Source organism: Acomys minous, assembly GCF_964271855.1.
Source record: "Acomys minous genome assembly, chromosome: 5".
In the NCBI taxonomy this organism is placed as follows: domain Eukaryota; kingdom Metazoa; phylum Chordata; class Mammalia; order Rodentia; family Muridae; genus Acomys; species Acomys minous.
Genome location: NC_140494.1, coordinates 28,123,193 through 28,267,371, shown reverse-complemented (window position 1 = coordinate 28,267,371; position 144,179 = coordinate 28,123,193). Strand labels below are relative to the sequence as shown.

At 44.7% G+C, this 144,179-nt stretch overlaps 2 protein-coding genes across 4 annotated transcripts; one reads left to right on the top strand and one right to left on the bottom strand.

Annotated features, from left to right (window-relative positions):
- The first annotated feature begins 36,731 nt into the window (after positions 1-36,731).
- On the top strand, positions 36,732-107,934 carry MKX (mohawk homeobox). 3 transcript variants are annotated; one of them, XM_084782020.1, is made up of 7 exons: positions 36,732-36,914; positions 38,778-39,047; positions 40,744-40,903; positions 48,035-48,188; positions 48,589-48,924; positions 105,264-105,297; positions 105,407-107,934. In XM_084782020.1, exons 2-7 carry the CDS (start codon positions 38,860-38,862, stop codon positions 105,591-105,593), a joined length of 1,059 nt encoding a protein of 352 aa, XP_084638146.1. In that variant the 5' UTR covers positions 36,732-36,914; positions 38,778-38,859; the 3' UTR covers positions 105,594-107,934. The 3 variants fall into 3 exon arrangements, with proteins under 3 accessions (XP_084638146.1, XP_084638145.1, XP_084638147.1); XM_084782019.1 differs by lacking the exon at positions 36,732-36,914 and adding an exon at positions 36,963-37,196; XM_084782021.1 differs by lacking the exon at positions 36,732-36,914 and adding an exon at positions 37,229-38,029.
- Positions 66,705-67,173, bottom strand: LOC311597476 (non-histone chromosomal protein HMG-17-like; the record flags this gene model as incomplete). Its single annotated transcript, XM_084781710.1, has 1 exon — positions 66,705-67,173. One exon carries the CDS (start codon positions 67,171-67,173, stop codon positions 66,817-66,819), a length of 357 nt encoding a protein of 118 aa, XP_084637836.1. The 3' UTR covers positions 66,705-66,816.
- Positions 107,935-144,179: the final 36,245 nt, after the last annotated feature.

The following is a 144,179-nucleotide window of genomic DNA, read 5'->3' as shown; positions in this document are numbered from 1 at the left end:
TCATTCTATCCTACCTCTGGCTATAGGGTCTCTTACTAAACCGCAACTGGTGGCTAGGTTACAGGTGAGTTCTGGGGGGTTGGCATATCTCCCATATGCATGCACCCTGCTTCTCAGTTAGTATTAAAATGTGCACAACCACACTTAGCCATTATGTGGGTGCTAGGGACCTGAACTCAGGTCCTCAAGATGGTGCCAGCAGGCACTCTACCTGATGAGCCATCTCTCCAACCCCTCTACCTATATTTCTCATCAACCTCCTAGAGACACACCCAAGGGTGTCCTCTTGGTGGTAGCAGAGAGATAAAGAGCAGGTCACACATAGCTTGCTCCTTTTCAAGACATTGCTTATGACAAGTGCTAGAGGATTCCATTATCCAAGGAGAACCACACAGCTGAGCCCAATGCTAAGGGATTAGCAGTCACCTCCCAGGACATGTAAACAGAAGTGGAACAAATGTCCTGACACCACCACATTATAAAGGGAAGGCTTGCCTCCTACGCGCTACCATCCCTCTTCTACCTAAGAATATGCTGTTAAGTACTAAAGTATATGTTGCTAGATTGCCCAGTGCACAAGGAAACCAAAACACAATGTTTACACGCATGAGGACCTTCAAACCAAGTATTTCTGAGCCAAACATGATAGTGCCTTTAAGATGCTGAGACAGAGCCAGGTACAATGACACCCACCTGTGATCTAGCACTTGGGAAGGCAGAGGCAGGCAGATCTCTGTGAGTTCGAGGCTAGCCCGGCCTACAAAGTGAGACAGTATCATTGGGGATGGGGGAGGGAGGAGTGCGAAACAATAAAATGTACACAAGATAAATTTTGGTGTCATCATGGATTAATGGGTTCCTTGACAGTTGGGACAATAAGAATGCATTTGAGGGGCCATAGAGATGGAACAGTGGGTAGGCACTTATGGTGCAAGAACAGGGACCTGGGGTTGACTCTGCAGAACCCACATAAAAGCCAGATGCAGTAGTGTGAGTGTCTATAATCCCAGCACTCCATGGGGCAAGGAAGGATGGGCACAGGAGATGTCCCAGAAGCTCTTGGCCAACAAAGGCTGACCAGGTGAAGTCAAGATTTAGAAAAATGGTGTGAATAATGCCCAAACTTTGGAATCAACACTGCTCTGACATGTTTGTTTCTACTTCTTGACTAAAATAAAGCCACCAATAAAATGTATACAGATGTTTCTGGGGTTTTTTCTAGCCTGTATTTCTAACATTCTAAAAATAGTAAACTAGTTGTATATTGTACTGATTTGTGTGAGTAAAAGGAAGGGTTCCATCAGAGAGCCTTCACCTGTGCGAGTATGTGGGCTGAGCAAAGCAATTTTATTTTTTGAGCCCTGTCTTGGCGCAGCTATTTCAAGAACCTTAACACTGGCCTCCTCTCTCACTCAGGTAGTTACATGGCCCAGAGCTTAACCTAAGAAAATCATCTCACAACCACAAGAGACGTCTTCTCCAGGAAATGCTTCTCCCAGCATTATTTATTATAGTCCCGGAATGGAAACAAACTCAGTGTCCCAAAATAGAGAAGCATTCTTAAATAAATCATGTTTTGCAACCAGTTAATGTACTGTTCCGCAGCAAGTAAATAAATAATTTGTGATCATGTTTGAAGAATCACTTGAGGACTATCCTGGAAAGGATCAAAGCAAATTTACAAGAGGCTTCCCCTTAAAACTACTGAAACTATTTTAAAAAGTTAAAAACATAAAGGAGAGAACCCCACATGCAGACATAAGGCCAAATGATGACAGTGCATAAAGAATGGCAGGCAGAGCCCAGTAGAAGCCTCCTGGTCCCATCCTTAGGCAACAGGGAGTGGGAGTGGAGGGAGGGAGGGGCAGGGAAGGGAGGAGGGGGGAGAGCAGAGGAGGGGAGGGAGCAGACAGATCCCCAACATGTCCAGTCACCTGCTCAGTGAGAGGTTTGTTGAGGTACAGAGGAAGGATGGGTGAAGAGGGAGACCTGAGAAGGGAGGCCACTGGAAGGGGTTGCCAGCCAGGGGCAGAACTGCCATGGTCCAGACAGGAGAAGATGCAGGGGGAGAGGGTGATAGACAATAATACAGCACATAACCATAGCTCAGCAATAAACAAGTTCTGTTCTGTGCTTACAAAGAGGGAGAAAGGAAGAGAGGATGAGGCTGTTAGTGGGAATGAGAGGGTGAGGTGATGAGACCACGATGAACTGAAGAATCTTCCCGTTCCCATCTGAGACTGCCTGGACCAAAGCCCTCGGGAATTTCACCTCCTACAATTGCTGAGTCATTACAATGTTAGCCACAGTAGCCCAAACTATCATGAGCAACCAGGTGCTCATTAACTTAATGAATAAACGACGTGATGGAATGCCCTGGGAATAGTCACGGGTCTCGTAATCACACTGTGGTCAACAGTGGGCTTTACAGGCAATGATGAGCCTTAAGACTATAATGGTGCTGAAAATTCCTACCATGTAGTCATGTTATAGACATCAAAACAGCACAGCGCTATGTGTGACTGGCACATCTGTGGTGATGTTGGTAGACGTACAGAATTGCCAGATATATGAAAGAACATCAGGTCCAGATACACACTTGGAAAAATATTAAGTAAGGATAAAAAGTGTTCCTAGTCCTGGCTTATACATATTTCACACTATACTATACTGTACTATACTATACTGTACTATTCTACACATACTATACCGCACCACCACTTGTAGCTTTTAATTTTCATAAAACAGAATGCCAGGACAGCACCAGTAACCTCCTGTGTGATTTTTTACTGAGTCAGCTGGTTATTTATTTTAGATTTGTTTATTTTATGTACATGAACATGTTGCCTGAATGTATGCATGAGCACCATGTATGTGTCTGATGCCTGAGGAAGTCTGAAGATGGCATCAGATCCACTGCAGCTCGAATTGTAGACTGTTGTAAGTCACCTCGTGGGTTCTGGGAACTGAACTTGGGTCCTCTGCAAGAGCAACATGGGCTCTTAGCTGCTGATCCACCTCTCCGGCCCTGAAAGTATTATTTTAAAAAGAGGAGGAAAAGGAGCAGGAAGATATGGGCTGGATACATTGCTCTATACCTGTAATCCCAGTACTGGGGGAAAGTGTAGTGGATGTACACATGTTTTTGTTTTGATCCCAAATGTGAGCTGTGAAGCAGACTTGTGAAAGGATAGGTGGTGTTTGTCCATTATAAGAGGGACTGCCTCTTTCAGGGGCATGGTTTTTGACAACGATAAGCATCCTAGTACAGACTCTGTACCAAGAGGTTTGACTTTTTGGTCTTGGCATCATTTCCTGTTGTCTGGCTGTTCATCACTCCACTTCAAGACACTCCTAGAGAGAACTGCTCCAGAGAACGCTTAGAGGTTCCAGCTTCCGGCTGCTGCTCCGGACTCCCCACTACTGCAGTTTCAGTCACCTTTGCTGAATTGCTGGTTTGCTGTTTAACAGGTCTGCTGGGATCCTGCTGACTACACCAGTGAAGTCGCTCCAAGGAACTGAGTCCAAAAAGGTTTACTTCTCCTGTTCCCATTAATCTCTTTTCTCTCCTATCTAAGAAAGGTAGGTTGGAAGGGAGGTATAAGCATTAAAGAACCCCAAATAAAGTAGGTTTGGAAAAAAAAAAACCAAAGCCTACAGAAGAGGAGATAGAATCAGGAGTTCAAGGCTAGCCTTGGCTACATAATAAATTGGATCCCAGCCTGTTTAAACAAAGAAGGAAGGCAAGTGTAGAGTGACTGTGAGCATGGGCTAAAGGCAATCTTTTGTTCGCATCTCGTATTGAAGGAAGGCCATACACTCAAGGACACAACAGAGTGAGGAAGATGGTGAAGCCCAGGTGACACAAATCCCTTCACGGGGCTGTGAGATAAACTGCAGAACCAGGGTGAGAAGTCAGTTACTGAGTCGGACTGTCCTGCACCCACTGGTCACCACCTGGAACCTCAGCCTTCTGAAAGTCAGCCAGGAATACGAACACACAGACCTCGACGCCCTGAGATATCAAGTAAGTGAGATGGGAAACAAGAGGCCAAACAATATCTACATGGAAAAAGGCCCCTTGGTGAAGAAATGGGACACTATCTGTAGAAAACAGCATGCAAAGAAAAAGCTAGAAAGCATTATTTAAAAAAAAAAAACCTAAAACAGAACAAAAACTCACAGCCCAAACATTACAAGGAAATCCTGTGTAAAACAGGTAATCTGAACCAGCCCTAGTGCACACCTGGAGTATTCACCACTGAAAGACTGAGGCAAGAGGCTCCCTGGAGGCCAGGAGTATGGAGCAACACTGGGTAAGGCCTGGTCCCTAAAACAAAACAACAAAACAAAACCACCAGTGAACTAAGGCTATAAGAATGTGAAAAGGATTTTATTCATTTCTGCACCAACCAGGGACAATGCAAGCAGTAAACATCAAAGCCCTACTCTGATCTAGCCAATGGACAGGACATTCTCCATAGTTACATGGAGAGCGGGGACTGACTCTGACATGAACTCTGGTGCCCCATATTTGACCACCTCCCCTTGGTGGGGAGACCTGGTAGCACTCAGAGAAAGGATAAGCAGGCTATCAAGATGAGACTTAATAGGCTGTGACCATATAGTGGGGGAGGAGGTCTCCCTTGGTCATAGACCTAGGGGAAGGGAATAGGGTGAAAGCAGGGGAGTGGGAGGAATGGGAGGATACAAGTGAAGGGATAACAATTGAGATGTAATCTGAATAAATTAATTAAAAAAATAAACTACAGAAAAAGGAATGTGAAAAGGCACAATAGTATCTGAAAGCCAGAGTGCTAGTACAATAGAACTTTTTCTTTTAAGAATGATGCTTTACCTCAAAACTACAATGCTGCTAAAATAGACATCTGGCGCAGTGTTGGTTAGAGAGATGACAGCATAAGATGCACCTACAATGTTCATTGACAGATCTCACAGGAAAACTCTCAACAAACTCTCAAGCCAGATAAAAGTGATTCTTTGAGGTGATGAAGCCACGGATCTGCTTTTCTTTTTTTTACCTTCTTGCATTTTCTACCTTTTAAAAATAATATGTATGTATTACTTGTATGACAGGCATTTTTAGTATAACAGTTTCTAAATGGAACATGCTAGTGCATGTATCAAATTCCATGCAGTCTGTATGTGGCAATGAGGAACTTTCAGTCTTAAGTAAACTGCACGTGGATTTATCCTTCCTCCCAAAAACTCACTGAAATTTCCCATGAAATAAACATTAAAGGGAGAGAGTCTGTTATCACAGTTCTAGAAACTAAGGAAGATGATGAACAGCAAGCTGGGCTGTGTGATACCTAAAAGATGCTAAGTGACTGAGAAGGGACCTGTGCAGATATCCACGCTCCAGACTCTCAGTTTTAGGAGAACTGCCTTCTCATGCAGGACCTCCTGTCTTTAGACCAGCAGGGCTGTGGACCCAACGTGACCCACGCAGTGAGGGTGGGACTACTAACTGCAACTCTGCACAAGTGTGAGGCTAGTATTCCCCAGAAATTCTACTTTTTTTTTTCCCAGCATAAAGCTTGAAAATGGTTCTATAAACAAAACAGAATGGGATCCTTGTGCAACCGTAGACTGAAAATATTCCTAGAAAATAAAGTTGTGGTAAGAATTTCACACACTTAAGAAGGGTATATTTTTAGACTAAAGTATCTTGTAGCCAAAAACGATTGAGCCAATATAGCATAAACAATGCTAGAGATAGCTGATAGCCAGGGCTTGTTTTGCAGAAGACAGAAAAGGCTACCTAAATACTTTCATGCTGCTAACATTGGACAAAGCTGGCAGGGGCATTTAGAATACAATTTTTAAAATAAAGTTCGATATACATAATTAAAAGTAGAAATCAAGCGTATTAGTAATGCAGCATAGAAAAATAGATCTTTCCATAGAAGCCACCCTCTTTTTCTCTCTACTAGAGTCCCACCTAGTTTTGCTCTCCTCTGATGGCAGTTAGAATGCTTTTGAAGTATATGCACAGATTCCTTGGTGTTCCTGTTTGTGAGCCAGCCTTCCATCTCTGTATCAAAATACTTGAGCTAGGGAAGCTCACAAGAGTCAAGTCAAGGCTGGAACACTGACTTAGCAGTTATGAAGAGCACATGCTGCTCTTCCAGAGGACCAGAGTTCAGTTCCCTGCTCACTACAAGCCTGTAAACCAGCTCTAGGGGAGCCAACACTGTTCTGGCCTCTGCAGGCATTCACACAGAGATGTGTACACGTTCATGGAAGTTTAAAAAAATTAACCTTTAAAAGAAATAAGGAAGTAAGTTATTGTGGGCTACAGTTTCAGAACCTCCAATCCATTATTTCCTCAGAACAAGCCAACTCATCATGAAAAGAGTGCACTATGGAACAAACTGTTTCTTTTTTATTTTAATTTTATTAATTTATTCAGGATGCAAAAAATAGCCCACCAGTGAATGTGCATGTGTATAAAGTCTAGGGAACACACATTTCAGGATCTAATTGTGGCCAAAGAGATGTGGATTTTTTTTTAACTGACCTCTGAAATCATTGAACTATTTCAATGGGAAATTTTTCATTGTGCAATAAAATGGTTGTTATAATAACTGGTGAAGAGAAAATTTCCGGATTTTAAAATAAAAAGAGTCAAATTTATCTACCACAATGAAGTACAAAAGCCAAGGGTAAAAAGTCTGACCTACCTAAGGCATAACTATGTCCAAGTGTGCAGTCAATCAATAACTTATATGTTGTCAGATCTGTACCAATTATTATAACTACTTCATATCTAAAGGGAAAGAAAGCAAAAGTCTAATTTAAAAGCTTGTGCTGCTCAAAGGTTATGTGAACCCTTTAACATTTCATTTAGACGATAACACTAAATGTCCCTCTTTAGCAAACAAACGAGTATACCCATTTTTTTATTTCATTTTTCACCCAAACATCTACATCTCAGCAGATCACCATGTTTTGTTGGTTTTGTTTTGTTTTTAAGAAAATGAGCTGGAAAACGTAGACTGGGAATAAGCGGATGAGTGGCCGCCCCCTTTCCAAAACCGTAGTGATGTTTCTTGTTTGCCTCCACCACCCCCACAATGCTAAGAAATGGATTCACGCTCCAAGATAAGGAGCTGGGAGGACACAGAACAGGAGATGAAGGAGAAAAGGCCACACTCATCATCAGGGCAAGAGTAATCCTCCGTGAACAGCAGCAGTGCCCATGTGCAACTGATTTTAAACAAAGACTTGGTAATACTTGCCATGCATGATGGTGCCTTCTTGTAATTCCAGGACTCAAGAGGTGGAGGTGAGAGTATCATGAATTCAAGGCCAAGGGCAGCCTAGACTATATAGCAAAAACTCTGCCTCAAGAAAAATTCTGTACTATTTCTTGATACCAGCTTGATTTATCCCAAATTTTCATTGTCCTCCTATATTCCAGAAAAACACTGTCCTAGTGAAATAGCCGCTGTTTTTGATCAAGAACCATGGACTTGGGCATGTGTTGGGAGATCCTCAAAACCAGGGGGCAACCTCCTAGTATCCAAGACACATCTACATGGGCCTCAGCAGCTCTGGGAGAGACCACAGATATCCAAGGGTTTCCATTCTCTGAGTCCACACTCCCTGAACAAGTATGTCCCAGCATTTGATGTGCCGTGAACGGTGAAGACATTTGCTCAAGTAATGAGCAGAATGGGCAGGAGTGGGGCGGTGGGTACTCTGACTCTGAGACACTTCAGAAGCCAAGTTTCCCAATGCTAGGTTATTTAGGGCTCATCCCCAAGGAGAGGACTTTGCCCCCTTGCCTCCTTTTCTTAATTTTTTCATTTTCTCCTCCTGGTGTGTGTGTGTGTGTGTATGTACGTATAAAAGTTTTTGGAATAGACTCACCTTTTGTAGCCCAGGCTGGCCTTGAACTCACCATTCTTTCAACTCCCAAGTACCAGTACCATCATACCTGACTTTCTTTTCCTCTTCCTTCTCCTTTTCTTCCCTCCTTCCTTTCCTCCTCCCTCCTTCCTAGTCCTTCCATTCCTCCATTTCCCTTCTATTCCCTCCCCTCGCCCCTTCTTTGCATTCTGTGTATGCAGTGTGCTGAATGCATATGTGAATGCATGTGTGTGTGTGTGCGTGCGCACGTGTGTGTGTGTGTGTACACATGCATGTGTGAACATGTACATGTAAAGGTCAGAGATGTAGAACGAGTGTCTTCCACCTTATATAGAGAGAAGGTTACCTCACTTGAACAAAGAACGGGCTGATTTGCCCCAGGACCTCTTCTCTACTTCTGGAGCTCTGGGGCAGAAGAGGGGTGCCCCCCCCCAGCAGCATTTATGTGGGTTCTGGGGATCTGAACTTCAGTTCTCTGCTTATGTGCAAATTGTTGTACCCAACGAGCCACCTCTCCAGCCCCTCTTTATACCTCCCAAGTTTCCCCACATCGTCCGAGGAAGCCAGGATCATGAAACTGCGTTCTCAGTACCATGGCCTCTGAGGACCACTGTTGTGTCCTGACAGGTGGGGAGGATGGCTGGCCCCGGAAGTTGAGATCTGATGATTTAGGATGTGGAAATGCCCTGGCCTGCCTGGACCAAGCACACATCCCATGGATGTTTTGTGAAAACCATTTCAGGGAGTTTCTTCTAGTTTCAAAGTGCCTATTAACAATAAGTCACGTGAGAAAATAATTCTCAGGGGAGTTTTCCCTCCCCTCCTTGACATAACTGGCACTTGAAAACACTCAAATTACTCTCCAATAGAAAAACCTTAAAGATGAGATAGCGTCTTGAACACTGAGACTATGTGTTTTATATGCTGGGGATTTTGTTTCCCACAGTTCCTTCCTCCACAGCCTGGCTCTGCAGGATCTTCCTCAGACACCTCTTTTTTTTTTTTCAGGGCGTGCACTGTGCTGTTGGTGTCAGTCTAGTTGGTGGTCACCTCACCATTGATGGACTTGGTATTTGACCCTTTGCTGGAGAAACAGCCTGACTGGCTCTGACTCTAAGCTTAAGGCTCTCTCCGGCTCATTACCTACACTTGGCAGTTTCTCTCTTCTCTTTCTATTTTCCTTTCCTTCCTTTAATTTTTTCTCTTTCCCTTGATCTCTATGTGCTCTTAGATTGGGTCATAATTCATCATCTAGACAAAAAGGGAACCACTTAAGGCTAACTAAGAGAGGCAGCACAGAAAAGAGCAGGAAATGGTCTGTGGTTTGGAGGTTTGGATGTTCAGTCAAACTCCAGGGCTAAAGATACCACCCACCTCTTCAAATTGCCTCAGTTTCTCATCCAAAGATAGGCCTCTCACATCATCCACAGTGACATGTGACAGAAGACACAGTTGCAACTGTTTGTGAGGCAAGCCCCCTTCTCTGTACAGTAAGAACCCTGGGCGAATCAAGCACCATTGGGAATTCAAAGTCATGTCTTTAAAGTCAGTGCATCGGTGTAGGAGGCTAGAGAGATGGCTCAGGCAGTAAAGTACTTGACACATAAGCACAACAACCCGAATTCTCCTCAGAATCCATGTGGAAAAACAGATGTGGTGGTATGTGCTAGAGAGGCAGAGACAGGAGCATTCCTGGGGCTCCTGAGGAATGACACTGGGAGGTCACCTCTGCCCTCCACATATGCATGATTTGCAAATGCCCCACCCTTCCGACATCAGTGTCTGTTGTAAAAGTATCTGCTGGTGGCTTTGTCTTGCTGAGGTTCTTGTAAGTTCTGTTGGTTTCAGACAACTGTGTTAGTTGTCCCTGAAAAAGCAAAGTGTTTCTTGATTATTTCCTTTTAACGATTATAAAGGAGAAAGAGGCTCATTTATCCACTCCACAGCAGCCAGGCCTCCCAAGCTCTCTACTCCTCACCTATGTTACTTGCATCTCAGCCACTTACAATCCAAACCACGTATCACGTTTTCAGTCCAAGGAATCTCAGCCTGTTCATGTTACAACACCCTAACTCAAAACCTTCTCTTGCGCAATGCCACAGGTTCATCAGATACATTACCCTTTTGTGTCATTGAAAATGACAGTCCTAATGAAGATTTCATTACTACAAAATAAGACTTTTCTCCAGCCCCTGTAACAGTTTACTTTCTCTCATGGGAGCTACTGCCAAACTCCAGGACAGAGGATGTGGTTGCAAACTTCTGATATAGAGAGGAGGCATGAAAAACCAGGGTAACTTATTTTACAGTACATGTGTATGGGATGTGTGTGTGGTGTGTGTATATGTGTGTATGTGTGTGTGTATATGTGTGTGCATGTGGGTGTATGTGTGTGTTTGTGTGTGTGTGTGTGTGTGTGTGTGTGTGTATGTCTGTGGGGATGTGTGTGTGTGTGTGTGTGTGTGTGTGTGTGTGTGTTTGTGTGTGTGTGCATGCACGCCTGAGATCGATGATGGCAATCATTCTTCGTTGATTGCTCTTTCTTTTATTCAATGAGATGGGATCTCTCAGTCAAACCCAGATGATATGGTGAGTCTTGCTAGCCAGCTTTGGGAAAGCCCTATGTCTGGCTACTGAGGCTGGATTTATGTGGGTTCTGAGGGTCTGAACTCTGTTCCTCATGCTTGCAAGATCTTCAGTCACTGGGCCATCTTCCCAGCACAATCAAGGCACATTTATACAAACTATTCTCTGATTTATGCCAAATCAGAGCTCAGAATTTCCTAAAACACTTGCTTCAGAATACAGCTTTACCATCGTCTGGCAGTGACAGTGCCAATCTCTCAGTCGCATTCTGAATGTGAACACCTGAAAGAGCATCATTCATTTCTTTGTCTGTGGGGACTCCTGGCCACTGTCTGGTCTATAAATGTCATTGGCATATTAAATCCACTGTTGTCCTTTTCCAATTAACTCACCTCAGATGATGTGGGCAAAGGCTACTGTGGATGACTGTCCAGTGATAAGTGGTTGGTGATAAAGTGACCCTCCTCATAACGCAAGATCTGCTCACACTAACCATTTTAATGTTGTTTCTGGAGAAACACAAATGTTCTAAGATCTTAGCCACTCGTGGATGTCTGAGACTACAGTGTTGATATTCAAGCTGAGAACACTGATCTGAGGATTATTGGGGCTTTTGATGACATAATCATTTTTAAAGAGTTTAATATAAGACTGGAGCACGTACTCAATACTTTTCTGTTTTCTTCCCTCCCCCTCTTTCTGTATGGAGTAGAGTACTGTGGTCCACTATGAGCATTTGTGTCCACTATGAGCATTTGTGGTTCACTGTAAGAATCTGAGGTTCACTGTGAGCATGCATGAACCACTGTGAACATCTGTGATCCACTGTGAGCATCCATGATCCACTGTGAGTATCTGTGATCCACTGCGAGCATCCATGATCCACTGTGAGCATCCATGACCCACTGTGAGCATCCATGATCCACTGTGAGCAGCTGTGGTCCACTGTGAGCATCCATGACCCACTGTGAGCATCTATGATCCACTGTGAGCATCCATGATCCACTGTGAGCATCCGTGGTCCATTGTCAACACCCATGATCCACTTTGAGCTTCAACTGCTGAAATCCAGTTTTCAAAGTATTTTTAAGCTGAGTGGTTTTCCATCTGTCTTGGGAGTTTTAGCAGCCCACATTATCCTCACCTGAGTTCTTAATGATATATCTGTGACAGAAAGAAGACATTTAATATGTAAGTGTTCATAGCCTCCTGGAATTCACCCCTCCCCCGCCACCTCATGAATTCTTTCTTGGCCAGTCTCATTCCTGGTATTTTTACTACACAAAGTTTGGAGATGGGAGACAGCAGGATCTGAGGGGCATGAACAAAGGGAAGAATTTTACTTTAGAGGTTTGCTCTGAGCTGTCTTCTGTGTAGACTACAGGAAATGAGCAAAGCAGAGATGAAACTAAGAAGATGCTCAATTTTAAACTTACATATTAAGAAGAGATGGAGGTGGGGCAGGAGGAAGAAGATGGAAAAGCCCTGCCGCACTGATTTTGGGAAATCTGAGGTATTTAGAGAGACTTTCTAACAAAGAGTTTGAAAGCATAGAAGAATTGTGATTTTTAAAAGCATTGTTTCATGTTACACAAAGGAACCTCACATTGCCCTTGAGAAATGCGCTTAAGATGCTCATGTGTTTTGTCGGTTACTTTTGGGGAGCAGCTAGATCTTTCTGCACATCAGATAATGGTGAAACTGGTTAATGTGATCTCCTTCGTGTGCATAGTTTCTTTTACTTTTTGGATTGTTGTTCTAGTTTGATGTCTATTGCTGTGATAAAAACATTCTGACCAGAAGCAACTTAATTGCAGAAAGGATTTATCTAAACTCAAATGTTAAACTCTGTTACTGAGAGAAGTCAGGGTAAGGATTCAAGCAGAGACCCTGGAGGGAAGCTGCTTGCTGGCCGTTCACAGGTTATGCTTAGCTAGCTTTTTTTCTATCCTTTCCTTTTCTTTTTGGTTTGGTTTTTGTGACAGGTTCTCTCTACATAGCCCTGTCTGTACGGAAACTCACGATGTAGACCTGGTTGGCCTTGGGCTCACAGAGATCTGTCCCTGCCTCTTCCTCCTGAGTGCTGGGGTTAAAGGTGTGCATCTCCACATCCAGCTCAGCTAGCTTTCCTATACAGCTCAAGGCCATCAGCCTAGGGAATGCTTTCACCCACAGTGGGCTGAGACCTCCTACCTCAGTTAATGGTCCAGAGACTATCTTGAAGACAAACCTACAGACCAATCTGCTTGGGGCAAGTCCTCAATTTAGACTCCCTTCTCAAGTGACTCCAGGCAAAAGGTAACTAGGACAAGTGTCTTCAGCACATTTTGTTTAAGATTTTAAAGTGACCATGTATTTAAGGAACACAAAGTGACTAATGATCAGAGAACTGCTGTTTTTGCTCTGAGTTAGATTTCACGATGTACATGGAACATTTACACAAGGTTATATTATGCACTCATAGCCAGTAGTGTTGATAGTAGCTGAGACTCCTCCCGATTTAACCACGCAACTAGAGACTAGATTTCCCATCTTCCCTTGAAGCTAATTAGTTCACTGAAGTAAATTTGCATTGGTGGAAAGGGGTAGAGGTATTTGTGTAAATTAAGTGTTTAACAGACACTTAAAAGTAAATTTCACAGCCAGGCATGTCGACACTTACCTATATATAACCCCAGCACTCAGGAGGCAGAAGCAGGGGGGGTTATGGGTTCCATGCAAGTTTTAGAAGATTCCAGTCATTTGAATGAGAATATCTTAGAAGCAACCACACCAGAGAAGCCCGGTCACTACACATGCTGTTGCCCACTGGCTGGGTCTGAGTTTGGCCACTCCCACCAACGGCCAAGACAATGAATTTGTAGAGAGAAAAGGTTGGCCAGGTTCACAGTTTCAGAAGTGTCCATGTATGGTTGGGCCTATTGCTTCTGGACCTGTGGTGATGTAACACACCTTGTGGGAATGAACAGAGAAGCAGAACTGCTCATCACTTAGCCAGGAATTAAGAGAGAAAGAAGCAGGCTCAGCCACTCCTGTGGGATATCCCTTGAACAGCCTAATGACTTCCCAATAGTCTCCATCTTTCCCAGTCCTACAGCTTCCTAATGGTGCCAACCTGGAAATAAGGTCTTTACCACACAGGCCTTGGAGGACATAGATGATTCCAATTACAACTGGGTAGTTAACCACTTCCCACCAGCCTATGTGAGGAGAGAGAAAGAAATGCGTCATCAGAAGCTCCAGGGCCATACATCAGTTCCATAGTGTCAGAGACACACCCTGGGACATCAGTTCTATTTACGTGAATCACAGCTCCAGCACTGGCAGCTGTGCTGGCTTCTTGTTCACGGCATACGCTCACCGTGGCTCAGTGCTATGACACTCTGGAATACCAGGAAGGGGATGAGGTTGTTGGAATAGTTCTGTGCTGCAACACGCTCGGGAAGTTGTCTGTGGAAAGCGTAAGTCGACTGACTAAGACCGCCTCCCTCAAACCAAAGCCTGAATGATTTTGGGCAGCTTTTCGTGCCCTGTAATAAATTCCTGTAGATGAAACCACTGCAGTAGACTCTTCAAAGCCCTGACTGTTCTACAACACAGACATGGCTCGATGGCAACTCTTCATCAAATAAAGAAGAGACTCATGTGTGGGAATATGATGCAAACACCCCCTTTCTTGCCATTTTTGGGAAAGCTGCTGGATTTTATAAATCAATTGTGCTTCGATAGAGAGAAGCGAGGAGAGAAACAGCTCAAGGATTGCGGAGAGGGCCAAGTGGATCCCCACCCCTTCTTTTGAATGGAGAGCATCAGCAAATATTTTCTATAATGGGACAGCCTGAAAATATGCTAGGCTTTAAGAGCCTCGTGCTCTCTTTTGCTGAAACTCAGCTCTGTGATTTTAGTGGGAGGCAATATGAGCCATAGATATCCAAATGGATGGGTGTGGCTGTGTCCTGGGAAAATTTCACTTACAAAAATAGGTAAATAAGTGGTAGGTAAATTAAGCCTGTAGATCATAACCAGCTTAGTCTTCTATAGTAACAGCATCCTGCATTCTCAGCCTGTCAGAACCACCTGGAACAAACACTGTATTCCCAAGCCTGCCATCCATCCAGGTGTAGTCTTGTGACTAAAGTTCCCCTCTGAGATGAAAGCCTAGACGAACTAGCCTGCTCCCAGCAGGGCCACTGAAGGTCTGGAGGGATAAGGGTACCCTGCATCCTTTTCCTCCTCCATTTCTGCTGGGTAGGATGCTGACATCCTGGCTGAAAGTCTAGTTAAAATTTTATTTTCTTATTTCCATTTTCATGTGTAAGTGTGTATGTCGCCATGCGTGGACACACATGTGAGTGCACACACATGTGTAAGCCTGAGGCTGATGGCAGGAATCATCCTGAATCACTTGACCCCTTGTTCAGTGAGTCAGGGGCTCTCAATCAAACCCAGAATCACTCTTCCCCCCTTGTTTTTTTTATTTTTTTATTTTATTAATTTATTCTTGTTACATCTCAATGGTTATCCCATCCCTTGTATCCTCCCATTCTTCCCTCCCTCCCATTTTCCCCTTATTCCCCTCCCCTATGACTGTTCCTGAGGGGGATTACCTCCCCCTGTATATGCTCATAGGGTATCAAGTCTCTTTTCGGTAACCTGCTGTCCTTCCTCTGAGTGCCACCAGATCTCCTGGAGGGGGAGATCTGGTGGCACTCTTCCCCCCTTGTTAAGTGAGTCAGGGGCTCTCAATCAAACCCAGAATCACTCTTCCCTCCTTGTTCAATGAGGCAGGAGCTCTCAATCAAACCCAGAGCTTGCCAAATACAGCTAGTTTCCCAGGTGAGCCTGCTCTCGGTAACCTCCCACCCTAGCCTTCTGAGGCTGGAATTAGAGACTGGTGTCCACACTTGGAGTTATGGGCATGCCACACAAGTGTGAAGACCTGAACTCCAATCCCTGGGACCCAGGCAAATCAGACTATGATAACATATGCCTACAGTTGCTATAGCATTCCTACTACACCATAGGAGATGAAGACAGGTGAATCCGTAGAAGCTCAAAAGCCAGCTAGCCTGGCACACACAACAACAAAACAAGAACCCTGGCTCAAACAAGATGGAAGGTGAGGACTGACACCCACCACTGTCCTTTAGCCTCCACACACATGACATGACACATACGTGTCCATACTCACACACACACACACACACACACCTGTTATCTTCATAACATGAAATAGAGAAAAGCAATCCCATTAAATGGAACTAACAGAAGTCTAAATCTAATTATATAGTTTAGATGAAAACCTCACGATTGAAGCTCTCAGTAACGGTTCAGTCAACTGAGAGTCTATGTAGCCTTCATATGCAGAGCCTCATCCCAAACACTGAGCTGTAGAAATAATTTTCTTAGTTGGCTCTCCAAGTATTTCTCTGTGGCTTTTCTCTCCCCTACCCACAGCTAACTCCACCTTGAAGAGAGACTCTCACAGGATGGGACACTGTTTGGTTTTTCCATGTTAAGAGGCCTTGGCTGACCTAGGCTACAGCTGAGTCCCTACAGCTTTGCTATTCACAGAACGGTCCCTGACCCATCCTAAGAAGGTGCGAGGGCCACAGACTCGCTGTGAACCACATGAATAATGCAATGTGAGCATTCTGGGCTTCAGTTCCACCACAGAGACACGAAGAAGCGCCATCCCTTAACTGCTAACTCTCTCAATCTGGAAAATACAGAGTGCCTTAATAAAATTCTTATGTATTTCTAAACTAGTAACCAAAACCCAACCTGGAGGAAGACGAAAATGAAAGATGTCTCAGACTACGACCTTTTTCTTTTACGGGCCCAAAGCACCTGGGATTCGGCTCATCTCTGGGTCTGAGAATGAAGAATGAGACCGGAGCAATAAATCCTAGTGACAAAACTTCACACCTGCAGAACCGCTCAGGGGTCCCAGAGTCTGTTAAAGTCTGATAAATAAAACTAATAGTTTTACTCTTTGAAGCATCAATTTTATTGAATGTCTGCAACAAGAAGTTAGCATTTAATATTTTCACTCTATATTTGTCAGTTTCACGAGTGCTATAATTTAAAGACTATGAGCACTTATATTACAAAGGATAAATTGTTTTCTTTCACCCTCAAGTCTTACCTTGCAATCCTACTGGGTTAGTACAATGAAATCCATGCTGCAGAGAATTGGAGGTGAGCCGCAGTGTCACTGAAACGTGAAAATACAAACTCTAAAAAAAACGTGAAGGATTCCAGCCTTAGACTAGTAAAAGGTAGTACCAAACAAAACAAAACAAAACAAAACAAAACAATCAAACCAAAATCAAAACACACACACACACACACACACATACACACACACCCCAACAGCAACAACAACAACAACAACAAACTCTGGTCTCTGTCAAAGACTTAACCTTGTCACAAGATCCAGCAGCAATCCAGGAAAAAAAGAGTTCCCTTCTACTCCTGAGCATTTGGCGTAAACATGAAATGAATGAAACGGCTCCTTCTTCAAAGGTATTGAAAACAAGGGGCAGAACTTGATTGTGGTCTTGACTAGGTGTGAAAAGATAGCTCTTGTAGCATCTTGAGGTCCATTTCTACCTACAGTTCAATGACTCACCTCTGAATAAATAGTGCTGGCTACAAATAAAATGTAGTAAGGGGCAACCCTATCCCATTGTTCCTTGCTATGATCTAGGTTTTAACTGTCCCCTAAAGACTCGTGTTTGAAAGGAGGCAGCATGATGCTATTGGGTGATGGAGCTAGTGATGGATTTGCAGATCGTTGGGGTGTGGCCATGGACCCCTGAAGCTCTTTCCTTCTCTCTTTGCTTTTCTCTCTCTCCCTTCTCTCCCCCTAGCCATGCAGCAGCGAACACTTTGCTGCACCATGCTGTCTGCCATTCCCAACAACAACCAATTCCACCATAGGCTGAAAAGCAATGCATCCACCCGATCATGAAATAGAGTCTCGCCAGACGTGGTGGCGCACGCCTTTAATCCCAGCACTCGGGAGGCAGAGGCAGATGGATTGCTATGAGTTCGAGGCCAGCCTGGTCTACAAAGTGAGTCTAGGACAGCCAAGGCTACCCAGAGAAACCATGTCTCAAGAAAAAGAAAAGAAAAGAAAAGAAAAGAAATAGAGTCTCTAAAACCAGGAGCCCAAACACACGCTTTCTTTTTCTAAGTTGGTTATCATGTGTATTTATTGGAGTGATAAAATGCTAAGTAACACATTCTGTATCCCACCCATTTTTCTCAACTTTGGTTGGAATATTAAGAAATACTGGCAAGTATGTTTCCTCTTTGGAAGAAAAAACAGGTGGTGAGATTCCTGGGACCTTAATGACTACAGTTAGGAGAATTTTACTGCATCTCCACTGCCTTCTTACATGCATGCAATATTCTTAGATACTTCTTTAGTTTCATGTGGAGTGTCTAAACCAAAGGCTTACTTAAATGTCTAAGCCAAGTGGGAGAGGACTAACCATGCATGTCTGATCTGGCATTTGAAGGCAGCCAGCCAGCCCATCTCATGCCTATAGGACTTAGCATGAGACTTTCAAGGCTAACTTCAACAGTTCAGCATTACACACAGTGCCTGCGTGTGTACCTCACGAATGTGTGTCTATGTGTATGGGGGAAACGAGTGCTCAGACATGCACTGGCATGACCTCCTTCAGATTTTGTCTCATAGATGAGACAAATGACCATTCGCATATTAAGGGTTTTTTCCAGTCTGTAGCCCATAGAATGCACTGTGCAAGGGAGTCTGTAATAAACCACCAAAACCAAAAGTATTAAACACAGAAAACCCCCAAAGACATCAAAATATCTGCATTGTTAAGCGAAAAAGGGAAAATCCTCAGATACAAATGCCCTGATGAGTGAGGTAACCCAGACCCAGAAAGACACTCATGGTATATGCTCACTTATAAGTGGATATTAACCATAAAGTACAGGATAATCAAGAAACCAAGGAGGGCCCAAGGGAGGATGTTTGAATCTCACTCAGAAGGGAGCATAAAACAGATATCTGAAGTAGATGGAAGGAGGCAACTGGGTGGGAGAGAGGGTAGGGAGGGTAACAGGGATGGGGCTCAGATGTCGGGAGAGTGGCTGGGGAAGCAGTGGGGTCATCTCTGGGACTTGGGAGGCTCTGGGAAGTCTATGGGGGTGACCCTAGCTGAGACTCCTAGCAGCAGGGGTTAAGGAGACTTAAGTTGCCATCTCCTGTAGCCAGATGAGACTTCTAGTGGAGGGAGGGGGACACCGACAAACCCATAAAACCTTCCACGCAAAATGCGTCTTGCCTACAAGAAGTGTAGTGATAAAGATGGAGCAGAAGCTGGGGGAATAGCCAACCAATGCCTGACCCATGGGAGAGAGCCAGTCTCTAGCACTATTGATGATGCTCTGCTATCGTTGCAGACAGGAGCCTAGCATAGCTGTCTTCTGAGAGGCTTCATCCAGCAGCTGATGGAAACAGATGCAGAGACCCACAGCCAAACAATGGGCTGAGCTTGGGGAGTTTTGTGGAAGAGTGGGAGAAAGGATAGAGGGATCCAGAGGGGTCAAGGACACCACAAGAAGACCTACAGAGGAGACTACCTGAGCCCATTGGGGTTCACAGAGGCTGAACCACCAACCAAAGAGCATGCATAGGCTAGACCTAGACTCACTACACATATGCAGTAGACGAGCAGCTTGGTCATCATGTGAGTCCCCTAACAATGTGACTAGGGGCTGTCTCTGACTCTGTTGCCTGCCTCTGGTTTCCTTTCCCCTAGCTGGACTGCCTTGTCAAGCCTCAGTGGGAGAGGATCCGCTTGGCCCTGCTGCAACTTCTGGTGCTAGGGTGGGTTGGTACCTCTTGGGGGCCTCCCCGTCTCTAAAAAGGAGAGGGGTACATGAGGGTGGAACTGAGAGAAGAGGAGAGAGGGGAGCTGGGATCAGGCTGTAAAGTGACTAAATAAAGAAAAAAAAGGAAACATTCCTACTCATATATGTCATCATTTAATTAAGTAAACATATTGGGAAATTTTTAATTATTTATGTTGTCTTCCTAGCAAGACTACATTTCAGTGTAACCAAAAAAAAAAAAAAATCCTTATTTGATAAAAGAAAACTTTATTTTACAGAATAATGCCACCTATAAAAAGAGACATTGGGGATCTCTAATGAAATCATCAATCTGAATAAAGGTTATCAATTAGTTTTACAGGATTACCAACCTGTTTTAAAAGCACAAATACAAGAGTTGTGGAGAATGAAGCATTGCCAAACCACCAAAGTCATCCCAGAGATCTCTCTAGTCATAGGCAGGGCACACATGAGCTGTGGAAAGTGCAGACGCTTTGCACCCTGTCAATTCGGTCCCACTTATGGGAACCATCAACTATTAGGTGTCCCACTGTGAGAGACAATGAGCTGGAAACCATCTCCTGTGATGTGTCCTGCTAAAATGCTTAATGTGAATTGAGCAAACCTTTAGGTCTAAGTTGTAGTATGTAAAAATTAGAGGGGAAGTGAAAAAGTCAAATGGAAGTAACAGAACGCACTAAAAAAAAAAATTAAGAAGGTGAATTATTCCAGTGGGTCATTGGTCTGGTCAGTGCAGTAACTCTGTGTGTGATGGGAAAACCTTCTGGCTAATGCTATCTTCCAAATGGGGAATAGTCACATTCCGGTGTGACCCTGACTCTGACTTGGAGAAGCTGGCTGTAAAGGGTGCTTGGGGAACAACTGAAGGTTTTTGAACATGGATGGACAAGAAAGATAAAGTTTTTCAAAACTTGACTGGCTCCAGGATTGGTGGCATCCACCCGAAATCCCAGCACATGGTAGGCTGAGGCAAAGGATTAGGAGTTTCAGAGCATCCTTAGCTACATGGTGAGTTCAAGGCCAGGCCCCAGATCTCTCCCAAGAAAAGCTTCATTTACGAAAGTGAAGGCCATTAATATAGAAAAATATTGACAAAATCTGTTTTTATTTAAATTGCCTGAATGGATAATCAGAATCATATTAACAGATGGTCCCTGGGTGGTGGGAATAGGGTTTTATCTTTTTTTTTTTTTTTTTTTTTTTTTTTTTTTTTTTGCTTCTCTGGTTTTCATTTTTCTCACTGAACACATATGGTTTTGTTGGACTAAAAATACGCAGAGGTGGGAGCTCACTGATGTTAGTTTTAGACCATTCAGCACCTGTAGCTGGTTACTGCTGTCATTTTTTTTTTTAAAGACCTTAGATTATTTTTTTAAAATCCAGGTGCGGCTGCTCTCACCTATAATCCCAGGACTGAGAAGAAAGAAGGCATGCAACTCTAGCCCCAGCTTGGTCTACCTAGTGTCAAGTCCTGTAGGGCTACACAAGAAAATAAACAACAGAGATGAGCACACTGCCTGGAACGGAGTCTCTCTGGACTCAGCCGAGGTCCTCCAGAGGACACAAATTCCTCTAGGTTACAGTCAAAGAAAATGTCCTAATTGTTAATGTTACATCTTATATGTTCATAAAACGCATTACAAATCTTCAAGTGTGCAATATTAAAAAAAATAGAATTTAAATGCTAGGGGATGTCCCTCGAGAAGTGCACGATCAGCGTGCTACCAAGTCCGCTGGTGCTTCTGCTGCTCCAACCTCTGGCCTATTCTGGAGGCAAGAGCAAGGAGGGGTGCAGCAGGAGCAACAACAGCAGCAGCAGGAGGAGCAGCAGGAGCAGCAGAGCAGCAGCAGCAGCAGCAGCAACAACAACAACAACAGCAGCAGGAGGAGGAGCAGCAGGAGCAGCAGCAGCAGCAGCAGCAGCAGCAGCAGAGAGGTTTGTTTCCAGGCAGATCAGTCTTCAGCAGCCAGGCCCTGGAGCACCTCCAACGTGGCAGTGGGGAGCTCCAGGCTGGGCACAATCAGCACGGCCAGAACCAGGGCCAGGCTAGAACTTAACCTCCTTGTGCCCACCACGAAAGCCATCATGTTCAAACATCCCAGCTTCTGTACTTAGTTGCTGTGTGACCCAGAGCACAGGTTCTTAAGTGTGAAGTCTAAGATCAGGTTGCTTCAGACATCCTTGTGAGTTTTAAATGAAGTAATATACAGGGAAGCCCTGGGACAGTGCCTGGCACCGCAAAGCTCCATGGATATCAGCTCTCTGTGCAGGATTTGCCCTCCCACATGTGAGGACTCCATCACACGCTCACTTCCAACTGGCAGGTCACCTATCCACTCCCTCACCCTTCCCAGGAAGGAGCCCGTGCTTGGCATCAGATGGCTTCATTCTTACTTATTTATTTTTAAATTTATTTGCTCATCACTCATTGAGGCAGGGTCTCACTGGGTAGCCCCGGCTGACTCTGAACTTTCAATCCTCCTGTCTCAGACTCCTGAGTTCTGAGATGGCAGACGCATGCTGCTACTACCCCTGGCTCTGACTGCATCGTTGTTATATAATAAAAACCAAAGGCGCATGCTTAAGATACAGAGCTTCTGTTACACAGCCTGGTCCACGGCTGGGCAACCTTACAATGTTCACGAATGCTTTTGTCTTCCAAATTTCAGCTTAACCCCACAGCAGCACCTGCATCCGCTTAAGACTTGACTGTGAACAGAAATCTTAGAGATATTTTAAAACAAGACAAAGAACACAGAAAACACTCCTCATCCGCCCCCTTCAGGTCAAGGTGACATTTAACAACAATGAAGATGATAGCCGCTTCCAGCTACTGATGACCCAAAATTGTACCCACCACATTCGCTATCAGCTAAAACTCTTTTAACACTTAAAAAAGTTGAGAATACAATTTTTGATCCACTTTACACTCTACCAAAGTGTTTCAGTGAAATACTGGTCTTTTTTTTTTTTTAAATAAAAATAAGAACATGGTTGTTCATTAGTTTTTAAAGAATTCATTGCTATTAAGGGAGATTTAAAAGTGTCATTTCAGCAAAACCTTTTGCATAATTCGTTTCTGGGGCTAAAAGCTGTAGGTATAGTCAGAAACCCATTTCCTATGTCAACCTATCTTGCCCTGAAACCATTCTTAGTGATGACAACAATGAAGTTAAAAATGCTGATTAGTAATAGAAAAATACTAAAGTATAAGACTCATTGGCAAAAAATACATTCAGAATTCATAATCAAATTCAAAATACACTAATGTCATACTTAAAATCATAGTGATTTCTTAGGAATTATAGAGTAGAAAAATATAAATTTTGACATCAGAATGGTGGGAGAATTGAAGAATAGAATATTGGTGCGTGTGTGTGTGTGTGTGTGTGTGTGTGCATGTGTGTGTGCATGTGGATATGTGTGTGTGTGTGTATATGTGTGTGTATGTGTGTGCACACTTCTGGGCTCACTGGAATTTATAAAGTGGGCAGAGTTCAATCTTTGATATCTTTCTTAGTAACTCACCACCTTATTTTTTGAGACAGGTTCTCTCACTGAACTTGAAGCTCGCCACTTGAGCAAGACTAGCTGGCCAGAAAATCTCCCCCATCCCCTCACCTCAAGTGCTGGCTGCAGTGACACACACGTGTTCTGGAGGCCTGAGCACAGGTTGTCATGTCTGTGCAGCAAGCGCTTTGCTGCAGGGCCATGTCCCTAGTCCAGCTGAGTGTTTTTATGTGATGTAACTTGTTATACGCTCGCTGGCCTGTTGTAATTGTTATTGGATATTTTATGTAGGCTTTGTGGAAACCACAAAACAAAAGCCTGTTGGAGACTGACTAGAGACGTTGGCACTGAAAACAAGCCTTTATAATCTTAACGTGCATGCTAATATGTCAATCACTATTATACCCTGATTTGGAAAAAGAACATGAAGCAATTCAGAGTACCTTGCTTTCATGAAAATAATTGAGCTGGTAATCTTTAACAGTTCTTATTATTCAATAACAATATTTTTGTGGGAGAAAAATATTTTTATATTAATAGATACATAAGTTTTCAAGTCTATAGATAAAATACTATTTAGTCTATCTTTGGTTTGACTCTGTCCTTTCTTTCTTTTGGTACTGGAGCTTGAACCGGCAGCTTTGCATAGAGTTGACAAGCATCTTACCATCGGGCTAGGCCTGCTTTCTAGCTTTAATTTTTGAAAGGTTTTCTTTTCATCTGCTTTAACGTTTACATGCCATAGCAGTAAAATGTTTATACCTACATGCAAACTTATTATAAGTTGGAGCAATATCAGCAGTAACTGATAAAAGTTCAATCAAAGGGGCTGGTGGGTACTGTGCTCGAGTGATTTTTCTCAGCGCGGGGCTACCAGCGTCTGGTAGCACTGTGCACCCTGCAGCCCAGAAAAGCTGAGCTTGGACATGCCACACTGAGACCTGGAAACTGTCCTTCCAATGACCACTCCTTCCAGTGGTTCATGGTCTCCCTGTGGAAAAGCAACAGATGGCAGGCACTAAGGGCAGCTGTGAAATATATCTAGGTCCGTGCAGCTGCCTCCTGCAAAACCCACCTTGTTCAAGCACACATGCCTGGTTGTCAGTGAAGACGTTTCTCAAAGAATTATTCTGTAATCATCCCATACCCTTTAAAAATACAGATTGTCCCAGAAGGATTTTACTGTATTTCTGGGGCTACAGTATGTATTAACAGCTCTGGGCCCATTAGGGTCTATTCACTAATAGAAAGTCTTCAGTAAGTTCAATTTCAATCTAATTATTAAAGAGGCAAATTTAATTAGGATTGCACATGCTAAGATCCATGCAGAGATCAGAGGATGGCTGCTAGGGGTTATTTCACTTTTCCTCCATGCAGATCGAGGGGATTGAAGTCAGCTCACTAGACTTGGTGACAGGCCCCTTTACCTGATGAACAATCTCAACAGCCTTAGATTTTTAAAAATATGTAAATAAACACTATAACTATCAAATGTTTTATGGGCATAGCCCTGTAATAACCAAACAAACAAACAAACAACCTATTAGAAACACAGAAGAAGCAACAGTTTTAAAAACAAATCTTTGCCTTTAATCTCAGCTCTTGGGAATCAGAGGAAGGTGGATCGCTGTGAGTTCGAAGCCAGCTTGGTCTACAAAGCGAGTTCAGGACAGCTAAGGCTACACAAAGAAGCCCTGTCTCAAAAACCAAACCAAACAAAACAAAAAATTCTTCCTACACAGCCTGAAACTTCCTCTGAAGAGTCTAACACACACACACACACACACACACACACACACACACACACTGCAGAATACATAAGTGTCTGTGCTGTTTGGGACTTACTGCACCAAAGGCTACAGTGTAGCTCTCTCTCCCCAACTCCCCTTGCCCCCCCTCCCCCCCTCTCTGTATGTGTGTGTGTGTTTGTGTGTGTGTGTGTGTGTGTGTGTGTGTGTGTGTGTGTGTGTGTGTGTGTGTTGTCCATGTGGGCCATGGTTTGTACTAGACGGTCAGGCAACCTCAGGTCTTTGCTTTGTACCTCATTTGAGACAGTCTCTTTGTAACTTCCCTGCACTCCAACTGGCTGGCCCACAAACTTCCTGGAACTTCCCTGTCTCTGCTGCCTGTCTCACCATAGGAATGCTGGGATTACTGATGTGCACTACTGAGCCTAGCCTGACATGGACTCTAGAACCTGAAACTTGGGACTTCACCCTCCCATGGGCTTTACTCATGGAGTCACTTCCCCGTCCCTCCCACAGTGCCCCATCATCTGTCCTTGTTACCTAAAGCCATTGAGTCTTCAAGGAAATGCTCTGTACGTACATCTTGTGCCTTCCACCCTCAAGCTTAAAGGTTGTCACACTCTAGCAGTGAAAAGATTTGGGCTGCACTACCCAGAGCACCAGAAGGGAGCATGCTTTCTGACAACAGAGAAAAGCAACTCAGTCTGTGTATAAACCCCTCTGCGCAGAAAGTATGAACCCAGCACAGCCTTGCTGCCCACCCACCTGGGAAGGGCCGGCACTCTGATATCATCTTCCCATTTTTCTTTTTCTTTCTTTTTTTCCCTCCTGCTTTTCTAATGTATGCCTCTGGAGAGATATAGCCAGTCTTTGTAAGAGTTGCACCTGGCAAAAAAGAAAAGAAAAGAAAACAAACAAACAAACAAACAGGTAATACTGAAGCCAGAGGCTGGGGTGTAGCTTAGTCAGCAGAGACCCTTTTTTAAAAACATTTTATATTATTAATTTATTCAGATTACATCTCAATTGTTAACCCCTTACTTGTATCTTCCCATTCCTCCCTCCCTCCCTCCCTCTTTCACCTTATTCCCCTCCCCTAGGTCTGTGACAGAAGGGGACCCCCTCCCCCACCATATGGTCACAGCCTATCAAGTCTCATCTTGGTAGCCTGCCTATTTATTCTTTCTCTGAGTGCCACCAGGCCTCCCCACCATGTGGAGGTGGTCAAATATGGGGCACAAGAGTTCATATCAGAAGGCCGGGCGGTGGTGGCGCACGCCTTTAATCCCAGCACTCGGGAGGCAGAGGCAGGCGGATCACTGTGAGTTCGAGGCCAGCCTGGTCTACAAAGTGAGTCCAGGACAGCCAAGGCTACACAGAGAGACCCTGTCTTGAAAAAAAAAAAAAGAAAGAAAGAAAAAAAAAAAAAAGAAAGAAAAAGAGTTCATATCAGAGTCAGTCCCCGCTCTCCACACAACTGTGGAGAATGCCCTGTCCTTTGGCTAGACCTGAGTAGGGGTTCAATGTTTACTGCATGTATTGTCTTTGGTTGGTACAGTAGTTTGAGCAGGACACCCTGTGTCCAGATCTGCCCATCATGATGTTCTTCTTGTAGGTTTCTAGGACCCTCTGAATCCTTCTATTTCCCCATTCTCCCATACGTCTCTCACCTAGAGTCCAAATAGGAGATCCTCACATCTATCCCAATCTCCTGGTAAATGGAGACTTTCATGGGACATCCCTTTTGGGCTAGTGCCCAATTATAAGTGAGTATATCATGTGAGTCTAGGTTAACTCCCTCAGTATGATCATTTCTAGTTCTATCCATTTGCCTGCAAATTTTAGGATTTCCTTGTATTTAATAGCTGAGTAGTATTCCATAGTGTAAATGTACCACAGTTTCTTTATCCATTCTTTGACTGAGGAGCATTTCCTAAATGTCAGCAGAGATCTTACCTTGCAGGCCCAAAGCCATGGGACTGCTTCCCAGCACTGCATAAGCCAAGAAGATCACACTGGTAATTTCAGTATAGAAGGCAGAGACAGAAGGAGCAGCAGCAGCAACAGGCCTATAGAGGCCAGATTGGGATACACAAGATCCTGTCCCCCAGAACACTGTGTGACGTAAAACATCATCACAAAAAAGGCAATGCATATGCAAATCTAGGGAAGGCATTCCTGAGTCTAATACCAGTGCTATGCAATAAGGCCAACTGTTCTTAAAGTGAAAATATTTTAAAGTTAAATTTAAAAATTAAAGAAATATTCAGCATTACTTACATTATATGTTCATCATAATTTTCCTTTTCTCTTCTAATTTTTGTGTGCCACTTCACAAATAGTACATATAAGGATAATTCTATTTTTAAATTCTTCATGTTTATTTTATTGTATGTCCCTTGATGAAAATTGTTTTCAGAGGTTGGCCATTTTCAGTATATTTACACTTGTTTCTAGCCCTTTAAGACAAAAATCATCAAGGAATGTTGGTTCTGATAACACAGATATTTTTTGTTGAACTAAAGATAAAATATATTTTATGATGTAATACATTATGACATATTAGTTATGTTTTTCAATTTATTTCTCATCTAAGGATTGTAAGCCTAGTCACAAGCTACCCAGAGAGCTGCAATAATAAATTTGTTTGTGTCTGATATTTTCCCAACAAAAATCTCAATTTCATATAGATTTTTTCCACATCAAAATGTTTTATTTGTTAAGAAACGTTCTTTTTAGTAGTATATTAGTTTGATTCATAACTTGCAAATATTCAGGCATAGGGTGGGTGGGCATTCTATTGTTTTCTTCCCTTGGGCTCCACAAATGTTAGCTACAGGCCTGAGAAGTCTATAATAAGTGAAAACAAGACAAAACAAACAAAAACAGACAAAACAATCTGAGAAGAACTTCACAGTTGACAGAACTGTTGTCAGTCTGAGGTCCCGCATCAACACAAGGCTACGTGCAATCGGGCTGCGTCTGCTCTTACAAGAAAACATCACGGCAGGACTGCGGGGCCATTCCAAGGCATGCTGTCTTTCATTTGCCACGGGAAGGATGTTCTCCACAGTGCAGGAACCTTGGGCTGTTCAGCTATTGGTCTGGAGAGTGAGCTCATTATTAATGGGAAGTGTGGCTCTTACTACCACAACGTTGGATTTGCACAGAGCTGTCCCGCTCCAGGTGACGATGAGAGTCTTTCTTGCCCCTCACCTAAGCAAGATGTCACCTGCAGAATGACAAGTGAACTGTGTGAGTGACTTTCCTGCTGCCCATTTAGCTGCACCTACAGCCGTGCGGCCTACAGCTTTTCCTGCTACCCTGTGTTTTATTGAACGTGTGATGCAGTGAGGGACTAGACACACAGCCTCTGGAACTGCCTGAGTCCACATCGCAGCTATACGTACCCCCAGTGTGGGCAATCCCAGACCCAGATGTGCTCTTCTACCACGCAGGGATGGCTGTGAGAATTGTATGAGTAGGTACTATAGAAGTGTGTGAGCATAAACTGCCCTATATGTAAACTTGTGAGTTTCAAAGATGCCCTTTATTGTGTTCCTTCTTATGGGAGTCTGGAAGCATGGTATCAGTACAAATGCCTCTGCGAGTTCAAGAAGAAATGGAGACATTTGGCTACTGGAAGATTCTGCTCATCTTAGACTTGAGGCCATTTCAACTGCCCCTTAATTAGAGCAACACCTTTTCTCCCATGCAGAGCTCCCTTGTGCCTATGACATCACAGCACACTTAAAAATCACCAATGAGCAGGGTGGGGGTGGCACAGGCCTTTAGTCCCAGCACTTAGAGAGGCAGAGACAGGTAGATCTCTGTGAGTTCAAGGCCACAGCCTGGTCTACAAAATGAGTCCAGGACAGCCAAGGGCTACATGGAGAAATCCTGTCTTGAAAAACCAAAAACCAAAAACCAAAACAAACAACCTCCCCCCAAAACAAAAAACAACCCCCCAAAAAATCAAAACAAAAAAGCCAAAACAAAACAAATCACCAATGAAGATAAAAATCAAATGAAGGCTGTTGACTTTGGGTCACACTGTGACTTTACATGCTACTCAGTATTTGCCCCTTCCTGCTTTGCAGGATTATGACCCAAACGCTTGGGAAATGGCCAGTCTCCCCACACTAGGGACAAATGGAGACTTCTCTCTATAAGCAGTTATTTCACCACCATAAAAACAAGTTTATGCAAACAATGCCTCTCTCTCCAGTCTTGCTATTCCTTCTGTTCACAGGTACAAGAGGTTTGTCCTGGCAAGGGGGAGGGGAAGAAAGAGGGAGAGGGAGAAGAGAGGGGGAGAGGGGGAGGGGTGCCAGGGTTTGGTGTTGAGCAGGGAAGGAGAAAGAAAACTCAGCATCTAAGTCCAATGCATTTGTTACCATACTTTTTTTTTTTAATTCTTTCAACGGAAGCCCTAAAAATCTCTCTTGAAACCCAGAGGGTTTGAGCATAAAACTTGAAAAAGCCTGATGTAAGAGGTGAAAATACTGTTTTTCAATCAGGCTCAAATTTCTGAAATAATGTTCTCTTTTTGCATGTTTTCGGGAAGGATGTTGGTAATATGGTTACAAAATCTTTAGCAGACACATAAAATGGTCGTTCTACCGTCTTTGAGCTCCCTCATGCCTCTGCACAGATGATTTATAGATTGAGCGAATTTTGGCAATCTTTATATCAGATACCCTAAAACTTTTTAGATGAGGTTTGTTTTCCTGTACTTTCTTAATGGGGTTGTAAGGCCAGGACCATGTCTTTCAAATCAAATTTGATGTCCTTTTGGCACAGAGGTTTTCATGCAGGTGCCCCATAAATAGTTATGATTATTTTTTAAAAAGAAAAATATAGTTTTAACATTTGTGGGTGCTCTTCTGTAATGGGATCGAGTGAGATGACCAGCCAGAAAATAGTAATTCCTAAAGGTTTGCCACCGTCATCCACTTAGAAGATGCAGCACTTAAATCTAGATCTACACTTGGAAATGTATTGAAACTAGAGTGAGAAGGAGGAGGGATATGAAGGAAGGAAAGAGGGAAGGAGAAAAGGAAGGAAGGACAAAAAGGAAGTGGGGAAAGAGGTTTTTTTTTTTTTAAAGTCTGGAGTTTAAAAAACATAAGCTAAAACACTAGAAATAACTGGGCTGATTCTCTAAAACACAGCAGGTCCCCTGGTGTGTGTGTGTGTGTTGTGGCAGTTTCCACAGTCTATTTTTCAGCTTCCCTGGTTGTAGCAGCTTTTGTTATTAAAAAAAAACACATTTCTTAAGTCCACCTTGGGCCACTGAGATCATCTTGGTACAAGTCTGCTATTTAGTGCACTGACAATATTGTAAACACAAGGAAGCCTCCAATATGGGGACTAAAATAAGACATTTATTTGTCTCTCTTAGTAACTCAAAAGTGAGAGCCAGAGAATTCTGCACGCCTCCCAGAAAATTTCAGTCCGACCAACAAGAGCTAGAGAGATGGTGGACCCATCAGTTAAGAGCACTTGCTGTTCTTGCAGAAGACACGGGCTTGATTACCAGCACACACATGGCAGCTCAGGACCACCTCTAACTCCAGTTCCAGGGCATCCCGTGCACATTGACTCAGCTGAGACTGATGGTCACCGATGGTCTCATTCAGATACTTACACATAGATTCCGGGTGCAATTATAAAATGAAATCAGGGAGTACAGATTGGGGGGTGGTAATATGAAAATTTGGCACATATTGATTTATACACACAGGAATTAAAAATTTAGAATCTTGTGATCTTCAGTTCATTTGGTTCCATGCAGAGTCCTACTAGGCGATGGTCAAGCTTTTGCTATATTCATTACACCATTTTTCTTTTTCTTTCTTTCTTTCTTTCTTTCTTTCTTTCTTTCTTTCTTTTCTTTCGTTCTTCCTTCCTACTTTCCTTTGTTCCCACTTTCCTTCTCTCCTACCTTCTTTCCTTAGCTCCGTACCTACCTCTTTCCCTCTCTTCCTTCTCTTCCTTCCTTCCTTCCTTCCTTCCTTCCTTCCTTCCTTCCTTCCTTCCTTTCTCCCAAGATGGGGTTTGACAACAATGCCCAGGTCTCCAACTCCTAGCATCAGGTAATCCTCAGTTTCCATGCCAGTGAGAACTATAAGCATGACTGCTTTTGATATAAAGGAAAACTATTTCTCAAGCTGGAATGGTGTACTCAAAATAATTTTATTGTTGGAGTGTTTCCAGGTCGCCGAAGAACACCAATATGGCTATTTTTCATGTGTGTAATACAGCAGGCATCTGAACTGTAGTTCCTAGGTACTTATGCATCAAGAGGCAGAGATTTCTTCCGTCCTCTTTCAGCCACTATGAAATAGAACAAGATACCTAACTTGGGTCTCAGTTTATTGATTGTTCATTATTTGTGTATGTATACAAGTATATGTATATATATATATATATATATATACACACACACATAAATATATGTATACATATATGTGTGCATACATATATATGTAAGTATTTCTTAATTGTAGTGACAAAATTCTTGCATTTTTAAAGGGACAGGGTAAATTTGACTCAAATAATTATTATCAAAGATGGTTATTTGCCAGGCATTGTGGTACATGGCTATAATCAGCCCTCAGAAGGATGCAACAGGAGGGTCCTGAGTTTGAGGCCAACCTGGTTTATATAGTGAGACTCTGCCTTTAAAAAACTTAGCTGTGTGGTGGTGGCACATCATGCCTTTAATGACAGTATTTAAGAGGCAGAGGCAGGTAGATCTCTGTGAGTTTGAAGCCAGTCTGATCTACAGAGCGAGTCCAGGGTAGCCAAGACCATAGAGAGAAACCCCGTCTCAAAAAAAAACAAAGACAAAAACAAAAAACAAAAAACAAAAACAAAAAACAAGAAAAATAAAAATAAAGGTTATTGGGTCTGAAGAGATGGCTCAGCAGCTCACTTGTTGCTTTTGCAGAGAACCCAGAGTCAATTCCCAGCACCTGATGGTGGTTGACAACCATCTGTGAACTTCAGTCAAAGAGAATCTGATTCCCTCTTCTGACCTCCTCACAAGCCAGGCACATACTCGGTACAAAGACATACATGGAGGCAAATCACTCATACATATGAAATAATAAAATAAATCTAAAATGATAATAATAAAGTCATCTACATTAGCTGCTTTGTGTGGGGGAAAAGTTAGTATCTAAGGAAAGTAAGCAAGGAGAAGGCATCAGTATACTCAATACTGATACAAACAGCCCCATCTTACCCCATATAGCTCACAGGAACCACACTTCTTGTAGGAAAAAGCTGAGTGTGGATGCCCCTGCCTCCCAGGAACAGGCTACTGGGACTATTTTCCTGCTTCTGGGCTGATAAAAGATAAGCCCAACCATCTGCCAGGAAGCACATCAAAGCTGTGCCCTGATGTTACAGATTTAGAGCACAAGATGGCTCTGAAGAACTGCAGATTAAACGTGTTAGAGCATCCTGGTCATCCTGCAGCATCTCCCAGTCTTCTTAAGGGATGCCAGAAACAGAAAAGTTAGTTCAAGTTAGTGAGGACAGTCCCTATTAAATCAACCCCACGGGCTAATCAGCTACTCATTGGAAAACTTTTAACTATCAATGTATGTTTCTATCTCACAAGACAATTAAATTTCAGAAGAACTGAAGAGCCAGGTGTAAACAATGTTTAACAGTATTGAAAGGAAGGGTGCGGGGGCTGTAGAGCTGGTTCAGTGGTTCATACTGCGGAGGACCCAAGTTCATGTTCATACTGCGGAGGACCCAAGTTCATTTACATACAGCACCTATGTTGAGTGGCTCATGACCGCCTGAAATCCACCTGAACCAACTGGACTCCATTGGTTCCTTCACGCACCTGGTAAGCATTCACTTAGACACACACACACACACACACACACACACACACACACACACACACACACGTGCGCATGCGTGTGCAGCAAATGAAATACGTCTTTTTTTTTTTTTAAAGAGAAACAAAGCAAGAAAAAGTTCTTCAGTACGAGACAAGAGACAAAACAAGTATCACACAAAGGAAAACTGACATATATGGGTCCTGTTTAAACCTTCCAGAGTACAGAGACAAGGGTTAAGGTGGGACATAGACCCGGCAGGATGTTTATCTATGTAAGGTGGCCCATGCATGCATACACACAAGCTTTCTACATCAGTAAGCCATTTAAAAGCATAAGCAAAGGCAATTTGATTTTTAAAAGTCAAAGAGCTTATCCAGCCAGAGCGCTGCATGTCTGTGATTTTAGCACTAAGGAGGCCGAGGAAGGAGGAGTTTCATGAGCCCAGGCCACAATAAATAAATAAATAAATAAATAAATAAATAAATAAATATGTTTCTATTACCAATGATAACAAATTAATAAAGTAAAGAAAATTTTCTCAAACAATGAGACACTTTTTATTATCTGTCCAGGAAGATTACGAATACTCAACTACAAATCCTGCATAGCATGTGAGGAAAGAGGACCATAAGTATGTATATCACTGGGGTGTGGTGAGCCGGAATGTGAAAGAGGCTTACAATAAAAGAAAATTTGGGAATGCTGATCCGTTTATAAGAAAATACACCCTTCATTTAATCTAGTAATTCAACTGCATGCATCTATTTCTAGAAAATGCATAAGCATAAAGAAGAATTACATACAAGAATGTGTAGTAATTTTATGATAATAAAAACCAGAGTAGAAATCCTCACGAGAATAGATTGTGGAATATTACGCAACTGTTTAAAAGAAGTTACAACTACATATAATAATAGGAAAGTTCTGTATGACATCACTTAGTGAACAGGCAAGTGTTTTAGTTTAATAAGAAACTATTTTAACATTGGTGTGAGAGCACATGTTTTGTGTACAATGTGGTCTAATTTATCTACAAACTGAAGGAAAACTGCAATGTTTTTCTAATCATGCATGTGAAGGCACTGAGAGAGGTCAAAGGGAACGTATGCATAGGGCGGTACCCACTTTTTTTTTTTTTTTTTTTTTTTTTTGGTTTTTCGAGACAGGGTCTCTCTGTGTTAGCCTTGGCTATCCTGGACTCGCTTTGTAGACCAGTCTGGCCTTGAACTCACAGTGATCCACCTGCCTCTGCCTCCCTCCCGAGTGCTGGGATTAAAGGCGTGCGCCACCACATTTTGATGGTTCCTTAGCAGAATACAGTTGGCCAAGGTGAACTTGGCCTGTCTGCTGTTCTTTCATAAAGAGCTAACTTATGGGAAAGGCTCCCTTCTTCCAGAAGTTGGGCTTTTTTTCAATTAATATAAACACATATATGGAAACAAGGCTAGTGAGACACCTTCTAGGGTTGGCTCACATTTCCACCTTTCACAACAGACTTCTGGGCTCCATGGCAACTGGCTAAAAGTGAGCCTGGTCATTGTCCTTTCGAATGCCATCTCAAAACATTTAAGCAGATATGGCGTCTTTTATAGCATTTGCTCATTCTCCGCCCATAAGTATTAACTGGGGAAGTGAGTGTGAAAACACTTTTCATCCTCCCAAGCTTTGTGACCAATAATAACTCTGAAATGTCAAGGTACCTTGGTAAAAATAGCAAAACATCAAAAGAACCCTCCACCACATACTACAAGGGGAAAATACCATATAACTATAGCCCAAATTAAGTAAATAGATCAAAGATTTTGCCAAATGTCCTAAACATCTCCCTAGTTTTAGAAATGGCAATGCTATTTTCACATTTTTTTAAAAAAAATGGCATAAAAATAGTATAAAGCAAGTTTGTTTTTTTTTTTAAACTTATTATTTTTCTCATATATTTTAGTAGATTTGGACAAGACCAACATCAAAAAAGCCAGAATTAAATTTAGGGCTTGGGTTTTCTGCAATCTGAGCAGAGAGTTCACTTTTGTCTCTCCTCCAGCAAAGGGCACGTCCACAAGCTCCTCATGTGCTCACTCTCCCAAGTCCTGCCCTAAAACGTTAAGTTTTACATCTGAGGATGACGAAACAGAGCTTTATAGATGGAGAGGGAAACAATTCAAGAGTCTAAGTAAAAACCAATTTAGGAAAAGGTGAGATTTAATATGACGATAAAGGTGTCTGAGCTGTTAGGAAAAAAGATACTTTCTTTTTACACAGGCTTCAACCTGGAACATTCTCTGCGAACTGCTCTGAAGGCACTTTCATTTTTAACACGGGCCCTCTTACTGTACTTCCATTGAAAAACAGACCTGAACCGTTAAGCCTCAGTCCAAAGGAGATGTAATATATTAATCTTCATTCACCTCACGTGAGACTAAGGTGTGTGTGGCAAATAAAACGGTCTTACATTTTTATTGTATATATTTTACGCGGGGGGGGGGAGGAGGCGTGTGTGTGTGTGTGTGTGTGTGTGTGTGTGTGTGTGTGTGAAACTAACATACCAATGTGTCTTGAAGTCCCTTGGATTCTTTGTAAATGCATGTAAATACAGTGAAATGCTAAAGACCACAAAATTCCTTTGTTCTGTACTACAACTGCATCACTGTAGCACACAGCTCCGTCAATCAGTAGAAAATTATGAAATTATAATCACATTTGCTGTTGCTGCTTTGTCCCAGGAAAGGGCAGCTGAACAGAACACAGGTCAGAAGGGAAGGTTGCTTCCCAGTGCCTACCTAAGCATCTTCACACAGAGACCACCACCACGGAAGAGATTGGTGGACTTTTTCTTCCTATGGAGTGTCATCTGTGCCTGCCTCTGTTGTGAAACTTGTCCGCCGAATCGGTGCTTGAAACGGTTAGATGGTTAGATTTGTGCCTGAGGTTTAAACCGCTGCGGTGACATCTGTGAACCATAGCCTGTCCAGAACTTACTGCACAAGCGCAGCGCAAAAGAGCGACGCAGCGCGACCCAGGGAGCATCATATAGCAGAAACCCGGGAACAGCAGAAAATGCGATGCGCATCTGCCTAGCGCGCAAAAATGAAAAAAAAAAAACAAAAACCACTCTCCTTTCTGATTTAGATTGTGCCTTGCTGGGTTTCTTGCCACTAATTGGAAAGATAACAACATTGAAGAATCGAGGGTGCGATTAGTCCTGGAAACATCAGCTTTATTATATATTTTTAGCCACTTCTAGACCACATAGAAGGCACATTTTTTTTTAGGTGGGGCTCTACATCAACCCTGAGAGGCCATCGTTACGGAGAAAGGTCCAAATGATGCTAATTCTGTTAGTATTATAATTTTTGTTTTAAAATCTGCTTTAGCTCCTAAAAGACATAGATGGCACCAAGAGTAGCTGGAGCCCAGACACCCAGGCAGGCGGCCTGGTGCTCCACTTCGGGGACCCTCTAAGCTGCCACAAACACAAACTCTTGTCCCATACAGCTGCTCAGACTTGGGTGGATTACAATTGACCGCTTAGAGAGTATGTAGCCTTTCTTCTTCTCCACAGCCTTCAGATTCCGACCCTGAGGTGCATGCAGATCCAGCCTCCGCGCGCTCGGTCTCCTGCACATCTGTCCGTAGCAGCGCTGGAGTCTGAGCTCGCCTCGCCCCACCGCTGCTTTCCCCGCATCCCTACCTCTGCAATGCTTGTCCCTGGAAGCGCACGCTTGCCTGGCATTCGCCTCCACAGCCTGGACTTCGAGGGCCAGCCCAGCTACTCCAAAGGGGCCTCCCCGGTGAGAGAATCTCTAATCTCCCGCTAATCAGGAGGGAAACACCCGGCGCGTCTCCAGAACCTTCTCGCGCGGGGCCACGCTTGGTGACATTTCCGGCACCGGCAGCAGCTAAGACACAGGATTTGCACCGCAACCTCTAGACTGGTGAGCCGAGCCACAGACTCCCGGCGGCTTCTTAGATTACTCCCCTGAGAACGAAGAAAAGAGCTGGCTTTGCTAGGCGCTGCTTGGAGTGAGCGGCTAGGAGCGGCGCCCCGCTGGGAGGATGCTAGCGCCCCCGGCTCCTGGCGCGGCGGGCGGCCGCTTCTCCGCGAGGGGTTAACTGCAGCTCCCGCTGCCCGGCAGGCGCGATAGCTTCCTCTACCGCAACCCGGGAACATGGATACCGCGCCCGCGGGATGTTCGCGGGCTGGGCCAGGCAGTCGGGAAACATGAGAAGGCCTCGGTATTCCGGTTCCCGGGCCGCGCGCGCCCGTCTGGGTAAATAAAGCCGAGACGACGGCGGTGGTGGCGGTGAGCGCGTCGGAGCCTGCGCCGAGAACATGCGGCGGGGATGGGAATGTGCCTAGTCCCGAGGCGGGACAGCCGGCTCTGGCTGCGGGCTCCTCGGCTACAGGTATGGCCCGGAGTCCCCCTTCTCCATCCGAGCGCAGAAGCCCAAGCTCGCCGCGGCAGAGGCGCCGCTGCTTCCCAGCTCTATGCACGCCGCGGGTCTGTCCTCCCCTCCCCCATCTCCGTCTGAGGTCTTGTGGCGGACGCGCCCGGTGTCGGTCAGCGCAGGAGGGAGGGCCGGGAAGCAGCTGGCAGCCCACCTGGCGGCCTTTGCTTTGCTTTCTAATTATCCGCGGGACAGTTCCGCTGGGGTCGCGCCCCCCAGCACTGCTAGGAGCGAATCTGGGTAAGTGCAGAGCTTAAGGGCTGAGGCGGGGTGTTGGGGGAATCTCTCAAGGGAGCCCAGGAAGAATTAGGGCCCACTGGACTCAACTGCCACACGTCTCACGCCCGTTGCAATGGTTCGGGACTCTGGGACGTGTGCCAACCGCCAGCCACCGTGCCTGCAGTCGCAGACCTGGACCGTGGCGGTGTTTGCAGTCTGTGGGAAATGTCCTAGGTGGCAAACCTCACCATGGCTTTGCTTGGGAAAGCGCGCTGTATGTCTAGGACTGGACTGGGTAGAAAAAGGTGGAGTGGCATGGGGGAAGGACGCTTGCACCCGCGAAGAGGCGTGGACGCCAATCATTGAGATAGGGGCGCCAGGCTCACTAACTTGCTTTGACACTTACCCCTGAGGCTGGGTGTGCACCCCAGGCCTGCCCGTACCTGTCTGCACAAGATTCAGCCCTAGGACACAACGCAGTGGCCACCAGAGACTTGACTTTTCATACAAATACTGACGGTGGCCGTCGCTTAGTTGCTGTGACTTGTCCTAAATGTCGCGTGTGGCAACCGCTGCGGTGGCTAGAGGGCGGGGCGGGGGCGTTGGCGAGTGTAGGCGCTGCGCATTCTAGAAGCAGAGTGTGCTGAGAGGGGAGTGCTGGCGGCGCCTTGTGAGCAGCTCTGAGTAGACCGAGCTATCAGGAGTTGCAAGGGAGGGAGGGAGCGAGATCTGGCCGGTGGGCACGGTCCAGATCCCGCAGCAGTATTGCGGCTGTTCTGCGGCACGGATGCCTTGCTCTGGATACCTGCACCTGGCGGGCTGAGCGCCTACCCCCAAGCATTCCAATACCAGAGGTGAGCCCAGGGGTGTCCCGGAGCCCCGCGGCCACAGTCTGAAAGATGTACGGGTCACTTCCAGCGAGGAGGTTTCAGGAGTCTGAAACCGGCTCGAATTCCTGAGGACTGAAATCCCCAAGGACCCAGATTCCTGGCACCTTCGCTATGAGTTCCCCAGGAAGATTGGGGAATTTGCGACACATTTGTCTTGAGGCCACTTAATTTTCAGGTTTGGGGCTCTGCTCCTAGCTCCCCCTTCCCTTGTCCCATCTGGAGGCTTTAATTGATAGACGCAGGGGTTTCCGCCATATGGTCCAGGATCTAGAAAACATGAAAATCCTGACACCACAGGGACGCATTGACGCGCCCTTGTGGATTCAATTATTCATGTCACTTCCAAACTCTCCCGATACTCCTAGAAGCTTTATTCTGTGTGGTGCTTAACGAAGAACACACCCCTTACTTGTTTATTCTGCTTCGCTGTCCTGATTATGTCTCTGATAGTGACCGGAAAGTTCATTTGGAAATTGCTTCACCTCAGTAGGTAAATTATTTCTGTTTGAAGTTCCTAGAGGAGGGGGAAGAGCAGGGGTCTGCCACAGGAGTGCTGTGTAAGTGTGTAGGTAGCCAGGTGCGGAAGAAGGGCGTTCCTTAGTCTACTAGCATCTATACCGCCCCGCCTTTCAGCACAGCAGGCTCAGCAGCCACATCAAGTTTAGGACTCCTGGGCACAGTCGGAATAACGTGATGCTTCTCGATCTTCTAGAATCCGAGCCCTGCTGCGGAGCTCCTGGCGACCAGGCTCCCAGGCGCTGCGGCGAGGCCGCGCGTCCCTGCCAACCCTCACCATGAACACCATCGTCTTCAACAAGCTAGGGGGAGCCGTGCTTTTTGAGGACCGAGGCACCCCTGAGCGGGAACGTGGCAGCCGGCCATATGGTGGCGTCCTGGACAATCCACACACACGCCCGGAGGTGGGCATTCCAGACGGCCCGCCCCTCAAGGACAACCTCAGCCTGAGACACCGGAGGACCGGGTATGGTCACGCCTCGGGGGTCCGACCGGACCGGCAAATCCAGAGGGGCAGGGGCGGCGAGCTGCGGGTGGGTGACGCTTACACCAAGATCTGAGAGTCAGGAGTCCGCAGATCTACGCCTCTTGAACTAGCACGCCCGGTTCTTAAGGATTTACCTTCTCAAAACTGAAGGGATTAATTCCTTAGAACAGTTCAAAAGAGACTTGATGAAAACTGAGTTGGCGCCCAGTCCTCCCTTACCTAGAGGTCCCTGGTACACGGGGACCCGGAGTAATTTCTTGCTTCCTCTGCACATCGCGGGAGCAGATTGAGCTCTGTGCGCTATGACACGGGGTTGAGTCAAACAGACGATTCTGAAGCGTGGCCTCGGGGCTTTCTCTTTTGTCACCAGAGGATCTTACTTTGGCCTTGGGGTTCCCCTGGCTTGGGACTAGGTGTTGGTTAGGTCGGCTCCTGCAGGGCGTCTCAGACGCACACAGCTCGGCGAGGCCCGCGGCGAACCCGGAGAAGGAGGCTGCGGACTTGCTAGCTTTCGGTTCCTGTGGGTAAGCGGGCTGTCGGGGCCTGGAAGCTCCAGGGTGAGCCCTCTGCTCCACTTTTGGGGCGTACAGGGCAGTGCGTCTGGCCGGGTCCTCGCGGCTCCTTAGAGCGGTTGGCTCACTGCTGAATCACAGCACCAGCTGCTTGTTTTGCGGCACTACTGCTTAGTAAAAGAGATTAGGCTTCCTCGAGCTGTTACAAGCAGTCAGTGCTGGTGGAATTGCATTTCAAAGAGTTAGAAGAAACTGACGCTCTGGAGGCTGGAGCGCAGGCGCACGAGCAGGGACTGAGGTTAGGAGCGCTCACGGCTGTGCGGCGACACCTCCCGGAGCCTCCCGGGAGCGCAGCACCCCACGCCGGCTCTAGTACCAGCTCCTCCTAGAAGTCAGCTTTCCTGGGGTCTTTTACAAACCTTTAGCTGCTGGAACGACGTTTTACACTTTTCACTCTTCCTATAGAGGGAATGGCCCTAGAGTGCTTTGTAGGGTTTGCTTTTCCCAGCTTCTCGAGTTTTCAGAGCATTAAACGAAATAAGCGAGCGTTCAGAGATCTTAGGCAGCCATCATCCTTTGCTTTGTTTCCGCCATTCCGTGTGTGTTCTCTGACCACTGGTGACTCACACCCCCAGGACCTATAAGCCAGAGAACTTGGAGACCTGGCCCTCTTCGGAGGCCAGGCCCAGTCAGTGGCCTGGGGGAGAGGTCGAAGAAAGTGTCAGTTAGCTTTGGGCCCAGATCTGCAGTCTAGCTAACAGTTTTCCAACCAAGTGGCGGTCGTCCCTACTCTGCCAACCCTGACTTGCTGGGATCAAGACCGCTCCCCGCTTTCAAAATAAATGTAAGACCTTGCACTGCACGTGATCCTATCGTCAGCAGGCTATTCAGAAAGACGCATTGGAGCCTGTGCTCACACTGAGAAGTGTGGGGTTTCCTTTTCTTGCTTTGCCCCGACTTTGGGGGCTCTTAGAATTAGAGGTGCTTAAGCACAGACGCCCTGCATTGCTGGGCACGCGGGGTCGGGTGGGGTGGGGGGCGGTGCTCTGCAGTTAAGCCTAGGCTGGATGCTGACATGATGGAAATGCGATCTATCATGGAGGACCTTCAGGCCGCCCGAAAAGATATTGCTAACACGCCTGTCTCCTCTCGCCATGTCCCAGGGCCCGGCAGAATGGAGGGAAGGTGAGGCACAAGCGACAGGCCCTACAAGACATGGCGCGGCCCCTTAAGCAGTGGCTTTACAAGCACCGTGACAACCCGTACCCCACGAAGACCGAGAAGATACTCTTGGCCCTAGGCTCACAGATGACGCTGGTGCAGGTAATCCAGACCCCTCAAACCTGGGTCTCTGAGGAGCAGAAACCCAGTGTTTCCCCCGTTGTGCTTCCCCCTAGGAAGGTAGGCAGTGCCGCCTTCAGAGGGGTCCAGATTCTCTGTCTTCTGTTGCCCAGGGGCATGAGGGCTAGACAAGGGTGCCAGGTCGTACCATGCAAAAGAGATTTTACCCCTATCAATCACCTCCGTGCAAATGACTGGGTTCAAAAGGAGTTCCGGTGATGCACTGTTATGGGTGGAAGAATGCCCCATCACAGCTGCCCTGTGATATGAAGATGGGTAGGAATCTGGATTCAGGAGCCACCCACCGTGCCTTTCAGTCTTAAGTGCCTACCAGTTACCAGGAAGTCTACTTAGAGCACAGATTGTTGCACGTTCTCTGCTCAGAGTTCCTGATTACGGAGTTCTGGGGCAGGGCCACACAGTGCCTTTCTAGCAAATCCCCGGGTGAAGCTGAAGATGCTGGTCCAGCTATGAGAACCCGGGTGTCTGCAGGTGCATATTGGACCCCAAGTTAAAACTCACGTACAAACTAAGTAAAAACTAACCATTAGTCATAGGCCATAAAACAGGAAAGGCAGGAAGAGGCGTTTAAATGCTGCCTCATCCTGGCACAGCTGGAAGCCACAGCATTATCACTACTACTTTCCTCTAGGCTACAGGGAGAGGATTCCAGATTGTGAGTCGCTGGTTCACGTTGTCAGTTGTGGAGAAACCATGTCAGCGGGCTTCTTTTCTAGTGAACAAAGCACTGCTTTATATTTAACTAGCTTTTTCTGGGCTCAATCAGTATTTGGTATTCCCCCAAACGCACACCACAGAGCACTTACTAGCGGTGTTTTACCAAGGTGAGTGGAAGGTACAGGACAGAGGAATCCGGGATAAACAAATCCAGATTAAATGCTTTTCCATCACAAGGCACTTTTCATTAGTAAACATAACGGCTCAAACTTTTGTGTAAAACAGCAGAGTGAGAAAGAGGAGGCCCCAAGGAGAGCTGGAAACGTCTCCATATGTTACAGTAGCATAAGCTGGAAAGTCTCGTCAAATATATGACAAGCAGACACCGCAAGATAGGAGATAAAACTGCGCGGGTGAAAATAAAGTATCTTTCCAGAGTATTTACAGTTTGACTTAAGAATTACTGGAAAGTCTGACAAGGCATTTGCGTTGGCTTGTAGCAGTTCCCCACAAAATTCTAACATGTATTTTTCTGCTTATTTTCAGAATAAAGTTTTAGAGAAAAACATCTGCTTTCCTTCCTATTAGCAGGAAATTGTAATAACGGTGATTTGCCACAGTACTGGAGGCAAAAAGCTAAGCCTGTAGTCCTGGCTTGAGGTCTGTTTCACACAAAACTGTGAACCTTGAAAAAAAAAACCAGTTTCTGAATAAGTTATTATAATCAGAAAAACTTGACTTATGAAAATAAATGCATATACTCCAATGTCAGTGTAAACAGGCCTGTTGCTTACTCTGGACATTTGCCTGAATATTAGCAGTGATCTCAGCAGTAGGACGCTCCATTGTGTGGCCATCATCCTGTTTGGCTGCCGCTCCTATAGAGCACTTCTATCACACGTGCTTTTGTTAAAGGTTGTAGTTATCAGAGAAGTTTAAATGATTATATTTTAATTGTTATCTTGGATGATCTGCAATATAAAGTGATATTTTTAAATTTAGTTATGTAGCAATTTACTACTTGTTATGATAGTTTCAACACAAAACTGCTTTCACACTTCTGCTAATGCTATTACATTTTTTCACTGATGTGATATTTCCATTTAAATTATTTTTTTATTTAAGTAATTTATTCAGATTACATCTTTTTTTTTTCTTCCCAAGACAGGGTTTCTCTGTGTAGCTTTGGCTGTCCTGGGCTCACTTTGTAGACCAGGCTGGCCTTGAACTCACAGTGATCTGCCTGCCTCTGCCTCCCAAGTACTGGGATTAAAGGCCTGCGCCACCACACCCGGCTACATCTTATTTGATATCCCCTCACTTGTATCTTCCCATTCCTCTCATTTAAATTATTTTTGTTCTTTTATATCACTCAGAGAATAAAAATATGTAATTCTTAAATGGAGCAAAGATTGTTTTCAAAAATAAGTGATAAATATATGGGAATGATTTTTAAAATTCTTGTCAGTGAAATAAATTTCTTAAATTTTAAAGTGATAAGTGGAAAACATGAATGCATAAAATATGACCCAGGGGCCTTATTTATAACCTAGCTTAGGTTCAGTTGTTTTCAACTATGTAAAGAATATATGTCATATGCATATGTATACCCACACATCCACCTATCTGTTTTTATATATAGGAATTTATATAAGTCAAACATAAATTAGACAGCCAAAGCATATTCCAGCTTTTTGGGAACTGCATAAATTATGCAAATACTTTACACTTCTGGAGGAACAGCATAGAGCTGTGATCTGAGTCAAGTTTTTGGTCCTTGCAAGTTAGCCGGTGTCCTGAGTCAGTCCCTCCCTGTGAGTCACTTTCTCCTGTGGAGTCAGCCTTCTGGAGAAGAGCGGTCCGGTCTTACTCACAGGGGCCACACAGTATGGCTCGTTCCATGCAGCACACTGTCACTGTGTGCTTGTTGGTGGAATGCCTTCCTTCTGAGAAATGGCACTAGAGTCACATAGAGCTTTCCAGAATGTCTCTGACAAGTGTAGGAAGTCTTGAGCTCTGGTTTTAGTTTTGGGACATCATGGTGGATCTCGGCGAGCTAATGAGCTGCCTCCCGTAGGGTGATGGACAAGCACAGCAGGACTCACTGTTATCACATGTCCACAAATACACCACACACACATAGCCCTGCAGGCACATATGGAAAGCAGATCTCACTTCTGCCGAGTTCTGGGTGCCTGCTGACTGCAAGGCCTCCCCTTGCTTCTGTCTTGTGCTTTATGGCAACAGGCTATCGCCATAACTATTTTATCCCTCCACAAAATATCATAAGTTTGGGCACTTATTCCATGTTTAATATTTTCCTCTTGAGTACGTGTCAAACTTTTCCTACATAGTAATTTTACTTTCCTTTGCTCTTCTTAAACTGCTGAGGAAAGGTGTGAAACTGGGTTAGCAATCTCCCATGAAGCTAGAAGTGAAAGGATGGAAATATGTTTTAGTACTTTTTCTGCTACCCAGAATCCCAGAGGACTCTGGCTAATACCTACAGTTTTTCCACCACCGAGAAAATGAAACAGAAATAAATGAACTGATCATGCGACTCTTATTTATTGTTATCCAATCACCTTAACAAATTGGTCCTAATTTGCTATAACTGTGCTTAATTCCTGTTTGCACTTGGCATCATCGTTATCAGAATAGGCACTTTGATCATTTTAAAGAGAGCAGTTCTGTGTGGCATGCTTTGATGGCAACGAAACAGAGCCCTTTGCTGGACTTGGTCCCTGTCACTGACACTGCTCAAATAGTCTAAAAATGTGTAATGTGCTGTTCAGATAGGAGTAGTTTGTGTTGCTGTGGAGCATCAACAAGTAGCATGGGCTGAGATGGCTGCGTTATTGTGAAATGTGTAGCGTCCAAGTCACTGGGTGTTTGGGCTTCTCCTGTTACTGTAATTTTACATTCCTCTGATGTGCTCGAGTGTGTTTGGTAAAATCACAGTATTACGAAATTTCTGCTGCCAGTATTAGCATAGCTGTTTTTGCTGGAAGTTGAGTATTTATTCTTGTTACATATCAATGAAATCTTATATGAGGCCTTATACATCAGTCCAAGTGTTATCGGTACAGAAAGAAGATGCCCAGCATTTATTTAGGTTAACAGCGCAGAGTAAGCTTGCTAATTTGATGGCTTTAAAACTGGACAGACCCTGATTCGTCCCTCTGGGTTCACAGGCAGTTTCTCTGTCCTTTGATTAAGGTGGTGTAAAAAAGTTTTCTCTCCCAGCTTCTAGACACCCTGCTCTCTAAGCTGTCGGTATATAGGACAGAGTTTTAAAGGCTCTTTTGGCATTAAAATGCTGTTCCAGGGGGCTGGAGAGATGGCTCAATGGTTAAGAGCACTGACTTCTCTTCCAGAGGACCCGGGTTCGATTCCCAGCACCTACATGGCAGCTTACAATTGTCTGTAACTCCAAGATCTGACACCCTCACATAGACATACATGCAGGCAAAACACCAATGCATATAACATAAAAATAAATAAATAAAAGTTTTAAAAGAAAATGGTGTTGTAGGACCTCCATTTAGTAAGATACATGCATGACAACATGAAGGAATCCAAAGTAGGTGTAAAATGCAGAAAATGTAAGTATATATTTTTATTGTCGGTGACACAAGAAATTTCTATTAAATCAATGAGGAAAATTGCAGAACATGCAAATTCACCAACCATTGGTACCTCTGCTGTTCATGGGAGCCAGTATCAAACGCCTCAGCCTGCACCTGGCTATTCAGTTGCACTGTACGTTTCTGTTGACAAAATATGGGCAGCATATGTATGCCAGCAGGCTGGGTGTCAGTCAAATTTATAAAAACCAGTTTAGGAGAAGCCTGTGTTAGCTAACACAGACCTTTCTGGAAAAATCCCCTTATGTCATTATAATCAATTGAGAATTATGAGTATGTAGCACATTAGAAAGTAGATGATTCCTAATTGTGAAAAGCCAATTAATTCCGTATGGCATTTAAGTGTTTTCCATTTTATGCATTATAATTACAGTGTACTAATGTTTGTTTTTTAACTAGAATGCCATTCCACTCTTATTGGGTCTTACCCTGTATAGTAGGCAAGTAAGTGACATCGGTTAAGAAGTAATCCAGTCTTAATTAAATGTTGTTTAGTAAAGAAATTAACACAAAAAATTTGTGATCTAGAGATAGGAGAAGATGCAGGCAGCATCCTCTTTGTGAGAGGTGAAGATGGGCCTAGTCACATGCAACTCTGATTTTGAAGGCGCATTGGTGAGTGTAGGAAGCAGGCTGGACAGGCAGCTGCAAAGAGACTGAGAGATGTACAGACAGTGAAAGTTGTTTCACAGCACTCGCTTTTTAGGTTTGATGAAAATGTTAGGAAACATCCAATCCATTTCATAGTGAAGGAATTGTGTTGTCTTATGTTGTGGTGTGTCTTGTGTGTTTTGTTTTCATGCTAAGGATCAAACCCAGAGCTTTGCATGTGCCAGGGAAGTTGCTCTGCCACTGTGTTACATCCCAGCTTCTAGATGAAGCACAGGAAGTTCAGAAAAAGGTGGATGGACTAACTAGTTTACCCAGCATGGCCTGTTTTTTTTTTTTGAAAATTCAGGACAGGAAACCAGGTCACTTTTCAATATTCTACAGTGATAGGAGAACAGGGCCTTAATGACAAATTGAAGAAACAAATTAAGTCAAAATAATGCATCGTGTTTGCATTTGATAATAGTTGTTAAGACCCACATAGGAGAACAGAATGGAAACTCAGCAAGTTTGGAAGAATGTTTTAAATTAGTAGTCATGAGGATTGCATGGGAATTTGGTCAGTGAGTGAAAGAGCCAGAGAGGGGAGGGAAAGCTGGCGAAGAAGAGATGGATGTTTCTTGCTTCCACCGTGACTGGCTTTCCTGGGCCTCAGATTATCACTGTCATCGTAGGGGCTCAGGTGAGTGTGTGATGTCTGTACATTCGTGTGTACGTGTGGGTGTGCTGACGTGGCCGTGCCAAGGCCTGCACTTCACAGCACAGCTGGGATGCAATAGCCACTTGGTATGTATTCGTTGCGTGAATACTCCTGGAAGTCGCCTGTGTGTGGAGCTTGGAAAGCCTGAATATTTGAAAACTCACTGAATCACATACTTCAGCTTGACTGGAATAGAAGCTGATGAAGACTCTTGTTTCTGCAGTGGTGTGGTGCACAATGTGAAAGGACGGCCATCTTGTTTGAGGTGGAAGGGGCAATTTGAGGGTGTCAGTGTTGAATTTATGTGACTGAAATGATACATGCTAGACGTGGAAGGAAGAAAATGTAATTTGCTTTTTTAAAGCAGAAATCACAATCGTTTCATATAAGAATTAGGAATTGAGCAATTGCCAGAAATACTTATTTTTTATTTATGGCAGTTATAGTGTAGTATAAATACCCTAAGTGTATGCACAGTATGATTAAGAAAGAAAAAAGTCTTCCCGTGAAAACATTGTCACACAAACTATTGTAGTAATAGGAGTTTGCGTTCTGGAACAAACTCATACAAAAAATTATATTTGTATAGTTTATATTTTTAAAAGCAAATATTTCCCTTTGAGGTTTTTTAAAAACACTATGTGCTGTTGATATCCTGATGTTTTATGAGAAAGTACATTTTATCCTCTAGGAACTCCACGGCTTCTTGAAAGGAAAACAAAAGTAATTTTTCTTTGCTTTCAAATATCATTTCTTTGTCTTCACTGAAGTGCATAAGAAACAATGGGCTTTCAGTTTCAAACAGGGTGTCCTCCTGCCTCCTCCCTACCTTACCACTCTGATTCTTTGGTCATTTTTTTTTTTTGCTAGTTCCTCTTTTAAGAGTCTGATCTTCTTAATTGGCTTGGCCTACCACCGTCTTCATCGTACTTACTCAAACTTAGCCTTCGCCTCCCTCTGAGCCTGTGACTCTGAGGTCTGACGCTCCCTCCCTTCAGTCTCCTGTTTGCACTTTGTTTTCCTGTTGCTCATCTGTGGGCTTCTCTAGTCCCTTAACTGAGATGGTACACACACACACACACACACACACACACACACACACACACACACACGACACAGTAGCACATCCTCAGAAGGCAAAATTTCAAGGCAACACAAGCTGGTTGACTCAATACCCTCATTCGTTTTTCCACTCACTGTGTTTGTGGAGTCTTGTGTAACACCCCCCTCTCTCTCCCTCCTTGCCCCCTTTTCCCCTCCCACGCCCTTGCCCCCTTCTCTCTTTTGAGATGGTGCCTCCCACTTATTCCCCTGTCTGACTCCAAAACCTGGTCCAGTGATTCTCCTGCCAAAGCCTCCCAAGTAGCTAAAAACCCCAGGTTTATACCGGCAACCCTGGCCTTGGATCCCGTAAGAGAATAATTGCACAGTCGCCACGTTTTGATGCTTTGTTAATTGAAACACTAATGCTGTTTTTAGGTGTCAAACTGGTTCGCTAATGCTAGACGTCGGCTGAAGAACACTGTTCGGCAGCCAGATTTAAGTTGGGCATTAAGAATAAAGTTATACAACAAATACGTGCAGGGCAACGCAGAGCGGCTCAGCGTGAGCAGCGACGACTCCTGCTCTGAAGGTTTGTTCCGTTTCTGTTTTCCTGTCTTTGCTTTGCCATTGTAATAAACTCACCCTAGATGCTGTCTTAATGACCCCACAAATATGGCAGTGCCACAGACTGTTTTCAATTGCATGAGGTAACTTCATCTTTACAGTTTTATAAAGCAACAGGAATTATAGCCATTTCCTCTGTTTATAGATTTGTCATGTGTGGGAAAGCATTTTCATTAAAACTAAATACCCTAGGGGACAATTACACAAGTTCCTGCTTCTTTTTACCTAAAAATTAATCATATATATATATATATGATCATATGGCTCGTGTTCTTCCGTTGTGCATATTTTTAATGGCCAAGTGTGACAGCTGAGCCGCTGGGGAAGTCTGTGCAAATACTAGTTGGTGATATTTTTTCCCTTAGATGGAGAAAATCCCCCAAGAAATCACATGAGCGAAGCCGGCTATAGCACCCCTGCCCACCACACTGTGATTAAAGGCGAGAGCTCAGTGATAAAAGCTGGAGTGAGACCAGAGTCAAGGGCAGCCGAGGACTATGTGTCACCTCCCAAGTATAAGAGCAGCTTGTTGAACCGTTACCTTAACGACTCTTTGAGGCACGTCATGGCCACGAGCACTGCCATGATGGGAAAAACAAGGCAAAGGAACCATTCCGGATCTTTTAGCTCCAACGAATTTGAAGAAGAGCTCGTGTCTCCGTCATCATCAGAAACGGAAGGCAACTTTGTTTATCGCACAGGTAAGCAAGCCCGTGCTTTGTTGCACTTGTGTAGGACAGATATAAACCTGCGCCCGAGGGGTTTATTGTAACAGATAGAAGAAAGCCATAAGATGCATGGACTGCCTCAATTCTGATGTTAAATTTTTTTATTTGTTTTGTGTTGGCAATGCAATACAGAGAGATGTGGTAGTCGATGGTGGTCTCAGAGAGCCCGTGATATTTTTTCTTTAATAATAAGCATAAGTGTCTTCATCCTTACTGATAACTTTAATCATGATGGTATGATAACAGTATTTATTTTTTTCCACTGTGCATGTTGTGTGTGCAGCTGTGCACGGGCCTAGGTGTGCCAGCAGCTTTCTTCTGTCATGCTCCTACTTTGTTCCCTTGAGACTTGGTGTCTCCTTGAACCTAGATCTAGACTTGTAACCAGCAAGTCCCAGAAATCTTCCTGTCTCTGACACAGCAGCACTGGGGTTACAGGCACATGCTTGGCTCTTTCTGTGTAGGTGCTGGGGATCTGAGCTCAGGTCTCCACGCTTGTGCAGCACGTCTGCTTGTACTCTGCCTGATGATAGCAATATTTGAGGATATATATATATATATGGTCCCTTGATGAGTAACCCCTATGGTGGAGGAATGTGCTGGGTGGTGGCCAGCCATGCAAATGTTTCAAGTTCCATCTTTTCTTTTACATACTTTGATTGCTAGAAGCGATAGGAAAATGAGTACCCAAATTAGCATAAGTGCCAGGATTTTTCAGAAAGGAAAAACACAAGGCTGGATCCAGTTGCTTTGGAAAGTTTACTTTCATTCCTGGAAAGAACAAGTAGGGCTGATAAAAAAGCTTTGAAAATTTTTATGTTCATTCCAGAAAAAGTGAGCTGATCACTACCTGCCCAGAGCATCAGATGGAGTGGCAGGGTGGTGAAGTGTTGGAACAGGGTTCCTTTGGAAGAAGGGATAGGGAAGGTCTACATCTGAAATATCTGCAGCCTGGCTCCTGAGAGTGCCAGTGAATGAGCTTTAATGTTAGACCTGGAAACAAGAAAGCACCCAGCTAGCCAGTTATCCCAGATGAGAAAAACAATCACAAACACACAGAGGTTAGTCACTGGCTGAACAGCACAGCTGAGCCTGCACAAGAGGTTCCAGGAACAGCGCCTCTGCCAGCTCTATAATTACATCTGCTACCACCAATCACTGCCCGGAGCTGTCCTACCTCCACCAATCACTGCCCGGAGCTGTCCTACCTCCACCAATCACTGCCTGGAGCTGTCCTACCTCCACCAATCATTTTCTATAGTTATACTACTACCATTGACAACAATAGTATTTTCCCACTTTCCCATGTTGAGTACCATGTGACCAGCTTCATGGCAGGTATGTTATCTATGTCATATTTTTAGAGAACAGTGAGGTAGAAAATTTTCCTGTCCCTGGAGACCTTTCCAGTAGGATTTAGTTCAAAGCTCTTTTTCATTATAAAACTCATTTTTCAAGATGTATCATATGACAGGGGGCAAAAATCAGAAAGGCCGCAAGATTAAACTTGTGGCTGAAGTTTAATGGCCTGAGCAGCCTCCGTGGAGGACCAGCAAGCATGTGATGGCAGAAAGGCAGATGCCTAGAGGTGCCACTGCCCCATCAGTCCGTGGCAAGGATGTGGCTTGGGTACGGCGGGGCTCTTCTTGTTTAACTTTTACTGAGTAGTTACCCGATGCTGCCAGTCACTGTCCGAGTAGTGACAACACACTTGGCCCTGCTGTGGGGATGGCGCCTCCACACAACCTAATGCTGTGTGGAGCCAGCATGGCAGCAGTAGAGCTTAGGAAAGGGAGCCACAGAACGCCGGGCCCAGCCGCGTGACTGGTTAGCCCGACACCTCCTCAGGGGTCCACGGGTGTGAACACCGTCATGACCCCCGACGTGGCAGGACATCCTTTAGACGAGGCCAACCTTGTTCAGTTTGCATCTCTAGTTTCCCACATAAAGTAATTCCAAGCACACCAAAAATATCCTCAGAAGGAGGGCCTGGGTCTAGGAAGAGGTTAAAACAAAAAGCCACTTGGCCCAAAAAACGAAAATGAAGACACTGTTATTAATATCCGATCGCTATGATCTGAGCAAAACCTGGAGTTAATTCAGAGTTTTAGGAATATTTTCAGAGAAAGGAAAGTAAACCAAGGCGTTCAAATACAAGTATCTAAAATATGAACAAAAGTAAAAAGGGGATAAAATGACAGTTGGAAAATAAATTAACCGAAAGTCTGAAGGCAATGGTAAATAAACAAAATATGGTCAGAAATTAAAACTGGAGATGAGTAAAGAGGTTTAGAAACAAATACACGGGAGCAGGAGACATGGCTCAGTGGTTTAGAACACTGGCTGTTCATCCAGAGGGCCCGGGTTCATTTCCCAGCACCCACATGGGGGCTTACAACTGTCTGTAACTCCAGTTCCATGGGCTCTGACACCCTCACACAGACGTGCTGTATCACAAGACACGCACATAAAATAGAAATACATTTTAAAAAATTTAAAAAGAAACAACTGCATTATTAAGCAGAAAATGTGTTTTTGATCATGAAGGGACTGGGGAGATAGATGGCTCTGTGGCTAGAGCATCTGTCACACAAGCAGCAAGCAGGAGGACCAGAGTTCAGATCCCAGCCCCATATGACAGGCAGACAGGGGATGTCCAGAGGAAGCCATCTAGTGAGGCCAGCTCTTTTAAAGGCTCTGGTTTCAACTGAGAGGCTCTTCCACAATGGATAAGGGTGCAAGTGATTGAGAGGCACTCCATATTTCAACCTTGGGCTAATACATGCACACACATGCAGTGCACACACAGGACAACATGCAAACACACACACACACACACACACACACACACGTACCCATCATGCACTATGATGGACAATTGTCTGACAGCATACCATCTGGAACCATGTATGCCCGATACATTTATATAAACCTTAACAATGAATGGTAAATGCATGAGTAAGACACTTTTATAAATGGCCAGTAACTCAGGAAAAATTCAAGTTTTTGATAAATCTAGTGTTCCCAAATTGTGAATTGATGGAACCATTAGGGTTTTTTGTTTGTTTGCTTTGGTTTTGGTTTTTTCAAGCTTTAAGTAAATAAATTCTCTGTTTTACACATCTTCTGGAACATTTAAAATTATAGGAAGTGTCTCAGTTTTTAAAATGTAAATGTAAAAAAATAAATAAATAAAAATGTAAATGTAATACTAATCCCAGCCCAGATTAACGTAATATAAAAGTCCTTTTATGGTACAGAGCACTGAGCCTGTTGAGAAATTTTTACAGTTCAAACTGCAGAAACATGGAATACAGCTATGACAATACAAATAAATCACACACAGGTACAGCAAAGGTTTCTTGGAAGAAAAGTGCAATTAATGAGGTGAGATAGGTAGAAAGTGTTATTTAGGAAAAAAAATGTTTCTTGTAAATGTGTGTATGTTACCCAGTAAAAACAAGGACATATGCCCCTTGTGTTTAGTCTTTTGAAAATGTATGCTCTTTTCAAAGGTGACAAAACACACAATCAGAAGGGACACTGTGCTTGCAGTCAGGGCTGCTTGTTTTTCCTAAACCATTCCAAAAGCACTTGGTCCATACAGCGTCATGTCCATCTTCTGAGCTTCCTGTACAAATAAAGCCCATTCTTCATTGTTCAGCAGTGAGAAGGCAGCCTAGACACGTCAACTTTTTCATGCACGTGTGTAAACTTAGAACAGCCTGATTTTCCCCCTTAATGTTCAAGCTTGGAGAATTAAGAACAAGAGAGACCAAGGGCCTGAAAGTGCTGTGCAAAGTTTCAGGCCAAACAATAAATGGCTGCCTTAAAGGGGACTGAACGAATGATTATAGCCTTGTCACAGCCAGGTTACAGTGTGGAAACTGAGGTACAGGGGATGCTGAATGCTTTCTGAGTAACTGCTGTGGCTTTCCTTGGCATCCAAGTGTAGTCCAGAGTCTTTCCTTTCCATCTGGTTATGTCTCTCTCCTTATCAGAGCAGAAATGTTCGATGTCTGCTGTTTGCTAACATGCCTACCTCACCGGCTGCAGTGCAGAGACTTTAGCTGCACTTTAAAAGAACACTCCAAGGGTGATTTGTTCATTTATTTAGGCTAAGCAATTATATATCCCTGCTTTTTTTTTTCCTGCTATTTAAGAATGCACTTCATTAAGAATATGAAATTGGGAATCAAAGTAAAATTTGGTGTGTGGAAGGATCATAGGGCACTGAATTTTATTTCACCAATTCCTTTTTTCTTTTAAGATAAAATCTCTCTGCGTAGACCAGAGTGGCCTTCTTAGAACTCAGAGATCTGCCTGCCTCTGCCTTCTAGTGTGCTGCCACCACACTTGGCTTATTAAATTCTTATTAAATCTTAACTCATCAGAATCTGTGGGTTATGAAGTAAAACCCATCAATAATACGTGGACATTTTGTTAATTTTTTTGTAAACATTGTTTCTCTGTGTTTTGCCTCTTTGGACACTATGTCAAGGCCATTATAGGTCCTCAGGAAATATCCACCAAAACATTTCAAATACAACAGATCAGAATTCCCAGTGTTCTAAGTAGAGTTAAGTGATACTGAAGGCAAGCAGTCCCTCAGTGTGCCCATGGGAAGAAGTCCTGTGAATTTAAACAGCACTTTGTTTTCATCATGTTATGATAATGAATAGGAATTTTTCAGATATTTGCTGCAGTGAATTTCCATTACAAACTGACACCCAAGCTTCTGGTACTGAGGCAGGTCTGAGGCAACACGATAAAAGTCTGTAGTCATCATTTGTCCCTCTGTCTTCCTCATATTCTCTACAAGACTAACTATTTCACCTTATAAAACATGTCCCCCTTAGGGCCTTGCCTAGACGGTTTAAGTTTGGCTCCTGACTCAAAACCAACCCTATTACATTGTCTTCCCTGTGGAAAGAGGGAAAGGAGATTCTAAAAAGTATGGTAATTACAGGGCGTCAGGAAAGTCTGCGGATAAAACTTAAGGACTTGTGCTTTCCACCTATGGGGGTGGTGGGAATGGTGTGTTGGGTGGGAATGTGTGGGGGCGCCTGTGTGCATGCATCTGTGTGTGTGTGTGTGTGTGTGCGTGTGTGTGCGTGTGCGTGTGCGTGTGTGTGTGTGTGTGTGTGTGTGTGTGTGTGTGTCTGTCTGTCTGCCTGCCTGCCTGTGTTCCTGGCTCACAAGTGAACCTCTTCAAAGGTGACTGGGACATTCAGACATGTCTCTGAGCCCCACTGTCAGTATATAATTTATCAGTGTGACCTGCTCCCAAGAGGCTGAGCGATGTAACCTCGTCTTGCTAAGCTGACTTAATTAGACACATCTAGCCTAGACAAACCGTCCAGGCCACTAAGACCGTGATGCATGATGTGAATTAGTCATGTTTAGCTCTTCCTGTGCTTGAGTGAGGTGAATGTCCCCAAATGAAGGGAGACTTCCATGGAGAACGGGGGGGTAGGGAGGGGGGAAGGGAGCCATGTTCTTGATGCATGGGACACTTTGAGATGCAGGAACTATTTGGCTTGCCTGCCATGGGTGAAGCCGATGAGAAAGCACTGGGGTTGTGGGGGATACAGGCCAGCTGCCACTTATGAACGTTTTCTTCGTAGCTGAAGGTGACCCTCGGAGGGATAAGATGTCCTCTTCTCTCTCGTTTCCTGCACACCCCACCCGTGAACGTTAGAATGTAAGCTGGTGGCTGTAGTAAAGTCCAGGTGTTCTAGTCAGCCCAGCCAGCGGCAGGTCAGCCTGGATGTCACCTCACTCCTGGCTTCCTACACTCTGGATCCAATAACTGATGAGTCTGTCCACCCTGCCTGAAGCCCTTGTGCCCCGACAGACACTCACACTTCAGGGCCAGGAACCCGTGTGTCGGCACAACCCACTTCTCAATGAAACTTGTGTAAGTGAACCAGATGAGAGGTTTTAGAAGACACTTAACAGACACTTTCCAGTGGTGAAAATCAATCTAACAGGTCTACGTCAGTAACTTTGATTTGTACTGGAGCATGTGGCTATCAAGGAGTGATACGCTTTGGGGAGGACAGTGTGTGTGGCTCTGTGTGCACATGGGGGGGCGGGCATTCTCTTTGGATCGTGTAGACTTTGAATCGTGCAGCTTTCTTTCTTTGTTCCATTTTGTGTATGTATGTATTGTGTAATCTGCCTGATTCTTAATGAAAGTGTTGAACTATGCTGTTTCGGATCATTCAGAACAATGCTTTCCTGACAAGGCAACAACAGTTGATGGATTACAGCAGAAAGCAATAAGAGCATCTATTCCAGCCAGCCAGTGACATTTACAGGAGATTTGGCAGTTTACCCAGTTGTTTTTGTCTGTGCCTTACCTGTCAAACACCATCTGGGAAGGAGGTAGTCCACATGAGTAAAATTCCAAGATAGCAGACATTTAAGTATACATGGGAAAATACAGAATTATCTGCTCCTCGGATGCCATATTAAACATGCTTTCAGGATGTGTCTTAAGGACCCTTGTTTTCTCTTCTTATGCTTCCTGCCTCCTCAGAGAGCTTTGTTAAGTTGTTATTTCCTAGGGCTGAGATCAAACTCCAGGCCTTAGGCAACAAGACAATTGGTCAACCACTGAGCCATACTCCCATCCCTCCAGACCTTTTAAAAAGTCATTCCAACTTTTGTAGTCAGAACCCACAGAATTCACCACAACCTTAAATGGACCCTAACTTCTTTGAGTAAAGAACACTGACACCTTGATAGATTTTGAAAAGGGGGACTTTCCTAGTAACTTATTTCAAAACAATAATATTTCAAATGAGAGTTATAGAAAATTTCACCACCACTGGCTAAGATCTGTAGGATCTTAGTAAACATTCAGCAATGACTTACTCAGGGCTTATGTGGGACGAAGCAAATTGATGTTTGACTTTACATCAGCTTTATAGATCTACTTGAAAGATATAAATGGACTTACACAAAGTGCCCCATGTACTGTGAAGAACTGAAAGAAGCACAGGCAGAAGAGAGACAGGGGCAGACAGACAGACAGACAGACACACACACACACACACACACACACACACACACACACACACAGAAAGACAGACAGACAGACAGACACACGCACACACACACACATACACGTGCACACACACAGAGACAGAGAGAGAGAGAGAGACAGACAGACAGACAGACAGACAGACAGACAGACAGATACACACACATACACACTCACACCAGAGGGAGAGAGTGACAAAGAGAGAGGCACAGAGTGACAGAGAGACAGACATGGAGAGTGACACAGAGACAGATAGGCAGACACATATATACATAGAGACAGAGGGAGAGACTGACAAAGACACACACACACACACACACAGGGGGGTAGGGCAGAGACAGACACACACACACTCCCTGAGACTGTCAGCCTTAGTAGCAGCATAGCTTGCAGATGAACTCAGAGAGGCATCTTAGCTTGAAGAATGTGCACAGTTATTTTTTTTTAGAGCTGTGTTTGATCCAAATATATTTACATTGTAATACTTAAGACAGGTAACAGTATTAATTTCACACTTGTCTGAATGTAAAGAAAATGTTATGGGTTTTTTCAAAACTATTTCTGTGTGTCTGTCTGTGTGTGTGTGTGTGTGTGTGTGTGTGTGTGTGTGTGAGAGAGAGAGAGAGAGAGAGAGAGAGAGAGAGAGAGAGAGAGAGAGAGAGAGAGAGAATGAGAAAATATGGCCATGGTAGAAAGTATGCATGGCAACCAGAGAGCAGTTTTGTGAATTTGAGTCTCCTACCTTTATGTGGGCTCTAGAGATTGAACTGGCGTTTCCAAGGGTGAGGAACAAGCACTTTTACCAGCCGAGCCATCTTGACACCAACAAAGTGTGTTTTGTTTTCATTAATGTATTTAATCACTTCACAGCCTGATCGCAGGCCCCTCTCTCCTCTCTTCTCCTTCCACTCTCACACCCCCTCATCCCCTAATCTCCTCCCCATCTCAGAGAAGGAGAGCCCCCCAATGGGTACCAACCTACCCTGGCACCTCAAGTCTAAGTAAGACTAAGCGTGTCCTTTCCCACTGAGGCCAGACAAGACCTCCTAGCTAGGGTAAAGGAATCCAAAGGCAAGCAACACGGTCAGAGACGCCCCCCTGCTTCAATAGTTAGGGGCCCACATGATGACCAAACTGCATATCTGTTACATATGTAACATATGTGTAGGGGGTCTAGGTCCAGCCCATGTATGTTCTTTGGTTGGTGGTTCAGGCTCTGTGAGCCCCCATGGATCCAAGTTAGTTGCCTCTGTAGGTCTTCTTGTGGAATCCTTGATCCCTTGGGGCTCCCAGTGTGTTTGGAAGTGCAGGCACATTGTTTCACTACTTTGCATGCATTACAAGTTCTTTGGGTCCCTGAATGGGTGCTGTATTGACTGAGTTTTTATAGGCTCCCTATCACTTCAGATAGTAATATATTAGCTACGTAAACATTTCTTGAGTGAATGAGTTAGTGTTTTTGTTTGTTTTGTTTTGTTGTTGTTGTTGTTGTTTTTTAATTTCTGAGACAAGGTTTCTCTGTGTGGCCTTGATTATCCTGGACTCGCTTTATAGACCAGGCTGGCCTCAAACTCATAGTGATCCACCTGCCTCTGACTCCCAAGTGCTGGGATTAAAGGTGTGTGCCGCCACGCCTGATGAGTTGGTGTTTTATTGACTTAGTGTGTCTGTTCTTTTAACATATTAACAGACATTTAAGTGCGCATAAGTATATGTTGGTCTATGTTTATCATGAAGACAAGAGGGGAAAAAGGACTCTAAATAAGTTTCAGCTAATAAAACCCCAGATTTTAAAAGAAAGAAATATAAATTTTTGGAACCACGGAAAGTTTAGATAAAACCAAGCTCAAAAGAGACTGTAAAATGAAAGTAATTGGATTTTAAGTAAAAGAGAAACTAACATGAAATTCATAGGTAATAGGTGGGAAAGCTTAGTTAGCTTGAAAAACATCCACAGTGAAGGAAACATCTAGCAGGTATGTTTATCCTCACTGGGTATAAAGTCTTGGCAGTGAGCCTTCAGAAACAAAGTGAGACTTAGACCCGGTCATTAAAACTCTTCTGTCACTTTCAAGGTGACAAGAATTCAGAACGAACTTCTGCCTTTTTAAGAACGACTGGCGCTGAGGATGTACCTTAGAATGCTCGCCTCCCATGTGTGCTGAAGACTCGGGGTGTGCCCACTCCTCACCCCAACTGACTCTAGTTACATCTCAGAACAGGAGGAAGTTTATGCAGAAACCTAACATCTCTCCCCTCTTCTACGTGTAAGAATGAAGAAGCCATACGTTTTACGTACTTTCCTACTAAGCACGGGTTTATGAGCTTTGACCGGCAGGGCCTTCTCTGTGGGTTTGTCCTGATTCTTCTGCGCATCTCATTTCTGATGCTCAAACTCACCTCGGCAGCCAGCCTCCTCCAGAGCAGTTCCTTGGATGTGCTCATCCACGTCCACGTCACTACGCTTAAGACTGTGTCAGTGTTTCCGTTAAAAGACTTTTCATTCCCTGGGGTTTCTAAATAAGTCATTAAATTTCAAGCCAAATTCAAACTCCCGTGTAAAAGAGTCTTTTTGTCCTTCCTGTATGCGGAAGGACTATAAGCCAATAACCCCCACTAACTCTAAGTTTAGTTAGGAGCTTACACTTTCTGCATACCAGTGTGACTAAGTCAGCAGCGTTGACACCACTCTAGCCCGAGGCTAAATAAGATGTTCTGTTTAATGAACATGAGCCCCCTGTCTGTCCATCTCTTTGTCTGTCTGTCTCTCTCTCCCACTTCCTCCCTCCTGCCAATTCTTCCTCCTTCTGTTTCCTCCCTCCTCCCTGATTGGTCACAGTTAATTCCCACACCTCTTCTTCCGTACTTTCTTTCTAAAATTCAACAGATATTTTTCTGTCTGAAGATGGCTTTGGTGTTACAGAAATTTTACTCTGGGTAAATATGTGCTTTCTGCCAGCCCTGACTACTTTGGTCCTTTGAAGTTCAAAGGTTCTTGTTTCATATGATTTCTTAGATTATTGATAACTGCGAGTCCCCAGGAAGTAGAGGCAGCTTAGTAAGCCCGTTTACCCTAAGCAGGTCCCCCCACCCCCTTCGGAACCTTTTTCTTCTTGTTTCGGGTTGATGGAGGATGGCGTGTTGAAAGAGCAGTTGTGTACTGAACCTGTCCTCCTCCAGGACTGCTTTGTCATCGTTCCTCTCAGAGTGCAGCACTTAAAGGGGCAGGTGGCCGTGGACGTTCCTGAAGGATCCTCCAGTGCCATCTCTTACCTCATGATGAGGAAATGGCCTTGGGGCGGGGGGCGGGGGGGGGGGGTGCGGCCTGAGATCACTACTGGAGCAACTCAGTGCTAATGGCATCCCAGTTTGCTGAGTCTAAGATGTGGCTTAGTCTCCTGGTCCTGTAGGATGGAGGAGTTCATGGCACCTGAGCTTCTGAAAAGAACTTCCTTATGGGCACTTCCCCAGGTCAGACTGGGAGCACCCCCTTGGTCAGATGGGGAGCACTTTCTCAGGTCTGTAGGGAGCACTCCACTAGGTCAAACTTTAAGCTCAGATTGAGAGTACTTCCTAGAGTCAGGTGGGGACTACACCCTCAGGACTTCCTAGGGTCAGGGTCTAAGGGAACTAGATGAACTTTAGACTTCACTGGCTCAGGACACTGGGCAGCATCTTATCCACTGGCCTGTAGACTTGTAGCCTTGGTGTCCTTCATTGTCTTCTGGAATTGCTGGATCGTAGATAGGGTTAAAAACTGCCTCATTTGGAGCATTTTCTTTTCTTTTCTTTCTTTTTTTGTTTGTTTGTTTGTTTGTTTGTCTTTCTTTTTTGGTTTTTTGAGACAGAGTTTCTCTGTTGTAGTCTTGACTGTCCTAGAATCACTTTATAGAACAGGCTGGCCTCGAACTCACAGCAATCCGCCTGCCTCTGCCTCCCAAGTGCTGGGATTAAAGGCGTGCGCCACTCCCACCCGACCTGGAGCATTTTCAAAACAGTGATAAAAATAAACATCTCTGGTATAAAGTGTGTGTGTGTGTGTGTGTGTGTGTGTGTGTGTGTGTGTGTGTGCGCGCGCACTTGTAGATATGTGCTTCATAAAACAAGTTTTGCCTTTGAGTAGTTTTCATTCAAATAAGGCAGTGGGTTGTTTGTTTATTTGTTTTAACAGTAGCAAGGCAAAGAGGAGTACATTCAGAAGGTAAAAACTCAAATGAAAACACAAAGACCTCAAATGAAAATGGAACCTTTTAAAACACTGGAAAGTGGTGGGAAACAGCCATCCACACAGTGAGCGTGCTTCCAAGGGACACACTGCTCTTATGTTTCCACATAGCTGCCTGTGTGCTAAGAACGCATTGTCCCTTTAGCCGAGCCAGGCTCAGGCGACGGTGGACAAGGCTCAGTATGCAGGGCCGTTTGGAGTAGGAATGCCCTGTTCTGCCAGAACTGTCATTATGACCCTGAAATGCGCCCTTTTGCAAAGGGCCAGAATTCAGAGGCTGCCCTTCCAGTTTCCACACTGATTTAGACAGCAGATGCATTAAATGGCAACGTGGTATTTAGAATCATTTGTCATATGGCTTCAAAGGGAAAAAAAAAAAGGATAGCTGGCCACAACAAGAATTCCTTAAGTGTTACTAGACCCTACATTTCTAAATGTAAAATCTCAGGCCAGAAGTTGTCAGGTGCCAAGGGCCTTTGCTGTGATGTCTCAGCCTAGGGAGAAGCTGACGGCTGTGCTGTTGTGCTGTTGCATGTCTACAAGGCCTTCCTGCCTTGCAGCTGAAGCCAAGCCTGAGGCTATTATTGTTTCCCATGCTCACTTACTGTTCTGGTTCCTTCTACGGGGCTTTTGTTTGCTTCTCATCCAGCCATTACTCTCCTATGAGCTGCAGATGTGTCTAGCTGGATTGAGGGTCCTGCCACAGCTGCGTCAGGAGTGCAGCTGCTCTTGTTTCATTCCGTGGTGTCCCCTGGCTTCCTTCGTTTTAGACCTATTAAGAAATACGGCCCCAGTTCAGACTTTTTTTTTCTCCCACATCTCACAGGGACCACAGTTTCTCTAACCTGTGTCCTTTCTCTTGTGGATTTTTCTTAATGTATTCTTTCCCCCACCTTAAACTCTGCTTGGAAAATATAAACGTAAATCATCTGGAATAGTAATAGTCAGCTATGTTAAAAGATATTTCAGAACTATTTCAATGTAGTTGAAGCTTTAAGACTTTATTTATAGGTACAATAACTTCTCTCTCTCTCTCTCTCTCTCTCTCTCTCTCTCTGTGTGTGTGTGTGTGTGTGTGTGTGTGTTCAATTTCCTGATGTCATGACATCTTACCAACTTTGATGCACCATTCCTACCCACAGAGTAAAAACAGTAACTCACAGAGGGTAAGGCGCTTCAGGAGCCAGGGGAGCAGGCTTGTCCAACACCCAGCCTGCACTCACTTACCCCTCACTTCTATTAAAATGACAGTACACAAGGCCCAAAGAGGGGCTCCAGTGAGATGTTCCAAATTGAATCATTATTTTTTATCATAGTTGAACACCGGTAGCCTCTGCAGAGGTTGAAAAACAACCTTACTGGCTCGAGATTTTCTCTCCAGCCAAAGCCTCCTTACCTGATAGGAACAAATGGCCCGACTGTGAGTCACAGACTGGAACAGCGAAAGCGGTGTCTTAGGTTGAGGGAGTCCAGCTGAGCCAGAATTGCTAGCAGTGGGTTTGTGTTCTAAGGTAAGTCCCTTTAATAAGCCAGGCCTCCAGTTCCTGTGAACTGATGGGGCACAATGGCAGAGTCTATAAGTGACACACCCTAAGTCTGTGTGAAAGGCATAGAGAGAGGGAAACACGCAGCTCACAGAAAGGCACAGGTGGATGCCTACCATGTTACCCAGGATAAACACAAGTGGGCCTCTGAGCAGCAGGCTAGGAGCACGTCTGAGGAGCAATAGGTTGCGTGGCAGCAGTAAGCCTTCTCCACTATAGGAGAAAGCAAGGCCCCAAGGTTGGCTTAGGGGGCTCAGAGGCTCAGCTGCCCCTGCCAGGATAGGATTTGTGTGGTGTGTCATTTTAGAAAGAGGTAGCCCACCTTTATAGACATCTGCTTCCGTCTTCTCTCATATTTTAAATATTTAAATTGTATGGCACAGCTTACACTCTAGCCTTAGAATGTATTTTTGTAATTTATATGAGGCAGTGATCAGACTTCTGTGTTTACTCGCTTATTTATTTTCTGTTTATTTTTTAGAAAGGGTCTTAAGGAATCCCAAACTCTCTCTATAACCAAGGATAACCTTGAACTCCTCCTGATTCTCCTGCCTTTCGCTCCCAAGTGCTGGGATTTAATTTGTATGTTTCTTCCCCAGTGGACAGCCAGTTGTTCCAACACCATTGACTGAATGTAACAGAGCTCCTAGCTGACTGGAAATGTTACTTTTATTATATACTATCTTCATTAGGATGCCTATTTTTAGATGATACTGTATGGGATCAAACTTAATATACTCAGTGTTTAGCAGCAGACCGCTCTCTCCCAACTCTGGTTTTTATAGACCATTTTGACATTTAGCAGCATAGTCCATTTTTATTTTTTCTTGACATACTCTTATCTGGCTTCTTAAAAGCTCAATTTCCAGCTAACTTTTGAGTATATTTGACAAGTTTTATTAAAAATATTCTTCTTAGGTGCTAGATAGATGGCTCAGAGGTTAAGAACACTGGCTACTCTTCCAAAGGTCCTGAGTTCAACCACATGGTGGCTCACAGCCATTTATAATGAGATCTGGTGCCTTTTTTTTTTTTCTGCATACAGGCATACATGCAGGCAAAACAGTGTACACAAAATAAATCTTTTTAAAAAGAGCTTTTAAAAGATATTCTTGTTAGAAATTAATTTGGTATCACTTTGAATATTAGTCTCACTATTAGCAGTATTAGTTTGAGGAATATATTTTACCTTAATATATTAATTCTTCACACTAAGGAATGTTTATTCTGGTCAATTTTTATGACATTCAGTAAGTTTTTACACTTCATATATAATGTGCATAGTTCTCATGAAGTTAATTACTAGATGTTTGATGTGTGTTCTTAATTGTTTCAGTATATGTAATTTCTTATTAACACTGATCTATAAAACAGCTATTGTACTTTGTACATTTTGGTCATGTCCATGTGGCTTTTCAAAGGACACAGCATCATGTTCAGATTGCATTTTGTGTTAATCTGCTCCTTCCCTCGAGCTCTTGTAACTGTGTCTTTTTGGTGAGTGTACAAAACACCATTGACAGCCAACGTTAAGTGTAATTTTTCTTATATTTTACTGTTAAGTATATGCTTGCAGAAAGCTTTGGTGATCAGAAACCAAGAATAAGAAAACTATAAAGTAAAGGAACTCTTCAGCCATTCCTAGAATAGTTAACAAGGAAGCCCACAGCCCAGCAAACAGAGCGGTGCATGCTGCATGCACAAAATGCTGCAAACACAGTGGTGCATGCTGCATGCACAGAATGCTGCAAACACAGTGATGCGTGCTGTACACACAAAATGCTACAAACACAGTGATGTGTGCTGCACACATAAAATGCTGCAAACACAGTGGTGCATGCTGCATGCACAGAATGCTGCAAACACAGTGATGCATGGTGCATACACAAAATGCTGCCTCTGCAGTTCTTAAGACTGTTCTCGAGTTCTTTCAATTTATTTGTGCTGTTATTTTAAAAGTAAATTTCCTACATGTAAGTGTCCTTGAATTCTTGGGGAAATTTTCTGTTTTATCATAGTATATCATTCTTTCAACATATTTCTGAATCCACTTTACTTTCTATTAGTAAATATTCCACTTGGTACTCTTGCATCAAGAGTCCCGAGTGAGATTTGCCTGTAATTTTAGTCATCCTGATGCTCTTACACGGCTTCAGTCAAAGGGGTATGATCATCTTTTGGAAATGACTAGAAACTATTTTACCTTTTTTATTACCCTGGAAACTTTATTTTTAAAATATTTTTAAAGATTTATTTATTTTTATGTATACAATGTTCTGCCTGCATTTACACCTGCACACCAGAAGAGGGCATCAGATCTCATTATATATGGTTGTGAGCCGCCATGTGGTTGCTGGGAATTGAACTCAGGACCTCTGGAAGAGCACAGTGCTCTTAACCTCTGAGCCATCACTCCAGCCCCTATTCTGGAAACTTTTAAATGATATATTAGCCCTTCTTCATGTCAGGAAAGTTTGAAAGAATTTACCTATGAGATGACACTGGCCTGTGATCCACTGAGATGACCTTGGCCTTGGGTCATTGAGAAGAACTTGGCTAGGAGTCATTGCTTCTCTGCTTTTCCTCACTGTTCATCTCTCTCCTGTGTGTCATGAACAGTTTCATAATTTTATCTTTCCCAGTTTGGCCTTTAATCCCATCTCCATTCATTAACCAGCTTTATTATACTGACATTGGTCCAAGAATGTCATCCTTTTCTCTTCTGTTACAGTGTGAACTTTTAAATGTCCCTTAAACTAATGTGTTAAGAGGTAGGGCTACCAGTGTAGGAGAAATAGCAGAAATAGCGGACCTTTAGTAGATGATGCACAGGGAAAGAAAGTTGAGCTGCTGGGGGCTTCTCTTGGAGCCAGAATTGGGACTCTGAGCCTTCCCCCTCTCTTTCTCATTCCGAAGCTGTCAGAGGTGAACAGATCTGTTCCTCAATGTTCCCCCCACCCCCCCCCCCGCAGCGATGGTCTCCCCCCTCCACAGGCTGCAAAGTAAGAGTGTCAACCAAGGACAACGAAAACTGTCAGCCAGACAAACCTTCCTGCCTGGGAACTTGGTTTTGCTTCCTGCATTTTTATCATAATGATAGGCACGACCGCATATTATCTCTCAATTTTCATAGCAGTTGTGACCTGTGGAGAGATCGGAAGTTACTTGAAAGTATGTTCAATGCCCCCTTCCTTTTCTCTCTAGCGATTGGACCCAGGGAGCATGCAGGCTGAGCACATGCTCTACCCCAACACTCCACGTGCAGCTCTTGATAGCTTTAAAGCCAGGGTGAAGAGTCCTTCTTACCCTGTTCCACACGTTTACTGATTTGTTTGAAGAGTATTTAGAATATTAGTATCCAGATGACCCATTAAGCGCTCATTGAGCCAAGAAGGCAGAAAAGGAGTCCTCTGGTGAAAGAGCCCTGTAACTGGAACCCTCTTGGTGTCACTTGTGTCCCCTCGCTTCTGTGTGTGCGTTTATGACCTGCAGTATACTTTGCATTCTATGGGGCGAGGCAACTTAGAGCCTGCCCGTCACTTCAAATTGTGTTCCTGCCTAGGTTTCTATGCCAGCGAGATGCTGCATGTCTTTCCTCTTTCGTGAACTTCCCAGCTTCTCTGATTTGACAATGACTGTTTTGGTTGTTTTCAAGCACTGCTATGTATATATTTGATTTTAAATTTGCATCCTATAATTTTAATGTCATTTTGAAGGACAAATGAATCAAACACTCAGTGCACTAACTTAAAGGAGAATTCTATAATACAGATTTAGTATATGCCTTTATCATAAAAAAAAATACTTCTTTGTTTCAGATAGCTTTAAAGGGAGACATCAGACACATTAAAAATTGTGCATACATATGCAACAGCAAGACATAATACATTTGGGGTAATTGTCTGAAGTATCACCGAATTACTAATGGGACAGTAAGATGGCTCAGCTGTTGAAGGCTTTTGCCAGGCAAGCCTATCCTCATGGGTAGATAGATCCTTAGAGCCAATGGAAAGGCAGTGGCTGTGGTGGCTCAGACCTGTAATGCTGGCACATTTGGAGAATCACCTGGAGGCTTTAGGGAATCTAGCCTGGAAAATGCAGCACAGCCAACAGGAGAGACCGTGCCACAGTGGGGTTGAAAGACAGAAATGAATCTCTTAGGTTTCTTTGAGCTCCACATGCATATCATGGCATGCGTGTGTTGTGTCATACACGTGCATAATAATATTTTTTCTAACTATTGTTTTTCATAAACAATCATGGTATTTCAGGCAGGACGTGGGGCAGACAATCACTAACAGTGTACAAGAACTTCCATCCTTCCTTCTTGTATAGACTCCCACAATCAGAAAGCCACTGTAAGACCCAATGAAATCTCCATTCAAAGCTTTGAAAAGGGGAAAGTGGTTTAGCGTGAGGGTTGACTTTTCACTTTAAGGATGATGTTTAACAACTTTTCACAACCAACCCTGACTTTCAGGAAATGAAGTGGAAATGGCAGAATTATCAATCTGAAGGTCCACAATCTTTTATTAACTAACTCACTGCTTTTCTGAGGACACTTAGTACCGTCACTGCGAAGTCCAGATTGCCCAATAGACTGGAAAAACACTTTTGGGTGTCAGGTTCTAACAGGCCTCTGGTTTTAAGGGAGTTAAGTTGATGTTGATGGTACGGGGGGGGCAGGGGGGAGGATAAAAAAATCAATTTAGAGTTTTCCCACACCACAAGGTGTTTTGTGTCATGGTGGCCACATATGTCCACACCAAGACATCTCTCCAGGAGCCAACAGGAGTCTTTCAAAATTATCAGGGAAAGAGTTGTCCATCATCAGTCCAGCTTGGGAGACATTTTTTTAGTGACACACGTTCCTTCCCCTATAAACAATCAGGTGTCCTGTGTGCTAACATCACGAAGCCTACTAGCAATGCTAAAAAATAATTTAAAATGGGTTTCTTCCTCTCCCTTAAAAAAAAAAAGTAAAACAAAATTCTGCCTTTATAAAACTTGACCAGAAGTACACAGTTATCAAAAATGCACACATGTCACTTGGCATCTCCAGCCAAGTGCCTGGCTTTCTGTGCCTGGTCTGTTTTGTCATTTCCATCTTCTGCAGGGTTATTGGCATCCTTACCGGCATCAGCTTTCCCCTTCTGTCCCTTGGGCACCCCCTCTCCCTTCTTAGACTTGGGCTCTGACTCTAGAGGAGCAGGTTTGGCAGACCACCTTGCAGATCTTCTCTGTGGCTCAGCCTTCGCCTTGGCTTTATCTCCTTTAGCATCCCCTTCGGCCTTTCTTTTGGGCGTGGCGGCAGTGGGGGCATCTGCACTGAGCTCGGGGGATGCAGCGGCACGCAGGTTTGGTCCATCTAGCTGCTTCTTCACACTGCCCCAATAATACATTTTTTTTTTAATTAAAAAATTGTGGGAGAGATGGCTTTACTGTTTACAGTGCTTGGTGACCTTCCAGTAGATCCGAGTTCCACTCTCGGCGTCTGTGTTCTGCTCACAACTACAGGCAACTCCAGCTTCAGGGAATACAACACCGTTTCTCAGTCTCTGGAAGCCATATATATGTGGCACACACACGCACACTCACACACACGCACACACACACACACACACACACACACTTACACACACAGAGAGAGACAGAGAGACAGAGACAGAGGGAGACAGAGAGACAGAACCATTTTTAATTCTTTTTTTTAGCATTGTTGATAGGTGTCATCTGCATAAACATGGCTTACTCTAATAGCAAAGACACCCTAAGTTACCTTGCTTCTAGAAAAACTTTAAGTAGAATTGAATGAAATAAACATGCCTATAGTTATAAGAGTCCTCCTTAGAAGTACACCCCTTAAAATGCTCCTGAGCTTGATGGACTGTTTGTTCTTTCATTAAGCATGTAGTGGAACATGCTAGAAACCCACTTTTCTTTTTGTCTCTCCATGGAAACTTTAGGTTCTTTGAGGGGAATTTCTAAGGGAAACCAGGAACTATGAATTCCACTGCCTTTTGCCAACCTTTCCTTCAAGCACAGTGATCAGTAAATGGAGCATCAAATATCATATGCTTCAAATGGTTTTTACCCCTTTGTTCTTGAGTCACTTTTATGACTTTAGCTAGTGCTATAAGTGTAGTTGAGGAAAATCACACAGAGAAGGCAGTGGGAGAGAAAGGACCATCATGTCTGAAGAGCAGTATATCAATTAAAAGACATACTAGATTTGGTATGTGTGCTTGACTTTTTTAAAAATATTTTTTATTAATTTATTCATATTACATCTCAATTGTTAGCCCATCCTTTGTATCCTCCCATTCCTCCCTCCCTCCCATTTTCCCCTTCCCCTATGACTGTGACTGAGAGGGATCTCTTCCCCCTGTATATGCTCATAGGGTATCAAGTCTCTTCTTGGTAGCCTGCTATCCTTCCTCTGAGTGTCACCAGGCCTCCCCATCAAGGGGACATGGGGCACCAGAGTTCGTGTGAAAGTCAGACCCCACTCTCCACTCTGCTCAAACAAACTATGGCACCAGCCAAGGACAATACATGCAGTAAACTTCAAACCCCTACCCAGATCTACCCAATGGACAGCACATTCTCCAAAGCTTGACTTGTTTTTAAAATGTTAAAAATATATTTTCACAGAGCACTCCTGCTTAGCGTCCCCCTCCCCCGATGATTGGTTTGACGCTGACTGGTCCAAGAAGTATTTCACAATAAACTTTTCTCTCTAGGCAGTGATAAGCTGGCCTTGGGCTATTTTTCTGTGTTTTTTCCCGTCCTTCAGGAATAAGCCTGATTCTCTTTCGTTGTCAAGACACACACAGCAGCCTCAACAGTGCTGTTTTAAACAGGCCACTGTCCCCAGGTTTCTCCAAGGCTGACCCTTTCTTTTGCTGTGCCTTTCACTTGCAGTGAATTACTTCATGTTTTAGTGGCATGTTGTTTTGGTTCATCCTTGGGAACTCTGAATCCTTCCACTACGAGCTGCTGTCACCATTGGAAAGGAAACATGGCAAAGTATCAGCCGATCTGAGCCAGGGAGTGCAGTGCACTCATAGGAATATGGGGATCCCAAGTAGTCTTTTCTGTATTTCTTATTCTTTTCCATCAACTGACGAATAATAATTCCATGTGCTTATGAAGTACAATGTGACGTTTGATACAGGTATACACATGGAACACTCAAATCATGCTAACATATGCACCATCTCAAATGTGGTCAGACCAGTTAAAATCTTCTCAATCCTTCTGATATACACAGCACATTTGTTATTCAGCATGCTTGATTCCCAGTCTTGGAATGGCTGCATCTCATGGTGATTCTAATTGGACTGGCTCTGGGAAATCATGATGTTTCCTCTGATGGCTGTAGTAATCTACATTTCTATCAACAATGCACAGAGGGACACATTCCTCCACAGTGCCTCTAATGCTTGTATGACATGAAGAGATTTCTTGTGGCTTTAATTTGCTTTATCTTATGCTTAAGAGACGTTGAACCTTTCTCAATATATCTTTTGCCGTTTGTAACTCTTCTTTTGAGAAACCTCCATGCAAGTCTTTTATTTTAATGTGTCATGGGGTCGTTTTCTCGCTGCTGAGCAGTTGATGTTTTTCTATGCTTTGGCGATCAGACTCTTCTCTGAGAGGTGATTTGCATTTTTCTCCCTATTCGTGACCTGCCTTTTCCCTCTGTTGTACTCTCTGCTCTATGAAATGTTTTGGCTTGCTACCAATCCCACACATTTAGCTTGCCCTTCATGGCCTCTGCCCTGAGGTCACATCCAAGAACCCTTGCCTCAATGTGCCGTGGAGCCTTCCTCCAATTCTTTCTCCTAGCGGCTTTATAGTTTCCAGTCTTCAGTCCTAAAGGGTTTTCTTTCCCAGTGATCCCACACATCCTTTGTTGGAGATGCTGCTTGGCAGTGGTACGCCCCAACACTTATCCTAAAAGAATAGAAAAGAGACTCCTAGACCAAGAATAGCAAGGCAAATGGCAGAGGTTGGCTTCAGAACACCACACACATGTTGCCATGAAGAAATAGGTTGCATGCATCAGCGGAGGAATGGGGCAGCAGAGGACATGAGGCATTGTGTGTTGCCTCATTAACGAGGTGGGGTTTGTGAGCCTGGTTACAAATACAAGAACAGCTCTGTGCCCATGTCTTAGTTGTCTACTTTCACATAGTAAGCCATCAGAAATGTTATAACTCAACAGCATTGTATGATGTCAGAGCTCTGTAGGTCAAACACCTAGGGCAGAATTGTTGGAGTCTCCACGCCGGGTCTCACAGTCTAACATCTGGATGTCAGTCATTTGGCTCCTGCTAGTAGCACAAGAAAGACCCCACTTGCAGATTTACTTAAGCCATTGGCAGAACTTATTTCTTTGTGGCTATAGGATTGAGGTTAACATTTCCTAGCCTATATGACTGTAGAGAGTTCTCTTGCCTCTTCTCTGGTTTCTTCCTTTTGTCAAACAACATCATCACATGGACTCCCTCCAAGCACGAATTTCTCCAACCCCACTTCCCCTTTAGCCAGCAAACCTTTGCATTTAAGAGTTGACACCACCTGTATGGTCAAGAACAATCTCCCCATTTTGGGGTCAACTAGTTGGCAACCATAATCAAATCTATAAAGTCCATTCCCCAATTAATATAACATAGTCACTGGCATCAGGAGCAGAAGTTCTATAAGGCAGTATTTGCCTTCCCTAAGGTAGCCCACATAATAAGAGGATCCTGGAAATTTTTTCTCATCCCTCCCCCAGTGTACAGATGATAAATGTAGTATTATTAGCAACTAAAACTTAAACGGGGTCAAGTTTCAAGGACGGACAGGTAGTATTTTCAACTAACCCTGCAGTGAAGCTCTTCAGCCTATGAACAGCATATCTCAACTTGAGTGCGTTGTAAGCTTCCACTCTAAGATTTGGGGCTTTTCTTAAAGCTGCATAGTCAACTGTCTTCTATTTGGACTGTCACCGTGTCAATAGTAACGCCTGCTAACACTTAAAATCCTGGGTTTAAAGTGTGACAGAAATATAACACTGAGCGAGTGAACTGTGACTGCTGTAGTTTAAAAGCCACAGCAGTGTTGTCTCCGTCTTTGCTCTGTGCTCTGTACGTACTCCTTCAATAGCAATGAAGATGGTAACTTTAAGAGAAGGATTACATTTTGTAAAAATTCTAATTCTGTCTCCCTGGTGGGACTTGATAGAATTCCTTTGAAAGGACTTCCACTCTTAATCTATAATTAAAGCCAACATTTTCTTTTAATTTTAAAAGCTTGTCCTTGAACTAAAATAACATGAAACATGGCTCCAAGCAGCTGTAGATACATTTGGCTAAGCCCACAGGGAAGGCAGGAAGATTTCTCAGTGCCAGACAGACTACACAGTATAACCGCAGCGGAATCCGAAGTGAGTGAGCTTCTGGATGCTGTAGGACCAGTGGGCTGGATGAGGGTTTTCGGAGTGGTCCCTGCTTATGCGCAGTACCCACGGGTGACTTAGTCCCTGCATGAGATCAAATGGCACGCCCTTGGCCACGTGGGGAGACCTTACCCTCCTTTGTCCCTTACCCTCTCCTGCAGAGATGATGTGCTCACTCCAGAGCAGGAAGCCATGTGGCGAAAGCTACCAGACAGAAGTTGTAGAGCAAGGCCAGAACCCACTGAAACTCCAAGGCTTGGTTGTGTGATAAAAATACCATTTCAAGTGAAGGTGATTGTTTACCATGGCAGGAAAAGGGGTTCCAGTCCATGACTGAACTGAAGAAATATTTTTACTAAGTTCGTTTTTGTACTTACTATACTGGTGTTTGATTAGCAGATCTCATGCCAGGTTAGGTCTAATAATATCTTATATTGTGTTGCACTGTGTCCCGCAGAGCGCATGAACATCTGTTATTCTGTTTGATCCTCATTATGACTCTATGAGGTAAAAGCACGGATAATTACTCCCACGCTCTACAGGGTGGGAGGGAGTGACCTGCTGCAGCTACTTAGGCAGAGCCAGAAAGAGAACTGAACTCTATCAGTGCCTGATTCCGGCTCTTTCCATCCAATTTTATGGTGTTTTCCATCCTGGTTAAATGGACTAAAAAATTAATAATAACTTGCAGCAAACCCTTGAAAATAGTGACTGGGAGTTTATCTGAAGCTATTCTTTTCTTTCTTCCTTCCTTTCCTTCTTTTTTTTTTTTTTTTTTTTTTTGTTTTGTTTTGTTTTGTTTTGTTAATGGTCTGCTTTAGAAGTTGTGTAAGGGACTGGAAAGACGGCTCAGCAGTTAAGAGCACTGGCTTCTCTTCCAGAGGACCCCAGTTCAATTCCCAGTACCCACATGACACCTCACAACTATTCTGTAACACCAGTTCCAGGGGATAGGACACCCTCAAATAGACATGCAGACAGAACATCAATGCACATAAGATAAACTTAAATGATAAAAGTTGTATAAGAGGCCCCAGAAAAATGCACAGCCATCTCCTGCCTGCTATGGCTTATGTGGTGTCTTGGGCATGTCCTTCGATGGTGCGTCAGTGCTGTGGAGGCTCAGAGCTGTTGTCGTCACAGCCTATGGCACCTGTACCTCTGAAAGCACGTTCTCCTCATGGGCTCTGGCTAGTCTATACATGTGCTCCTGTTCTGTAACATGTTGCTGCGGATGCAAAGTGAGCCTCTTCCTCCAAGTGCTGGGAGACCCTACTTCCCAAGGCACGTCCACAATAAAGTGGGCTGGACAGGAAATAGGGAGAACAGGGGTGAAGGCCTTCCATCATATCACTTCTTGACTCCCTCTTGCTACACTCCACCATCTCCCTGGTGCTTGGGATGCAGCAGTCTCCCAGAGCCTACACACACATGTGCTCTGTCAGTGAGCTGCATGCCATCCTTGCCCTTGCCCGAAGCCTTTTAGACTTCACACAGGGGCCGCCTGCCTTATCTTGCCATGCCCACACAGGCTCAGAGCATCTCACTAGGTCTACTCTTCCCTCTTTTCTTCCTTTTTTTTTTTTTTTTTACCCTGTTGCCCACACCAAGGGTGTGGTGTAGTCAGGATAGCTGGTCCACATTTGTGGATCTATCTGTTACCCTCAACTGCCTAATGAAGAGAAAAAGGTAGTATAGAAGCTCCCAGTAAAAAATAAAATAAAATAAGTCAGTCCAGGCAGAAAGTTGATTTATCCTTATCCTTCCACCTGGTTCTTATCCTTTATTTAAAAAAATGAAATATGCACTATAAAGAAAAGTGAAACTGTGTTACAGGAATAGAAAATGGTATAAAGTGGCTTTATTTTTTTTGTGGATATTTATTTTTTAAGTTAAATATAATATTTTAATTCTTTGAGATTTGTGTTTGCTTTTCTAGACATGGTTTCTCTGGGTAGCTTTGGCTGTCCTGGACTCACTTTATAGACCAGGCTGGCCTCGAACTCACAGGCACCCACCTATTTCTGCCTCCTTGAGTGCTGGGATTACAGGTGTGCACCACCACGCCTGGCTACTTTGAGAATTTTATACACTCATACAATGTACTTCATCACATTTACCCCAATTCTTCCCTCTAATTTCTCCTAGGTTCACTCCCCACCTCTCCTTTCCTATTCATGTCTCCTGTGTTTTTTAAATAGCCCACTGAGTACAGTTTGTGCTGCCCATGTACCCATGAGCATGGGGCCATCCACCGGATCATGGGGGACCTACCAGGGACCACACCCCTAAAGAAAACTGACTCTCCTTCCCCTTGTATCGATCACTGCCAATAGTGAGGACCAGTTCATGAGCCCTTCCCGTCTCCGCGCTGGACTGTTGACTGGCTTGATCTTGTGCACTTTTGTAAAGACGACATCCAGAAGACAGGATTTCACTATAATCTGTCCTGTCCATAGCACAAAGAAACTTCTCTGGGGTCCTGTGAGCTCCCCACCCATGGCCTCTTGGCCATATTTATAGCTCTAGCACGTCCTCCTGCAGAGTGGGCCTTCAATCCATACAGAAGATAGTTGGCTACTGTCTTAGTTAGGGTTTCATTGCTGTGAAGAGACACCACGACGGTGGCAGCTCTTATAAGAGAAAGATTAATTGGGGCTGGCTTACAGTTTCAGAGGTTTGGTCCATTATCATCATGGTGAGAAGCATGGTGTCGTGCAGGCAGACATGGTGCTGGGAAAGGAGCTGAGGGTTCTACATCTGGATCTGCAGGCAGCAGGGAGCGACTGTGTACAACACTGGGCATAGCTGAAGCATAGGAGAACCTCAAAGCCCACCTCCACAGTGACACACTTCCTACTACAACAAAGCCACACCTACTACAACAAGGCCACACCTCCTAATAGTGCCATTGCCTGTAAGCCAAGCATTCAAACACATGAGTCTATGGGGGCTGTTTCTATTCAAACCACCACAGTTACCTCCATAATATATGTGCCACAATTGCACACACAGGCATATCTTGTCGTTATTATAGCTCACAAGGCTCACAGCTGAGTAGCACCAGGTACTGGGGAAGGTAGCCAGCAGGGAAAAGCTTTCTGGTAAGTAACAAGTAGATTTCTCTTTGTCCTGTGGCTAATGTATATGGTCTGGTAATCAAATTCTGGTGGGCAACTAGGAGCAATGGCACTGGCCTATATTCTTTGAGGGCGGAGTCTTGGACGTTCTTGACCAACAAGGGCAGGTACCACTGAACTTTTTGTTTGGCAACTTACACCTTCTGAGAGGAACCCCTGTGTAGGGTAACTCCAATTAAGATTCTTTCTGTGAAAACACACACACACACACACACACACACACACACACACACACACATACACGAAGCTTATAAAATAGGATGTTTCTGTTGGTTCCCTGCAAGCTCTACTGCTGACAGTGAAACAATTTAATCCATAGAGAGGCAAGAATGAAAACTTGGTTCAGCTCAACTTTGTTAGCTGGGCTGGATCAAACTTCTGGAGTCTGACACCAGGCAGCTTATTTTAAACATATTTAAATACCATATAATCTTGTGAAAAAGTATCCTGGTAACAATTATCCCAGTCCCATGTGCACGATAAAACTTAAAATGTGACTATATTGAAACTCTTTTGTAAAGTACATGTGACCTCTACCATGAAGATGTGTTCTACAACTTGAGGGCCTAGGGTCTGGTGTGGTCTCTGACAGAGACAGTGTAGCTGCCAGCAGCTTGTAAGACACATGTGACATCCCCCACCCCCCATAAGCATGGATTCTATTGAGTGAGAAACAAAGCTAAGCATCAAAGTCTAGTGAGGTAGAATCTAGGGTAAAAATTCTGGGGAATCTAGGTAAGGCCTGGTTCTACAAGGAGCAAAGGTAACCATGGGGTTAACATCCCTCCCAGCTTTCTGGGTGGAAAGCAGGTGTTCATTTCCTCCACTGAGGAGACAACTCTGTGAGATTAACATTCCAGGTCTCTCCTGTGCTTATCTGTGAGCACTCCGCCTTTCCCAGGTTGTTTTATAAGCGCTGGGCGTGCTCCCATCCCTCTCCTCACGTGACCACCTCTCCCCATTAGTCTGCTTTCCCCTTTCCTGTCCTCTGTGGTGGATATTGATTTTAATTACATCTGGTGTAGGTGTGCAATGGGGCTCTCAGTCACCTTCCTTTCTTTGGCGATGAGCGTCTGTCCTGGGTGGCACCACTGTCTGTCTCTCCAGGGCAATCTAGCAGATACGCCTTTATTTGTAGCAGATGCGGCCTTACAGAAAGATCGCTATCATCCTATTTGAAGAGCATACTTGACTAGCAGCCATCACATTTCTGAAGGAAGCATTTAGGGCACGGAGGTGACTGACAAATGTCACTGATCCAAATGCATCTTAAGACACTGGGAGACTTGTATAATCTTGTATTTCCACCTCTGCCTTCCTAACCACTACTAATAAGGGGTACCAAAGTAAGTTGTGGGGACTTTGTTCTGCAGTTACAACACACTGCAATAGCATGGTTCACAACGATCCAGTTAGAACTTACGAAGGATTAGAAGGATGTGAAATAGCGATGGAAAGGAAACAAATCCTAATTATCCGGATTGATCAGAACATGCTACATGCATGTGTTGATATATAAATATATACCACCATTACTTACATGCTATGTTACTTATTTTTCTTGACATTGACGAAATATCTGACAGATGTAGTTTAAGATGGGAAGGATTAATTTGGGCTCGTGCTTTCAGGGTATTTCAGCGCAATGGGCAGAATGGCTGTGGGGCAGTGGTTTGTTCACATGAAGCAAACAAGAAACAGAGGTTATCTAGAACCAATGATGGGTATGACATTTCAAGGCCCAACCCTAGTGATCTATCTCTGCTGGCTAGGTACCGTCTCCTAAAGCCTCTATAGCCTTCAAAATAGTGCTGCAAGCTGAGGGCCAGGTCATAGCTGAACATTCCAGATTCAATTTGTAAGTCTTGCTAATCCAAAACTTAAAAAAAAAGTCAAGGTCAGTAGCAGGGAAGGAAGGAAGGAAGGAAGGAAAGAAGGAAGGAAGGAAAGAAGGAAAGAGGGAAGAAAGGAAGGAGGCAGGGAAGGAGGGAGGAAGAAAGCACAGGTGTAAAGAATTAGGGATAGACAGCAAACATCACACAATTGCCGGTTCGGGCATGGAGAAGATAGAAGTCATTGAGCTGGAGTTTGGGTCCTGGCCCCACTGGCCCTGCTTTGCAGAGTGCTCTAGTGCTCTTGAGGCTTTAGTCTGTGCACTGGATGTGCCATTGGATGCTAAATCACCACAGTGATTTGCAACACACTTTGTCTGCTCTGTTGAGCTTATTAAGACCAGATTCATCTCTCCTCTTTCTTCTTAGGAAAACTCAGCCACGGTCAAGGGTACTTGACTGTCTCTTTAGACCACTTGAATACTACTGAGTATTTGCAGCTGGGTAATTTAGGGAAATTATGCATCATTTTCTTTGCTGGAAAGTATGGGATGTCTTCATAGTGGATTATGGGTCAACTAAATCTGCCTTGATATAGGCTTTAGAAGAGTTGGCCCAGTGTGGTGGTGGGAGACTGAGGCAGGGGGTCTAAGAGTTCAAGACCAGCCTAGGCTATGTCATCAGACCCCCCTCTGAAAAAAAAAAACTAACAGAAAAGTTGGAAGATCTGATTTGAGCTAGATTGAATGAGCCGGAACAAAACACAAGAGAGAAATGCAATTGCCTGGTACTTGTAACTCATGATGGTAGCTCAGAAATAGAAAGACGGAAGAAGCATAATGGAAAAAAAAATTCAGAGGTGGGAGAAGTTAGAGCTACGAGTGGTGTAGAGAAAAATACATTTGAAGAGTTGTCTTGACTAAAGGAATAGGCTGTGGAGGAAAGAGAGAAATAAGCTAAGAACAGGAGACTTAGGAGTTGGTCCTACATGCTCAGAAGGATTGGAGTGTTTAATTACAAGGAGGTGCCCACTGCGAAATGGGATTGAACGATCTCTTGAAGGCACGGCAGATGCCATGCTGACACTTTGGGGCAAGTTCTTCAGCAGGATTCTCTACTGTACCAAAATACAGGGTCGTACTGTCATAAATACAGTGTTTTACTTTAACGCTATTCTTAAGTTTTTGAGGATTGGGAACTTGTTCATAAGCGTTATCCAGTCTTCTCCCAGAGTCTGTGAACACTGCATAAAGGGGGAAATCATGTTGAGGTGCTTGACTCGGAAGCAGTCTGCCCTGCTCATCTCAAACAGAAGCTAAAGGCGCGCTGACAAGCGAGGTAGTCCAGTCACTGTGAATCTGGAATAAGAAATTCTTTCAAGAGCAAGATGACAAAATGCAAAATTAAGGGCTGGCAAAATGGCGCAGCTCGTAAAGGCACTAGCCACCAAATTTGGCGACCTGAGTCCAGTCCCTACACTGGCACAGTAAAAGCAGAGAACTGTTGTATGTTAGCTCTTCTTTGTGTCATTACAAGATTAAAAGGTTTCAGTCTACTGGACACGGGACTTATTGTGGCAAAAACAGTACACACAGCACACACAGTACACATGCAAAGTGTGAGGTACATAGAGGGTGAGCCCTCTGCCCCCAGGAGCGTGTGTGTGTGTGTGTGTGTGTGTGTGTGTGTGTGTGTGTGTGTGTGTCTGTGTGTGTGTGTGTCTGTGTGTGTGTGTGTCTGTGTGTGTGTGTGTCTGTGTGTGTGTGTGTGTGTAGTAGTAGTAGTAGTAGCAGCAGCAGCAGCAGCAGTAGCAGCAGCAACAGCAGCAGTGGCTCCATTTTTTCTTCTTGACCTGGACTTAACAGAACGCATGCTAACGTTTGGATTGTGTTAAATGACAGCAGAGGCCTGACTGTGGGGCTGGGGGTTAGGGGGTTGGGGAGTTGGGGGGCTGTCCTTTGAAATAAACACTGAGAAGAAAACCTGCCAAGCCCACAGCACAGCATGGATGGGGGTGGGGTGGGGGAGGGGTTGCCAAGGCCACAGCATAGCTTGGATTGGGGGAAGGGGCGGATTTAGCCAAGCTGACAGCACAGCATGGGTCAGAGGCATGGTAGAGAGTTAGCCCAGAAGCCTGCTGTTGAGGAAAGGCCTAGCAAGAGAGGGCTTCTCTTCTTGCTCTTAGCATTTCCCGTCAGGAGGAAGCATTCAGCAGTCTTAAGGTCAGTCTGATTCGGCCCAGAACCTCACTCCCCAACCATCTAAGTCCTGTTGTCGTCCTCTGACCTCCAAACTCTCACCTCGGCACAAGCTGTCCTCTTCCACAAAATGAAAAGTTGAAAGTGTAATTGTAAAAGCCTTTTTAAGAGTGGGAGGCTAAGTACGTGCCATAAGAGGAAGCCGGTCCTTGGTTCTTCCATTGCAGGGTGAGCCCAGGACTGTCTGATCTTATGGAAGTGATGTGTGCAAGAAACGACAGGCCTTTTTGTACTCTACTTTGTAAGGAAACCCTTGTGTCTAGAGTAGTCAGGTCCACAGAAACAGCGGCAACGTGCGGCAGGGCCTGAGGACAGGGAGCTGTGGGGAGTTCTGGCTTCATGGGTGTGAGCATTTGAGAAACTGAAAAGCTCCTGAGATGGGTGATGGAGGTGGTTAGGCCATGCCAGTGTGCGCAAGTTACTGGTTTGAACTCTCAAAAATGGCTGAGGTGATAAATGTTGTGTTCAGTATGTTTTGCCATGGAAGGGGCTAGGGAACTTTCGTCAAAATGCTTTCTGAGCAGTATGGTCAAGAGCCAGGGTTAGGCTTCTGATTCAGACTTATTGTTCATACTCAGTAGGTTAAAAAAGTAAATGTTGATCACTGTGTGATTGTGTCTCAGTATCAAGAATAAAATGATTACTGTCTCCGGCGTATGTAGCACCAGTACTTGGGGTATTTCTGCATCGTGTAAAATGGCAGTCTTGACACTTCAATGACTGTCCACTCCCACTAAGGTTATTGCCTTCAGTTTAGAAGAACCAGGCTCCAGTTTTCCATGATCACTAACTGCAAAAAATTAGCAAGCTCATCTAAACCCCTCCCAGGTATCGTGAGGGTCAAACAGGGTTCCAACCTTGCCAGCACAGGGCTCTGCTGTGCTGTGTGTCACATCCTTCCTCCTCACCCTACGGAGACGTCCCTGTCTGGAGCTATAAAAGCTGGATTCTCTTTTGTGGCTCTGAGCCTTTCTGTAATTCCACTCACCACACTGTTTCTACGTATACTCAGTTTGGAAGGAAAAAAGGTTTTTGAACGATGCGTGAATTCCTTTGCTGACATTTAACCAAGATATATTCCAAACCTGAAGCTTTTTGTGAGGCTTAAAAAATGTTGGTCACCTTCTTGTAAAAAAAAAATGAAATAAAAATGTTTATATATCACAGCCTCTCCTTGGTGAGTAAGTACTGTGGGTTTTGTGCTGTTTCAATTCTGGGAAAAATGAAACCAGAAAATAGTAGATTTTTCAAATTATTGTTGGGAAGCATTCTTTTTCTTTTCTTGTTTTGTTATTGTTTTATGATCTCTGCTCCAGCATTGCTTAATACTATGAAAGGCATTGACCTCCGGTTGCACGCAGCATTTCAACAGACTAATTCTGGTTAGTGATTCATGGCTTTTTCTTCTGAATTAATAGTTTTAGAGAATGAATTGCAGTCTATTTCCTGTCTGAGACACAATGCTGACTCATGACAATCCCAATGAATGGAAAATAATTTGCATACACAGGACTTTTGTGTTTCCTTCTGTGAGTGAACGCCCATATCAAGTTTCTATCTGAAGTTTTATGGCCGCTCCAGTTTGACAACTTACTTTCACTTTATATGCAACCTGCCTGCTAGAGGGCTCTTCACTTTTAAAAGTGAACCGTTTTACATATCAGTTGCCTCTTTAGCCACCCCTGGTGAGGTGAATGACTTCACTAGTCTCCAGGGCCCCACCCCAGCTCCCTTCACTCTCTTGAGACAACTCCCCTGAGGAGCTCTAAAACTGAGTTTTTCCAGAGAAGCAGTCCTGGCCCTCCTGGCTGGCCTGCCATTGGCTTCTCCATGCCTGGGCTTGGAGAGAAGAGTCTACATGCCCTCACTTTTTTTCTAAATCTGGTTCTATGGCTATAATTTGAATGTGAGGAATCTTCTAGATCTGAAAAGACTGTGGATCAGTTTTACATTAAAATCAAACAAGGCCTCGCTGTGCTCTCTTACAGAGACGGGCATGAAGGCGATGCCTTCCACACATGTTGCAGATTTGTTTGCTGACATTAAAGGGAAAACACATCCCTTTTCTACATAGGCATGTATGATCTTTTATAGCCTTATAGATTTACATATGCAATCTTTTATGTTGCCATCATCTTACAAAAACCTATGTATTTATAAGAATTTGTCTATTGTGGCCCTCCAGGCAAAAGCATGGGGAAGCGGATGTGGGAGTGCACTGTGAGAGCCCTTTGAAAAGCCTCCGTGGTTGAGAAGCAACAGCAATCCCTCATTAGCTTAATTTACAGAGTGCTGGGCTAAGCCAATTTTGCAAGTTGGGGCAAAAGTCAAAGCCATCAAAACGAATCATCAGAATGAATGAGCCCTGAACTCAGGGCTTCACTGATGTTGCCTGCCTTACCAGAGGGCTGTCATGACTGAACTCAGGGCTTCACTGATGTTGCCTGCCTTACCAGAGGGCTGTAATGACTGAGCTCAGGGCTTCACTGATGTTGCCTGCCTTACCAGAGGGCTGTAATGACTGTGACTCTGTCCTGCAGAAAGGGCTTTGTTAACTCAGTGGTATAGCAAGTGTCTGTCAGGCAAGAGTGCAATTTCAGGCGGTGAGGAGCTCTTTATAATACCATAGTTAAAATAAGCAATTGAAGAAATCATGGTCTGTGTCCAGCTTATGACTTCTCTTATCTGTTAATTTTCAGACACCCCCTGTTCACTGAGCTACTCAGCAGATCTCAACTTGTGGGTAATCACCTCTTTGGGGTATCTAGTGACCCTCTTCAGAGGGGTCACCTAAGACCATTGGAAAACATAGATACTGACATCACAACTCATAACAGTAGCAAAATTACAGTTATGAAAGACAAACAAAAATATTATTATGGCTGGGCATCACCACAACATGAAGGGTCGCAGCATTAGGAAGGCTGAGAACTGCTGTCCTAGCTGTTAGTAGCCAGCGGTGCAACAAGTCTGCTGATTGACAGGTTTGTTGACTGACCTCTGGGGAATAGAGGTGCTTCCGCCCTCGCTGCCACCTCTGTTTGAAGAGGAAGACTTGTATGTACATCTTTTGGTGTGTAAATCTGACAACAGGCAACGTCAATATGATAGGCCGGGGCGGGGGTGGGGGTGGGGAATGTCATCTGATTAGGAACAGAGCATATGCAAAGGAAATGGTTTATGTTACTGTAAAAGCAAAAAAAAAAAAAACTGCCTTTAGTGTCAGATACAGCGGTAAGACCTGGGGCGTTTGCCTCCTGCCCCTAGTGTAAACATGATTCCAAGACGATGCTGGAAGTCATTTACCCAATTCTTATTTCATATGCATGCTCTGTTCTGGGGCTTGGTGCAGAACTTGATGGAAAGTTATTTTCTTTAAGTGACAGCTTGTTTACAGAAATTCCTTGAAATCTGGATGGTTATTGAAAGGCCTGGAATAAATGTTGCCTGCAGCTGCCTGTAGCGGGGCGCCACCACACCTTCCAGAGTGGCCCCATGCCTTGCCAGGAAATCATCTAACACCCATAAAGGTCATGGAGACGGCTCCCTTTGTAACGTGAAGTATTGTTTCTATTGCAAAAAAAAAAAACAAAAACAAAAAACAAAAACAAAAAAACATACTGGGAATCATTTTTGGTGTTTTTAGGTTGAGCGTACATAGTAAATTATTCCAAAATTATGGAGGCCAAATGCCATTCCCTCCAGAAGTTTGTGTAATATCTATTTATCTGAGGGCAGATGACTGCTCTGGATAACCAGAGGCAGACTTTGTCAAGTTAACTTTGAGTAAACACAGCTGAACATAAGCAGTTGGACTACAAGGGACTCTTGAGCTTTGCCAATAGCATATGACCTTGGAGAATGCTGATTTAAAAATATAAAAAACACTACAATCTGCTTTCAATAGAAAAAAGAATTCTTTTTGCTTCAAATTAACAAGTGATGATTAGAAGCTTGTTATGTCCTAATTTTTCGATGCAAGACAAAAGACCATGGGTGCACATACCCAGCCGACCTCCCGGGAAAGCTGTCTCCAGTCCGGGAGCAGAAAATAGCCCAGATAGCTAGGCAGAGGCAAGCTAAGTAGAATTTGTCTGAGAAGAAAAGGGGGGCACTATTTTCACTTGTTTCCTTTAAGTCTTTGTACCATTCAACAGATTAAAATGTGGCTCCTATGAGCACTCGCAAATGAGACTTAGTGGTTCACCCATCAGTGTGTGTGTGTGTGTGTGTGTGTGTGTGTGTGTGTGTGTGTGTGTGTGTGTGCGTGTGCGCGCGCGCCCATACATATGTCATAGTGTGTTTGTTGAAGTCAGAGGGCAACTTTTGGGAGTTGGTTTTCTCCACCAACCAGGTAGGTTCTGGGAATGGACCCCAGATCGTCAGGCTTGACTGAAAGCGCCCTTATAGGGAACGCTGTCTTCCAAGTTTATTCTTTAAGAAGTACTGAAGTACCTGGCCTCGGTGGCAAAGAAACCTCTAATTTCCAGCAAAAAATCCCATCACCCCTTTATACTTACCATGGGCCCCTTTTGTTCTTTCTCTTTAAAACAATAATGCATGTCTCTTTACAATCACGGAAGGTCATCACCTTTTCACCTAGAATAACATCCAGTATTTAAAAAAATGTTAAGAGTGCTTTGTGGTGGAAGTAAAGTTCCTTTAAAATATTTCATGCTAAAGGTGGGACGCTGACTGAGACCTTAGGTAAAAGGTGAGTTAGCTGGGAGTTGTCTAGAAGCTTCTGGCCTGGCTGTCGGCCAGATGGCCTGCTCTGCCTTTTCCTCACTTAGGGAAATGGTTTCTTTTCCTTGTATGTGCTGAGTGTGTTTTTTCCTCCTGAGAATAAATGCAGTATGTATGAAGGGCATGTGACTAGTACAGTTCCTAAAATAAGTCATCTTTCAAGATGCTGGCATTTTATACTTAAAAATTATGTTCAGCAGTATCAGATGAGCCTATGGAAAAATGCTCAGCTCTTTGTGCTAGTGCATTAGTTTACAGTTACACCCTCTATTATTTCCTTATTCGCTATTCCATTGCACCCACCTTTTCTCAAAGGCGTGGCTAACCCAGCATCTCAGTTTGGCTTCGCATCATCTAATGGTCTAGAACTCTAATGCTCTGCCTGCATCTGCACTTGAAGATCAGGGTGCGTCATACTCTGGATGCACAGGAATCAAAGCCTATGCCCTTTGCCTGCTGTGTGGGAAGCTGAGCCTTCTTCCTTCCTCTCTTCTGTAACCCAGAGAAGGCCATTACCAATAATGCGTTCTCCCAAGGCAGGGTCTTGAGCAATGATTCAGATGTTTGCCTTCTATTCCCAGTTCCCTAGTGTCTTTCCACCCTGCTTTCCACCTGCACTGCTATTTCCAGGGGCGACCCCCCCCCCTTTCTCCCATAGGTCCCTTTGGGGATCCTTCCTGACTCCTCAGTCTTACACCACAGCAAGAAGAATCTTCCAGATATCCAGATCTGATGCCATGTAAATACCCATGCATGTTCCTGGTACTTTTCAAAAGAAAATCCATGTGCCTCATGTTACACACAAAGCCATAGCCTTTAGCTTTTGTTAATTCCTCTTTGATTCCTTCCCAGCTGTGTCTGCCCATCAGAAATCCAGAGAGATAACCAAAGGGGTCAGGACATTGCACCTTCACCAAGGCCTTCTCTTCCTATGGAATGTTCTCTGTCACCTTATTCACCTTAGTGGCTCCCCTCTTCTAGACCTCAGCGAGTGCTTTCACACCTTTACTACTGTGTCTTGGCCCTGGGATAATGACATCACTGGCTGAGTATGTGGCATAAGGGGGGGGGGAGACAGCTTGCTGGTCCAGGTTCTATGGGGGGGGGGTGTTCGTCCCTCCTCTACAAGAGCATCATCCTCTCATGACCCCCATTGCTCCACCCTACCGCACCTTTCACAGCACTACCAAAAGTTTCTGTCATTCATTTGGTCAGCAGCCCTGGCATGAGTCCTTCTGGAGTTTCTAGGGTCTGTCACAGGGGCTGGTATACAGCCAGCATCCAGTAAGTGCTTGTTGGGTGAACCAAGGAAATTGTGGGTGAACAAAAAGAAGACACCATGAAGGATATTCTACTGCACCTGAAAGAAGAGTTGGTGTCCAGCCCCATTGTTTCCAGACATCTGGGCCTTGGACCCGACAGAGAGCTTTTCTGAGTTTTATTTCTCATAATAGGAAGTGGGGATTTTTTTTCCCCTCCAGTTGTAGGAAGTGAGCCTAGGGCCTTGCTCATGGCCAGGCAAGCACTCTGACATTGTGAACCCCTTACCCCAGGAATGTGTTAAACCATGTCAGTGTGCACAAAACAGATTAAATAAATCATATGGTTATGAATGCACTGATTCATAAATGTTATTGTCACCATGAATCATGTTGACAATGTTCTGGCCCCTAGTTATCCCAAAAGAGAGGAGGAAAAGACAAAATTCTATACACAAAGTTTAGGGCTTTTTTTTCAGACACTGGGCAAAAGATAATTTGTTTTTCACTCAGGCAAATTCAGAGTCATTGAAATATAAGGTTATATATTTTCTACCAAAGCACCAAAGCATCCAAAGATGGAAAAAGCCTCAAGCAAAGTCAAACATCTTACCTATTAGACAAGGCAAGGAAAAAAAAACAAAAACAAAAAACTGTGGCCTGTCATTTTATAAGGTACTAGGAGCGCTCGATAATCCACACCTTCCTGCTCTAGCCAAATGATCCCGAGAGCCTCTTAGCATGAGCCCGTGATGCAGCTAGTGATGTTTAGCTCTGCATGTTTCTGTAGGGATTTTGTACCTTGTGAGAGGCAGATACGGTACTGAGTCAGATCCTCATAGGAAATCCTAGAGAACCAGCTTTTTTAAAGTGCAAGCTCTCAAATGACATACACTCTCTCTTAAGGAAGGTCTTTATATTTAAGCTTACTGCAAGCAAGTCCGAGTAAAACATGGATGGGGCATGGCTCAGTAGTGGAGCTCACCAGCACGCAAGAGTCCCTTAGCTCAACCTCCAGCTATTTTGTTTTGTTTTGTTTTTTTAAGTACAACCTTCTAACATAGTGATTGCATTATGCCTGTGCAGGCTGTAGGTGCAAAGGCTGCTACAGGCCTGAAACCAGATAGCGAACAGCAGGTTGGCAGCTGCCATAAGCCTGCTGTTTACTTTAACATCACCCGTTCTCACTGGGAGTCTCACCCAGACTCCTTCCTAATGCGCTGCATATTGTGGCTGGCCACCAACTGAAGTGACCTTCTCCAGGCTCTTGCAAAACCGAAGCTCCCATAATTATGCATCGTGCCCTTTTGAGAATTTTCCACCCTGGAGCTGCCTAGACATAACATGGCTTAGACAATTCAAATACAAGCTCTGAAGAACTGTTGTGTTTCTTATTATCTGTTCCGTTTCAAGATAAGTCTTCAATGGTCATCAGCCTTTGCTACAAAAACTAGCAAAGGCAACTGTGGAATTGCCTTTTATCGTTCCTGGGTTACTGGGTGGCTTACAGAGCTTTTCTTTGATTTTTCATAAACATCCTATCTGTTTGCTATTCTTACACCCTTTGTGCATATTTAAAAACTGAGACCGGACTGACCAAGCCACCTAATGCAAATTGCCAGGAAATAAACTGTGCAGCTCTCTGTCCTCTCTGTCTGCCTTCTCGGTGTACCTCACCATTACAGGGGTTAAGTACCATGAATGCACCACCCTAAGAGTTGCAGTTACTATCAGTAAATAGGTTTGTTCCACTGAGAAAAGCTAGGTAGATAGAGCCTTGGGTCCCACTAGGAAGTGGCCTTAGAAGCCTTAGTCTTTATTCTCTTTCTCTGTAAAGATGAAATGAGCAGAGTTTCCCTTTGGGCATTTCTTCAATTCCTCCTAACCTCTAGCTCCCAGTTCTTAAGTGAGGCAGTCTCATCTTCTCCGTTCAGAATGTGTTCTGAGACCCTCAGTAGCTGAAAGCATGGAATAGATAGATAGATAGATAGATAGATAGATAGATAGACAGACAGACAGATAGACAGTTAGATGTAGCAAGGATAAGGCTTAATTTGTAATGGCACAGTAAGAGATTAACAGGATAACTGATAATAAAATGACTAATTATAACAATATGGTGATAAAGTATTATGTCACCTTTAAAAAATACTTAGTCTTTAAACTTTTGTTTGTGCCCATGTGTGTGACTGTGGCATATTTGTGTATGGTGTGTGTGTAAGTATATATTCAGGTATGTGTGCCCATGTATGTGACTGGCATATTTGTGTGTGGTGTATGTGTAAGTATGTTTTCAGGTGTGTGTGCCTGTGCAGAGGCAGGAAGCGGGCATCACATGTCCAACTTTAACCTGATTTCCTTGAGACAGGCTATCTCACTGAACTTGGAGCCCGGATGGCAGCCAACAAGCCTCAGGGAGCCTCTGTTCTCTGACCTCTGCGGTGCTGGGGTGGCAGGTGTGAGGCTGTCTCCAGCTTCCGTTTACACAAACCCTGAGGTCTGAACTCATGTCCTCATGCTCACACAGCAGGCGCTCTTCTCGGTGAGCCATCTCCATCTCCCACTCCCACTTTTTCCCTGGGGAAGCCCACTCGGCAGCTTCTCTATGTGGCATATTCGAAGCCTCGGCGTCAGTGCTTTTGCACTTACATTATGACGTCAGATAAAGGTTCCTGGAGCACAGTGTTATGCACTGAGCGAAGTGACACCATTGCATGTCCTCTACCTCGGCAAGTAGAAACTGTTCTTATACCCTGGCAATGGAGCTGTGCCGCCTCAGGGGGAAATAGAGTGAGGCCACATCACCCTGTTCAGAGCATTAGATACTTTGACCTACAAGTGTTCCTTTCTGGAGTCTGTAACTAGAGTGAGGTTGGCAAGCAAACCTATGACTGTGAAGCCACGGATAACAGGAGACCACTGACAACTGTCACTCACTGATGGATGCTTTCAACACTTGCCCCACCCCCCCACCCCCATGAACTTCTGTTAACCCTTATTTTCCCCTTTTATGTTGCATGCATCTTCCCAATCAATTTGCCTCAAAAGCTGTGTCTTCTAAGATGGCTTTTGGAAGCCTCTGAAAACGCTCTGTACGTCAGCTGAATACTGTGTCTAGTTATCCAGGGCTTGGGAAAGATGAGCGGTGCCCCGGAACGCCTCTCTCTCCTACTCCTGTTCTTGTCTTAAGCTGGCACTGAGTAGCTGAGCTAAAGTGGTGCCCTGGGGCTAGAACAATGGCTCACGTCTGTGGGTTTTTTTTTTTAATGTCTTGTGTGGGACTCCCACTGTGGGTGGCCCGGGAAGGAGCCTCTCTCTTGTGTCTGGTAGATGCCTTTGGCTCCATGAACTCTGCTTAGTCCATGTGCAAGCACTTTGCAGCACAGTGGCAAACACCCACTGGATGGCAACTAGGGATGCCTCTAACTGGACAGGCATCTAAACTAGCAGAGACCATCACGAGCAGTGATGCTGGTGGGTGTTTCTAGGTTCAGGGAGCCTCAAAGCTCTTGGCTTCCTTGGAGAAGCTATTCAGCCCTTGGATCCTGGCTTACCTGTACAGACCAGCTTTCCTTCCGTCCTCTGACTGGTGGAAACATGACTGATACAACCATATTCGACTTGGAAGGGGGCATACTCCTGCAAAGGCTTTGGAATCTTACAAAGAATGTATGAGTTTCCTGGCTGTTACTGCATACAAACACAGGGAAATTTGTTTGTACCTCTATGGCAAAAGCATGTGGTCTGTTTACTCCTGTGTGTGAGAGCCAGGCTCATTTGTTTAGTGGTTGACTGCTATTGGCTTCACATTGCGCGTTCACTAGCTCTGGGTGTTTTAGCAGGTTGCAGGGGTTTGAGATCATGAAACTGGATTTTCAAACCACTATTGAGTTTATCTAGAGTATATTGCATCACCCTTTGTCCTGAAAATATAATCTCTCTCTCTCTCTCTCTCTCTCTCTCTCTCTCTCTCTCTCTCTCTCTCTCTCTCTCTGTGTGTGTGTGTGTGTGTGTGTGTGTGTGTGTCTCTGTCTCTCTCTCTTTCTGTCTCTCTCTCTCTCTCTCTCTTTCTCTCCCCCCCGTTTCTCTCTGTCTCTACCTCTCTCCATCAATTCTAATTTATTCTGCTGATATACTCTTGGCTGTGTGCTATCCTCTGGAGCATATCCAGCCTACCCAGAAGATTGATACACACCCTTAAAGAAAATTGACTCAGGCTGGAGAGATGGCTCAGCGTTTAAGAGCACTGGCTTCTCTCCTAAAGGTCGTGAGTTCAATTCCCAGCAACCACATGGTGGCTCCCAACCATCTATAATGAGATCTGGTGCCCTCTTCTGGCCTGCAGGCACACATGTGGGTGGAATTCTGTAAGAATAATAAATAAATAATCTTTTAAAAAGGAAAAGAAAATTGACTCTCCCAGGAACTATCAATCTAGGGGTAGGACTCCATGCCCACCTCCGCTCTCCATGTTGGGATTTTTCCTGGCTTGAACTCACATGGGTCATGTGCCTGCTGTCACAGCTATGTGGCTCCTTTTTTTTTTTTAATGTCTTATGTCTTATACCACCACAGAAGTATCCTCGTGGATTAGATTCTTGGAGTTACTATACAGAGCTGTTTTAGTCAGGGTTCTCTACGGTAACAGAGCTTATGGAATAAGGATTTGCTTATATGGAAAAGGGAATTTATTAGAATGACTTGCAGGTTGTGGTGCAGATAATCCAATAATGGCCATGTATGGATGGGAGGTTCAAGGCTCCAGTAGTTGCTCAGTCCAGAAGGCTGGCTGTCTCAGCCAGTCTTCAGTATATTTGAGAATCCCTTAGAAGTAGGCTCTAATGCCAGTGAAGGAGTAGACTTGCTCTCAAGGCAAGAGCAAGCAGGCGAAGGGAAAGCCTCCTTCTTCCATGTCTGCATCTAGGCTGTCAGCAAACGGTGTGGTCCAGCTCAGAAGTGGACCTTCTCACTTCAATCAAGCAGAAATTCTTAGCAATTGTGTCCTTCCATTTTGGGGTGTTTTTTTTTATTTAATTCCAGATGTAGTCAAGTTGACAACCAAGAATAGCCATCACTTGTGTCTGATTTCTGGGAGACCATTGAAGAGATGGTCTGAGCGTAGGATGCCTGCACTTCCTCTGGTGGAGGAGTGAACCAACCTCCAAGAGTCACTCTCAGAGTTCAACCTCTGTTCTGGGACCTTTAACCTAGGGGCTTTGATAAGTTCATTTTCAACAATTTGGTCACAGATGGCAGTATATTTTTTAAAACATTTATTTATTTTTGTTTTATGTGCATTGGTATTTTTGTCTGCATGTGTGTCTGTGTGAGAGTATCAGCTTTTGGAGTTATATGGACAGTTGGTAGCTGCTATGTGGGTGCTGAGATTTGAACCTAGGTCCTTTGGAGTCAGTGCTCTTAACCACTAACAGCTCCCAGTGTTTTTTTGTTTTTGTTTTTGTTTTTGTTTTCGTTTTTTTGAGTTCCTTCAGCTGGAATGTTCAGAACCCAGGCATGGGCCTTTAGTGAGTCTTGCTGTGCCATCCATGGCAGAACCCAAGAGGGCAAGAGAACATGACAGTGCAGAATAAATAAAGGGAGGAACACATCATTCCTGCAGAACCCCACACCAGCAACGGCTACCCACTGACAACAGAGCCCTTGTGACATAGTCACGTCTTAAAGTCGCCTCCTCCTAGCAGTGCTACCTCAGCAGTTGAGCTTCCACAGTGGAAGCCTGAGGCATCACGCATAAACCATTGCACTGCTCAGCCCTTTGGGTCAGATGATAATCACTGGCTCATATTCAAAACAGAGCAGGAGCCTGTGGGAACCACTCAGTCCACCTTCACAGCCAAGAAGTCTAGTGTCTCGGTCCCTCTGCTCCACGCTCGGCTTTAGGTTTGACAGCTGCTAAGCTGATTTGAGGGGGCTGCGTGAACTTCTCCCTGGGCAAGTAGTGGACAAAGGTCTGCTTGTCCCAGGGTGTCCACGAATCCAGGGAACAGTTCCACCCAAGCCCAGCTCGGTGGACCAGTGGGCTTATTGGGATCACAAGAGCAAGTGTTAGGGGTGACTTAGAAGAGCTGGGTGGCCCCCCCAAAGCAACAGCATCACCAAAATGTCTCACCCTAGCATGGATGATGTCCTTCCCATGGTTGCATAGAATTCTACCTCTTTCCTTTAACGGCTACCCTCTATATTTCTGCCGCCTCAAGACCATGGGATCATACCCAGCTGGGGTGGGAGCACATATAACTAACTGGAAGGGAGCTATAGGGAAGGATGGCTTGATTCGCCAGTGAGGGTCAGCAGTTCAGATGTTGAAAGTCAGTAGACACAGCTGCTCTGTTTACCGTGTAAAGCCCGACATGTTTGGAGGACAGTGTTCTATCACACAGGGCAGTCCCACCTTCATTATCTCTCCCTCTTCGGAGACCAGATAGTCCTGGCTACCTCTCAGGGATGCCACACGAATGACATGGTTAAAAGTAACCCTGTTTGGGCATGGAGAGATGGCTCAGTGGGTAAGAGTGCTTGCTGCACGGACGTGAAGCCTAAGTTTGAATCTCCAGTACTCCCGTTAAAAAGCCAGATGTAGAGAGTATGCCTGTGGTGGCCACTTGCCCAGCTCTAGCGCTTCAGAAAGAGACTGTCTCAAGAGAAGAAAGCATAGAGCACTAGAACAGGACAGCTGATGTCCTCTAACCTACACACACACACACACACACACACACACACACACACGTGGGCACGCGTACCCATGTGTGGCATAGCACATACAACACCCAGGCAAATAAAAAAAAAACACAAACACAAAATATAAAAAGTAGTAAAAAAAAATAGCCCTGTTTGCAGAGCCATCTCTTTGTGTCAGTAGAGAAAGAAGCAGTGCTTTAGTCTTTGGAGAAAGGACCCAGTGAAATATTCAACCGAGGGCAGCAGCAGTAGTTTACTATGGTTTACAGACGCTGAGTGTCCTCCGTAGAAGGAACTCCTGTGTTAGACTGAGTGGTTTGTTCTTGAAGAACTCATGTGGACCCCTGTCTGTTAACCCAGTTTTCCCACAGGAAAGAGAAAATAATAAAATAGGAGACCTATAAAAATAAAAATCCCCAGGTCCACTACAGTGTACAGCTGGGCCACTGTGTTTTATTCCAGAACACAAGCGCGGCCTTTGTAACAGTCTATTCCCGTGACTACACCAATTAAGAGGCCTGTTGATTCTGTCCTCTGTTGTCTAATGATAGCCGGGACCCCTTGATTCTAAGGTTTGCATCACTAATAACTTACTGCACAAGATGTCATGGCATAGAAAATTATAATAGTAGACCAAAAGGTATACAAAGGAAGCAGATCGCTTGCCTCCAAAAGAGTGTTTTCCCTGGTTCCATTCTGCCCATATCTAGGCAAAGGCAAATGGAAAGAGGCGTATTTTTCCTCCACTGAATGTACAGTCTTTCTTACAGAACTGCTGTAATCACAACTCACACTAAAGCAAAATCAAGAAACACGGTGCCCTGAGCTCAGACTTACACTGCTGGTTGATCGTTGTCAGAATCCTGGGAACCCAGTAATAATTTTTAAAATAGCAAAGAAATGTTGCCTTGTGTTGCCACACTTGACTGAAGGCCCAGAAATTCCTGTGTGATTTGACTGAGAACAGCATGCTTCAGATCCTTGCAGTGGCTTCCTTCTAGGCCATCCTCTGCCTCTGTGTCAGATCCCCTGAGGGGTTTCTTCCTGTCAGAACCATCGGTCCCAGAGACAGGACCCCAGGATCTGCTCTTTGGAGACACCCCTACCCCACCCTTACCCCTGCCACTGGAGTTTTTTTTTTCTCTTCTTTACTAAATTCCAAGGAAATGGACTAGAGTCCTAAAGATTGCCAGAAAAGACCTCCACAGATGTGGGGCAGCGCTGTGCCTCACAAAGGTAGCTACAGTGCAGCTGATAACAGCAGTAGTCATAACACCGTAGCCATAACCCCACACCCGGTCTGCTTGGACACTCTGCTTTTGGCACCTTGTGTGTCTTCCAGGTGATCTTAAAAGAATGAGGTGTTTTTTAAAAAAGAATGAGATATTACTATCATTCCATTCTACAGGTGAGAAATGCAGGCACCATGCGAGAATGACCCGCCTAATGTCACCTGCGTAGTGAGTCTGATGACTACTTTCCTGTGGTCTCAGTTGAAATGTTGTGCCTTATACAAATTATTGCAAAGACTATGCTTTGTTACCTATAAAATGCTTTTGCTGGGCCAGCAAGATGGAGCAGTGACTCAAGGTGTTTGCCTCCAAGCCTGAAGAACTGAGTTCAGTCTGCAGGATACCCATGGTGGAAGGCAGTAATTGTGTGTTACAAGTAGCCCTCTGACCTCCACATCTGTGCATGCAAATGCAAACACACACACACACACACACACACACACACCTACAAAAAAAATGTAGTAACATTTTTAAAAGTGTTCTTGCCTCTTCAAGGCCAGATTGTTAGGTTAAAGCACCTGACTCTGTATGCCCCTGGGATTCAGTAGATGTTATTTTTATTTCAAGTTCACTTTGATCAATTCATAACAAAAATTGCACAGACTTATAGGATACTTTGTGATAACTGTACTTTTAGACTGCAGTCAGTGTGTATTTCAGTTAAATCCTATTTTTGTTTTTTAACTGGCACACAAAAAAAACCATAGCAATTGCATCTTTTTAGGGAGTACCATGCAGTGGTTGTGTTATTTAGTACATTAGCAGGAACAGTCAAGATATTCCTGCAGTATCTGCCACCAGCCACTAGGTGCAGCTACCTTTAGCCAGAACCCGTTCCCAGAGCAAGACACCTGCCATAAGAGCACATCTAACTCACACGGAGATGGCTCATCGCTCCTTTGCCGGGGCTTTTGTTTCCACATGGTTCAGGATGTACATCCTTGGGCAAAATTTTAGAATGGATTTCTCTGGCAAGACAGGCTCAAGATAGGAAGGATTTTTTTTCAGTGTTCTTTTGGTCAAAATGGGTCAGAGACGCCACTTCAGTAGAGGCTGTCTGACCTCTAGCCACAGCTATACCACACAAGGACCAGGCAGTGACCTCACCTTTAGGTGTGGCTTCTTCTCCTGTCCATCCTTCCGTGTTATCAGAACAGTTTTGAAGAGGGCAACTCCATAAGGGTAAAGGTTGGGAGACAGCCCCAGGGGTCAGTGCTCACCTTCCATTCTGTTGGAGACAAGCCTTCTCTGCGGTTTGCTTCTCTGTGTAACAGGCTAACTGGCACTCAAGCTCCTGGGAATTCTCCTGTTTCGGTGCCTCCCACCTAACGGCAGATGTGTGCTGCTGGGCCCATCCTTTCATTGAGAATTCTCACTCGGATCTCCATGCTTGTATGGCAAGTGATTTTATCTTTGAGCCAGCCCTCCATTTCTCATTTCAAGTATACTTTCACTTCCTGGTCAGCCTTTACATGTGTTTCAGAATTAAAAGCTTTCTATTTTTAATTTCACTTTCTTTAATACCAAACCCTAAAGGGCTGAAGTGCAGGAACACAGAGCATAGGCTTAAATTCATTTTTTAAGATTCAAGCTGATCAAGAATGGTGAGGTGCATTTGGAATGTAGAAAGGTTAGTGATAGAGTCCATCTTGGGTTTAAAATGTGTTTTTTTTCCCCTTTTGTAATAAATATAACAGCTGAACTATAAATATAGAGCAACTGTCATTTGCTATTTTTCTGAAAGAGCCAAGATGGTTGTGAACGTCGTCTTTTTATTGTGTCATTTCTGGTGTTAATGCAGTCAGACAGATTTAACCCCAAGATCCTTCAGGATGAAGTATCGTTTCTGGAGACGGTGATGTGAGGAATTTGAACGCCCTGGCAACAATGTGAGCCAACTCAGAGATACACTGCAGTTCATATATCAGAGGGGAAAAAAAATACTTTTTGCTGGGTTTTTCAGAGATACTGAAGAGCTTCAAAATGCACGGAGGAAGCCAGACGTTCCAGCCCATTTCCAGATTGTTACAAGTGAATATTTTTTTCCATTTAAAAGGCTTTTATTTTGTTAAAGGAAGCCATATTAGAAGTTTGTACCCTAATGCCATTCAGCTGTGTATTTGTTAAACAATATTACCCTTCTAGAACTGCAGTGGGCAGCTCTAAGCCTGCTCTTGCGCGGAGCAGCGCCCGTGCTGTGGAAGAGCACAGAGGAATGAAGACCAGCATTAATATGAGGGAGCAGCACTAAGAGTGTGCCAGTTTCAGAGCCAGTTGCCCAATTTTTATGCAGAGTGGGTGCTTTTACTGACAACCAGTGCTCCTGTAACATGCAGGCACACAGAAGCGATTCATAGGGAGCTAGGAAGTCGTTTTCTGAGTCTTGGCTGGAGACCTAGCTTTTATGCATGAAGCAGTTTGGGTAGCATCTCCAATATTCCCTTTGAGAAAATGAAGTAACAAAACCCATCAGACACTCGAGGTCAGCAGCTCTTTAATGTGGCTCCAGCGCTCTTTGTCCTGGCGTGCTATGCTGTTCTGGCACGAAAGAGCAACAGCAACGCCATCTTTGTCTTTGAAGATGATAGATTCCACACACTTGGTTCATTAATCTAAGTTGATGGGCTTTGCCTGGAGTTAAATATTCTGTCCTTACACAGCAGTTTTTGTATTAATCTCTAAACAGTACTGATTTTCTCAGTGACTGCATTCAACCCTACTTTTTTGATATAAAAGAATAAAGTGAGATAGGAAATTGGCATTTTTTTTCACAATGGCCCTCAGAGTACTCTGTGCGGGTATGTGTGTGTGTGTGTGTGTGTGTGTGTGTGTGTGTGTGTGTCTTCAAATTCTCTTCTGGTGTTTTACAAAATATTATCATGTGGTTTTTATGACCATCCCATGTATCTGCGATCCATTTTCTAAACGAGAAAGTAGAGACGCGGGAAGTCACACAGCTGGTGATCTCTCAGACACCAAGGAGAAAGCAGGGTTCCAGCTGTACTGTCAGGCCCTGCCCAGTGTCTCTGTGACCTCCTCTAGGCCACCTTTATAGCTGATAGAAGAAGCCAAGAACAGCGAGTATTCACCATCTCAGACCTTCTGCCCGGTCGCCCACCAGCTCCTCTCTCCCACAGACTGCACTCTAATCTTCAAAGCAAAGCTTCAGACTGGAAGCTCTCAGCTTAGCAAGGGTGGAGCAACCTTGGGAAAAGAGACCATGCAGGGTAACTTCACATCAAGAACACTCAAAACGGCCAGTGCAGAAAAGACTGAGAGTGAACCGAGCCTTCATCATTGGGTGATACTCTGTTTATTGTAAGGAGTTACTGTGAAATCACACATCCCATTTTCTGCACTTTTAATCCACCATTCCAGAAAGGTCGGCGCAGGATGGCTGAGCATCCCAGAAGAACAGACACCAGGAATGAGCGTGGCAAGAGTAGTTGTACATTAATTCCACCAACACAGAAGCATGGGGGAGGAAACCAAGATCTACTGGCAAAACCCTATGTGCTCTGCCCAATGGTGAAAACCCATTAAGGCTAGCATTCCCCAGGGAGTAAAGGGCAAAGCAGCACAGCTACAGGGAGACTGACACTGTGTGTTGCTGTTAGTGGCAATACTACGGACGCACGCTGGGAGCTTTGAACCGTCAGTGCTCCCTGTCCAGATAAAGAGCTCATCGCCATTGGTCCCACGTAGAGGGGCGTGGCCTTCTAATTTTTAATATTCTGACGTGACCCAAAGGATGATGCATTGACAGAAAGGCAGCTGAGGTGGGGACCCTACGGATCCAGCACATCTGGGCATGATTAGCCTTGCTGAAGCCAGCCCACATGAGAGGTAGCAGGAAGGAAAAGAATGTTGGGCCAGATGTGGAAGCCGTGCTAAGGGAAACACTGGCTCAATTCTTGGAAAGATCTTTCCTCAGACTCTTAAATGATTTTGGAAGCCACCTAATAGTGGCCCTGAGATGAATAATTTAGCTAGAATATTGCTTGGGGGGGGTGGGGGGGATGGAGAGGGAGAAGTAGATCCATCCATAAAGATGAGCTTGGTTTCATTTTCTAGTTCTCACTAAGTAGAAGGTTTCCAGTGGGCCCCACCCCACTGCTGGCTCACAGAAGCCAGACACCTCATGACTTTCCAGAAGCAACAGACTTAGTGACCCAGCATCACTCCCTTTCTTGTCAAGTCAAGTTTTAGGGGATAGCTCACTTTGGGGGTGGCAGGGGGGTGGGGCTGTTGGAAGCAGTTCAGTCCCCTAGGGATGAATGTTGCACTGGTAGGTGTTTTTATTCTTTCTCTTTCCTTTTGGTCAGAAATCATTTTTAAATGATTTAATCTGACTCTACAAAAACCCTAACTGTCCCTAAGAGAGGATAACCACAAACAATTTCTTCTAAACGTGGTGGGACAGTGGCTCTCCTGCAGTGATTTAGCAGTAGCTCCCACTGGGCTAGAAGACAGTGATCACAAGGCTAGCATCGCTCTTAAAACATTGCTCTAATTAAAGCCTGGAGAAGCTGTGGGGGCCTTTCACAGTTCCTTTTCTGAGACTTGGACAGATGCCCTGATCAGAGATTAACCCACAGGGAGAGGAAGAAAAACTTGGTTGTTGTTCTTGTGTTCCTGGTCTACAGTTCTAGAAAAAAGGAGTTGAATAGTGGTGTGTGTGTGTGTGTGTGTGTGTGTGTTTGTGTGTCTGTATGTGTGATTCTGTGTGTATATGTATCCATGTGTGTCTGTGTGTGTCTATGTGTGACTCTTGCATGTATCTGTGAGTCTGTTTGTGTGTGTCTATGTATATGTGAGTCTCTCTCTCTCTCTCTCTCTCTCTCTCTCTCTCTGTGTGTGTGTGTGTGAGTGTGTGTGTGTGTGTATGTGTGTGTGTGTGTGTGTGTGTGTGTTTGATGCACATGGATTTTTCTGGTGCTGCAGACAGAAGCCAGGGCCTCATGCACGGAGGTGAATTAATGTTTAGTGCATGTCGGCTCTACGGCCTTTCTGGATGGCACTGTCTTAGGTACCCCAGAGTCCCTGCAGGCGGTTTTATCCAAAGAGACCTTGGCATAATGGAGGCTGCAACCGTGACCATCAGTGCTGGCTGACTCAGAGATGAGTCTCACAGTCCCCACTTTCTGTGTCCCTTGCAATTCCTAGGACCTTCTGAGCTGCAGTGTCATCGTGTACAAAGGTGTTGGTGCCCTGTCTCACAGAGTTATTGTTACCAGACAAGCAGATAATGTTTGGAGAATTCCTGGAATAATGGCTCGTGTAAGCAGAGGCAGCCAATAAACACCAGCTGATGTTCTAGGCAATTCTCTACCATCCAGGCTCTTTTTCTTCACATTCACATTTAAATTGAATGGAGATGACTTCTGAACTTTCTCAAGCTGCTTCTGTTTCTCCCGTGCTTTGCATCCAGGAAATTCTAACAGTAAACTATTCCTTAGCATAATAGAGGATATGACAAAAATGGGAACTTGGTAAGGAACAGGGCTCCAAGACATGCACTGATGAGGCCGGAGGGTGGCTCAGTGGGTAAGAGCCCTGGTTGGTCTTCAAGAGGATCTAGGTTTGATTCCCAGCATCCACATGGTGGCTCACAACTGCCCCATAGCTCCAGTACCAGAGGATTTGAGACCTTCTACTGACCTGTACCAACACACACATGATGCACGGGCATACATGCAAGAAAAACACAGATACACGCAAAACAAAATATCCTGCTTAAAACAGATAAGTATGACTTGCTTAGAAGACCATCTATCCTGTCCCTCATTTGCTTTCTGTTGTTGTAACAAACATCACTACAGAAAGCAATCTGAGGAGGAAAAGGATTATTTCACCTTGCGGGTTATATAGTCCATCGCCAAGGGAAGACAAAGTAGGAACTCACGGCAGGAACGTGGCGGCAGGAACAGAAGCAGAGACTCGTTCCCACCTTTGCTGGCCATGGCTTGCTCAGCTGGCTTCCTCATACACCCAGGACACCTCACTAAGGATGGCACTACTCGCAGTGCGCTGGGCACTCCCACAGCAATCATTAACCAAGAAAGTGCCCCTTGGGCATACATCTTACCAGGCATCTCGATGCAGGCAGTTCCTCAGCTGAGCTCCCCTCTTCTCAGAGGATTCTAGTCAAGTCACCAAAACTAACCAGTGCACAGATGTCACTACCGGGACTAAGTATTCTGTCTCGTTCTATTTCACACTCCACCCCACCCCCACCCCTGGGTTTTCCACAGTGAACCCTCATCACTTTTTTTTTCTTTTATATGTGAATACTAAAATTTGTTTTTGTCTGCAATGAATGGAAGAAAAGCGCCACCTGACTCAATCTGTCTGCAGTAAGAGTAAAAGCAAACACATTAGTGTGAAATTAGTCCATACTGAATGACTTTCTCTAGCAACAACTCCGATCAAAACCTCATCATCAGAAGACTTAATCTGGAAAGTCTCTGGCTACAAGAGGGAAAAGTCACAATTTGAGCTGCACTTCGCGTGTGCTTTCTGTCCTAGTGCTCTCACACATTAACTGTAGAGTCTTATGATCCAGAACCTTCCTTTAGGCTCAATAAATACTATCAGAGGTTTCCCCCCCTACTACATTACTTTCTTATTGGGGAAAATAAGAAAAGCTATTTATTTTTCTAAATTATACTTATTTATTTCTGTGTACGTCGGGTGGAGGCAGGGAGCATGAGTGCCCCGATGCAAGTGTGGAGCTCAGAGGCTAACTCACAAGAGTCTGTTCTCTTCCACCCTACAAGCTCTGGTTGCTAACTCAGGTTGTCAGGCTTTGCGGTAAGCACTGAACCACCTGAGCCATGTTGCTGGCCCAAAAGCTTTTCTATAAAAGGAGAATAAAGTGACAGCACCACGGAGGCCGCATGCCCGCGCGCTTGTGTGTGTGTGTGTGTGTGTGTGTGTGTGTGTGTGTATAAGTGTGTATGTATGTGTGTGTGTGTAAATGTGTGTATGTGTTTCTGTGCAGAAGTGTGTTTGTGTGTGAGTGTGTGTGCATAAGTGTATGTATGAGTGTCTGTGTGTGTCAGGGGTGGGGGAGGGGATGGCCCATCCAGGCATCCTGATGTGGAAAGATAGCCATTCTGAGCATCAAAGTGGGATGAGACACATGGGTGGTGGCTGCTTTCTATAAGGTCCTACTGCCTTGGAGCAGTCAGTAGTTCAAGCCTTTGTGGATGCCTTCTGTCCGCCATGCTTGCTGGGGCTTGTTCTTTTCATCAGTCGTCCCACTTCTTTGAAATGGTCTAGTGTCCCACATATCTAGGATGTACATACTAAGCCTTGGCTGTACTCAGCTGCTCTCACCAGCCATAGCTGCCAAACTGACCTCCAGTGTGGAAGCCTAGTATTCAGACATGGGGGTGTGTGGCTGGCTTTGGGTAGTTGGCATACCCTCCAACGTTTTCATTTCCCTGCAAGGTGTGACAGGTGAGGTGGATACTGTCTTCCACTGTCTTAGGATATGAGCTGCGGCCGCCTCTCTCCACTCACCTAGTCCTGTGGCCTATTTTGCTTTTCTTTGGCAGAGCAATTTCAGTGTTTCTCCCACCATCTCCTCCCCATATTCCCCAGTGTTTCCGGTCTTTATCCTTTTCATTTTAATTTAAGGAAGTGTCAGTTATGTGATTTTCACATTACTTACTTTGAAAAACAGTCACGCGTTTTGTCTTCCTTAGTTTTATTTACATTGTAGTGGCACCGGGACTCCTTCGTGAAACACTTAACAAAACATTGCCAATTTTAGCATTTATTTATTCAGTTTGAGAACTATATCACAGAGCGGGAAGATTTGGCCGTACTTTGGTCACTCTGTAGGCCTACAGATGTTATTTTAAAAATCTGACTCGAAATCAGTGCGCTTCTAAATGGCATTTGTGCAAGTTGAATGGCTACTGAGCCCCACGCTGGCTGACACGACCTGAGTTGCTGTGCAGCGGAGCTTTTCACATGGTTGTTTCTGTGTGTAACTTTCTAAGGAAACACACATCCGAACTGAGGATAGCACTACTTCAAGTTTCAACATGCTTTGAGTTTTACAGCACCCAAGATTTTCCTAACTGCCCGCCGCTTTCTTCTTTCTTTTTCTTTTTTGGTTTTAAAACACACTCTTTTGGCTGGTTCAGTAAGCAGTTCCTGCCAGCCAGTTGCTTTTATGGTAATTGACAGCATAGCTGATTTTTGGAACATTAGAATCTGAAAGGGCTTTTTAGCCCAGACTTTGGGAGGCTGAGCCAAGCTACTTTGCAGAGTGAGATACCGCTGAGCAAATGTCCGCGGTCAGACCCTGGTCTGTGCGTGCTCCTGTTCTCAGCCAAGCAGCCTTCAGCACGCCTGTAGCATGGGCCTCTGCTTTCTTCTGACTTTCAGCAGTATTTATTCTGTGTCTTTCCTTATGTCTGGAGTCCCTGGTAGTCCTACCAGAAAGGAGGCCGTGACCCAGCTGTCATGGGTGGGCAGAAGTAACCCCAGCATCGTGACCACCAGTGATGGAAACAGCATACCGACAGTCCCTAAATGCTGACTGGACTGCAAAGACAACTGCTTCCACCAGAAAAGAGGAAGCAAGTGTTTGCTTTGAAGGGGAAAAAAGCAGTGTGTGTGTGGGGGGGGGGTAGGGGGGGTAATCATAGCATTTAGTAGCACCAGTCAGTGTGACCTGCTCAGGGGATGTTGGTCTCTGAAGTAGCTGGGACTTCTCCCCAGATTCCATCTCAGCACAGTGAACAGAAATCCAAAAACTAGCAGATCTTCAGCGTTCTTGCTTTCCAGAGAATGCACAAATATTTCTGAGAAGAAGGAGGTTGTTGTGGACTTCCTTTTGTGGTTTATTTGGGAACTAGATTCACTACCCCTCGGGGTGGGTCTAAATTGCATATCCTAGCCACACAAACGCGTGCCCTTTAACCCCAGGCTATGTTTTAAACTCAAACCAGGAGCATGCAGAAAAGCTTGCAGGTGAGGACAGTTAGCTTTTGCAAGCGGTCTGAGTCAAATCCTCTAGAGTGAACCTTGGGGCAGATTTAGCCTTGATAGAAATGCAAGCTGCTTCCAGTGGTTACAGCTTATGCGGCTCTGGCTCTGTCCTCAGAACCCATCCTTCCTCCCAACACCAAATGTACCCACATGCGTTAAAATAAGGTGTAAATGTTCAGCCTTGAGGCTCCTATGTAGGACGTTGTCGTATGGTTTGTAAAAGTAGGGGTTAGTGAGATGGCTCTTTGGGTAAAAGTGCTGTTCTTGCAAGTTCAAAGACCCAAGTTCAAATCCTCTAGACTCATATAAAAGCCAGGCACACAGTGAGAGCGTCTGTAATACTAGTGCCTCCACAGGGAGGGAAGGAGCAGAGGCAGAGAGAGAGAGAGAGAGAGAGAGAGAGAGAGAGAGAGAGAGAGACAGACAGACAGACAGACAGACAGACAGACAGACACAACAAAGAGAGAGAGACAAAGAGACAGAGAGACAGAGACAGACAAACACACACACACACACACACACACACACAGAGAGAGAGAGAGAGAGAGAGAGAGAGAGAGAGAGAGAATTTGTGAAACTAAGTAAAATGCCCAAACACAGATTTGAGTGGGTTGGCTTTGTTTTTTGTTTGTTTGTTTGTTTTTCACATCAGACATGTTTTCTAAGCACCAAAGCATAAAGCACGTTCATTTCTAAGTAAGCAGAGTTTCCTAATTTCACAGCCTGTTGCGGGAATCTCCTTTCTCAGTGGCTTGACTTTAGAGAGCCAGCTATGGTAGGTGCCAGCAACATGTGGCTACTCTGTGGCTTCAAAACATAAGGCACCCTCCTCATCTCGGGGAACCTGCCTCCCTCTCCATACAGGAGACATCACTTGAGGATCCCGTACCACATTACATGTCTGAGAGCTACAAGCTTCCTGCTTGTCATCAGTCACCACCCTCAGCTGACCTGTCAGGCAGGAAACCACCTTCTGGTCCCTTCATCAGTCGTTGGGAACTGGTTCATCTATGAACAGGGGTCTCAGAACAGTCTTTTCTAAATCCAGTTTTCTTATTTCTCTAATGTTTGTGCTTCATGGAACTTATTCTGCTTTTGACAAACCTTTCCATTGATTGAACATACCCTAACCTTTGGTCTAGAGCAAATACCAAAATATTAATATTCTCTCTCTCTCTCTCTCTCTCTCTCTCTCTCTCTCTCTCTCTCTCTCTCTCTCTCTCTCTTTCTGTCTCTCTCTCTCTTCTCCCCTACCCCCACTTTCTGTAAAATGCCCGGTGTTGCCAACTTACCCTCTGGAAAAGGCCTTGACTTCTCTGTTCTGGTAGCATCTTGCACCTGTCACTACTGAGCGAACACAGATAACGGGAGCCTCTTCAACACCAAAGAGGCATGCAACCCTGTACAAAGTCACTAAAGCTAAATAAATTAGAATGGGGACTCAGTAGCATAAGGCACATGTCACCTTGCTGACAAATTCTTAGATTCTGATACCTGAGTGATGGAAGGAAAGAACAAATTCTTGTCCTCTGACCTCTATCCTCTGACTTCTATACGTATGTTGTGGCTTGCACATATATCTCCATTAATAATTAAATGTGATATTTAAAAACTCTTTAAAGCAGCACTGAAGATACTTCACTCATAGCAAATTGTCTATAAATCAGGCTTCCTGGAGTTCTGTGGGCTAAAAATTATTGCTGTTTTTACTCCATGTGCATGAGTGACTTCCAACCCCAAATTATCCAGCACAGCAGGGTGGGGCTCTGACTGTGCAGGCCAAGCCAGCAGGGTCAGAGGATTGCAGGCTGATGGCACTGTAGGCCCAAGTATTCCTCCAGAACCTATTAAATGCTACCTGAATGTTTGGGGAAAGGAAACTGAGGGTTAGCCAAGATGCAGGCCACCTCATGTGTTCTTCACAGGCACCTTGAAGTGCCTTCACTAAGTACTTTTATTTTGATTTCTTGCTTTTTTTTTTTTTCTTTCAAGTTTCCTGGCTTCTCAGATTTTAAGTAGCTCCCAACAAGCTATTTCTGTCTAGAGAGCTTCACTGTTAGCAGGCTTCTGGAGTCTCTGTCTGTACAGAGGACATTGAATTTAGCTACTTTTTATAGGACACAGTTATTTTCTTGTGGCTGTCTTCTTCACCATGGGAACTGTTGTACATTTGTACATTGTAACCCTGGGCTCTGACTCTGAGCATTAAAATGTACTGCCTGGTAAACCTTGAGCATGACAGAGAAAAAGCAAAAAGCCTAGAGAAATAGTGAATAAGAAGAAAAGGCAAAGGGAAGGAGTGAGGCCAAGAAAGGACGGTTTTGCAAAGGTCATAGGAAGAGGAGGCCTTTGGATACATTGTGTCCGTTCTCTGCTTCCTTTCTGTCCTTCCAGGCTTCTGTAAGTAGATGCTCACTATCGTGTACTCTTGCTGTAGGTGGTGGTGGTAATAATGGTGGTGATGGTAGTAGTTGTGGTGGTGATGGTGGTGGTAAAGGTGGTGATGATGGTGGTGGTGGAGACGGTGGTGGTGGTGATGAAGGTGGTGGTGGCCAAGGCTCGTCTACTACCTAGATTCAGAGTCTGCTGAGCTTATGAAGAGACTCTGCTTGACTCCTGACCTGCACATTTTTATCCTGTTAAGAATCAACTTTTTTTTGTGTTGCACAGGCAATGTTTCTTTAGACAAAGGACTTAAAACCCAGAACCCATTTCAAGTCTTTCATTATGTTTTCATGGTCTTGGAAGAGGTTGGTGATCTGAAGGGAAGGGAGCAAATGTGCCCCGCTGGTGAGGGTGCTCAGGCATAAGCCAGCCTCCTCCCGCCGTTGTCATGACAGCAGGGCCAGGAGTAGTTCTTTTGGACACTAAAGATTGATTTTTTTCCTGATGTGCCAGGAGCTCCTGTTATTGTCAGCATCAGATCTGTTACTTGTGTGCCAACTATCCAGGCTTGTCAGTCTCACCCCTCAGGCTTGAGTTGCAGAAATTGCAGAATATTATGGTTTGGCGGGGAGGGGCTCAGCAGCTTCCTAGGAAAGTCCTCATCTGGAGTTGAAGGAAACAAACTACTGTGGGGCATGGTGATGTGCTGATAGTTGCTAGCAGGTGAGAAATGAGCAAGAGTCCTGATGGCCAGGACCATCTCTACACCTCCCTGTGCATTCCTTCCCTGCAAAGGACTTTCTCGACTTTCTACACCAATTAATATTTTTCATCTCAATAACTGCTGGGACCTCCATAAAAAAGTTAATTTTCAGCCATCTTCCCAGATAAAATTGTATTCTTGCAACTTCTAAGATGAAACAGGACTAGAGGGATGGCTCGATGTTCAAGAGCAGTTTCTGCTCTTCCAGAGGGCCTGCATTCCCTTAGCAGCACCCACGCTGGTGCCTCACAGCTGCCTGTAACTCCACCTAAAGAAGATCTGAGGCCCTCTTCTGGCCTCCGCGGGTAACTGCACACATATGTCATATACACACACACACAGACACACACACACACACACACACACACACACACACACACACACACAAAGAGAGAGATAGAGACAGAAAGAGAGAGACAGAGAGAAAGAGAGAAATACAATAAGTCTTTTGGGGAAGGGTTGAGACAAGGTTTCTCTGTGTAGCCTTAGCTGTCCTGGACTCACTTTGTAGACCAGGCTGGCCTCAAATTCACAGTAATCCACCTGCCTCTGCCTCCCGAGTGCTGGGATTAAAGGTGTGCGCCACCACGCCTGGCCCAATACAATAAGTCTTAAAGAAAAAAGTCCAAGAGACAAGTGACGGAATTTGTGCTTCTCTTTGCAGACACTCCGGACATTGGATCTAGTAAAGGTGACAGGTGAGCATTAACGAATTTCATCTGCCATTGGTGCTTTGCTGTGACACTGTCTCCTGTGCACACTACGGTAGATTTGATCCTCTCTCTCTTCTTTTTTGCACACATGCAGTGCAGCTAACAGACGGGGGCCGAGCAAGGATGACACATATTGGAAGGAGATCAATGCAGCCATGGCCTTAACAAACCTCGCCCAGGGAAAAGAGGAAGTGCAGGGGACGACCAGCTGCATCATCCAGAAATCTTCCCACATAGCAGAAGTAAAGACAGTCAAGCTGCCCCTGGCACAGCGCTTCTAGACTGCGGCTGGGGGCGCTGAGCATGCCAGTGATTTTATTTTTTAACCTAAATCCTCACCCTAAGAGCCAAAACAGGGGGTGAAGAGGACTCCCTTATAAACCTCCTGAGTTCAGCTATCCTAAATATACCAGTTGCTTCTATTAAAAAAAAAAAGACATATAAATTATAAAAAATCATTTTAATCAAAAATATTAACTTATTTTATGTTACTGAAACTATGCATAAAGCACCTGCATTACCATTACAGTAAGTGCCTTGCTTCCCCCAGATAAGCTCCAACGTGGGCACAGTGGAGAGCTGAGCCTCAAACAGTCGACGCCAACACTTGCTAGACCGCACCATTCCAAACTGGCCCAGGACCGAAGCCAGAGTCACTAAAAGCCCTTGAAATAAATCCAGTCATTCACACGTTAAAACTTGGAAATCTGTCCGGCCAGATGAAGTGATCTTTTCTTTGTTCTTGTTCGGTTTTTGTTTTGTTTTGTTTCTTCATGCCTCCAGGACTGGACACTGTTCTTTGTGCTTCCCAGGGTGATGGTGAGAATTTTTTGTGTGGGTTTTGGTTTGCGTGTCTGATACGCCAGCATATCCAGAATGAAAGGTTCAGCCTGCCCACATGATGCTAAGAAGAGACACTTTCAAACTAGTTGGAGATTGCAGTGAGCACATTGTAATCAGAAATTGTTTTCCCTAGTGCTGTTGGAAAGCATCCCAATGCCTTTATAGCTAACTGGGATTTTTCTTATTCTGAGGTTTTACTGAAGTTTTGAAAAGAGCCATATTATATAAATCACTGAATTTTTTTTCCTGTGTAAAACTAAACCTATAGTTTAGTTTTAAAACATAATCTTGTTTGCATTAGAGTTCAGTGTTCCTTTGTGGTGGAAGCTGGCTTTCATATGGAGTGACTAAAATCTTTTTATTTGGTTCATTTCAAATGACAATTCTGATGGACAATTTGTATTGCAATGAGAACAAGACAATGAAGGGAAAATATCTGTATATGGATGTACATATACCTGCAGAAATCTGATTTTTAACATTTTAAACCTATGAGAAACAAAACAAAAACAGTCTCCGACTTTGTCCAGTAGGACATTCAGTAAAAATGAAGTGAAATCTCGTGTTGAAAGAATACTTTGTTTCTAAATGACACTCCCACAGAGCGAAGCAATCACTACTGAGGAAGAAGAGCCTTTTCCATCTGACAGTAACTCCCTCCCCAGCTTGGAGGGAGGGAAACCTAAAGAAAAAACGGAGATGCCGAATAGAACAGCGCAAATGTTCAACAGCAAAGGAAAAAGACTGGGCTATTTTAGGGGATGTTTTTCTGGGTATGTAATCTATTTTTTTTTTTTAGACTGGAAAGCATTTTTGCAAGTGTGAATGACATCCGGCAGCACGGCGCAGGCTGACATTTTTCTTCTTTATTTTACAAAATGCTTTTAAAAGCCAAAGGCCACTCTGGTTCCTGAGCGGACATGACTGTCCTGATGGCCATCGGAGGACATTTTTTTCATGTATGATAGCATTGGGGTGGGGGGCGGGGTTGGGGGTTATCTAGTGTAATGAAGATAATTTGATATGAAAATATTTTGTATGTATATTTTTACTTTGTTTTCTTAAGTGCATTTTGCAGTTACAGTAGCCCGAGGTAAGGTGTCTACGTGATGACTGTATGAGTGGGTGAAGTATTAGGTTCCTCTGTTGCATCTTTTGAGATTCAAAACGCAAAGTGAGAGTCACTACAAAATAACCCTGCACGGATGTGCGCATGACAGTGAAAAACAAGGACAAATACTTCACCCTTTTTCATACTATGATAAGTTATTCTGATATTAAATATTTTAATAAAAATGTTCTTGTTTTAACATGTTGCAATTAGATAAATGAATGATGGTTGTATTTTATTTGAAATTATCATGGGTTTTTTTTCCATCTCTTGGGGGAAAATATCAACTAATTTGTTCTGTATTATGAACACAAGCCAATGACAGGACAGTATCCACATAATTTCTTTAAAGTACCAAAGCTTGGAGTCCAGCCTGTACACGCATCAAAAATATATAATTAGCATATCCTGGGGAACTTCTCCAATTACACTTGCTTTAATTTATTATTTTTTTTCATTGCTGTTGTTTTAATTGTCTGGAAATTAGAGCGCCCTCATTCCTTAAAAGCACTTTGAACAATGCCGAGCCAGCAGCCGAGAGGCTGCTGTAATTTATATTGAAAAGAAGGAGACTCACTCTTCTTTTTTATTTTACAATTGTATTTTAATAAAATTAATGACTGTCAGGAGTTCTTGACAGATTTAAAATAAAAGTTCATTTCTAGCCATTAGTGATCATGTGGGTTCTGTTTGCCTTTGAAAGCTAGCCATGGGAGGGAGCAGCAGCAGACAGGAGCAGCCTCGCATGTGGGTCATGGAGCAGGATTGCTATAGTTGGATCAAGTTTGAATTCTGTCACTTTAGGCCACCAACCCACCTGTTAAGGCCCAGAGACAGAAGCACAACACACACTGTTCAAATACTGGCTTGTACTAAATTTTTTTTCCATAGTTAATACAATAAGGCTTTTTTTCCCCCATAGTTGTTCATCCATGGATTTTAATTGCCTTAAAAAGAAACTTTTTATCAGCATACAAAATAATGGGTTTTGCCTGGTGGGGTGGTGCATGCTTTTAATCCCAGCACTTGGGAGGCAGAGGCAAGTGGATCTCTGTGAGTTGGAGGCCAGCCTGGTCTCCAAAGTGAGTCCAGGGCAGACAAAGGTACGCAGAGAAACCCTGTCTCAAAAAACCACCACCATCAACAACAACACCAGTAATAATAATGGGGTTTGTCATGACATTTCATACTTACATATTTTTAGTCTTTGTTCATACAGCACCCCACCCATTACTGCTATGTCCTGTACAGGAGAGAACCTTGGCTTGGAAGCAGGTAGCTCTGTGTTGCAGTACTTGCTCTGCCCACACAACTGCATGATCCAAACTCAGTTTTCAGGGTTTTTATACGCAAAGCATGAGGAAGGAGCCAGACCTTGTAGACTCTATGAGGGATTGAAATAATGGATGATACATAAAACGCAGCGGCCAACAAGATGGCTCAGTGGAAAAAGGCCATCTATTGCTGAGCCTGACAGACAGACTTGCTCTCCAGAACCCGCATGGTAGAAGGATAGAATCAGCTCCTATAAGTTGTCCCCTGATCCCCACACTCATGGAGTAAAATCAATTAAGTGTGGGAAAAAAATGTTAAATGCCTACTACAGCGGCTGATAAACAGATGCTCAATAAACAGAAAACGTTATCCGTCCACGTGATGTGTGCGCAGAACACGGAAGTGTAGATGGAGTAGGAGACGCAAATACCTTGACAGAAATCTTGAAGCATGGAAAAAGTTCTGACTTGAGAGACTGCAGTGGGGGAAGTTAGTGCCAGAGGGAGAGCTTCGAGTGTGATCCATCCACTACCAGCACTTTGAACCTCCGCACCACAGTGTTAAGTAGGTCAAAGTGGGGGACCGCGAACACGGCAGCCACAGACGCAGTGTGCTTAGTAGTGCCCTTCGTTCAGTCGGCAAGGACTACTTGTCCTTCACACAGCTCCTGATGACTGAACTGTTGCCTGTGCTCCCTGCGTGCTCTAAATTTAGAGAAGTGTTTAGCACACAAGTGCCACGGACCACAGTCCTCTCTTAAACTCATCCAAGTCAATGGTGTAGCAAGCAGAGACTAATAAACAGAAAGCAAGAATGAGCCAAGCAGACACCCACGGGGGGTGAGGGAGGTTACCTGTGCCCTGGAAGACATCAAGGGAGCAGGATGGGGTACAAGAACCATCACCCGCCCAAGTCCAGCCTGGAGCTTCATCAGTGAAATCAGGTCTCTGCTCTTCACCACCACGGCAGGTGAGATGCTTTGCACGCCGCACCGCACCCAAGGATTTGTAGTGATTACAAGTGTGTGCCGCAGGACTCCATTGGCAGAACAGCCATCCTTTCTGGCAACACAGGTTGTGGTTGCCATGGAGCGTACACCGCCCCTTGTTTTGTGTGACACACGTTACGGTACCATTTAGGTCCTCCTGAGTACAAAGTGCTTCTTAGCTCAGGAATTCTTTGTGACAGGACCAGAATATGCTTGTTAGTCCCTGGGGATCCTAGCATGGAGACCTGTATTGGTTTGGGAAACACACACACACACACACACACACACACACACACACACACACACCTGCAAAATTCTGTATTTTCTAAGGTGAAAAGATTGCCAGGATTTGGGGTGAGTCGGAGGTACAGTGTGTTCTCATAGAAATCTGTAGGGATCCATCTGGTATAAAGCAGTCAGTTTCTGAAAAATTTGCCTGTAATACATCTAATATGGTTATTCATTTTTGGATTTAATTTTAATTGATATACAATAGTTACACAGATTATTGGCAGTGTGTGATATCTGCATCTATATATCAGTGTGTTGTGGAATAATAAAGTCAGGGCAATTAGCATATCCCTCTAAAGATTTGTTTCTTTGTGGTAAACATTCCGAGTCCTCTCATATGGATATTTTAAAGTATTTAAGTTTACGACAAGTACATTATTACCAACTAATGGTGGCTCTAGGACCCGTTCTTGTCTATTGTATCTTTGAACCATACCTCTACTCTCTCTGTCCCTCCACATCCCCAATGCTACAATAATAATTGTAAAACAAACATGGGGACACATATGTCTTCAACACACCAATTTCATTCCATTCGGACGTATATCCAGGGGTGACGTTTACATCACATTAGATAGCTATTCTGAAGTACATGGTATTTAATCTATTTTGTTTCAGGGGATGCCATACTGATTTTTCATAACTGTCCTAATTTACCTCCTGGAGTATGGATGGGTTCCCTTTCTGTCACATGCTTGCCAGCATTAGCTACCTTATGGTTTCTACAAAAGCAGTCTCTTCTGGACTGAGGTGATGTTTCCTGTGGTATCCCCTAGTAAGTAATGTTATCAAATGCATTCCTTTCCTGGAGAAAATATGAACACTACTCCCCCCTCCTAATGCCCTAACAACAAACCAAAGCACCGTTCTACCACCATTCACCCCGGGATCCAATGGCTTTAGCAGGCTCACTTTATAGAGCACGGGTACTCACTGGAGCACAAGTGACCTCAAAGCGGTGGCACTTGACCCTGCATGGATGATGGCTTCCCCATACCACACAGGAGGCCCCCTTCTCTCAGTCTTCCAGGTCCACATACTCTAGCATCTCAAAATGTCGGGGGGGAAGGGCCAGCTACTCATGTGAGTGTCCAGTGTGCAGTGACCACCCCCAACTCAGTCCCCTCCTTCTAGAAATGAGTGTCAGCAGCTTGTGGCCTCCTTTATCGAGTGAAGTCCTGTACCCCGTATATCCTGGTCAGGTGTAGTTTTATACATCGCCGAGTCTGTGGATCATCTCTCACTCCTGTTGATGCGGTTGCTATAGCGATGGCTTTTCAGCTTGATGTAACTTAGCTGTACTATTGCTTTTACAGAGTGATCTGAGGGAGTTGTGTCTGAACATCACCTCCACCGAGACCAGTAATATAAGCTGTTCCTTCTGCTAGTTCCCTGGGTTGAGGTCTTATACTCAATTTGTAAAACTTTATTTTTATATATTTTACTTATATATTTATACATTTTATTCTATATTTTATTTATATATTTTTAAATTTTTATATATGGTCAGAGATTCAATGATTGGTTTGTTGGCTTTGAATAAAAGTTTAAACTTTCGCGCTTTACAAGACTGCAGGTACCTACAGTCTTTATATCAGTTGTAGAGAAATTTATAAAGTTTCGAAGCTAGGAGATAGAATGTCCCACATCCCGCTGTCAGGGATCTTAGTCCCGCGTCTCAAGATGGCCTCGACCAGCAGGTGCTTTCCAGTGTTCCCGAAGCTTCATGAACGCAGACCTGTTTGCCTAAGGCTTCGTAGTGTGGACACTGCTTCACGCCGTTTTCCCACGTCCGGTCCATGTTTATCTTTCCATCAGTGTGTCTAGATCTCATTTTTAATATAAGAGGGTAAGATTTTTATTTTGGGGTTCTATTCTAATCTGTTTACCAGATGTCCATTGGTGGGCTTTGGGGTCATCGATACTTCGTTTTATTCAACACTGAGATTAGGAGCTTGCCCCTAGGAGATAAATGAAAATTCTATTGTCTCCCTCCAGAAAAAAAAAAAGTCAGGAAAGCTGGATGCCTTTGAGACATCTTGTTTACCTAACACCGGCTGCAGGGACGGCCTTGTGCTACTACGCCTCCGAGCACTTACAAGCCTCCAGAGTGGACTCTCAGACACTGAATTAACGGGCGAAAGGACAGGGGCTTCTGAGTTTCTTGAGAAGTTGCGACAAATTCTCATTTTAAAATTCTACCGATTTATATTTCCAACCATTACGTGCTCCTGGCTTTCCTCGGTCCAGCTAGAACACTGAACTCGATAAACCTTCCCAGATCTGACGCTGTGCGGCCTCGTTGTGTCTCTGTACTTTCGAAGATGGGTGGCCCTAGGCCTGTTGGCGTTTTTTCTCTGTGAACCGTTTGTTCATAGTTTTTCTTCTTTTGCACTGAGCTCCTCCTCTGGTAACTTCCGTGCAGCTGATTCTCATACCAGCACAAGCAGAACCACTTGCTATTTTCTCCTTTCAGGCCTGTTTCACTACCAGGCCACGGTCGGAGAAAAGTCTACGGCCCCATTTCTCTGTTGGTTTTATGCTATATGAAGCTAACGTCCCCTGATAGGCTGTGACTCCAGTCCCTGTCCGTGTAAGGAAGGGGCTACCTGTTGAATATTCAGGACTCTTGTTTCCCTTTTAGAATGATACTTAATCCGTCCTTGGTTTAGGATCACATTCAGCTGCCCAGCTTATGCCTCCCAGAACCACTTGCTAAGGAGCGTCAACGCCCACAGAGGCCTCTCCTCCCCGCGTTTACCTTCAGTCTAGGAAACGACCCACACACTTGCCTGCAGGCTAATCTGGTGGAAGCTCTTTCTCAGTTAGGGTCCCAGCCCCATCTATGACACAAGGCTCAGGAAAATTATGCTTTTCTTATTTTTCTGTATCATCCCCTCACTTCATGTTTAATAGTTCCCTCTCATTCTTAGATTTTTTAAAAAATTTTTTAAAAATGCTATCTCATTTTTTAAATAGATCCAAACATTTGAAGTACAGATTTCCATTGTGTACAAACACACACACACACACACACACACACACACACACACACGTGTGTGTATATGATGTAATTATGTATTTATGTATACATATATATACACACACATATATAATATATATTATATATTTAACTATATACATAAAAGTATGTTTTCTAAATATAATTTTCATCTTGGAGGCTTATTGCTGAATAAGCACACACTTTCTAACACTCTTCCTGGACTTTTTTTTTTTTTTTTTGTATCTTTGGTTGATTTGTACGACTCGTTAATGATCTGTCTAGCTTTAAACTCATGTAGCCTGGCAGTATCGTGGTCCTCAATAATGGCTTCCTCCTTCACGGAGCTCAGGCTTGACTTCTAGAGAGCCAGAATACCCTTGGTCAATAAAAATGGAGCAGCTGTGGAGAACTGATAACCTCCACGCCATGTTCACCTTCTCACAGACAGTTAAGCTTAAATGTGCACTATAAACGTCTTCAGCCAACCAGCCCAACCGTTAATCAGTAAAGCCTTAACGACCTCTGCCTGTTGGATATCCTAACTCCCCGAAGGACTGTCAATTTAACCGTAACTACCTAACAACCGCCAAGCCAGACTTTACGAGTCACTGTTGAGAGTTCAGCTATTTAAGTCTGATTTTTTAAAATTATTGGCATTTCATGGCATGTGCTTGATCACTAGTGCTGTAAATAACCAAGAATCAGGGGGAAAAATTACTATGTCATTTTTCTTCATGTGGTTAGATTACTGCCTGTTCATTCTTCTCAGTCTGCCCAAGCTAAACAGGTCAAACAAGGTCAGCTCTTGATAGGGTGCAGGACTCTAAGCAAAGAAGGCCGGACAGCAGGAAGCCAGGGCAGGTCATTGGATTGCTGGGCTGGTGTCCAGTACCCCAAGAGCCTCCAGAAGGCCACGACTCTAGCCGGATCACATAGGCGACCCCCTGTTCTGGTTTGTGGGGTTTTTATAGGTCCTTTTCCCTTCCAGCATTCCCAAAGGAAGGAGGGCGTCTCAGCTTGACAAGTACTTATCAGTAAAGATATATAAAGGAGTCTAGTGTCCTATGGCAAATGGCTGCAGAACAGGTGCCAAGGGTGCAGAGGTTCCAACTTTCTTTGAATCTCCTTTGTTGATCTCTTCGCTGAGGGGAGTGTCCCCCATTTGGATTTCAGCTGAGGGTCCAGGCCAGTGCTAATGGGCCATTGCTAGGGGAGCGAAGCAATAGTGAGGCAGGGCAAGGCCCTTTGATCTGGCTTCCTTATCTCAGGAGGGCAGGAAAGAATGTGGCCACATGACTCCACCTGGGCTAGGGGAACTTTCTTACAGCTGTGCTTAAGTTTCTCTGCTGCTGTGTCTTATGACTTGTCACTATGATCCTGAGATACGGAGTTTAATTCTTCGGCTTCACAGGATCTCCGGGAGCTGGAGTTACAGACAGTTATGAGCTATTCAAATGGGTGTGGTGAAGAAAGGTAGCTGGCCGCACTCGGGAGGCAGAGGTGAATCACCGTGAGTTCGAGGCCAGCCTGGTCTACAAAGTGAGTCCAGGACAGCCAAGGCTATACAGAGGTCTCGAAACCCCCCCCCAAAAAAACAAAACAAACAAAGAAACAAACAAAAAACAAAGGTAGCTGAATGTGAAGCACTGCAAACACTCCTAAGTACAAAAGCATCTCCAGCCTCTCCCAGCCTCATTCTTGCTGTCCCATGTTAGAATTTTGGTTTGGTTTTTGTTGTTGTTTGTTTGTTTGTTTGTTTGTTTGTTTTTGTAGGCCTACCTAATACTCAACATTGCTTTGTTGTCCCAGCAACTTAATCTTCCTACTTTAAGTACCTCTCGGGGGTGGGGGTGGGGAATTCAGTCTACGTGATGAGATAGACAAAGCCATGGACTGTCGAGGCTTTCTCCAAGACCCTGGGCTCAGGTAGGTACAGATCTCCTGACAGGGTGAGCTGCAGGAGGTCTCCGCTGTTCCCAGGTGGCGGTTGGAATGACGCATTGATTCCCTGTGTAGAGACTGTCCTTGTGTTATTCCACTGCTGATGTCTGCAGCTGCAGAGAGCCGGGTACAGACTGCTGAGGACCTGGGTATTGTTAACCTGTCTCAGTGTTTTGTAAACATCGTTCTCCATCATTTCCCGGTTGGTTGAATAAGAAGTTAAGTGGCCTAAAGCAAAGGCAGGAGAGGGAGGCAGAGCTTCCAGCAGAGACAGGGTCTCTGGGAAAGAAAGAGGAGCAAAAAGATTTGCCTTGAGACATGGAGGAAGTAGGATGCATGAAACTGAAGAGAGAGCTGAAGAACCACGTGACAGAACAGACATTAAACATAGGTTACAAGAGCTGGTTGGGAACAGTAAGCTAAGGCCTAAAGCTACCATAAATAAATAAAAGTCTCATGTCATTATTCAGAGCTGTGGCAGACATAGGAAATCCAAACAGTTTCACATAGTGACGTAAACATGAGTGTGCCAAATGCAGCTACCCCCTTCTGAGACTTATCAAGACTCTCCGGCTGATGGCTGCAGTACACAGTCTTTCTAGCAGACCACAACCCTCTGCCCCACCCACCCTCATGGACCAGGAGCGCAGTCAGCTTCCTGACTGACCTTGGCCTTGAAGAGCCATAGCTAAGGCCCCACATCTGCTTGGGAAGAAGGCCAGAACACTGGAATTGGCGTACCAAGTCACCAGCTGGTGACCCTAGACCTCCACCCTAGCACCAAACCATTAAAGTAAGATAGAGAAAGTTTGCTTTTGTCCCATTGCCACAGGTGAAGACAAGAATTGGATGCTGTGAGTGAGGGGCTGGGTCGGAACTGCTTGGAAGACAGTAGGACTGGGGCAGTCCAGTTTTCTCCAAATCTTTTTTTTTTTTTCTCCTAAAACACTGTAGATGCAGAGGCATGATGGCTGAAGAGGCAAATGCCAGGGCAGGAATGAAGTCAGCCAGGATAGAGAAGGCAGTGGGCAGGCTTGGGCTTCTTGTGTAAGAGAGAGGTGGAAACTAGGGGAATGCCTCAGTCATCCAGGAAACTGGTCATCTGGGGAATTGATTTGTGGCAAAGTGCTTTCAGGAAAATGGTTTGAAGCAACTCAACAGTCTGCAGTCAGTCCAGGGATTCCCTTCAACTCAACAGTCTGCAGTACAGGGACTGTTACCGGTTTCCCCAGTTTATTTTCAGAGTTCTCAGAGTCTAGCAAGTGTCATCTAGCAAGAGGAAACCCTGATACATGTGATGATATGTGTGACGTTGTATTACCCAGTTGTGATTTTAAAAAATATGCATGTCAGAACCCAGAGTTGTACTTCCTGACCCCTACATATGTTGAATGTTGTTGGGTTTATTTGCTGAGTAATGTGAGTGTAAAAGTAACTTTTATTCTCCTGTTTCAATTGTCTTGGAGGATTACTACCTCCTTCTGCTAACCTAGGCCTAGTCCTGAAAGCTTCTTGCCTCTGTACAATCTAACCTAGGCCTAGAATGTTTTCAGCCTCTACTAGAGTGATCACAATACCAAGATACAGTGCAGAGCTATAGTAATAAAAACAGTATGGTACTGACAAAAAACCACCTACATAAATCAATGAAACAGAATAGAAGACTCAGATTTAACCTCATATAGTTACAGCCCCTAGTAGTTGACAGAGATGAAAAAAATATATATATACACTGAAGAAAAGACATCTTCAACAGTTGGTGTGGGAAGACTGGATTTCTACATGGAGAAGAATTAAATTGAACCCATATCTATCACCCTGTATAAAAGTCAGACTCAAATGAACCAAAAGCCTCATGGTGAAACCTGAAGATGCTGGAAGAAAAGGTTCAATACCTGCAATATCAAAGCACGTGACAGACTCTCTGCCTAGGACCCCCTCCTCGGGAGTTAAAGCCAACTGATGACAAATAGAGCTTCATTGGAGGACAAGGCTTCTGTGCATCACAGGAAGCAATCCATCAATCTATTGAAGCAAAAGCTCTGAGTGGAAGAGAACTTTGCCAGTTCTGACAGAGGATTGATATTAGAAATATACAAAGAACTCAAAAACTGAAAGTTACAATTTTTTTTTTACTTTTGCTTAAAATACAAACTTATTTATTTTATTTTTTTCCTCCTTTATTAATTTATTCTTGTTACATCTCAATGGTTATCCCATCCCTTGTATCCTCCCATTCTTCCCTCCCTCCCAATTTCCCCTTATTCCCCTCCCCTATGACTGTTCCTGAGGGGGATTAACTCCCCCTCTAGATGAGAGAATCATGGGAGAATGGCAAAGTAGAAGGATCCAGAGGGTCCTAGAAGCCTACAAGTAGAACATTATGATAGGCAGATTTGGGCCCAGGGGTCCCGCTCAAACTAAGGCACCAGCCAAGGACAATACAGGCGGTAAACCTTAAGCCCCTACCCAGATCTAGCCAATGGACAGAACACTCTCCACAGTAGAGTGGAGAGTGGGATACTACTTTCTCACATACTCTGGTGCCTCACCTTTGACCATGTCCCCTGGAGGGGGAGACCTGGTGGCACTCAGAGGAAGGACAGCAGGTTACCAAGAAAGTTACAATTTTTAAAAACAGGCCACAGATCTGAACAGAACCCCCAGAAGAACTAAAAACGCCCAAGAACTGTCTCAGAACTCGCTCATTCTCCTCAGCAATAGAGCAATGAAAAGCAAAACTACTTTGGGATCTCACCTTATCCCAGTCAGAACGGCAAAGATGCGGGGAAGTGGGGAATCTTCACTGGTTATTGGTGGGACTGCAAACGGGCGAGGCCACCGGGGAAATCAGTGTGGAGAATATTCAAAATACTAAACGTGGATCTAACTTGAGCCAGCTGGGCATATGCCCGATGGACTCAATATCCTACCACAAAGAAACTTGCTTTCTCGTGTTCACTGCTGTTCCACTCACAGCGCTCAGGAAATATAAAGCATCAGCTGTTAAACAAACGAGAAAGCGTGCGTATGCACAGTGGAGTTCCATTCAACGGGAAAGAAAAACGGAACAACGAGGTTTTCAGAAAAAACAATTTACTGAATGAAGCAACCCTGACAGACAAACGTCCCATGTCCTCTCTTGTGCATCCTAGTTCTGAACCTTTAGATTTGAAATCATACTTTGCTATGTGTACATACATTCACATTATAACAGATATCTAAGAGGAAATTTTCCAAAGATGAAGTAGGACCAACCATATAGCTCAGCTGGAACCACCTGCCAAGCCCAGTGACCTGAGCGTGATCCCTGGAACGCACATGGAGGAAGGAGAGAACTGACTCCCACAGGTTGTCTGTGGACCTCAGCTCTAGCACCCATGCCAACCCCCGCCCCCTCAGCACTAGCTAATTTTAGAAGATATTAGGCACCTTTCACTTGGGAAATGGGAATTTCTTTTTGCCTTTTTATGCTCAATTCACTTAATGGTCCCTTTCTTCCTTACCCAAACACATGTAACCAGTTATTAATGTTTGCTCAGTAGAATGAACTCAGCAAAAAAGAAATCAGGTGACAATTTAACCTGTAACCTCCCTGGAGCCCTCATACACACACAGCTGCAAGTAGGGTATATGGCCACCAGGTGGCGACGTCCTGTAACTCTGACGCTAAAACAAGTAGTTTACAAACCTAGGCCTGACCAAGGGTGTCAAAATGTACTGAGATCATTTTTCAAATACAGATTCTTGGCCTCTGTCCCAGACTTGCTCAATGTTGTGGAATGTTTCTTTAATGGTTTTCAGGTAAGTGTGAGTCACATCTGGGCATCAACATTCTTAATACAAACACATATTTAGATGTGGGTAAACATTCAGCTGTGTCTGGTCAGTACTGAATTGACTGCTCCATGTCCTGTGACTATTGAGTGTGGTGTCTTCAGGAACAGAGTCTTACTCTCGAGCTTGCATGAGAGTGTTGGTAACTCAGAGGGAAAGGCGTTCCTTGGGGAACTGGAGCCACAGCGGAAGTGTGGCCCTTGCTGGAAGAGCCTTTTGAAGCAAAGACAACCTCATGGCTCCTCCCTTCCTCCAAGCTCCCCATCTCTGAGCAGTATCCCCTAGGCTCAAAAAGGCCTTTCAACAAAGTAGGGGCACACACCTTTAATGGCCGTGCTTGGGTGGCCAAGATAGAAAGATCTCTGTGTGTTTAAGGCCAGCCTATCTACAAGGTAAGTTCCAGACCAGCTAGGGATACAGATTCTGTCTCAAAAGAAGAAGAGAAAAAGAAAAGGAAGAGGAGGAAGAGAAGGGGGAGAAGAAGAAGAAGAAGAAGAAGAAGAAGAAGAAGAAGAAGAAGAAGAAGAAAGAGCAAGGCTTGTTTCCTTCCTACTTTTTGCCTTTTTAGAACAATCATAACTGTCTCCAGACCCAGCATTTGGGCCAAAACCTCACTTGAATACTCAAATCTCAAAAAGAAAACAACTAGATGTTCCCCTCATATGTAGAATCCAGACAGCAATGTATATAAACAATTGTGGATGTGGGTACAGGATAACATGTAGGAAGAAAACAAGAATCTTGGCTAAATATTAGAGGATTCAGGAGGAAACATGAGGTAATGGACGTGTTATGAAAGGGGCTACAAGACTGGGCTGTTTGTGATAAACTGAATAGGTGAGGCCCCCACAGACTCGTGTGTTTGAGTGCTTGGCCTATAGGGAGTGGCACTGTTAGGCCTTGTTGGAGGGAGTGTGTTCTAAGCTTTGCTTAGTGTGACACACAGTCTCTTTCTGCTGGCTTCTGATTAAGATGTAAAACTCTCTGGGTGTGGTGGCACACACCTTTAATCCCAGCACTCCAGAGGCAGAGCCAGGCAGATCTCTGTGAGTCTGAGGCCAGCCTGGTCTACAAAGTGAATTTCAGGTCAGCTAGGGCTACACAGAGAAACCCTGTCTGCAGGGAGGGGGGGGAAGATGCAGAACTCCTGGCTCCTCCAGCACCATGTCTGCGTGCTGCCATGTTTCCTGCCATGATGATCATGAACTAAACCTCTGAAGTCGTAAACTAGCCCTAATTAGATGTTGTGGTTTATAAGAGTTGCTGTGGTCATGGTGGCTCATCACAGCAGCGACAGCCTAACTAAGACACTAGTGGAGCGTGCTTTTAATCCTGCACTTAGGGAATTTGAGCCTAACCTGTCCTACAGATCAAGTTCCAGGACAGCCAGGGCTACAAAGAGAGACCCTGTCTAAAAAAAAGAAAGAAAAGAAGAAAGGAAGGAAGGAAGAGGCTCTAAAGCTAATTGTTTTTCTAGCTCTAACTCCGTCATGAAGTTTTTCTTTTGGGTTATGGGTAAGTGCATAAAAATATATTTGATAGTGGAAGTGTATAATCCAATGCGAAGCTCCACAGTTCCTGTTCTGAATGGCTATTCTAATCGCACAAAAGTTTATTGGGTTGTATAGCTATTGGATTTAGTTAATTTTGGTGTGATTCTCAACTTTCTTATAATCAAGTTTAAAATAATTTTTTTCTAAATTACAAAGACCCTCCCTGGAATGCTGTTCCAAAGTTGCCATAGAGGCCAGGCTGGTGGGACTCACTCTTATAGTGTGAGGGAAAGATGTGGGCTCTCTTCTTTGTATCGCACCTATCTGAGTCTCCTCCTGGGTCTGGGTGCTCAATCACCACTCAGACAGATCTTATTGGATACAAAATGGGTGAAAGGTGACACCTACATGAAACAGTCACCTTAGCAGCACTCCAGCCCAGCCACATTCTTTCTACTTAAATGTCTTTCTGATACATCTACCTGCTGCATTTCATCATATCCAGCGCTGACCACTGCCCAGAGAGGCACCTGGAGCCACATTCTCCACTCTGTTCTATAAACTGTAACACAAAAAACAAGGGATTAAGAAGACTGAAGATGATGCTCCAATATTATAGTTTTGGGTAACTGTTCAGGCAGCAAACTGTCTCTGTCCTGTTTACTCAGGTAATCAATCTTATTCCTTCTCAAGTCTCTGATGGGGTTGAGGACCAGACCCTTTAGTTTTACAATTAAACTTGGTTGTTTAGGGTTTAAGATGTTTTTAGGTCTAGATAGATGTTTTAAGTTGATGGAGATGCGATACGATAGAGATTGAGTTACATTCAGAATTACAGACTCACCAAGATAGGAAAATGTTTTCTTCAAGGCTGCCAAATACAAATAGCCAAAACACTATGAATGTAACATGAATGTAATTCCTGAATGTTCTGTAGTTCTTGCTGTATGTAGCTTATTTCATATAGGCATAATATTATAAACGTATATGTAAAAAAATAAAAAAATATTTTAAACAAAGAAAACAGACTTTATAGTAATGCATTCATTAACAACAGATATATTTAATAAAGTAAATTATTGCAAAGACAAAAAAAAAGTCTGAAAACACCTTAGAATTTCTTCCAGATGTTATTTCTAAGAGTTCTTAACAGGTCTTCTTGTCAATGTGAACATTGTGAATGGGATGTGCCTCATAATGATACCTAGGCAAAGCTTCAGTGGCCAGCTGGCCCCATTGTGTGAGGAGGCTGCTTAAACCATAAGCGAGCACAGACGCAGCACTGGTCACACGCAGCTGTCTTTCGTGCAGTGGGCCACCTTCACAGGAAGCCCTGCTCACAGCCACGGGTAGAACAGAGCTCTCCTTGAGCAAATGGGGCCAAGTCAGGAGCTGTGAGGTTCGGTCTCTATCAGAAAGTCTCCAGAGAACCTGGAACACACACTTTAGGCTGTTTCTCGTAGAGACACTGCTCCAGGCACCTTTAAAGCGACAACTTTCCACTAAACTCTGAGCACTGCGGAAAACAGTTTTTCACATTTTTTAACCTACCTCCAACAGAGCATTGGCCTGTTCTGCCTCCCCGCTGACATAGTGCCCTCATTCTGTGAGGAGCTGACAGATGTGAGCATGCTCTCAGGGCTCCATCCTGGTCTTTTTTCTAATAACAAAATGGATTGTGACTTCTCAGCATCATTGGTTACGTGAAATAGTGTTTGGCTCTGTTAAACACACACACACACACACATACACACACACACATACACACACACACAACACACACACACAAAAATACATTCTTGAATGATAGTGATGATAAGGTAAACATGGGTTGACTACTGGAATTCCATTTTTTTTTCTTTAAAGTGTCACATTTAGTGGCTGCAGGTCCTGCTACAGGACCACAGGTCCTGGAAAGAAGTCAGGTGACAGGGACGCTCTTGCCCCCATCAGGCTTACCTGCAAATGGGAGAAGACGGTGAGCAGCAAGCAATTAAAATGATTCCACCTGTGCTGAGTGATGCAGAGACCTGGCTAGAGCCAGAGAGGCTGGGACAAGTCAATCAACCAGTTTGGACAGAATTATGAGGGTTACTAAATTCCATAATAGCTCTGAAATGTTTCCATCAGACCCATATGACAAGAAAGAGCCAGTCAAGCGAAAGATGACAGGAGGATTGATGCCGGAGGGTTAATGCTGTCAGAATCCTGGCAGGTGCTCCAGCTGGTGTGTATTCTAGGAGGCAAAGGAAGAGCCAGCCAGGATGTGACATCTTCACTGTCAAGTTCATTGTACTTGCAATCATCCAGGAAGTTGGTGAGGTGCATCAGAAACTGTGTCTGAAGGCAACACTTGGAGGTGGACCACTTCCTCCCACTGGTAAGGGGCCCGGAGAGGGTCAAAGGCAAAAGTAGACCAAAAAAGGCCATGGAGAACAGCACTTCTCATCCCGCTGTTCACTGTCCACTGAGAATGTTCCCACCACCAGCTCTGGACTAAGCCCTGTGAGACTGCGATCCCAAATTAACCCTTCAGCCTTCAGTTGTTTCTGTTGGCATTTGGTCACAGTGACACCAGGGCTGACTACACACTGTGCTTAAAGTACAGGCAGGTAAGCTGTTGTAAGGATGGGCCAGACTGAAGCACACATGTTCTCATAGCCACTGTGCGGACATCCAGATCCAGGCTAGAAAACACTGTTCGGTGATGACAACTGCATTAGCCAGAGTCTCACAGGAGACAAGGTCACTTTTGAAAAAGAATGTAATAAAGTAATTGCTGAAACAGCAAGATTAAGAGAGCCAGCAGGGGAGCTGGAGAGATGGTCCAGAGGTTAAGAGCCCTATCTGCTTTCCCTGAGGTCCTGAGTTTAATTCCCAGCAACCACATGGTGGCTCCTAACCATCTATAGTGAGATCTGGTGCCCTCTTCTGGAGTGCAGGAAGAACATTGTACACATAATAGAGAGAGAGAGAGAGAGAGAGAGAGAGAGAGAGAGAGAGAGAGAGAGAGAGAGAGCGCAAGGATAGCTTAGGATTCCATTTCTTTGAACGTCAAGAAGACTCTAATGAAGAAAAGCCAGAGAAGGCCAGTGAAGGAAAAGGAAGCATAGAAATAAATCACTCACAGAATGGCCGCTGTGGATGCAAGCCATGGCTTACCCTGAGGAAGGAGGAGGTGATGGTCACTCTGTCATCACTCAGCTCCCCCACTGTCTTAGCTCCTACCGGTACCTTCCTGGGAATGAACCAAAACAAAAGCCACTACAGAGGGAAGCCACATCACCGTGTCTCCAGGGCTTCTGCCTCCAAGGCCAGGAGTTGGCATAGAGATGAGCTTTGGAGGCTGTGTGGAAGAGAAGATGACTTGGCTCAAATGTCTCTATATAATGTCTTTTACCAAACAGTAATAGGCCAGAGAGGAAAACACTTGCTAACACCCACTCAGTCTGTTTCCTGACAAATAAATACTCACAGTCCCTGGGTAAGAAAAATGTAGTGGGGCCCATAGCTCAGCTCACACTTGTGTTACAGAGAGTGTGACTTTTTTTTTCTTCTTGGAAATAAATGTTTGTCTTTCCATGACAATTGATGGTATCTAGAATTGATCTAGATCTCTATTGTACATATAATGTCATTAAAATGGATCAAAAAAGTATTGTAAGTTTACAGGGAGTTTTCTAAGTGCTGTCCTGGGAGGGCTGTGATGGTGTTGAAGGTGGTTCTTACATGATTGATTTGATGGTCATTTTATGAACTTCATCTGGACCATCTTTGCAGGTAATTTCTTCGAGTCTTCAAACATCCTACTCCATCCATATGTTATTCTTTACCTGTTCCCTAGTACATGCTGGGTGAGGGTAGAAAGTTACACCCACAGTGCTTAAGACCATACCACAAACCAGGCCACTGCCAGTCCTACATACCTTCAAAAAGTTACAGAGCCCCTTAGTTTTTTGTTGTTTTTTGTTTGTTTGTTTGTTTTGTTTTTCCTCTTCCAAACAGTTGATGGCAATGTGGGTGGGTGAGACACCTGGAATCTGAAATTCAAAATATTTCAAAATTTTTAACTCTCTGACCACTGGCATAATGGAAATTCCACACAAGGACAATGTATAAGTCGAAAATTGCTACACATGTTGCACAGACTTCCCCTAAGACTGTGTGTATTAGTTACTTTTCTATTCCTGAGATAAAATATTCTGACCAGCCCAGTGGTGGTGGCTCTTGCCTTTAATCCCAGCACTCGGGAGGCAGAGGCAGGCAGATTGCTGTGAGTTTGAGGCCAGCCTGGTCTACAAAGTGAGTCCAGGACAGCTAAGGCTACACAGAGAAATTTGTATTTGATAAAATACAAAAAACTATGGAAGGCATTATTTATTCAAACCACTACACAGTGCATAGTAAACATAAACACATTTCATGCTTAAAGTTGAGTCTTATATTAGGATTTTTGTTGTTGTTGTTGTTGTTGTTGTTACTGTGATAAGATACACAGCAACTTAGCGGAGAAGGATCTTAGTTTGGCTCACCGTTCAAGGGTGCATCCCATCACAGTGGGCAAGTCACGGCAGCAGGAGCTGAGGTGGCCAGCCCTAGTACACCTGTAGTCAGGAGGCAGAGATGGGTGGATGCTACTGTTCAGCTCGCTTGCTTTCTCCTTTTCCTTCAGCCCATGGTGTGTTCCTGCCCTGTTAAAAGGTGGATCTTTCCACTTGAATTAACCTGATTTAAATCATCTCCCACAGGCATTTCCATGGGATTCTCAGTCCTTTCAAGGTGACAGCCAATATTGATCATCACATTTTCAAGATTCTATCACATATGCACACCAAGAGGAGGGAGGGAAACAGGGAGAGAGAGAGAGAGAGGGGGGGGGGGGATTCCAAAGTAATTTTAAAAGTCCAACTAACCCAAACGTGTATGCTAACTGTTTTGGATATGGGATATTGACTTGCAGCATGTATACCATCATATGAATCATCACAAGAACTGAATCAGTATTGTTTTCTGAAGGCTCAGACCATTACCTGGTTCACTCTGAGCAATAAGAAGCTTGCCCCTATGTGGAACCAGAAGGTTCTATGTGGCCCTCTGGGGTCAGGCCAACACTGTAACCAAGCTGTATCCTCCCTTCACCTGAGGTGGCTTCTCACTCACAAGCACTCTCTTCATTCCACAAACAATTATAAGAAGTTCACCTGAGATACCAGAAGAACTAAAATTGGGTTTCAAGGTCACCAGGTCAAAGGTTAATAAATAGGCCTACAGGAGATAATTCAGCCAGCTGCAAGGAGGAACCAGCAACCAGTTTTGTTGTGTTCCTTTCAACCCACAGGAGATAAGGTTGCTAGGAAACTGGCCCAGAGAGAGAGAGCAAAGAAAACCAGAACCAGCTGTGATTTTGGCGCCCTCTCACAACCAATCATTTTAAAGCACAATACCCCTTTCGTATCTCAACCAATAGGTGCTTGCAAGGCCAGAACTCCCCTGCTTTGGGCACACTGGGAGGGAAAAGAACCTATAGATTTACCCTTACCTCTGAGTCCAGGGCTCTTTCCAGATACCACTGTGTTGGTGACAGTCAAAGCCCGGCTCAAGTCGAAAATTAAAGGACCCTGTGTGTATTGCATCATTATCAAGTCCTGGTGGTCTTAGGGGGTCTTGTGATCTGGGCACAACGCACCAGGTTCTTAGCCTCTCTGTGGGCAAAAAAGAGTTAGTGCACTTAATTATCTATAAATGCTGTTTTCCTACATTTGAACTTGCTCCACCAAAATGCCAGCTAAAGAGTGGGGGGGGGGGGCAGGGGGCACGTTAGTTAAGCATCTTGGATATAAGTCATAGCAGGTAGGTATCACAGCAGTGTTGGCTCTGTTTCTTAACAATTAAACTTTATTATACAACCCAACTTTCTTACACAAGAGGAAAAAAAGGTTAAAGGGAAACAAGAGTGAACCTTCCGGTATCCGTTCCACGGGACGGGTCTCTAGGTGTCTCTGGCCTGCATACTGGTCCTAGCTGTTCACACTGATCCTTTTCCCAATCCACATGCACTGGAGCTCGGTCCGAACCTGCTGCTCTTCTCGACCTCTCTGCCTGTCGGTCTCTCACATGCAAGGGTCAGTCTCTTCCTCCCATCGAGGGTCGATTAGAAACACAATAATCCAGGTGGAGTCCCCCAGTTCTCTTCCTGAATTCCAGGCCCAGGATGGCTCCACCCAGTCTATCTCAAGGTTAATCTCAAGGGCAAAGCCCGCCAAGACTGCTTTCACCTGTGACAAAGCTTACAATCCTTCCCACACAGGAGCTTACAGTTAGAGAGTTGAGTCCAAAATATATCTAAGGAATTCAAGGGCAACTGGGCATTAGAAGCCCCTGAAGTGGGACTCAGCAACCTAAAGAAATCCCTCCATTTCAGTAAAAGTCATTATTATGTACACTGGATGGATTTTTGTCTTGTGCTTCAGGCTACATTTCCTGTTTAACTCCCTCCAGAGTCTCTGAAATACACATTTTATAATTGCAATCAAGCTGACAATAACTGGTCATCTCTCTTTTTGAATTCCAAGATCTTGTTGGAAAGAAAATCAGACTTTGTTTGGGACAGAAAAGGAGATGTCGCTGAGATGGTAAGAACACAGAAAAGGCTGCTGCTTGAGGGGTCAGGGAGACTGGAGGGCGAGGTGTCTCAGGCCTCAGAGCGTGTCAGCATGGTAGACAGAAGAACGGCCTGGCCTTCTGCCAGGAGGCTTATTATTTGCAGTCTCAAGACCCAGAGTGCGTCTGAGGCAGCTTCACACTTGTTTATAACAACCAACAGCTAGATTTCCAAAAATTTTGTGGGACACTAGATAAACACAGTCATCACTAAAAATTAAACTATACAAATTCACAACTGGAATTATGTTAAAGTTGAAGGTAAAGTTTTCAAGACTTCTTTCAGAACCTAGAATCCATCACATAAAAAACGGATGTGCTATTTGCATACATCCTGCATGCCCTCTGTAAGCGTTAAGTCATCTCTAGGTGACTTATGATGCATAAGGCAAAGAAAATACTATGTAAGGAGATGTCTCATTGTATCGTGTAGGAAACAATAACAAGAAGAAAGCCTGTGCAAGTTCAGCACAGGTGCCTGTGTTTTTATTTACTTAGTTATTTGTTTTTTCATATTTTTTATAATGAGTTGGTTGGGTCCACAGGTGGGAAGACCAGACAGACATTCTCACTCCTTGCTTCCTAGTTATTTTCTTTCAGTTGATTGTCAGCTCTGATGTTGCAGTTCCTTCAGTCTGCTGTGTGTGCCCATGCAGTGGGAGGTATAAACGGGGCACTGCAGTGTCCCAGGGAGGTGTCACCGCACAGCCAGGGGATAACCTGTCCGCAGCAGGTAGAACGGTTCAAACTAGTGACACTGAAAAGTTCCACCGGTCAAAATAGGGATCAGCAAACTATGACTGGAAGGCAACTTGCCCTTTCTTCCCATGAAACTCATGAGCTAACATTGATAGTTTGTTGTTTAATGCTTAGGTGAAAAAGAAAATGATATTGCTTGACATGTAAAATTATATTACATTCACATTTTCAGCATCCCCAAATAAAGGTTTTTTTTTTTTTTTTAGGTTTTACAACTTTATTTATTGTTATTATTAGTGTGGGTATATGTGTCTGTCTGTGGGGTGTGTGTGTGTGTGTGTGTGTGTGTGTGTGTGTGTGTACACATTCATAGCGTGCATTTGGGAGCACATGCAACTGCTCACACTGAGGTGAGAGGACACTTTTCTGCAGTCAGTCCCCTCCCTCCACCTTTACATGGGTTCTGAGGATTGAACTTACATGTCTGTCAAGTGCAAGGTACCTACTGAGCTTCCTTGCCAGCCCACAAATGAAACCGTATTGGAACAAGGCCATCCTGACCATTGTCCCCTGCTAATTGCTCTACAACGGCGGTCTTAAGTACTTGCAAACAGGGACCATATGGCCTGCAAAGCCGAAACATTTACTGTGTCGTCCTTTAAGGCAGAAATAGTTTTTCTGATCTGGTCTAGATTTAAGAGAATGAGGAGAAAAATAAATGCTAAGAATGAGAGATTCTTAAATGTTAAAATTAAAGGCGTGCTGTGTCTTATAGTGCTACTGCATTAGGACTAAGCACACAGACTGGAGGGAGAACCCAAGTCAGCAAAGAAACCCCTCCCATCACTGTCAAATCAGTGAGGTTCTGACGGTTTTTCGTGGCTTCACTTTTTTTTTTTTTTTTGTAATCAAGACAGACGAAAACACCAACTGAGACGTGTGATGTGAGTGCACTTTGCTCAATTAGACAGCATGGAAGCATTTATACAGAAGGTTCTGTTAGGACGCTGTTGCCAGCAATGGCCGTCTGACATCCACAGTGCAGAAGGTCAACAGAGCAGGAGGCAGAGAGCGGTGACAGGAAGCCATCTCTCTAGACAGCTGGTAGAATCTCCCTGGGAGAATTCTTTGGAATTCTGGAATCTATCATTACCTTCCAAGAGATTTGTTTGGCAAGCCCTGTTTAATTGTAGGCCAATCCAGTAGGTAGCACCATCATAGCTGCAGGCTCTGGGCCTCAGCTTCCAGCCCCGGGCCACACAGCTTGGCTGGAGTTTCCAGGGGAAGCCAAAAGAAACCTGCTCCTTGACCATCTCAATCTGGGGGTTGAAGGGTGGCTGCTGCACAGAATACAAATTCGGGAGCTGCTGGGTACAAGCCCCAGCCAGTGCAAGGCCTTCAGGGAACCAGAAGAAACCTTTTTTCTCCCTTTTGTTTTCCCACATGCCTTCCTTTGGGATCTGTATATTTAAGGACCAGCATAGTCTAAGGCACACAAAGGGACCTTTAGAAAGTTGTTGCCCTGGCCCAGAGGATGAGAAAGACCCAAGGAGATCCTAAGTTTACACCTCATGTGGATCACCAGCACAGACACATACTAATAACTAAAAATGACGTAAACAAACGAACAAACAAGAGACAGCTAGAAACAAAGCAAACTCAACTCTGACTCCCTGAGTTACCGTACTATCAGACTCAAATGTCCTGTTTTTGATTTTTGTTTGTTTCTTTTTCGAGACAGGGTCTCTCTGTGTTAGCCTTGGTTGCCCTAGACTCACTTTGTAGACCAGGCTGGCCTCGAACTCACAGTGATCGGCCTGCCTCTGCCTTCCAAGTGCTGGGATTAAAGGCGTGCGGTACCACGCCCCACCCTCAACTGTCCTGTTTTAAACAAGTCACACAGTATACCAAGGAGCAGGAGAGCAGGAAAGTGTGGCCCCTTCGAAGAGAAAAAGTAGAAAGCAACCGTCTCTGAGGATTAGCAGATGGTGGGCTCACTAAGCAAACATCTGAAAGCATCTGTCTTAGAAGAGCAAAGTAAGGTGTAGATGAAGTCAGGGCCCAGAGCCCAGCAAAGAGACAGAAAGCTTAACCACAAACAAGAAGAAGCCTGGGTCTGGGATTGCAGTGGCTGGAACAGGGGCAAATGGAGCAAGCGGAAACAATCAGTGAATGCACAAGTCAGCTGAGACAGTGAATGTGAAATACGTAAAGGCTAAAACAACAACAGCAACCAGAGCCCAAGGAAATAATAGAACACCATCAAAAGAGATGGAGGAGGAGAGGAAAGTGGTTAGTGAATAGAAATGGCCCCAAAGGCCCAAAGGTGGCGGCATTATTAGGGGGTGTGTGGCCTTGCTGGAGGAAGTGTGTCATTGTGGAGGTGGCCTTTGAGATCTCAGATGCTCAAGCTACGCCCTGTGTGGCTCACTGTCTTCCTCCTGTCTGCTGAGCCAGATGTAGAACTCTCAGCTCCTTTTACAAAACCACGTGTGCCTACCTGCTGCCATGCCCTGCCGTGACGAGAATGGACTAAGCCTCTGAAACCGTAAGCCAGTCCCAAATGTTTGCCTTTATAAGAGTTGTCAAGGTCATGGGGTCTCTCTTCACACCAATAAAAACCCCAAACTAAGAGAAAAGGGAAGGAGGTGGGAAAGGGGAGACGAAGGAGAATGAATTGTTTTAAAAAGAGAAGAAATAAGAAGTTGAAAGGAAAGGACATGCGTGACTGCTCCTAGGCATGGAGAAGGAGAAAGTTTACTACAGAAATGTGGAAGAGGCCTGGAGAGATGGCTCAGCCATTAAAGGTTTAGCTCACAAGCAAAAATAGGAGAAAAGCGGGAGAGCCAAGTCAGGCGCGCCTGGGAGTGGGCGGGGAAGAAGAGGGTGAGTAGTTAACCTCACAAAGTGAAGCAGCCAGGAGGCCAAAGGTACAAAAGGACAGGTAGCCAAACTGCGGGGTGGGAGTGGGGGTGGGGGAAGCCCCTGGGCTGAGAGTTCAGGGTCGCGGGCAGAGTATAACAGCCAAATATACCTGTAGCAGGTAGAGACTGAGGATGTTGGCAGAACCTAGTGGCCAGGTCCACTCTGATATGTTAAATAGATACCACACTCTTTTGTGCTGGGCTTGAAACTTAACCAAGAGAAAGAGGGGAACAAAGAAGAGGGGAGGAAGAAAGGTAGGAGGAGGAAGAGCGGAAGAGGTGGGGAGAAGAGGGAGGGAGAGAGGAGCCAGCAGGCATAGTGGCATAGGCCCATAATCCTAGCTCTAGCATCAGGAGGCTGAAATGGGAGAAATAAGAGTTCCAGGCTAGACTGAGCTTTGTATGCAGAGAGACTTTGTTTCAAAATAAGAAAGTAAACAAACAGTTAGCACAAAGGTATAAGGGGATGGTTCAGAGGTGGAGGAAAGCAAGCATGCTGCACCCTGCTGGTGGGGAGGTAGCCTTCAGGAGACTGGTTGATAAAAGCACACCCACATTCCCGGATTTTGTCTTCACTCCTGATCCCAGAGCTCCAGTGGGCACTCTACTCTTTCAGGGCCACACTGCATTTTTCTCCAGTTTGTTCCCTTCCCAGATGCTCTGGAAAACGGCTCCACGTCGCCTTTTCCTCCTCCCGCACAATGAACTGCCTTCACTATTCCCCAAGAAAACAGAAGCCACCACAGCAGTCTTCGACAACCACCACACCCATCTGCAAAGGCGCTCTGGTCTCTGGGTTTTCACTAGCTCATCTGCCTGAGGCAGACACTTTACTAGCAAGCATGCAAGGAATATTGTGATAATAGGCTGGCAACAGAATTTCTTTTCTTTCTTTCTGCTTTCCTCTGTGCCATTGGAGGCCGGATAAATGCACACAAGGAAACAAGGACTCCCCTGCCAAATGTTTCTTGGGCATGGGAAACTGGGAGAATCACTCTGATGTCTTTAGGCAGAGGGCTGAGAAGGGACTCCCTGGTCATTTGACTTTCTTCAAGGACTCAATGGGTGAAAACAAAGAGGAAGTGAACTGAGAACGTTTTGAACCCGGTATTTTGCTCTGCATGGTAGTACATGCCTGTAATCTCAGCACTCTAGCTGTTGAGTCCACAGGACTGTGAGTTCAAGGTCAGCCTGGGCTATTCGGGTAGACTCTGCAGTTTTTCAAAAAGAAAAGTAAATAAATAAAGGAGTACAGAAACTAAATGGGTATATCAAAGATTTGTCTTTAGTCTACATCTGTGTATGTGCCTACGCCAAGTAGTGCAGAGGTTAGGGGATCCTCTGAAGCCGGAGTTACAGGCTCTATAAGAGTAGCAATCTCCCTTAAAGGCTGAGCCGGATGTCCAGCCCCTAAATGGATTTTTTTCCTTAACCACTATATTTTATTACAACTTATTAACCGAGCATACGACTTATAACCCGACTAACCAAAACAAAAGGGAAAGAGGATTAAGGAACACAACAACAAAACCATAAGAGTATCACTTCCAAGGAACGATTCTCCTGGCGTAATCAGCTGAATTTCTTCTGCTGGAACTTGGAGTAACTAAATAGATGTTTTAAAGATGCACTCTCACCTGTGCTAGGATTCAAGGAATCAGTGTAAGTAATCAGATAATAGAGCTGTTAGTAAAGGGAGTGCTGTTGCCTGAGGCCTAACTGTCACTGCGAGGCAAGAGGCAGGAGAGAAGGGCCAAGCAAGATCCAAGCAAAACCAAAGATGACAGGAGCGCGCCTGGCCGGGCCTCAGCACATACGTTTCGATTCAAAGAACCACAGTGCTGAAAAACATAAATGAAATCAGTTCCAACGTTTACTGAGACAAGGGGGGAAATTGCCAGCAAGCGTGGAGGGAACTACCCTTCCAGAGCACAGCCAATCACCTCAAATCCTCTCAGAGGCTCCTTCAACCCAGACTGACCGCAGAAATCCCTGCTGGCCTCAAGCCTGCCTACTCAGCTTCCACCGCACACCCCTCCTAAAGTGTCGCTCAGCTCCTCTCCTCTCCACCCTCCCTCAGCGGGCTTAGGCCTCTCCATTTTGTGTTTTCAAGAAAAACCCTTGTCCTCTCCAAAGTAAACACTCTGTCCTTACTTCCTCAGCAACGTCTTGGGGCACAGCTGCCCCAGGTCTCCATTATAAAACCCTCTGGTCCCAGACAACAGGATTCTCTTCAGAGAGGCAGAAAGATGCAGGAAGGGCTGGGGCCACAGAACATTCATGATTTTTTTCCCCCATCACAGTAGAATAAAGTCTCTTCCCCTGTGCCCCTCTGCATTCCAACGGTCTTAAAATATCTAATTTCAAAAGGAGAAGGGAGAACACCCTTGGAAATACAGAAATACTGGTGAAGAGAGAAATGCTTCTCTTCCAGTAGGGACAGCAGCCTGGGGAGGTGAAGGGCTGGGGTTCTGTTTAGCCATCCAGGCCTCAAAATGTAAATGAATCTATTTACTCAGCGAAATATTTCCTTATTACATTTTGAGTAATTTCCCATTGAAAACAAACGGTGCATGTCAAATAGCTCGAGACGTCCCCTGGGGCCTGGGGGCTCAGGATGGACCCATCTTTCATCTTCTTTCAAGACAGAAAGGCACGTGTGTGTGTGTGTGTGTGTGTGTGTGTGTGTGTGTGTGTGTGTGTGTTTGTCTTGACATTTTGATTTAGCAACTGCCACTGCCCAGTTGAGCTTTGGAAAAGACAAACAACAGCTGCTCCCACCTCTGCTCAAAGTAGCTCCATGTGAACCCAGAGCGGAACTGAAGCAGCCTCCATTGGAGCCAGCTTACTGGTCAGGGTAGTGCAGGTTGAACCCTCAGGATCACACTCTGTGTGTAAATGGTAGGTGTCATAAGGTAACTCGGGGCTTTATGACATCAGCCAAAACCCACAGGAAGCTCTGGACCTGAAAGGATGCATCCCTACTATCCTGTGTAAGCTCATCTGGGCTCATCTGTCTTTATATTTATTTAGTTTGGTTTTTCGAGACAGAGTTTCTCTGTGTAACCTTGGCTGTCCTGGAGTCACTTTGTAGACCAGGCTGGCCTTGAACTCACATCGATCCGCCTGCCTCTGCCTCCTGAGTGTGGAATAAAAGACATGCGATATCATTCCTGGCTTCATCTGTCTTTATACTCCGCCAAGATCAGCAGTGGGATGTATGTGTCTCTCTCTTGCTCTCTCTGCTCCTCTGTCTGAACCTGCTGCTCCCTGATTCAGGTAGACCAGTAAGCCCTAAAGATCTTCCTGCCTCTGTCCTCTCATCTCTGCGATTACAAGCCTACACTGCATACTTGCCTTTGTTTATTTAGGTTCTGGGGACCAGACCATTAACTCTGCTGGCCACACCCCCTGGGATCCCTTCTCCAAACTCCCAGCAAGTTTTGGGGTCTTAAACTTTCATGAGGAGTTTTGCTTCTGAAGTCCTGCGTCCCTACAGCTTCACACCAGGCCAGATGTGTGCACAATTCTCTTTTTAAAAACAATACTCTGCAACACCCGCATCAGCCCTAATCTTACACGAAGCTTTCCATTGTCCCCAAACCTTCTTCAAGTCTGGAATGAAGACCTGTCGTCATGAAGAAACCATGAATCCAACACACAGGAAAGGTAGGATCCAAGGCGGTGAGTCCCTCCCTTGTGTGCTCTCTGTTGACGCTTGGGCATTTCCTAAACTGTCTACCCCAGGGTTGACTTGACTCATTCTTCTCATTGGACCTCAACTTTGGCATAGACTTCATTTTCTCTCTCTCCCACTGTCCAACTCTACTCACCTCTGAACACCCCAAATCTGCTAGAAAATACACTTATCTTTTCTAGACCTTACACTTATCAACATGTGAGGCTAGATATCAGTATGTCTCTCATTTATCTCTAGATATTGAAAAGAGCCAATATAGTTTTGTTGCTGCTAACATGATTTAAACTCAGTTTCACATTTGAATAGGTCCTTTAGCTATGATAGTATAATTGTTCAATACATTAGGTCAATTTCAATTACACAACTATTTTCTGCTTTATAACAGGCTCCCTTTCAATAATATCTGATGATCTGTAAAGTGCTTGCGACACAAACATGACAACTGGAGTTCAAGTCCCTCACTCAGAACACACAATAAAAAGTTGTAAGTGGTGAGGCGCTTGTAATCTCAGCACTATGGCGGTAGAAACAGGAAGGGCCTGGAGACTCGCTGACCAGCAAGCCTCACTTACTCAGTTCGCTAAGACCAATGAGAGACCCTGTTCCAAAACCACAGTGGACAGTGTCTGAGGGGTGACACTGGAAATGGACTCTGGCCTCCACATGCACCCACACACATGTGCACACACATCTACACCCACAGGAGTATGTACATATACACACAATAATCTTCATCATACTAACACACCTAACTGGGCATGGTGGCACACACCTACAATCCTTGCATTCAGGAGGTCAGCCTGGGCTACATAAAAATACCTTGTTTCAAAAGTACTGTAGCTCAGTAGTAGTTGCCTAGCCTGCAAGATGCCCTGAGTTTGATCTCCAGCACCACAAAGATGTCCCTGTACGGGTTTACTATCCTCCCCGCAGCCCCTCCATCCCACAAAACAGGACACTGAATGGCTCCCATCTCCTCTCCCCCAACTCCCAACTTCTGTTAATATGATGTGTAGTTCTAGATACAAATAATTCACATTAATCACCAACATTTTCTTTATTCTTGAGATTCACACTCTATATAATGAAATATGATCATATGTAGCCCCCTTTCCCCCACCCCAGCCTCTCTCCTCAGGACCTACAGTTTTTAAATGCAAGTGTCCCTCTCTTCCTCCCTACCTGTCCCTCTGTCTTTGTTCCTGACACTGACCCTGCCAGTCTGAAGTTACTGTCCCTTTTGCCTACTAAAAATTTATTCAAATAATGAAATATATTTGAATATTCATCCAATCTGTTTTTATTTTAGAATGCTAAAGCATTTCTGCCATATAACAGACTTTATCTTAAAACTCTTTTTAAAGTTGAGTGTGTGTGCGCGTGTGTGTGAGAGTGTGTGTGTGACTGTTGTGTGTGTGAGTGTATGAGCATGTGTGTTTGAGTGTGTGTGAGTGTGTGAGTTGTGTGTGTGAGTATGTGTGTGTGAATTGTGTGAGTATGTATGTATGTGTGTAAGCTGTGTGTGTAAACATGTGTGTGTGTTTGTGATTAAATGCACCAACAGGATGTTATTTAAAGGATGCTTAGAGTGAATTTATTTCACAAACTGAAGGATTTTTTTTCCTTTTTTGCAATAATAAAACACTATTATCCCAACTCACTTCCACCTCCTCTTCCCACTAACTACAATGACCCTAAAAATTCTGTTTTACAAATTTGGATTTCTGAATAGAAAACGGGGATTAGCATTTCATTTAAAAACCAAATACAAACATCACACACTCTGCACCATGGTTCTTTCTGTCTGTATAAATAATCACCCCTCGTCTCCACTTGAGAACTTGCTGTTTCTTTTTCAATGCTTCCACTTTCTCCCCCTCCGTGTTCCTCAGACTAAGCCAACGCATGAAAGAACTGAAATGAGATGCCAGGAAGACCAGACAATACAAGCTTTTTTTTTTTAAGTCAAAGATGTCTTTTTTGTGTGTGTATGTTTCTTTTTTTAAAAAAAATATTTATTATGTATACAGTGTAGGGCATCAGATCTCATTCTAGATGGCTGTGAGCCACCATGTGGTGGCTGGGAATTGAACTCAGGACCTCTGGAAGAGCAAATAGTGCTCCTTACATCTGAGCCACCTCTCCAGCCCTCGTGTGTATGTTTCTAAACGTCTTATTTCTTCCTCCTGGGCTCCAAGCACTTTCAAATTCTTCTTATTGCTCTTTCTTTACTCTTGGAGTTGATGCTGTGATCGATCCGGTGGTACTTTCCCTGGCAGTCTACCCTGGTATATTTCTAACGATGCCCTTGATGGACAAATGGCTAGAAACTTAGAAAACCTTGCAGTGAAAGGCAAGTTTTTGCAAAAGCCCGGTAAGGACACTGCTGTGGGTGGTGCTGGGGGCTGGAGCTGCTTCTGGCGCTTGGAGGAGGGCCTAGTGGAATCATGCTGGAGCCATTAGTGCAGGTTTTGATTATGCTCTGACAAGTCCAGTGCCGAGCTGTTTGGTTTCTCTCTACAGTTGCAACACACATGGGAGGCACATGTGGCCTCAAGTGGAGTTTTTCTCCTTTAGAGGTGTTGATAAAACATTTTTGAAAATGTAATTCATGAGCCTGTAACATTCCTCAAGCCTACAAGATGTAAACCCTCCCTCCCAGTCAAAAGGCAATGCCTTGGCAGGGAACCTGACTGCTACCGAGATGCTCCTCTTACCCAAGCCATCGCTCCCTAGCCAGCCCTGACCCCAGCTTCAACCTGGGCGGTTTGCTGGGACCCCTGCCCAGCACAAAGGAGCTCCCGTGGACCAGAGAGTGACACCTACTGCTCTTAGCTTCTCCCAGCTGTTGCTAAGTTCTTTCTACTGGGACCAGCCAGGCCACCATCAGAGTCCTGTGTTCAAACTTTAGGAGTCAGTATACGAATAGTGAATGGACAGAGTGGAAGTTATCCAGGCCCATGGCTCCCCACTTAGAGTCTTTTGTGCATATGGATCCTGATGATCATTGTCCACATCTTCCCTTGTGACCGTCATCTTCATCTGACACAGATACAACCCAATCCTCCAGGTGTCTGGTATTGCCATTTTCAAACACATGTCTTCGACTGTCGTCAAAGTGACCTTTCTAAAATGCAAATGTGATCATGCCTTCCCTTTTCAAGCCTTCCCTGTCCCCTTAAGCCATTGGGATTAAGTTTAGCATTGGTAGTACAGATTAAATAGGACAGCAATGCATCACCCACAATAATCGTGATTGAGAATAAAGGACAAGTGCCCAGGTGTGAGCAGAGATTTTCCCAAGTTGTATGGGGCACAGATCATCCCACATATATGGGACATAAGCAGATGGGAACTTCTCAGCCAGTCCCAGAGAGTCCATCCACTCTCACTGCCTTATCTATCAATGGCTGTTTGGAATCTCCATGGTCCCAAAGGCACATGTCGCAGGCTTGCTCCCTAGTCCTTGGTGCAATTTGGAAATGGTGGAAATTTGAGGGGGGTGGGGCCTAATGGAAGGAAGTCATGTCAATGGGATTGCACACATGGAAGAGATATCGGGAACCTGTCCTTTTCCTCCCTTCCCCCCACCCCTTTCTTCTTTTCCTTTCCCTTCCCATCTTGGCCAAACCGTGAGGTAGGAAACTTTACTCTACCTCATGCTTCCTGCCTTGCATCGTGGAAGGCCAAAGAACCCAAACTAGGAGCTGAAAAGAAATCTCTCCTCATCATAAGAAAGTGGGTGCCGTGGGGGCTTTTGCCAGTGTGACAACAAGCTAACACACCACCCTCTCTTTTGCCACTGTGACAACAAGCCAACACACCACCCTCTTTGTTTTGCTCACTGTTTTGAACTCCATTCCTTTCTTCCCACTCTTCACTCACTCTGGACAGCGCTGTTCCTCTCTGCTTCCACTCGGCTTCGTGTAAGACGCTGTCCCCAACCTCTTCAGACAAAGCTTAGCACTTTCCTTTGAGGCTATACCTACCTACTGTTTGTCTGTCCAGAATTTCCCCTTGTCCCCCCACAGAGAGCTATATACTTTGAGGGCTGGGATCCTGGCACTGGTTGCCTCAACACATGCAAGGGAATTAATGCATCCCAGATGTCACTGGGACATGAAGAGAGAGCGTATGAGGGGGCTGGAAGAGACTGGGTGACATCAGGAAGCGTGGAAGTTTGGGGTACAGGCACAGCATGGGAACTTTGCTGAGGCAGGCCACTGGTTGCCTGACACAGTCCAACATTAAGGACTTGGGTTCACTTAGTCCTGGGGTTCTGAGATGAGGGAAAAAAAATCTTCGTTTTTCATTGATTGACAAATAAAACATAACTTAAAATACAGTGACCTGGGGGACAAGAATCATGAGTGATACTTCTAGGATGCTGTGACTGTTTTCTTATGGCCTGGACACTGGATCCACAGATGTGTTCGGTTTGAGAAATTCTCTGAATGTGTAATATAATCAGTTAAAAATGAGGCAGTAGATTCTCTTCCCAGACTGGATAACCGAGATCTCACAGGGCGTTGACTATAGAAAGCCTCACTGTCTGTCCTTCCCAGCCATGGCTCGAATCTGGAAAGCTGCAGGGAGCAAATGTGTCTGCAAACCTTCAGAATTCTGCCAGCGCACCAAGATGCCGAGCAAATATGAACGAGCCAGCTTGTTTACTGCCAAGGTACAAGCGTAATTCTTCTGAGAGATGCTTTCATTTTTTTGTTAATTGTGCATGTGTTTGCAGTGAACATTTCAGATGTGTATTTTATTTGGGCTCACCACCCTTTTGGAGATGGTTACAGACACACCACAATGTGCCCTGTGTGCAGGCATTAGCATGCAGCTTGGAAGACGCCTCGCCAGCCGTGCATTTATGCATATTCATGGTCCTGCATCTCTGTTCAGTGTACACCCTGACAGTCCTCTCCACAGCTGCAGGCCCCTTGTTTCCGATTTTGGCCCCCAACCGCCAGGCTGACTAGAGATGCTTTGGGCTGTTGGCTGGACCCACCCTTGTGGTTCTGAAATGACACTAACTGGTGACATCCAGTGGCTGCCTGGCTTTATTACAGATGCATGTTCAGTCTGCTGATGCTGGCCCTTTTGTGCCTGTTTGAAAGGAGTTCTGCTCTGCCGTGCTTAAGTGGCCCCAGTACTGACAGGAGGGTGGAGTGCGAAGGCTGTTGCTTTGTTGATGGCTAAGTTCTACCACATCTTGCGGGGCTTCCATGCTGTCAGACTCTGAGCAATAAGTGAAAGGTGGGTGACCCCTGTCACTGAGTGACAGTGAGCTTAAGACACAGCAGCGTCCTGACCTAACCCCCTGAGCTGTTCTGTCTGCCCCCCCCCCCACCTCCGCCTTCTCCTTCCTGTTCTCTGCCTTGCCTCCTCTCTGCCACCTTGAAGACCTAATGGCTAATCATTTATTTCCTCACAGAATGCTTAAATTGTGAAGCAGGAGCCATGTTAAAAGCACCCGGCTCCTCATTTTATTATTTTTCCAGAGAAAACAGGTTTTTCCTTGGCTGGCCTTGGTGCCATGGTAGGATATGACTTGTGACAGGTCTGAAACGTATTCAGAACAGTAAACACAGGGCCAGCCACAGCCCCCTAATTTAAATGCGGGGGGGGGGGGGGAGGCAGGGGCGGCAGCACAGGCCGTGTTTACCACACTCGGGAGCACACGTGGCTTCACTTCAGAGGAAGGCATTCCTTTGAATCCGAGACCGGGACAGAGAGAGACTATAAGAAGGAAAAAAGTTTGGTTTCAATATGTGAAATTGGTGCCCCTGGGGGAAACTTTAATTCTTGTCAAATGTTTAGGGAGAATGCAAATGGGAAAGTTTCCACGTCTACAGATGTGTCCCTTGGCGCTCCTGCTCAAGTCTGTGCACGGTCCCTCGCTGACAGCCGAGGTGCTTCTGGAGGCCGTGAGCGCCGGATTGGCCTAGAAGGCGGAAACAGCCCGTGCCTGGCCGGCAAGATGACAGACTGGCCATCCAGCCGCAGACAGCAAGGTGCCTTTCCTTGTCTGTTAGCCCTGCATGGTGGCCCATGCCTGTAATCCCAGTAATGAGAGGTTGAGGAAGAGAGACTTAGTTCTGGGCCAGCCTGGGCTACAAGAGGAGCCTCTGTCTCAACAGTAACCGTCATGCAATTGTTGAAAGTCACATTCTTAGTCCTAGTAGCTTGGAAAACTAGTATCTCCCAACATGTTAGAACTTTTAGTCCAGCCTAGACTATACCTTGAGAGCCTGTCTCAAAATACAGGGGGTGACAATGGAAAGGGAGGGCGACAGGGACAGACAGGGGTGGGGAGGTGGGCGTGGATGGGGATGGAGGGGCGGACACAAGACACTTTACCCAGCGTGAGAAGCAGCAGGAGGAGAGCCCGTGGCAGGGGTGACAGAGGCAGCAGAGTGGGCTCAGAGCCCCTTCCCCAACTGCAAGGAGCAGGGAAGGACACGCCTGAGCAAGTTCCTTTCATCAGGGCCCTGGGCCTCTGTGGGCAGAGATAGGCCAGGCCAGGCCAGGCCACCTTGACCCTCCAGAACCTCGGAGAGCACAGTGCTCTGCATTGATCCACCAGTTGCATAAATGGAGCTTCCGCGATGGTCAAAAACACATTTCCAGTGCCCTTGGGAGAGACGTCAGAAGTTCTAATTATAACCGGCAGCTTCTGCCTTTCTGGGCATAGCTGATGTTTTGAAGAGGAAGGGAAACTCCGTGGGTAGGGCTGGCAACTGCAGCTGTGGGGTGGAAGCATTACAAACATCTTCCCGCAGGGGGCAAATGACCCCGCAGTTAGGCAAACAGAGATCCTGAGTGGAGCTGGGGTCTGAAATAGATACGCTTTCCCAGGTGCAGACAAATCCTCCACATTGGGAGCATCCAGAAGAGTTTCTGGGACCTCACTCTCGTCCTCAGCAGCAGGTGACCTAGGGGAACCACTAACCACTCTTCCGGTGCTATCTTCTGCATTCAGGGCCCTGGCTGAGCAGTCCTTCCAGTGACTTGACAGGAAGTACCTTTGTGGCTGCTTCCGTCTACTACATAGTAGTTGCTTAGTGACTGTTGAGTGACATGTGGCCCATTGCTGGTTAGAAGAAGGACTGAGCAAAGTCAGGGGAAAGAGGAGGAGGGAGTTGGGAAGGTGGCTCAGTCCCCCAAGGACTTGCCACACAAGCCCAAGGACCTGGGCTGCACCTCCCACACACAAAGGGCAACGTGCTAGTCCATGCTTGTAATTCCAGCACTGGGGAGGGAGAGACAGCGTGGCTCCTCTGCCTTCGCTAGCGATTCTAGCCTACTCAGCGATTTCCAGGACAGTAAGAGACCCTGTCTCACAAACACAAACAACAACAACAACAACAACAACAACAACAACAACAGAGCAAGCCAGGGAGGCACCTGTGGAATGACAACCAAGACTGTCCTCTGGCCTCCACATTCACGCACCCCCCCCTCTCTCTTACACACACACACACACACACACACACACACACACACACACACAAAGAGAGAGAGAGGGGGTGGAGTTATAACTCAACTCATCTAAATTGGATTAACATAATTTAAGAATAAATAAATAAATAGCTTCGAAGACAAAAGTTCCTGGAAGCCATCCCTCTCCTGTTTTGTCCTCCCTTTCCATTTAATAAGTGTGAAGTAACATGATGTTTCAATATACGAGTAATGATTGAACCAGGGTAAACACATATACCCAAATATTTACAGTATCTTTGTGGCAAAGATGTGTGGAGCTCTTGGCTGTTTTGTTCAGGGCTACTCTGAAACATTGATGTTACTACACCCCAGAATGTTTTGCCTATCTGACTGCACCTTGGGACCACTGACCAACGTTTCTCCATCCCTCTTTGGTTTCCTTCTCTCCCTGATGTTTTGAGGCAATTTTCAACATCAACTAGCCCCATCCTGTTGGGGGTGTGCTCATGTTTGCTAGGGTTTGGAGAAATGGTCCTGGGTGCTTGGCTCAGAGGCACAGTGTTAAATGTGGAGCAGGCTGGGGCTGGAACAGGGCTGGAGTACTTGCCTAACAACAAGTACTCCCCGACAGCAGAGACAACCTAAGGAGCTGGGAGCAACTAAAGCAGTTATAGATACAGTTCGCTGTGCCGTGACGTGAGCCAGAGGCAGCCGCTCACATCGCGTCCCTAAATCACTCAAGCAGCCCTAAGCAGACAGGAAGTGAGGCTGGGCTAGGAAAGCTTATAGGCGACCCCCAGTGACCCATTTCCTTTAGCTAAGCCCCAACCTTTAAAATGTTTCCAAATTATCACGACCAGCTCAGGATCAACTGTGGAACCACAGGAGCCTGGGGGAGGGGGCTTACATTCAAACCACAAGGGAAGCACAGGGGGGCATGGGCTGGGGTCAAGAGCGGGAAGTGATTAGTAGTCTCAGAGTGGGAGTGACTGTGAAGTTCACCCAGTTTCCCAAGACTGAACCTACAAGGGATGCTTTGAGGAGAGAGAAGTCAAGAGACAACCAGTTCTCTGGACTACAGGTCAAGATGCAAACCCTCACACCCTGCTGAGGCCACGGTGGTAGGCCCTGGCTACAGTGCACGGAATGGGCCTTAGTGAGGAAGAAATGTAGTCTCATATCCCCAAGGTAAGTCAGAAATGAGCAGGGTGGAGAGTAGACCGGCTGGTGTACGATGATTTGGAAAAGGGCCACAGATTAGAAATTCCTAGGACACACACAGGCGGGTTCAGGAGACATAGTGAATGGAGAAGTTGCCAAAAACCTCAAGAGGTGACTGAGGACAACCAGATCGGAAAGAACGTGAACTAACGCTCTCCTGAAAAGAAGCCATGTGTAAATCAAGCCTTCTAGAATACATCTGATTGGTTGACTGGTTAGAACCCCCAGCAGCTGTGGAGAGGTTTGAATGCTGCAGGCCCAGAGCTAATTATGATTTATCTTGGGCTGGATAGTCCTTGTCCACCTCTGTGCCTGACCTTGGGCTAGCACAGGGAACCTTTTGGAGTGTGCTGTATTAACAGACCTGCCAGAGAGCACCTGAGGCCTACATCAGAGGATTGTCCATTATGCTGTAATCATCTAACTGATGCACCCGCCAATGTATCTGATATGCATGCTGGTTTATGACGTTATTTTTCTGTTGTTATAAAAACATCATGGAATCGTTACCTCATTGGAACATGGTATGTGAAGCAACCTGAATCTGTGTACCAAGGCCATAATCACTTTTACTTGACTCTAGAAAAAAACTATTGCTTTTCTTACTTTGTGTTGACAAAAGGACAAGAAAGCTGTCACAGGAGGGAAGAGGGAAAAGACAGGAATGCTGTCTTGGTCAGTAAGTGACTGTCTTACCTCACCAGGGGCTGCCTTAGGGAAGCAGTAAGAGCGAAGGTGCCTACTGAGATACCACAGAACATCCAACAATGTGTCACCACATGCACTTAATACCCAGACAGGCTTTGTACCAATGCACAGAATACAAGACAACCCAGGTGGCCACAACAGTTGAACATGGATGTGGGGGAAGGTGCTACTCTGTGGACAAGAATAATGAAATAGTGGGTTTGAGATACTGGGCAGCACATGAAGAAATTCCCTTAGCTCTCTTGCCAAGAGTTCTCTGGGGGACTGGCAACCCAAATGACTTCCATGTTTCTTCTTAGCATTTTGACCCCAGGTCACTCCTTTCTTACTGCTTTCCTATTCCTCACCCCTGGATGACTTTTCTTTTTAATCCTTTTTCTCTCACTCGATCTTGGATCACCTTCTTGCAATGTTTTTCCAGTCTTTTTCTCTTCCTAAGCCTCGGGTCACTTCTTAAGAGCTCCCTTCCTTCTCCCTAGGTCTTGGCCAGGACATAGATCATTAGACCGTTGAGTTTTCTCTGTGAATCACTCATAGAACACATGTTTGCTCAGCCATGTCATAAAATATCTCTCCACTTAAAGGCATAAAGGGATTTGTTGTAAACATGGGGATCCTGACCTTCCCTCTTGTCAAAAGTCCCAGAAATGGTCAGTCGGAGAAAGACCTGGGGAAGCAGGGAAGGAAAGGGGTGTGAGCTCCCAAAGTCTCCCCCACAGGGTTCCT

Coding starts and splice junctions, on each gene's coding strand:
- MKX (XM_084782019.1), top strand. CDS start 36,997: ATGCACGCCGCGGGTCTGTCCTCCCCTCCCCCATCTCCGTCTGAGGTC. Junction 39,048..40,743: donor CTGAGACACCGGAGGACCGG/GTATGGTCACGC, acceptor GCCATGTCCCAG/GGCCCGGCAGAATGGAGGGA. Junction 48,189..48,588: donor CGACGACTCCTGCTCTGAAG/GTTTGTTCCGTT, acceptor TTTTTCCCTTAG/ATGGAGAAAATCCCCCAAGA.